The sequence below is a fragment of the Neopsephotus bourkii genome, unplaced genomic scaffold (assembly GCF_033783945.1).
Source record: "Neopsephotus bourkii isolate Nb327-2 ecotype Australia unplaced genomic scaffold, CSIRO-AGI_Nbou_v1 NB_1638, whole genome shotgun sequence".
In the NCBI taxonomy this organism is placed as follows: Eukaryota; Metazoa; Chordata; class Aves; order Psittaciformes; family Psittacidae; genus Neopsephotus; species Neopsephotus bourkii.
In genome coordinates this window covers 4464789-4605059 of record NW_026902113.1, presented here as the reverse complement: position 1 = coordinate 4605059, position 140271 = coordinate 4464789, and the positions used below count along the sequence as shown (strand labels likewise).

The 140271-nt window shown below is 39.1% G+C and overlaps 3 protein-coding genes across 11 annotated transcripts; 2 read left to right on the top strand and 1 right to left on the bottom strand.

Moving 5' to 3' along the window:
- Positions 1-71322: 71322 nt before the first annotated feature.
- AASDHPPT (aminoadipate-semialdehyde dehydrogenase-phosphopantetheinyl transferase) lies at positions 71323-99017 on the bottom strand. Of its 2 annotated transcripts, XR_009728651.1 has the most exons (7): positions 98787-99017; positions 97566-97791; positions 80814-80935; positions 80161-80322; positions 74997-75074; positions 72139-72376; positions 71326-71569 (listed from the first exon to the last, which is right to left on the bottom strand). XR_009728651.1 is itself a non-coding variant. In XM_061374607.1 (6 exons), the coding sequence occupies exons 1-6, from the start codon at positions 98928-98930 to the stop codon at positions 72206-72208; spliced, it is 903 nt and encodes a 300-aa protein (XP_061230591.1). In that variant the 5' UTR covers positions 98931-99017; the 3' UTR covers positions 71323-72205. The 2 variants fall into 2 exon arrangements, 1 of the variants encoding a protein (XP_061230591.1); XM_061374607.1 differs by having other exon boundaries at positions 71323-72376.
- A 74-nt stretch (positions 99018-99091) lies between these two features.
- KBTBD3 (kelch repeat and BTB domain containing 3) lies at positions 99092-113582 on the top strand. 6 transcript variants are annotated; one of them, XM_061374598.1, is made up of 5 exons: positions 99241-99374; positions 100204-100278; positions 106072-106199; positions 107542-107789; positions 110432-113582. In XM_061374598.1, the coding sequence occupies exons 3-5, from the start codon at positions 106194-106196 to the stop codon at positions 112050-112052; spliced, it is 1875 nt and encodes a 624-aa protein (XP_061230582.1). In that variant the 5' UTR covers positions 99241-99374; positions 100204-100278; positions 106072-106193; the 3' UTR covers positions 112053-113582. The 6 variants fall into 6 exon arrangements, with proteins under 6 accessions (XP_061230581.1, XP_061230583.1, XP_061230582.1 ...); XM_061374600.1 differs by having other exon boundaries at positions 106072-106409; XM_061374599.1 differs by lacking the exon at positions 100204-100278 and having other exon boundaries at positions 99236-99374.
- A 4954-nt stretch (positions 113583-118536) lies between these two features.
- On the top strand, positions 118537-128809 carry MSANTD4 (Myb/SANT DNA binding domain containing 4 with coiled-coils). Of its 3 annotated transcripts, none has more exons than XM_061374647.1 (3): positions 118537-118667; positions 124621-125245; positions 126873-127593. In XM_061374647.1, exons 2-3 carry the CDS (start codon positions 124784-124786, stop codon positions 127446-127448), a joined length of 1038 nt encoding a protein of 345 aa, XP_061230631.1. In that variant the 5' UTR covers positions 118537-118667; positions 124621-124783; the 3' UTR covers positions 127449-127593. The 3 variants fall into 3 exon arrangements, 2 of the variants coding, with proteins under 2 accessions (XP_061230631.1, XP_061230632.1); XM_061374648.1 differs by lacking the exon at positions 118537-118667 and adding an exon at positions 123574-123784; XR_009728655.1 differs by lacking the exon at positions 118537-118667 and adding an exon at positions 127654-128809 and having other exon boundaries at positions 124164-125245; positions 126873-127619.
- Positions 128810-140271: the final 11462 nt, after the last annotated feature.

Here is a 140271-nt window from a genome sequence, read left to right as displayed (position 1 = left end):
AGCTAGTAATGGATTTTGGTTTAGAAACTTAAAAGCTGACAAGAAGATATTAAAGGTACATGGACAAAGGCACTGGAGAGCTCTGCTGCTTGAAGGAGGAACTGGTCAGACAGAGGATCTGTGGTAGTTACAATGACAGGACTGAAAGCCAGAAATACCTGGAGAAGGGAGGGTGAGGTCCAAATGGAAACGACAAGGGTGAAACTAGATGATATGACAAAGACTGAGATATTTTGTTCTCAGGTGCTGACAGCTGCTTCATCATCTTTTGGGAAAGCTGTAGGAAAAATTCATGACTGCTGCTTCTCTACAGACTGACTTGTCCTACATCTCCCAACACCTCAGAAAACACATAAGAGAAGCAGGATGGTTCCACAGACTGACTTGTCCTACATCTCCCAACACCTCAGAAAACACATAAGAGAAGCAGGATGGTTCCTATCCCCCAGCCTTTTGGTTGAATGCATGGTTACCCAGAGAGAATCTATCTAATAATGGATTTCTACACAGGCAGCAATAGACTGTTTGACATAGTTATCCCTTCAGCCTGGGAGGGAGGGAAATTGCTGGAAAGGTGAGTTACTAATAGCTCCCTAAACAGCACAACAAAGAAGTGATGTTCAGGGTTTCTGGTGGTCTTTCCAAGCCTGCAAAGACCAAGTGCTTCCAAGAAGTTTCCAAATTATTTCACCCATGAATTGCTAAATATTTCAGGACAACAGCCAAGTTACAGAAGAGTCAGTCTGGAGGCTTGGGTATCTGTCTATTTTTCATTCTTTTGTAACGAAAGAGAAGACAATTTAACCACAGTATGCATTGTCTTTCTGTATTACTCAGGTACGTCCTTAAACTGCATCTTTCTCTCACATACATCTTTTTCCCTTCATAATGTACAAAGCATTCTTGTCTCTGAATTGTGCCCTTAGAAGACAGATTTCCTCGCCTCTAGTAAAAATGCTAAATCCACTAGAGGGGGCATCTGTCCTACCCTATTCTTGCCATACTGAAAGTCCCTCAGGTTTCCTTTGGATTTTGAGACTTCTTTCCTCCCTCACAGCTACCCTACTCCACAGCTGGGTAAGGTCCTAATGGAGCCCTTTCACTGAAATCTTACCCTAACTACATGCTTCTGTGTAAACAAGTATTTATGAAATTCAATACCTATATGCTGCTTATTATCATTGGTTTTGATCGTTGTGGGACAAGCCATTTTTCATCCAGATGAATTTTTTGTCCTTTTTCCCTTTCCCTTTAACAACTAATATGTAGAGCAATGATCTGAACTTCCCGGAAGATTCTTGTTATCACGTATTGACTCTACTGTTCTCCAATAATTTAAGTTGTAAGAAAAACGATCCCTAAATTACACACAGAAAAATTATCAGAGGGATAGAGCACCTCTCCTAAAAGGAAAGGCTGAAAGAGTTTGGCTGTTTAACCTGGAGGAGACTCCAGGGAGACATTATTGCAGCCTTTCTGTTCTAAAAAGGGAAAGATGGGGAGAGACTTTCTAGCAGGGTCTGTTGCAATAGGATGAGGGGTGATAGTTTTAAACTAAAAGAAGGGAGATTCAGGCTGGATGTGAGGAAAAAATTCTTTACAATGAGGGTAGTGAAATACTGGCACAGATTACCCAAAGAGGTGGTGGATGTGCCATGCCTGGAGACATTCAAGGTCAGGCCTGATGTGGCTTGGGCAACCTGATCTATTTGAAGATGTCCCTGCTCATTGCAGGAGGATTGGACTAGACGATCTTTGCAGGTCCCTTCCAACCCAAACTGTTCTATGATTCTATGACAATAGAGAACTGAGTTACAGAGTAGAGAAATAGATCAGCATGTACCACAGTAATAAGTGTGTCTTATGACCTGAGGAGATTCATATACAAGTGTCCCTTTAAACTTTGAGATGATGGCACCTGGACACAAAACTCACAATAGCTGTGAACTATCCTACTGTCATAGGTGGCAGCCAGCCTTTTCCTATCAATCTCCTATTGCTGTCTGGTATATTAAGGTAGAGCTTTGTATGAGGCTTCCCACATCAGTATTAGAGCCTGCTGCATCTCAGCTGGGAGGGAACTGTGATGAGTGCCTGTGTAGAGCTTGCAACATGCTTTGATTTATAAAGCACTGTGTTCATATAAAATCAAATTACTGTTTCCCTCTTCAATATAAAATGTCCACAAAATAAAAAAGCTGAAAAAAGTACCGAACCCCAAGAATATTCAGCTCTCCTCACATGCATCATGTTAATTTAGAAATTTGGGAAGGCAATAAAACAGAACAGGAAATAGACCTTACTCATAGAGCTGTAACAGCACTCATGATTTGAGGTTTACCGCATCCCCCAAGGCCAGAGAAGGATTGATATATGCAATACTGTTTTAATATTATTTGTCAAATCTGATTTCCATAATGGAGGTACCAGGACTCACATTTTCTTGGTAAAATATTCCATAGCATGATTGATCATACTTGCCAGTTGTTCAGATTCATTTTTCCTCTTCTAAGTCTGCTGCTCTGTTGTGTCTCAGGTGAGATTTCGCCATAGTTCAAGAAAATGTTTGTTCCATCTTTTCACCTGAAAATATTATGGAAATGTATCTTTAGTACAACTTTTTTCCTATAAACCCAACCTTGAAAACAAACAAAAATAACAAACATATCAGTTTCACTTTGTCTCCAAAGGCCAAAAAATTCTGGACAACAGATGCCCTAGTCAATGTGCTTCGACTAAGAACACCAGATGTCCAAAGTTTCTAGGGAAAGTACCTTAGTATACATCAGCAGGTGTTATAAGAGTAAGTAAATGAGAGGTTATACCTTTGGTGGCTTGTATCCAATTTATCTGGGACTTTCTACCACTAGAATTACTTGAATAACAGTGTGAACTGCCATACCTAGAGTGCTTCTTAAAACGTGGCTCCCATGGCAGCAAAGACTGTCCTGCTAGTGCTCTCTGAGGCAGCTGAGGCAATACTGAACGACTTTGAATGATGGCTCCCAGTATCTGAGCAATTGCATCTCTATTAGTGATTTCTGTGACAGGAAGACCAAATTGATTCAGGAATAACCAGATTCAGCTGTGGGCACCTCAACCCCAATCCTCACTACAGAAGAGACAATGGAAAGTTCAGCTCACATGCTAATGTGCCAGCAACAAACTCTGTGTTGCATCTGAAAACTCTTTTTTCTTTCCTGTGCTGCTCAGAGGTGGGAAGACACTGTTCACAATGGTGTGATCAGAAGCAAACAGGAGCAGTCACTGTTCCCTTACTACCATCCATCAGGTCTCATTACTTTCCCAGTAGCATTGTATCTTCCCAAAAAAGAAAAAAGCCAGATACACAGGCTCCTTCCCTGTTTGTTCATAAAATACACTAGGAAAATGTCTGGTGTTGGAATATGGGACCATTTATTGGCATTTTTATGTCATACTGCTTACTCACATTCAGTATGCACCTGTACTGAGACCAGGCTGAAAGTGGCACAACTGAAGGGAAGCTAAGAGCTTGGCTTTTAAAATGCATTGCATTTAAAATACATTGTGATTTATTTATTTTTTTTAATTCAAGTACTACATGGGAGACACTGTATACTATACAATGTTTCGACTGAGACATGTATAGTGTACAATGGTTTTGTACATTATATAATGTTTCAATGTTTCAAAGTTTTGAAACAAAATTATTCAAAATTAGTTTTCAAAGGGAGGCTGAACACACCCAGAATGTATTAGAATGGAGTGCAAGGTGTGATTAAAAGCAAATGGCATGTGGTAAATTAAATATACAAAGTAAAATAAGATGCCATAATAAAATGACAGCAATCTTATTATATGCAAAGAGAGCACGCCAAATTTGAGATGATAAATATTTAACTGAGTATACAGGACTGAAACACCGATATCACTCAGCAGATGACAAGAGTGGTATAAGCTAAGGAAAATGACGGAAGCAAGTCGACTCTTACATAATTATATAATACTTTATGTTGGAAGGGACCTTCAGAGGTCATGTAGTGCAAGCCCCTGCATGGACATCTTCATCTGTATCAGTTTGCCCAGAACCACATCCAGCCTGGCCTGAAATGTCTCCAGGGATGGTGCACCTACCACCTCTCTTGTGCCTTCATTGATACAAAGGCACAAGTTTAACATGAAGGCCTATCAGGCATAACGTATCTATGAAATACAAAGATACTGTAAAAAAAAAAAAAAAAAAAAGATCTGGTCTGAAAGCTGTGTATTTACCTCAGACTTCCAAGAGTTTTGCCCTTAAATGTTTTGAGAGGAAAAGTTTCAGAGAATACATGCAGATTAAGCCTGACCCTGATAAACTGGGGCTATGGAACTGATGGACAGGGATAGAGCAGTTGATGACATCTACCTGGACTTGTGCAAAGCATTCGACACTGTCGCACACGACATCGTTGTCTCTAAATTGGAGAGACATCAATTTGATAGGTGAACCACTCGGTGGATAAAGAACTGGCTGGATGGCCGCACACCAAGAGTTGTGGTCAATGGCTCAGTGTCTGGCTGGAGACCAGTAACGAGTGGTGTCCCTCAGGGATCAGTGCTGGGACCGGTCTTGTTTAGCATCTTTGTCAGGGACATGGACAGTGGGATTGAGTGTGCCCTCAGCAAGTTTGCCGATGACACCAAGCTGTGTGGTTCAGTTGATACGCTGGAGGGAAGGAATGCCATCCAGAGGGACCTTGACACGCTTGTGAGGTGGGCTGATGCCAACCTCATGAAGTTTAACCATGCCAAGTGCAAGGTCCTACACCTGGGTCAGAGCAATCCCAAGCACAGCTACAGGCTGGGCAGAGAAGAGATTCAGAGCAGCCCTGCGGAGAAGGACTTGGGGGTGCTGGTCGATGAGAAAATGAACATGAGCCGGCTTGAGTGTGCACTTGCAACCCAGAAAGCCAACCGTATCCTGGGCTGCATCAAAAGGAGTGTGACCAGCAGGTCAAAGGAGGTGATCCTGCCCCTCTACTCTGCTCTCATGAGAACTCACTTGGAGTATTGTGTGCAGTTCTGGTGTCCCCAACATAAAAAGGACATGGATCTGTTGGAACAAGTCCAGAGGAGGGCCACGAGAATGATCAGGGGACTGGAGCACCTCCCATATGAAGACAGGCTGAGAAAGTTGGGGCTGTTCAGCCTGGAGAAGAGAAGGCTGCGTGGAGACCTCATAGCAGCCTTCCAGTGTCTGAAGCTGGCCTATAAGGATGCTGGGGAGGGACTCTTCATTAGGGACTGTAGTGATAGGACAAGGGGTAATGGGTTAAAACTTAAAGAGGAGAAGTTTAGATTGGATATAAGGAAGAAGTCCTTTACTGTAAGGGTGGTGAGGCACTGGAATGGGTTGCCCAGGAGAGCTGCGAGTGCTCCATCCCTGGCAGTGTTCAAGGCTAGGTTGGAGAGTGCCTTGGGTGATATGGTTTAGTGTGAGGTGTCCCTGCCCATGGCAGGGGGTTGGAACTAGCTGATCTTAAAGTCCTTTCCAACCCTAACTGTTCTCTGATTCTATGATTCTATATCACCTTCTTCACTCAATTCTAATCAAAAGGCTTTTTGAAGGTGTTTTTCTGTTTTTTTACTAGGCATATATGAGAGTTTACCTGAGAAAAGGAAGCTCTATTTACAGCTGCAGAAAATGCAGAAAAAACAAAAGTGAAAAACTCTCGTGACTGCTTTGAGAAATTGCAGTCATGTAGCCTTGAAAACACCCTTTTTATTTCTGCAAAAATGAGATTTGCGAAAAAGTTTGACACCTACCGCTAGTATGGCAAGCAGTGCAGCCTGTTTCATATTTGCATGTATCCTTTTCAAGTTTACAAAATACATATTTTCCTGTTCAGAAAGATTTTACCAAATTTGCCCTCCTTCAAACTGCATTACATGCTGCAGTGCACAGACACATGGGTATGGTGTTTGCAAACAAACCTGCAATACTTTTCCCTGCAGCCCAAGAAGGCCAGCTCCGACTGAGCCTAAGTTGCAGGTAGGAAATCCCTGTCTCTTGTTTTGAAGATTTGCACATCATCAATGGGGAATAAAAATGATACAGCTTTGAAAAATAAAACTTGTCAAAACTGACTCTTCAGAAAACTATTTCAACTATGAAAAACATTCATTGAAAGGGGTTTTTTTAAATATGTATTTCCTTGAAACTGGTAGAGTAAGGGGTTGTGATATGACTGCAGGGCAGATTCTCCTTACAAAACGGGTTGTTTTATCACAGAGGTCACAAGTGCTGTAACAATCAGTGGAGATTCAATCCTGCTGTTTTTTTTAATTCTCAGGCCATAATATTTTGAATCCCCTGATGAGGAGGTTGTTAGGATGGTAATCTAAGACTTAATCAGCTTGAATCCTACTTTGATATCAATCTCCTCAGTGTCTCTTTCCTCTTTATAACAATTCATTCCAGCTTTTGGTAGCAACATGAGGACCCTTCCAACCTGGTATTCTATGATCCTATGACATCAAACTGCAAGAACAGGAAAAAGTTACCCACTCTGGCTGCCATCATTAGCAATGCCACAGCCACCACAGGAGGGCTGGCAGAATGAGTACATTACAACAGCAAACCAATCTCCAGAGCATGGGAGAGGAGTAATCAGTGTTACCTTCTCATTGTAATGCTTAATAAAAATGAATAATAAAGCATTTGGAGTACTGTTGAAACAAAAAGCTAGTTAAAATGAACCTGATAATAAAAGCCTCAGTGGGTTTTCTTGAATCAAATGCTAGCCTTAAGCAATCAAAAAGAATTTCCCAAGAGCTTGCTTAATGAAGGAATTAAAAGACACATTTGATTCACATGGCTCATTCTCCCAATCTTTTGTGGTTAACTGTGTTTGTGCTTGGGACCCACAATGATGCCTTCCAGCCCTTACAGAATAATGATGTCCAACATAGCCTTCCCTTTGTCAGGGCAAGCTGCTTACACACTATAGCTGCTTGGGTGGCCAGGAACATCGGTCTCTCAGATGTCCAGAAAAAGCTTAAGAAACCTTCTAGTTAAGCATGAAGAGAGACATAAAGAAAGAGCCTTGTTTTTGCAACTTCTAATTGCTAGAAATGTCACCTATGGAGGGCTGTGGACACTAATCTCAAATAAAGGTCAGTGTGCACTTAGACATATATAATGTGATTGATGCACTTTTGAAGGACATATGGTTATAATAAACCCAGGGTATAAAAAATCATGAAGAAGGCATAAGCACTATCTTTAATGAAGAAGACATAAGCACTATCTTTATTTTCCAGAGCCCTTTAGCAGCATTTCAGGAAACAAAATTTGGAGAGCTATTGCACAATGTAAAAAAGCCCTTTTTCTAGTTGACGTCTGTACTCAACCATTCTGTTTGAAATCACATCCTATCTGTGCTGCCCTTTTTCCTGTGCCACCTGACCAGGAGTGATTAGTTGGTCCTGCCTGTAAATTGGAGGTGGAGCAGACCATTCACCCAGGCCCACCAGTGAAGAACTACCTCTCAATCAAGTACTGTGCTTTGTCAGACATTGAATCCCTTCCAGCAGACACAGACATTGGCATTAATCATACTATATGTGGTAAATTTTGTTTTTCAATAAAGAGAAAGCCCTTTTAGTTAAAAAAGCTTAACTTAAAGTAGAATATGGACTGGACTTTTAATTCATCTCCTTTCGTATGTGAATTATACCTAGTTACTCTTCTCTGTACCTGGAGTACTGAAACTTATCATGAGATATTACATATCGCAAGGAAATGTGACACAATGCAAGGTGCAGCATTCAACAGCCTATCGGGTGGGAGGAGAAATCTTCTGCATGATACTTCAGAGAAACACTTGCAGATCCCTGGTACTACTACAGCCATGGTGAAATATCAGTTCGGTTTGCTCCTTCCTGACCAGCAGCCAAAGATCCAACATTTATACTCATGCAACCTCTTCCTTTTAAAAACAACCTTTTTTCCTCTTTCTTCTTATCTTCTCTGCCAGTTGTCAGTACTAAATTGATGAAATCCATCTAGGATTTCTTTGAAGATACTCAGAATATGTTTCGAAGAGATGAAGGCAGAAAGGAAGGTACATCTGTTTATACATTCCAGTCTTGTGACAAAGTAAAATATTTAGCAGTTCGCTAATGAAGGTAGAAAATGGAATATGTTCTGCAGAACAAAACAATCCTTTGAGAACCTACTTAATGAGATTAATGCTAGCTGAAATGACAGTCTCTCGTTTAAAGTCCCAAACTACCTGCATGGAGGAAAAGATAAAGGAAGTCAAACACATTTTCTCTTTTCTTCTTTAGGCTTTTTGTTTGTTTGTTTTTAAAAACTGGGGAGAGAAGTTAAGCAGAAAAATAAGATTCACACTTACGTAAAGAAAGGAGCTCTTCTCATTTAATACACTGTAGAAAAAATTGTATGCAATTTACAATGGTAAGCTTCAAATCAGTTTGCTGTAAATGTATAGTAATCTAATAAATTATATTTAATACCCTTACAGCATGAAACCATATAACCACATAATATCCACTATTATTCAGCTAGATCAAATTTAAATGGTAGGGCTGAATACAGTCAATGTTTTCTCCAATAGAATTAGCTGAATAAATGTAAGTATGACAAATATGGATACAACTCACTGTCCTAAACTGCCTCCTAGATTGGATCAACACAAACAGCTTGTGAGTATGTGCTGCTGACTTGAATACACACAGTTCAGAGCAAAGTAGTTTAGAAGCATTAAGTTTATTTAGGCTAAAAGGCTACGGAAGCCTAAGCTATAGAAGCTTCCCAAGCATGTTGTCTTTTCCTTATTTAATGATTGGATTTTGAAGCCAGGAAGCATTTGAGGTTGAAAAAGTCAGAAAATCCACTATCTCTATAAAGTTCATAAAAGACAGTCTCGCACACAGTGATTATAAACTGCACCTGTTATTTGAACAGGGCCCTTAAGGAAAAAAATTATCATCCACTGCTAGGGTTCATAGATGTTACAGACCAAGGATCTTTTCCCACAATCTCATAGTGTCTTGTTTATTGAGGTTTGCACAAAACACCGGTATTTACCTCATAATGGAGGACCATTTAATGGCCCTTGAAAGCTGTGTGAAATTATCATGGCACAATGCATGTAGAAGGTATTTTATTCTTTTAAATTCCTTCTGTCTACAGTTGTTATGAGTGGGAGCTGGCAAACAGCCAGTTCTGGACTTCCCACTCAGTTATTGTGTTACGCCCTTGGAAACTGAATGGAGACAATGATCCCCTGTGTATCTGGCATTGAACAATTCTACTACCTTTTGTAGTAAATACTTTAATCACACAAAATGAATGCCAAGTGTTGATGTTTGATACAGTTCATGATAAATTGATTACTGATTAGGTATTGCTACGTAGGACCTCAACCAGTCTGTGTTTCCCACTGTCCTCATTATCTTCATTCCATGTGTTCCTACAGTATGTAACTTATTTGTTAAGAAGGAACAGGCAAACAGGCATCTTTGCTCAATATGTTTAACATTCCCTAGCAAAGCTAACAGAACAGGAAGGCTGAGACATGGAAATATCTTCTCTGTTTTTTTCTGATTAGGATGTGTCAGAGGTAGTGGAGCAGTACATAGAGCAAGAGATTCTGTTTTAAGAAACTCCTTTTTGTTTTTTAATACATTCTAGGTTGTTCGTTTATTAGAAATAATTCCTATGAATTATCACATTCAGAGCCAGCTACTGCCACCTAACTCATGCTATCAGTGCTGAACAAAGAATAGCTTAATGGAACAGAGAGTCGTTAATACAATTTATCAGCCTGAATAGCAATCCCAGATAATTACAATCATAGACTGCCTCAGTCTGCATGCAGATGATGCTCCAAAGCCATCTATCTACAAGCAGTCCAGTCAAAAGGGTTTTATCTTGGCAAGGATGTTATTCAAAGCTGTACAGCAAAGTGACCATGCTTCCATTTCTTAAGAGCTTCTCTTCTTTTAAATGATAGTTGAGAGATCATTTTTCCTGACCATGGCATAAATGATATTCAGGAAAGTAGGCTCAGATTTTGTTGTATCATATATCAAATGAACAGAGACAAAGAAGGCAAAACCCACAAACTAATTGGTAGGGTTCAAAATTCCCATTGATTTGACACAATGAGGAGGCTAAGTTCATAATTAAAAAAAGAAAAACCAACCAAAACCCCAATAAAATTTAACACACAGAAAAAGCAGAATTAAGGTTTCCATGGTAACCTTAACATTGACTGTTTCAGTGACTTAAAAGATGGTCTTTCATTCTTCTGCTTAGGCAGTTTCTTTCTGACATTTGATTTTTTCCTCCCAATTTATTGTACAGTTACAGTCCTCTACTTGCTGTTTAGTCATTTTATTGAGTCAAATAAAGCCAGCTATTACAAAATCAGACTGAAGGTCAACGTGTTCACTTTCCATAGAGCATTATTAAAAGCAAGCTTTTAATATTGTGACTATATAATTATTAATATCTCTTAATAAATATTATTAATAATAATAATGAAGTCTAGATTGTTTCCTGTGTTCTGCAAAGAGTCTGAAATGTCAGCAATACGTGTGCAGCCCCCAACACCCTAAACCAAGACTAAGCCCACTGCTTCATCCAGCTTTGTGCAAAGCTCTTCTCAGAGCTTGTTTTGCATTAAGTTCACCGGTGATGCTACTCTTTTAAGAACAGTGATGGTCCACATCATCATATCTACTCAGCCCAGAGAACAGAGAGATATCAGTGCTGAGTTCAGAGCTTTTGTCTCTGTACCTCCTCCTGAACAAGGGCACTGCAGCCTTTTGTCTGGCTGCAAGAGACAAGCTTGGCAGGTTTGATTGCTCAGTGTAAAGGCAAAGATACGTTCTCCATGAGCCAAATCCAGTCGTGCTGCAATACAGCTGACTGCAGATAAGCTTCCTTCAGCTAAATCATACAAGACATATGGAATAAAAAAAAATAATAAAAAAGAAAGATAAATAAAATTTTGTGTCTTTTATTGCAACTTCAGGGAAAAATGCTCTGAGGTTTGTACAGATGATATAGTGCTTGTGTGACACAGGTAGTGATCTCTAGCCCTGTTCTTGACTCTGTTTTTTTAATTCTTTAATAAAGAATTAGCTCAAACGTGTATATATATTGTCATAATTTGGGGTTGCCATGGCAATGCTGAAATACCAGAAATAAACACAGCGTGAAAGTATAGTATAATTATAACCAGCACTGAGATTCAAAAGGAAATAGTTCTCAGGCAATTTTAAGTCAATACAATGCAAGTATCTTATTTGTGTGCATTTGTGGAGATGTTATTTTTATGACAGTGTTAAGCAAAAAGGGCGTTTACAGAGGGCTCACCAAAGTCAGTGGGAGTCTTGCTGTTGACTTTAGCAATTATTCTTTTGGATGCATACATTAATTTTGCTTTGTACCTATAACTGTCAAAATATACAATGCAAATTTATTCCTTCCAGCATTTGCATTTCCAACATTTTCTGAGTTTCAGGATTTGGCCGGTGGGTATCTGGGTGGATGCAGGTGAAGGGGGGCCTTTTCACGGTCAGTCTGTACATTCCCACCTTAAAAACAAGGGGTGTACCTTCACCTGTACTTCAGTGTGCCAATAATGTAAGATGTATGCTGGAGAGGAGCAGGATGAAGATTAAAAGATTTACAGGCTCCTCCACACTGCCTTTGAAAGACAATAAGTAACAGAGGCATGGGACGGATGTGGGGAAATTGTAGCAGATCATACACAGAACATCACAGGGCAGGGGAGGAGGAGGTACAGCTGATATGCATTAATGCAGCAGGTATCATGCAATAGAATTTCTTTTAAATAGTGCAGTGACTTGGCAGGTAGGGGCATAGAGGCATTGCCTCAAGATGGTGACTTCTTTGAAGCAACAGTAATAAGAGGATGACCTTTAAAATAAAAATTCAAGATAGAAAGCTGGATTATTTTTTTTTTTACATTAACTCAGTCTCTAACACTTATTTCTGCTGAGGTATCTGAGCATCAATGGTGCTTCACAAGTCTGAGCCTTAAAATCCTTCCATTCTTTCAAAAAAGTAGATTTTTCCCCCTGGAAAAAGCCTACTATTTGATACCTTTATCAAAGCTAAGGAACAACTCCTCTGACCTTGCCTGACTTTTAATTATTTTTGGGGTTTTTTTTGAAAAACTAATTGTTTCTTTTTCTGCTTCTCTCAGTAGAAGAAAATCCAAGGTGTTTGTATACCTTGGTTGCAGGTTTACTTCTGGGAATATGTGTGAATTTCACTTAAATATTACTTTAAGTCTAGATTTCCTGAATTCAGAATGAGAGTTTCTAGAATAGTTATTCAAATGGCAGGTTTCAGTCATAGTTACATAGTTACTGCTATGTCCTAAAATAAGACTCGATGCTTTTGGCCTTCATTATAACCTCTAATTTGCAGTGGGGGATCCAGAACTCACACCCTAGTTGTATGTGAGTTCTCTCCACTTCTCCTCCTCGGGAAGCTGCAGAGAGCAATGAGGTCACCCCTCATCCTCCTTTTCTCCAAATTAAGGACCAAAGTTCATAGTTGCTCCTCACAGCACTTCCACCCCTTTCACCAGCTTTGCTGCCCTCCTCTGGACACCTTCAAGGACCTTCACATCCTTAGGTTGCAGGGCCCAGAACTGCACACAGTATACCCAGGTGGGGACACACCAGCACTGAATGCAGCAGGATAATCACCACTTTTAACCTGCTGGTCATACCGTGTTTGGTGTACCCCAGGATGCAGTTTGCCCTCTTGGCTGCCAGAGCCCACTGATGAATCCTGTTGAGCCTGTTGGTGACCAGCACCTCCACATCCCTTTCCGCAGGGCTACTCTCCAGATGCTCCTCTCCCAGTCTGTACTTGTGCCTGGCATTATTCCATTCTAGGTGTAGGATTTGGCATTTTGACTTGTTAAATTGCAGTGCTAACGCAGGAGGCACTAAACACCAAGGTTTCTCCAAACATCTCCTGTCACACTGAGCACTCACAGCCCTTAAGCAGTCTCAGGAAAGTAGAGATAACCTTTGCCTCTTAAGTCAGGTCAAATTTTTATGTATATATGTGTGTGGTTATTATCAATATGTGGGTTTAATGTATATATTATATAATACATATCTTTATAATGCACCATAAATAACCCCTAAAATATCAAATATTAGCAGCAGTCTTAAAAGGCACTGATGAAGCTAAATAAGAAACCTTTGTGTTGACAGAAAGGAGAGGGGAAAATAACAGTCTGTGAGTGCATTATCATTTACAGGTGATTTTAATGCCTCAAATAGTAGAGTTAGTGTAGCAGGTTGGTGCATCCAGAACAATCACTCAATAAGAATTTTCCTGACAGTAAGAGGACTTTTTTTTATTCAGGAATTGGTTTTAATGGATATGATATGGCTAAAAGGCTGCATAGCATTCTGAAAATTGGGTGCTCATTATCAATGATGCACTTATGGAGACAGATGATTCTGCCACAATATGTCTGGTTTTAAAGGGGCAAAAGAAACTGAGGGGGGTGAAACATTAACTGGCAGAATGGACACAGAACCTATTACTGCAGTATACTTTTGAGTAAAGAGTGAAAAAGGAGGAAATTAAAAAGCTTTCAGACACCTTGCCATGGAATTTAGGGATCTGAGACATAAAATCATTTTTTCTTACATAGTACACTGCTATTTAGGGGTGACTGAGAAGCAAGAAGCACTAGGGACTTGTGTGTCTCTGAAAGTACCTGAGAGAAAAATGGAGCTGTAGAAAAGAAACTACACTTCAGCAGCACTTGGGCAAACAAAACTGACTACTAATAAGGCCCTAGAATTAGACTCTTGAAACAGGGCAACAAATCTCTTTTTTTTATAAATAGTAATTAAAATATGATTGCATTGCTTTCATAGATCAGTTCCAAACACAGAGGGCTACACAACTGAACACTTCATATAATTTATTTGAAAGTAAAACTACTAGAACCATTGCAGAATTTTTCACAGCTTACTCTTCATGCATCTCTACAGTGAGATGTAACTGAGAAAAAGAAACCAATCCAGAAAAAAAAACCAAAACCTTAAAGAATTGAGAGCATGTACCAGTAACTTCAGGTAGGACACAGGCCTCAAGAATATAGTAGCTTTCCGAAACCAATAATTTTTTAATTAAAAGATTGAACATGTTGAAGTGTATGGATTCATGACTGAAGAACTCCAGGAATTTAAGTATACCGTCTAAAGTTAGACCGAAGAAAACAAATTATAAAGAATTACAGTATCTGTCTTTAAAAAATAGTTCAGTCATATTTGGTATCACAAGCACTAAAGTCTGAAAACAGTTTTTGTTATTCAGCTACTTCAAATATCACTGAAGTCTAAATTAAAGATGAAGTAAAGAAAGCCTAACAGGTCCAAGCACTGCTTCCTTCACACTACTTCTCAGTTTTTTGTATGCTACTTCCACTACCACACATTTTTCTGTGCTCCTGCTCCCTACTTAAGAAGTTAGTTCAACTGGGTCCATTATTTTGTAAATGGAATGGAACAATTTATTTGTACTCCTCAACTCTGAGATCAGAAGCTATTGTTCTAAATACTTTGTCTGGTTTCTTTTATACGTAATCCATGCATGTATATTTTTCCTAGAAGCCAAATTAAAGAGTTGTGTGTTCTTTTCAAGATGCCTAATCCCGTTTTGAAGAATTCAGTACAATGGAAAACATATCTTTTCACTGCAAAATCTCTCCAACTGGAAATTAACTTTATTGCTAGAAAATTACGTCTGATTTCAAGTTTGAATGTGTACGACTTCAGCTTTAAGATGCTGGTTCTTGTTATTCCTTTGCACATCAGAGAGAAGAAAAAAGCTAACAACACTGTCAAATTACCTTTTCCTTCATACTGGTACTTTGATACCACAATAAAATAATTTCTTACCCTTCATGTCATTAAAAGGCATAATACATGGAAACCTTAATACTACAGCTGTATTTTTAGAATCCTTAGTGCTTGCACCCTTTGTGACCTACCCCATCCTTTTGGATAGGAGCCTCCAGAACTGAGGGCAACATTGCAGCAGTCATCTTCCCTGTGTAATGAATAGACCTGCACAGATAGCTATTAGGCAACCTAATACGGGATGGACCTGCTCCCTTTCTTGACCTGAGGGGAAAATGACTCCCTGCAGTGTAGAGCCATTTCTGCTGTTGACTTTTTGACATTGATCTGCATTACAGAGAGAACTGAATAACTTTAGTTATCAAGAGAGAAAAAGAAACAGTGACTAAACCCTATCTAAAAATACCTTAGTGGGCAAAAGGGAACAAAGGCTTGTGAGGGTTTCAGCCCGTATAACCATAATGAGATTAAACAGCTGGGTGCTGTAGCTAACGAATTGAGAGTGGAAATGGCATATACATCTTTAACAGAGAGGATTGTTACCTAGATGGTGAAAGATTCTCTAGTGGATATTAATTACTTGAAGTCATTAAAAAAAAAGGGTGACTCAGACTTTCTCATGAATTATCCACCCAAATTAACAGCTAAAATGTTTTGAGCTGCTTTATAGAAAGGCCCCAGAATCACACTACTCCTTTCTGACCTTCAAAACTGCAAATCAGGGGGAAAAGTTGACTAATAAATCCTACCCAGAAATTAGTATGCATCAATTTACTGATTAATTCACAATCAATAAGATGGACCTTATCTGCTGCTTAACTTGTGGGAAATCACAAAGTTAAAAATAAACTAACAATATACTTGCAAATATTTCACTCAAGGTATCTTAATATGCATGAAAAGCCCTGTTCATAACAGGCCAGCAGCCTAAATTCTGATTTAAAACCTTTGTGCTAGGAAGACATGGAGCTGAGAGATTTCTGCCATCATTAAGGGATGACAGATCACTGTCTAGATGCTGCCATTTATCACAAGACACCAAATGAAAACAGACTGTACAAAATAAGAGAGAGATGTCCATAGGACCAAGAAGAAATATCAAATTACTATATCTGCATAATCTGCCCTTTGTGGCTTCCCATTGACTGACAACTTCAGAAACACTCAGCTACTGAAGCATGAAGGTTTGGACAGCTTTTGGGCACAAAGAGAAGCTCTGCTGAAGCATCCTGCTTAATGGCACAAAGCACCTCCCACAAGGGCTGAAGTAGCTTCTAAAAGCCTTTTTGGGTATAACTGGTGGGTTTTAGCTCTGAATTTCACTCCTGCTTGGAGACCACAAAGCTTCGTAACATCCTGGCTGTAAACCTGGAGGAATGAATTAGCAAAATGGGGTTTATTCAGTTTCTTTTTTCTTGCTAAGTGAAGAAGTAAGCATAAACCTGCTTCCTGGAAGTTCACACTGATACTAAAAAAAAGTAGTAACATGAACACAAATAAAAGAAGGTGAGAATTTACTAAGGAGATGTAGTGCACTAGGATTTCTTGCCTTTAAAACTATCTCATGGTTTTGGTGGTTTGCTTCTTTTTCTTTCTCAGGACATAGATTTTCCACTGTTTAGGGTTGTGATTTTTACATCAAAATTGATGCAAAACACAAGTGGGTTTCATTAGCTTTCTGAAAAATCACTTGGTGCTTGATGAATCCTCTAGGCATGAAATATGGCAGCTCAGTAGGTGGCTAGAACTGATTTATTTTTCCTTTTTAAATGGCATAAGCTTGATTTCAGTAGGAATAAAGGACATCTAAAGTAGCACATTGATTTAGCAGACAAGAAGCATCTTAGTATGAGATGATTCCTATGCCACTAATAAGGGCATCTGGAAAATAAACCAGAAGTACGCTTCATACACAGTTAAGTCTAGCAAACCTACTGCAAACTTGAGGGGGTCCACACATTGTTTGAAAGCTATGTGTGGACCATGCAGGTGGCAAGTACAGCAACTCCCTGCAGAGCTTCCTCTGTGGCTGTGGGATTGAGATCCTTGAGTACCGAGGGCTAGGGAATTTCTAAATTGCCCTCCCCCAGGTCTTTCCACTTCCCCAAGTCTGAGAAGTTAATGAAGGAGGCCTGCTTGCCCATGTACTGTGTACACAGCCCACTGTCTCCAATGAGATAGTCCCACTAGTTTTTTCTTGTTAATGTTTTCTGTTACGATACAGCATGGGAGACATTACTAGCAAGAAAGAAAACAGAGTCTTGGTGGTGGGTCTCTGCAGCTTACTCTAGCTGAGGTTGCAAAGTGAGGGGGTAATCCCTGTGTAACACACAGGTGCATCCTCAGGTTTCATTGCAGAGAGCACATAAATCTCCACAAAACACTCTGGGAAAGAAAGTGTGCAAGGGCACCCTTCATAGTATCATAGAATAATTGAATGGTTTGGGTTGGAAGGGACCTTAAAGATCATTTAGTTCCAAGCCCCTGACACAGGCAGGGACACATTTCACTAGAGCAGGCTGCTCAAAACCCCACCCAACCTGGCCTTGAAAGACCCTTGCAGAAGGCCAGACAGCAATTGCTACACCATAAGTGTGCAGAAGATCAATCCTGGGTTGACCACATCACACAAGAGCATGTGCTGCAGACAATGAGATCTATGGCTGAGCAGGATTCACTCATATATTGCTTCAAGGGTGTTCAGGTTCTTGTCCTTTCTCTTGGTTCTTTGTGATTCTTTTTGATGTCAATTTCTGTCTCCAAGTTGTTACATTAGGACCTTCCTTTCTGATTATTTTATCTACTTTCCTATTTTCTTTTTACACCCCAAGCACTGTGGAGGTGCAATCTCTTAATCCAATGAAGGCTTTGCCACATCAACCCTGCTTTCTCACCATCTGTGAGATATACACTAGTGTGATATCGAAGAGAAGGGATTTAATTTACTAACATGGTAGTGATTTAATAAAAATCACACAAAAGAGGAAAGGGATTTACTTTGAGTTATTATTTTGAGTAACAGAACAATGGAAGCCTCTTCTTAAAAACTTTCTTGCCTTAATGTCAGGGACAAACCTTAAAATGGTAAAAGTGCTGCAGGAATGATTTTACTGCCACTAATATTGATTGATGTTATACGTCACTGATTCCTTGTACTCTCCAACTGACTCTTGTCTTGGATGGTAAGGTCTTGGAAAACAGAATTTTATTTTTATTCTTTGAATAGCACTCTGCATCTTCTGTTGTGCTCTATTCCTAGAATGGTCTAGGAAAAAGGGGAAGAAAATGTAAAAACATTAGGGCATTTTTATGGGGTTGAAACAAAGATCCATCTAAGCAATTCTCCTGCTCAACAATAGCTAGCAGTAGAGGAATAGAGCAGAACACAAAAGCAGATGTAGTGCTGGCATCCAGATTTGAGCAATCTGAAACCTTGGGACTTTCTAGCTAAAGGTCTTATTTTTGTTTTTATCAGCCCTGGATTACAGCATTTCCAAAATAAGATTGAGACATTCACATTATCTGGGGACTTGGGGGTGTTGGTTGATGAGAAAATGAATGTGAGCTGGCTTCAGTGTGCGCTTGCAACCCAGAAAGCCAACCGTATCCTGGGCTGCATCAAAAAGAGGTCAAAGGAGGTGATTCTGCCCCTCTACTTTGCTCTCGTGAGATCTAACCTGGAGTATTGTGTGCAGTTCTGGTGTCCTCAACATAAAAAGGACATGGATCTGTTGGAACAAGTCCAGAGGAGGGCCACGAGAATGATCAGGGGACTGGAGCACCTCCCATATGAATATAGGCTGAGAAAGTTGGGGCTGCTCAGCCTGGAGAAGAGAAGGCTGCGTGGAGACCTCATAGCAGCCTTCCAATATCTGAAGGGGGCCTATAGGGATGCTGGGGATGGACTCTTCATTAGGGACTGTAGTGATAGGATAAGGGGTAATGGGTTAAAACTTAAACAGGGGAAGTTTACATTGGATATAAGGAGGGAATTCCTGTTAGGGTTGTGAGGCCCTGGAATGGGTTGCCCAGGGAGGTTGTGAATGCTCCATCCCTGGAAGTGTTCAAGACCAGGTTGGACGAGGCCTTGGGTGATATGGTTTAGTGTGATGTGTCCCTGCCCATTGCAGGCGTGTTGGACCTAGATGATCTTAAGGTCCTTTCCAACCCTAACTATTCTATGATTCTATGATTCTGTGAAAATCAATCCCACGGCTTAATTAAGCCATCTGTAAGAAAGTACTTTTTTGTTTACCTTATGTCCTGTTCAACAATCTCATTCATGGAAAAACTGTGTGGTCACAACAAGGTCAGTGGTAATATCATTAAAGCAAGGTGTTGAGTCTGCAGTGTATGCTACTAGCCCAGACTGTTTTACTGACTGGATCCCCACTAATTCTGGTGGAGATCTATGAAAGTACCTGCCCCAATGAGGTAATCTGTAGTATGAGTTCATGTTCAAAAATGCTGAGAAAACTGTATGTTTTCTTCTACTAACATGGTGATCATTTGGGGAGGGAAAAAAAAAAATAAATAAAGGAAGATTTCAGTGTTGTGACCAAGAAAAAATAACTTAATCTTTTTACTAAGAACATAGGAGCTTTTCAGATAAGGATGAAACTACGAAATATACGAAATTAAATAGAGTTCATAGTTTACGAGTTTTGGATTTTTCTTCTTTTTTTTTTTTTTTTTTTTTTTTTGAGATACTTGAACAACCTGGAATTCACATAAGAGGAAAATGTCTCTGTGGTTTTACATCTTAAAACAAGACTGATTTTAGGACTGTGTTATGAAGGAGGTTGTGAATTCTCCATCCCTGGCAGTGTTCAAGGCCAGGTTGGACAAGGCCTTGGGTGATATGGTTTAGAGCAAGGTGTCCCTGCCCATGGCAGGGGGGTTGGAACTTGATGATCTTAAGGTCCTTTCCAGTCCTAACTATTCTATGATTGTATGATTCTATGTTGTTGCTGAACAGCAGATTTAAGTTTACACTCATCAATGGCTTTCACAAACCAATAACTTTCATCAACTATAATCATTAGCCTAAATGTCAGAGTTCCTCTCCAAGCTACCTTGTGGTGAAACTGATGAAACTTTCAGCCCAGATTACAAGATCCCAAGAGTGTCAACTCTGACTAATCACTGTTAATGGCTATTTCAGCAGTTACAGGAGTGAGACTTTTGGTATCAGAGTACCCCTGCATGCAGTTATCTAAACCCGTGAAAGATCTGTACAAGGAAAACCCTTTTTAGTGTTTCTGAAGTAATGGTCTATGAGAGAATAGCTCCACATTTCACCTTTTTAGCATGTTTCATCACTTTTTTTTCCCCATTGGGGAATGCCTCAGGAAGTGATCCTGTCTTCATTATGATACTGATAATACCTTTTCAAGGGGGAAGCTATCTTAACTCTGATGAATGACAAACCCCATTTCACTGCCTTGCATTCATATAAACCAGCCTTATGGAAAATACTTCAGGCTGTCATGGTGACCAAACTTAATTTTTCTGGTGGTGTTCTTTCCCTGGACTGGTCACATTTCTGTGTACTCACCTCACAGGAACAGAAACAGCGAATGTGAGGTGGTGTTTGAGGAGACACAACTCAGTATTTCCACTGCTGTTCAACTTGTCTCACAGTAGAGAGCATCAGCCAGTATCTCTGCCACTTGCTTCAGCCCCATCACCCTCATGCACATGTGGGCACTGGCAGCCTCTCACATGTGGGCCCATACCCAGCCTAGTATGTCTGGGAAGGCAGATAAATAAAACAAATTGGATAATGCCATTACCAGCTGAAATTTAGAGCTCTCAAAGCACTTTAATTACTCAGGGGTGTGGGGAAAAAGATCTTCAAGGGCAAGATAGACTACGTCTGGATGTGTCAGTTGTCAGTGGTGTTAAAATGCTCCATATCTGAGAGCATGTTGGAATGACTTCATTGGGGTATTGGCCAAGTGTTTTAAACATGCACCATCTGCCTGTCCATACACTTCTCTTTCTGTTGAGAGCAGGCAGTTTAACAGATACACATTATGCTCTCAAATACTGTCATTAGAAGTATCAGGGGCCTTGTGTTCCTTTCCTTGATGAGCACATTTAGAAGCATTCCTGGTGGTGAGAATACCTAAAGCTGTATTCTTCTAAAAAACCCTCCAGAACTAAAGCCAAAATCTTTGGCTTTAAGAATACTAGAACCATTTGGAGGCAGCACTGTTGTTTAAATTTTGACTAGTAGAAATGTCTAACTCTGTAGTGTGTGTTTTTATGTGACTCTCCTGCTCAGAACAGTAGATATTGCAAATGAATCAACATTATCATGAAGCAAGAGAATCAGAATAATTTGATTTGGAAGGGACATTGAAAGGTCACCTAATCCACACACACCACTGCAATGAAGGTACCCAAAACCATGGCAAAACATTCTCTATGACTGTGGCATCTATTAGGAGCTGCTCTGCCAAAAATTTTCTCATAAGAACTGAGGCTATAGTCAGCTTCTGGCTCAATTAATATTTAAGCCTTTACCCAGTATGAAACAGTTCCAGTTGAAGTGCAAGTAAAAGAGCATGGCTGGGGGGATGTTTATTTGCTCTGGGTAGACATATGTGAATTAGTTCTGACAATGCTCTGATACAGCAGATTGTGATCAAACTCTGATGCAAAAGTCTTCTGACCATCCTGCATCTCACCTCAAAACAAATAACGATATCCAAAGAGAAAGAAATGGTTAGGGGGAATTGGAAAAAATAAGATCTAAGGGTTGATAGATTGCATTGGGAAAAATAATTGCAATATACCTGTGTAAAAGAAAACATAGACTGCAGAAGAATAAGACCAATTTCCAGAAGGCTGTTGAAAATTCAAAGGCTAAATACATATACTGAAATCAAAAATTGTGGGAAACATTGTTTGATGAAGTTGCTTGAAAGAGTACATTGAAATGTCCTTAGATGCAATAGGAAGAATGAGTGGATTTTTAAAATGCAAACAAATTTTCAGGGAAACAATACTCGACTGCAGGACAGACTCAAAAAATAGCCCTGGGAGTCTTAGCTTTATATTAATGTTGAACAAATAATTGTTATAGGAATCAAAATGGAATAAGTCTAATTTCAAGTCTGTTAAAAACAACAGAAATTCTGTTTTCTCACTGAAAGTTTCCCTTTATTTTGATGAGAAGTTTACTTTTCTCCATCAATTAAGTTTAAGTGAACATCCAAATTAAACATAACTTACATAGAAAATGTCAAAGTGAAAAAATATATGAAACTATTATTATTTTTTAATTCTGGAGTGAAGACAGTGCAAAATATGTAATATTCTTTTGGTGTACACAAATGAGTTTCTGTATTTATACTTCTTATTTACCCAGTTACTGAAGACCATTTCAACCCTTAATTTCAGTCAGATTGTCTTTAGGCATCTAGGCAAAGCGTTAGAAGATGCTCTACCAGTGGCAATGATCAGAGACAGGAAAATTGACAGATGACTCTTACTGCTGTTTTTCAGCTTGCTTTGTGAGGTGAATAGTGAGAGAGAATAGTGTCCTTTATAGGCACAGTATTCCAGCACAGACCTCACCTAATCCTTACCCACTCTTGCACCCCTTCATTGCTGTCCGTAGCGTTTTGCCCCAGCCTCTGCCCAGAGGTGATGTGTGGTGATTTCTTCCCTCAGAACAGGCATGACCACTCCAGCCAGATGCTCTCATTTATTACCTCTTTCTTCTGCTTTCTTCACAGGATTTCAGGTCATGCTGACTCGGGTTGGTTCATCTGGATTGTACATCACAAAAATGAGATATATTTAAGACCATGAGAAGCATAATGGGCTAAGAAGACAGCGGATTAAAGACGTTATTCAGCTCTTGACGGTAAGAATCGGTCCTTTTAACTGGTATTCCATGGTTTTTTACAGCAGCTTCAGTTCTTTTTTTTTTTTTTTGCATTCAGACATGGATGTGATACACAATATGCTAGCTCCCTAGATGAGATTTCTCACCAATAACTGCCTAACACTGAATCTCTGTGCTCTGAAGCCCAGAGGTACTGGAATTGTAGAAGGACATGTAACATTGAAAGAATCCACTCCACCTCCTGCCAGTGAATCAGTTTGTGACCCACAATCTGTTACCTGCCTGAGCCTTCCTTAAGCCTAACCCAGAATGACTAAATTCATGAATATGAGCATGACAGTGTAGTAAAAGACCATGGAGTGCAATATGAGCACCAGTACCAATCCCTTCCTTTCTCTAAAAGCTGTCTAATGTTCACAGTCCTGTGTCTTCCCAAAGCATGAATTAGTTCAGCCATAATTACAGTTCCAGTCCTAACTTGATATGTTCAGAAATTTAGAGGATCAATCCTCATTGTTGAAGATAATAAACAAAAAAACCCCGATCTTTCTATCCACAGGGAATAATTAACATCCAGTAAGCTACTCCCTGTCAAGTCTGTTACATTCTTTAGCCCTAACCCTCATGCCAAGCAAAGCTTGCAACCAGGACAGTAAATTTCATCTGTAAATAGGAAGGGGGATTGGATTTATTTCTTTAACAGGTTTTCCAGGGCTTTTTATAGCAGGACTGCATCCTCTCTAGCAATACAGATGTCTAATGGATTATGGGGTATTTTATATCCCCCAGTAATGTTACATGGGTTTTTCTGAAAAAAAATTGTCTTTATTCCTTTTCAAGCTGTGTGCCATTTCTCAGAGACTGAGAAGGGTTAAAGCCAAAGGAATGGATAACTAACATAATTGAAAATCCTGCGGTTGTTAAGATAAGACTATTGAGGGATAAAACAGTTTATTGAAAGGGCTTTATTACTAGATTGCTTGTTTTATTCATATTCAGGAATTTTGATGACCTGATCCAAACTTGCTGTGTCAACAATATACATACTTTGTACTTTATGTCTCATAAATATGAAGGTGATTGATTAACATTTCAGGCTACAAATTTGTGCTTTGTTATTTTTGTAAATATTTTCCTTAGAATCTGTAAAATGCATTAATTTCTAAACCTGGGAAGTTGTCAAGGGTGAGGGTCATCCAGCAGTATATACATATATACTACAGGATAATCTCCTTTGTACTTGGCAACTTCTTGTTAACAAAATGAGAAAGTAATTGATTACAAAGTTCCATTTCTTTGGATTAACAGAAATATATTTATGTACATCTGTCACTGAAACTTATTAAATAGTCTATTAGAATGAACATGGTTTTGCAAACAGATGAAACACAATTAAAGGCAATTACAAAACAGCTAATCTGAACAGACAGCACATCTACACATCAAATTCAGAGTAAGTAACTTCTGTTCAGCTTGTGACTGATGTTTCCCTTTTCACTGTCAATCGAGCATGCTAAGGCAAACTTCTGAAAAGTCAGTATTAGAACAGATTGTTTGAATAGTCCAAATTTACCCTGCAAAAAAGCCAGAGTCATGTTGACAAATAAAGTGTCCCTATGGTCTAAGATGACTTCAAGGCTGCATTTACACATGGCCTCATACATCTTCTCTCTAGACCTAAGTATTCAGGGTTATCCAGGGCAGACGCCCAGGTACCAGATGTGAGTCAGCTCAGGGTAAGGTGCAGTTATTTGGTTTGCTCATGGGCAGGACCACACTAAGAGACAGCTCAAGTTTCAAAGCAACTTAACTTCAAGATTACTCTTTCCCATGTGAACTGATGATCTTGGGGATCTGTTAATTTATTGCTTTACAAACTGCACTCCATTTCACACCTGTAGGAATACCCTAGATGCAAATATGTGTAATTCCCAAGGAAACTGCCCTACTGTTTTATAACAGTCTCTGAAAGGAAAATTGCAGTGGTATGTGTCTGTTTCTAATTATAACCACAACTAACCAGTTTCAAGATGGAGCTCAATTGTTTTCTGGAAAAGATGATACAATCATGACACTGTCCAGGCAGGGGACTGGCGTTACTGATTTAGGAGCTTCTTTCCTTCCAGTTAGATGTATGCTATGGTGGTAAAATACAGGGGTCTTTAAATAACATTTAAAACTTCATTCAAAGAATCAAAATATTTTATGCAATTTATGCCATAGAATCATAAAATAGTTTGGGTTGGAAGGGATCTTCAAAGGTCATCTGGTCCAACCCCCCTGCAATAAGCAGGGACACCTTCAATCAAATAAGGTTCTTCAGAGCTACGTATCATTAACTTGTTTTTCTTGGTTTTGTAACTCTTAAATCTGTATTGGCTTCATTTTTTCCCCATAATTTTCCCCTGTGTGAGAGTGCAGTTCATCTCAGCTAATCTTCATTGTCCAAAATATATATGTTTGCTAAGGCAGTGGTCCCAACTTTTCTTATTGTGAAAAGAGACCAAAGCTTCTCCAAATTAGCCCACCGTAAAGCATTGTTCAAATAGGTGAGATGAATTAAATTTGGCTGTAACACATTTCTGTCCACTGACTACATAGGAAACCAGACAATTATCTTGAAATGAGATGCTTAAAGTTTAAATAGTTGAAGTTTTGAATGGTTTAAATGGCTGAAATTAAGCAAGATTAATTTCACCCTCAAAGCTAATTTTTCCTTTTTATATTAGCAAGTGTTTTACCAAATCAACTTCTTTTCTTTTATTTTTTTCTACTACCACAGATGTCTTTGAAGACCTTTTGCATTTGATCTCTGTCCTTCCCATTGATATATTATTGTTCTCTTTATTACTGTTATTTACCCATGCTTTAGATTGCTTTTGGTAAGAGTAACCCTAATATTAACACATTTATTAAACTATCTGTGTTCTTACTGGCTCTCCTCTTTTCTCTGCTTTGACTAACTTTCATTTTTGCTTGATAAAAAATTTTACTTAGTTTTGTGCAACTGGTTTTGAGTGATTTAGTACAGGTCCCCTGCGCTCCAGGCCTGTAGCTACAGCTCCCGCAGAATTACAAAACAGGTCAGATCAATAGGAAAGCACCGTAAGTATTCAAAAATCATGATTGGGATTTCAGGAAATCAACAGGTTTTTATTTAAAATGAAGAGATCAATAAACACATGTTGTAAGTTTTTTTTGCTTCATGGTTTTTAAGTCTTTGAGAATTGCAACTCACTGACTTGATCTACAGCCTTATGGAAAATGTGAAATAGTCATAAATGCCAAAAAGAAAGAGAAAAAGAGAGAGAGAGAGAGAGGCAATAGAGATGCTGCAGAATAGCATGACTACCAATGCTATGGCTTTAAATCTTGTTTCATGTTAAAATAGAGTGATGGCAACAGTGTTTGAGAATATTGCTACTTCTCAGTTTTTCTGTAACTCTTTCTGTGGTTTATAATGTTGCCAACTAATATTCTATGTATTTATGTGAGTTTTTAAAACCTACCCTCTTGAGGTTCAGGGCTTCATGATATTTTCATACATGCCTCCATCGGTTAGACCTTTTCTGAATGATGGAAACATGAATGTATGCAGGCTGGGTAATGAAGACAGCCTTACTAAATTCTCTAAGTGCCTGTCTTAATCTAGGTGGTTGCTAAGAAAAGAAATCCTTAAGAATAACAAAATGCTGTTTGAAAATAAAATACAATCATGGGTTACCTATGAATGCGAGAAAAAAATAACCCAACAGGTAGGCTAATAGGCACACAGGAATAGATCAGCCTGGCAGCCTCTGTAGACTTTGAAGTCTCTCATTAGAGATGTTAGTTACTTTTATCTATTCATGCTAAATAGCACCAGGAGCCTCCTGCTGAGACTTTAGCACCATTGTGGTAAACATGAGCACAGCGGAAGAGTGCTTCTGGTCTCAGCATATTTCCAGCCTCATTGGTCAGAGAGGAGCAAATGATTGCATTTATCCTCATGTGGGCAAGGAGAGGACGCATCCAAAGATGAAACAACCTGCTCTGCAATTTGGCACGTATATCTACAGTGGAGCCAAGCTTGGACTCACTGCTTAGGAGGTGCTGATCTGCCATGAGGACAGTCCCTCCTTCAAACTGTATCATGAGCCTAAATTCTAACTTCTGGAGGGGGGGGGGGTTATTCTTCAGTTTATTCAGTCTGGGACAGGGATATATGTGGCTTAGCACTTGGAGAGCTAAATCTGGGTACTGAAGGAAGGACAAATGCTGTTAGCAGAATATGATGTTTCAGGGAGGAATCACTCTAGGTCAGTTGTACAGCTTCTGATAGCCAAGACACTTGGGTATTCTTTCATAACGTTGTTGTGCTGTGCTGTAGCTGTGTTGCAGGTGCAGGTTTGGATTCTCAAAGATAAGAGAGATCATTTCTATGACTTTTCTTTAAATGCTGAGCTGAACATCTGGGTTAAGTGGTGTACGTAGCGACTGTGCTTGAAATAGCCATCTCACAGTTTCAGCTCATGGAAAAACATAATTGTCTTTCTTACTGGCATTTCACTTATATTTGTCTCTCATTTTAGCCTGTTGTTAGAGACTTTTGGAGAAAAAGAATGTTTCCCAAAGAAAGGCAAATGAGGTAAGTTACCAAATTAGTTCATTTAAGATGCTTTTGTTCAAGTGAAAATTCAAAAGGACAGCAGGCAAAATGACTCAGAAGTGTGAGAAGAATTTGACTATGATTTATTATCTTGCCACCCATTATATAATCTTTGTTTTGTGCTGTACTTCAGAAACTGCCTCATTAAATGCATTTCCAAACATTTCATTGTTGTTTCACTTAAATCTATTTTTATGCGATTTCTTACTCAACTTGTGAAGATTCATTTTTGACCAACATCTGAGGACAATTCACAGGACTTGCACTGGTGTATACACATCATCATATGCTGCATATACAGCAAAGGCACCTATTTCAGAATTGTTTTAATAGTTTTTGTGAACTTCTGGCCCCTACTTATTTTAGTTTTCAGCTCTGTTAGCAGTCTATTATGCAATGCATTTGCTAGCATCTTTGTCTTTTGATTCAGGTTACCCCAGGTCTGGTGATGGGCATAAGTTTTAGTTTTCATTTTTTCTTCCTATCAAGGTCATACTTTAGGAGCCAGGCTGGCAGAGCTGAGCAGCACCATGCTATTTCCCCAGGTCCCTGCAGGTTGCAGGGTGTGCAGGAAGAGAAAAAGAAGCATCAGAGCTGTCCATGAATGACAAGCCCAGATCTGAGGATCTTGATGACTTTTATCTGTGATGTTTCAACTGAATCAAATTGAGCATCAACTTTATCCACAATTAAACAAGAACCTGAGATTTATAAGATCATAAATGGAGACCGCAGTGATGGCCTTTTAAAGATGTAGAACACACCATTACAAATATTGACAATAGGCACAGAAATCAGAAAGTTAAATATCTTAAGGGTCTATACCTTTAACCAGATAGAAACATATATGTTTTGCATAAACATTTCCTCTTCAGTCTAATTTTTTTCACCTTTCTTAAAAAGTTCATGAAAAGTGGAGCATATACAATGATGATTGTTACGTCACCATTAATCAAGTAGGTGTGTTTATGCTTATTTTACAGAAGAATGGCTATAGTGGATCAAATTATCTGCTTTCCCGTAGTGGGAGCAGGAAAAAATTACATGGTATTTTACTGATGATTCTCCTAGCCCTTTAGTACCTGCACTGCAGCATTTCCTGAGCTGGGAGAGGTTTTTATGAAATGGTTGTGGCTGCCCCATCCCTGGCAGTGTTCAAGGTCAGGCTGGGCAGGACTTTGAGCAACCTTATTTAGTGGAAGGTGCTGCTGCCTGTGGCATGGTGTTGGAGCTAGATGAGTTTTAAGGTCCCTTCCAACTGTTCTGTGATTCAACGATTCTATGAAATAAGCAACTCCTGGCTTATTTCCCTTCTGTGAACTTTTTCAGCCTCTCCTTGAAGCCACGAAAGCTTTTACTGTCCATAACTTGCGATGAATTCTGCCTCCCAACTGCAATACCACCTGCAACAAAAGTCTCTCATTTGTTTTGAGCCCAATTTCTGGAAGCCTCATTCAATATACCTACTTCCATAATAAGGTGCCTTAGGCAGCTACAGTGGGAAAAGCTCCAGTGATACTATGCATTACTCTGTAGGAGGCTGCAAGTATTTTTCAAAGTCAGGCCCCAAGCAAGATCAAGTGAGAGCTCCATCGATAGAAATATCTGAAGAACGTGAAGTGCAACTATGCTAGTGAGGAGAAGGAGGTTTGTCTCCTGTGATCAGAACTGTTACAGTTAAATAACACCTCTTCTGCTCTTTCTGCCAGGCTCAGAATGCCTGTGGTCTCACAGTCTGGGAAACCAGATACTTGCAAGAACTGTTACATTAAATAAACATTTTAATATCTGTAATAATTCTGCAGCGATGTCATAACCAGAAAATATGAATTTTAATAATTAATAGTAAGGTTCTAAGTCTTGCTGCTGCAAGGAATATTACATATGGACTTACCTAGGAAAAAGGACAGGGATAGAGGCTGCGTACAGGGGTTCTGTAGCCATCTTACTGCTGCTCCATGCTCCACAGGTAACCCCTCCCTGTCTAAGCCCCTCTGCAGCCTCCCTCCATCAAGGAACTCAACCAACTGTATCACCAGTCTGAAGTGCCTGACCATAAGGGTTTGGGTCAGCACAAGATTGCAAAATCTGAGCACTGAGCCTGGGAGCTGCAGGGGCCAATGGTTTCCCTCCTGCCCCACCAGCAAAACCTCTGGGGTGCCTTGTGGAGTGGTTAGCGTCACCCTCCTTAAATCCCAGGTATCTTTTGTGTTTGTTAGCCAATAAATAATTGCTTCATACTCATAGATGTGCATACCCTTCTTGCAGAGTCTCCTTCTGCAGAGCTAAAGGTGTCCAATGTGACTCAGAAGGTGGGTAGTGATACCTGTTATGTGTCAGTTTCATCTCAAGCTTCTCTTATTTTATAAAAACTTGGAATTCTCATCACTTGGTAACTTGTAAATTTTAACAAAACACCACTGCAGTCTTTTTCAATAAGAAGAGTCAGAAAGTGAGATGAAAGTGTAGGTCATGCAGCCTTTCTCCTTGACCACCAAATACCTGAATATTTAGTCTACTTGCATTCTGCTTGTCCTTATCTTTCTCACAGGGTACCTTCACAGCTAAATCTGAGCTTTCTCAGAAGTAAGGGTGGATGCTGCTTCTAGATCTAAATCAGAGCAGTTTCTGCAGAGTTAAGCTTCTGCACTGACTTCCAAAATTCACAAGACAACCTCCAAGCCAGCTATTTTAGCTGCAGCTCAGAGAATCACCCCTGTACTGACAGATAATGTATGGAATTATCCTGTATTACACCTTTTGGTTTTAGTTTAATAATCTCAAACATTTTTTATAATGAATTCTTAGCCTTATATTCTTGTGTATGTACAATTAAAATTTTGAAGATATAAATTAGGGAAGCTTTGTCATACTTGTTTTTCGTTAGAGCAGTGCTTTATTATAGAACTACAGATAACTACTTCTGAAAGGGAATTTAACCCCTGGCAGGCTAGGTAGCAGAGCTCTGAGTTATATGCCATCCTCTGCACCACAGAACCACAGTGAAAGATTTAATGCTTAAACATAGCTTTGGTGGATAAAAAGAAGCATTAGGTATCAAGCTTTGACAAGATCCTTGTATCAGCAAAATGTAGCAGCAAATCTCATTTCTCCAAACACCTACTTAGAAAGAATCTGCACAACCTCTCTGGTCTCTTCTTGTTTATTAATTTTATGCAGTGTCTTCTGAAAAACTGTTTTTAGCAGTCATTTCAATACATTGCAATGCACAAGGCACTGATGAAAATTCCAGTAGTCATGCTTATTTACTGTGTCAGTAAGAAACTGTTTTCAGTAGAATGATGAACAAACAGATGTAAGGAATTCAGTTTTTAATTTACTGCATCAGAGACTGAGAGACATCCTTTGGGGATCATTGGTAGGCAAGTCGTTAGGCTAGTCCTGCAGGCTTACATGATTTGCTATACATAATTGCAGATAACTAGATTTTTCTAAAGGTTAAGAACAATACTGGTGCTTAACAACACATTGAAACAGCTCATTCCTCGTTGGCCACTGTTAAATTGCAGTGGTGTTTCACTTCCTTTATTACTGCAGTAAGTAACACATTTTCTGGAAGAGTTCTTTAAAAGTGGTGATTAAAAAGAAGGAAAGTCAAAAATTATACTTAAAGTTTCTCTAGTAACGCAGCTTTGTTACTAGATAGACAAAGTGCTTCCTAGTAGTGAACACTTACAAACTTCATGGCACTTAAAAATATATGCTGAGAAATTCAAAGGTGACTAAGGATTTTGGACAGTCAGTTTTCTGAAAATTTCCTGGGATTTATATGGAGGGAGATTAGAAAACCTCCACCACAGAGTTTATTGTCCAGGTGGCTCCTCAGACGGTTTGTGATCAAGAATGGAAGGAAATTCTAAAGAGAAGATCTGAGGAAGGCATTACTAATGATGTGGAGATGTCAGAAAACAGTAAGTTCTAGCTACTGAAAGGATGGGTCATTTAGTGTGACAGCCTGTAGAAGAGAGACCTGCTCTGAATCTGCTGCTGTGAAGCACAGCTTCCAGCATCAGTGGTGGATAGGCACCAGGAGCTTCAGGGAGCTGCCCAGCGATGCTTACCCTCCTTCTGGAAAATGGCACCTTATCTATAGTCTGAATTTACCTAATTTCACTTTCCAGTCAGCAGATCTTATGCTTTATTCATTAGATTCAAGAGCTCTTGTGAGAAGCCAAGGAAAAATGGAAACAATGACCTCCTTCTTCCAAAGCGCCAAGGAAAAATGGAAACGATGACCTCCTTCTTCCAAAGCTTTCTGACACCACTCAGCACAAGTGCTCATCCTCTGGCTCTGAAGCCTCTGGGATGGATCCTGCTGTCCTTCTCCCCATCCCAGGCATTTACAGTTCTTCCTGTCCATTGCTGTGGTCCCTGCAGTAGGTCTGGTGTAGGTCCCCTGATCTCACAGAACTAGCTAACAAGGCACCTAAAGACAGTATCCAATCTGTCCACAGAGATATATGCAGCCCCTATTTGGTCTATAAAACAGCTTATGAGTTACATTTAATAACTACCTATTTGATTGTATGGAACTGATTATTCCCTGGGTTTCTACCTGTTGTCATGCCCACTACCAAATATATTACCTACATGTCTTAGTTCCCATTCTCTTTGGGAGAGAATGGGAATAATTTCATACTATCTCTTTCATACTATCATTTGCCAAATCATTTCATACCATCTCACTGGTATGAAATGATTCAGCAAAAAGTGTAGTAGAAGAATATTTCATGCAGCTTAACAAGAGAACTACCATTGTCCCAAAAGGAAAGCATGGATGAATCAAAATTGATGGGGGGATAATTTGAAGGAAACAATAAATGGCCTGGACAGTAATGCAGACATACTGAACAGGATGCTCTAGTCAAACACCATATTCAGAAAGTGAGGTTGTACCTCTCTAGAAAAGTCCAAAAGCTTTGCCACATAAAGAGATAAAATCACACCCAGCCCTCAAAGACAATCCTGCTTTATAGCACTGGCTAGCTCTCAAGGAACATGAAGAACTTACTGATTTATCCCTGATGTCTCGGTTACCCACAAATTTAGTGCATGTGTTTGGTTAAAAGTATCCAGAACTAGGATGGAAAAATTCCCTGTACATTTTATGTGACTTCCCAGGGAGGACAAATGATTTAGACACAGTAACTTCATGGCACTGCACTGATTTCAACACAAAACACTGACGTACTACCTTCCTTTTTCATAATAACCTAATGCTTTAGTGACTTGGCCTCTTCTTCTACTGCCACAGGGTGACAGCAGAACACACGGGAGGCAAACTGACTGCACCCATAGTGACCTCACCCAGCTAAGAAGGAGCAAACCCAAAGGATTTTGTTCCCAGGACTGTGACTTTCTTTCTGCTAGCAATGCACAAACATTTCCTAGAAAATAGCATTTCAGATGATGGACCATATTTATCTTGGGTGAGTACTTTCATTTGGAGATGACATCTGCCACTGACTGCTTTGGAGGGCTTCCTTGGCTCTGTAGCAGCAGCTAAAAGCTGACTTTCCCCACACAATCAGTGAAGACAGGTAGCTGTTTAGTTAATTGGTCTAAATTACCTTCTGAAGGCTTTCAGAGATGCCTGCAGTGATTATATGTGACATTTAGCCTTTCTTCAGGCTCCCACACTTAGATATTACAATTCCTAATTTTGGGCTTCTGCCTCAGTCTGGATCTTTCTGCAACACGACTGAAAAACTTTATCAAATGCAAAAGCATTTCAGAAACTAATGGTTGAATCTCCTTGGGGGGGAAAAAAACCAAACAAAATAAAACAAACAAAAACCAAAACCACACACACACAAAACCCCAACCAAGTTGTATTTCTTTACTGATCTAAATACCATGGGTAAACTCAGCCTGATGTGTCCTGGAGACACGCTTCTTTGTGAGGTCTCACCAGTGTGATCGTGCTGCTGTCTGATAAACTCAACCTGTGTTTTCCTAGTTGTCCTGTCCTGTTCTGAAGGACTGTGTGGAGAGCCTTATAGATGACTCAGTTTCCTTTTGCAGTCAGAAGCAGAGTACAGACAAGACAATGCTTTACGAAGGTGTGATTGATATATCTTGTTCTGTTGCTGTTGGCTTTACTGGTCCAGGTGAATTCCTACATGCTGTACTCTTTGTCAAGGACAATCCTAATTCAGGACAGTGTCCAGTGATGTTTGAGGACCCTACTGAAGAAGTTTGAATGCAAAAGCATGACTAAGCTGAATCCTGTTGGGACCATTTTGTCATTATGATAAATTGCAAATCTGCACAGCGGAGCTCTAATTTTAATAAAAAATAAAAAAGTGTATTTTCCTTTTGCGCTTTTCCTCTTCAAAGTGCTTCAAAATATTAATTAGTTAATGCCACAGTGATTTTGGCATTCAAACTTTTCCTATAAAAACTTTCTGTAAATGTTAATGTGCCACTGAACTTTGCAAATGTAGTGACTGTACTGGAAAAGGGATGCATTCTGTCAAAAAAAAGCCTTTGTCTGAAGCATAAAAAGCAAAGACTGAAAAATTATGCGCAATAATATTGTTCAAAGATGCTTAAAGGTCAGACTTCTAAAACTTTTCCCTTCTGAGGAGAAAATGTTCCCCCTATGAAGCATTGCTATCTAGATGTTCTTAGAACTTCCTATGACCCTGCCTTTCCATTTTTTCTCATTGTGTTCAATATCATCCAGCTCCAAAAGTGAATGTTCATTATATTGTCCGAGTGTAAGTGAAAACCTTCTGTAGCAAGAGAAACACAAACCAATTGTAAATAACCACTTCTTCATTTTCAGATCGAGTTTAGTGTAATCAAAATGCTAATAGGCTCAGAGTGAGCTACCAGAAGTTGTCTTAATCTTTACTCTTTAAAGGAAGTACAGTCTGGAGGAGCACTGAGAGCCCAGCTGAAGCGGGTACAGGTACTCAGCAGGATGTGCTCTCATGAAACTGGTTTGTCTGACATAACAGGAGCACAGTATCAATGGTCATTTGCCAGTTGCTGGGTATTTAGGGTCGGAAAGGAATTTAGCACATCCCAGGTGGTGATAAACAGATGTCAGCAGCTTTTGTTTTCACCTGGAAGTACTGGTGCCCAGGAGAACCTCACTCCATACCACAGATGTCCTCTCAGCAAACAATGCCCAGACACGATACTGAAAAAAAATAATGATGTAACAGACTTGCAATTACCAAAGCAACCAATCAAAAATATAAACAATGTCTATGTGAAACAAGGATTCTTTCCCAAGCAATCTGAGTGCGCTGGTGAAGCAGGAGGGGGTTGAGAAGTTCATTAAGACTTTGTTTATGGAAGGTACTTGACACCCTGTATCTTGGGCCTCTGTCAGGCCCTGAAAACAAAGATTTCAGAGCATTAAATAGGATCAAAACCACCCACAATTAAAGACAGAGCATTACAGTAAGCAGTTACTGAACTTGTTTTGGCATCCTCTAGAATATACCAGGAGTAATCCCACCCACCTCCTGATTTCATACTGTAATATTCCCAGTGGCATTATGAATGGAGTGTACTATAAACTGTAAAACCACAGTGAGACCCTGAATCAAACCCTATCTCTGTACAACGGATGCCAAGTTGACGTCTTGATCCTTGAGCTCTTCTTCCTTCTCATGTAGCCAAACTGGACATAGGTAATAATCAGCCAAAAATCCTCTACCATGAACGTCTGCTGAAACAGAAGCTGAACACTGAACACTCTTAATGATCTCGCTTCTTCAAGGAAGGATCAAGAATATGAAACCTCACAGTGTGTACTTGAGTCTCCCTTCCACCTCTGCCCAGTACTTTCCCAGCAGAAATACCTGTCTGCATCTATTTTATTTGGCAGTGTTGTATATGACCTGAGGCAACAACCTTACCCCCTGACAAGGATTAATTGGGCTCTCTGCTGAATGATACTGTGAAACCAAGGGCTTGGCCCTGGTGTAAAGCAACTAGCATTGGTGAGATGCAATTTTTACTTGCCATAAATCTTTCCCTTTAAAGACAAGAAAACCTTAAAAAAAGAGGATAGCTGACATCACTGAGGTTATAGCTCTTCACAGAGTATTTTATAGTGAGGGCATTGTCCGAGGAATACTTCCCAGTTGCTGTCTTCCCTTCCTGGCAAGCATGGCCAGCTGGCTACTGAAGAGGTTGCAGCTCTCTGCAGGGCTCAGTGCTGCCTGAAAGGCATCCATTTAAATATTCACTTTTTGTTCAGCATACTTAACAACCATTCAATTATTTACAACTTACATACTAAATTTCCGATGACTTTGTGCTGCCTTGAGGTCATTAGCTTTAATGAAAGCAGGAACAGTGACAAGGCCGAGTAGTCAGTCCTCTACTGAAGCTTTTAAGTTCTGCAAACACATTTGGAGTCTGAATTGACCTTTCCCATACAATATAGGGGCATCTGTTCCAGGTTCAAGCACATTTTTGCAGTCTTCAAAGATGGCTTGCTGCTTTTGGGGCTATTCAGTGTTGAGAGGAAAAGGAGTGGGGACAGCAATTGCTGAGCATTATTCTACCCTAGTGGGCCCACGCTCCTGCAGTGGCTCAGGAGTCTGGGCACAACTGAGAGATGTTAACTCTTACAATTGACCCAAGCTGTTCCAGAGACAAAACTTCCCCCACAGTCCCAGAAACAGGAAGGAAAGACCATTTGTCCTGACTAACACTAGTCTCAGTCCCAGACAAACTGAATCATCAGCTGACAAGTTCACCCTATGGAAGGCTCTGGATGTTTTCAGTCAAGAGAAGTAAACATATAGTATGTGGTCTCTATCCCTTAAGGGTGGCTATACTACTTTCCCCAAATGAGAAACCAGGCGGACTTCAGTATTAAGGTAATTTAAGAGAAAAAATATTGCCTTCCCTAACCTAAGTTAAGAAGCATATTCAGGGTGCAACACAGGTACTATTACACGGGTAAGAAATAATATCCTTCTGCTCTTAACTTACTGAGAAAAATTTTGCAGCTGCTGAACAATGGATGGTTATTTTTTAGGGATAAAAACCTGACCTTTTCTTAATAATCTTACTGAAATTCCGCTGTGGAAAATTCCTGGAGACATGGGGACAAGGCAGAGCAGCTCCCTCTACAGGACACACCAACACACGAGTTAGATCCAAGAACAGAGCAAATGATGCAGTGCTCTCCCTCTCCGGGCTCTGTGAGTTATTGGTTGTGGTTCCTTCTGTTGAATTCAGATGTTTTTTCCTCTTTGTCAAAGGGCTCTGAGCAGATGGTGTCTCCAACATTTTTTCAGGTTTGTTTATTTCTATTTATTCCATTAATGTACTGGATTTACGGGAGCAGTGACGTACTGCTACAAGTCTGAAATATGTGCCATGTAATCAGTCATCTACATCATGTGGACTTGTTATTTTATCTGAAAAACCAGTAACTCAGACAATGAAAATTCATCTTACAGAAAAAAAACCCAAACCAAATGAACAGTAAAAAAGCCAAAAAAAACCCAAAACAAAAAAAATCCCAAACCCAAACCCACCCCAAAACACCTATTTAAAATTCTGCATTTTTAGTTTGGAGAACTGGCAGGTAATGACAGTACAAAAAAATAAGTGCAGACTAGATTTGCGTCTTAAGAAATAAAGGTCGTTCTACAGATGATGTGCTTTATAGTATTTTTTCTTGTGGGAAAGAAGCAAGACCACAACTAAGTCAGCCAAAGATGAGGAAAAGGGCTTAACTAAGTTTTAAAGGCCAGCAGAAGGGCTGCTGAGGTTCATGCAACCCTTGGACTATGACCCCCATTGCTCCTCCAAATGGGCACAAACAATACTACCAGGAAGAGCTGGAGAGTCTCTGGAGTGGCTACATGGCTCTAAGAGTGATGGTCAAGTCCATGACATCTCGGGTGATTTTTATCTTGATCCTGTCAGGAAGGGGGAAGAGCTTAGGGAAAACAGAGTAAATTTTTCAGGTCCACAGCCAGTTCCACAGCTGGAATTGTCATAAGGATTGTTTTGTTGACAGGGCTTTATAAAACATGGGATCCTCCTTGAGGATATAGGATAAGTAGGGAGAGATGGGATCCACCTGGCCTGATGGCCTTTCTTAATAAAGTAACTAGGCTTCTGGATGAAAGAAGAGCAGTGTCTCTTAATACCCTGGTACCCATGTGAGGACATTGTGGTGGTCAAGCAGGTGGGTAAAAAGCTATTTGACAAGTGAAGAGCAATGTTTAATTGGTTGTACCTGATCTAAAGGCCAAGAACAAGGGGAATAACACAGAAATCTGTCTGTTTAACATCTCTACCAATAACCTAAAGGAAGAGACAGAATGCTGCCCTCTGCAAATTGCAGGTGGTGCTAAACTTGGGGAGTATCTGGGGTCCAGTACCGTGCTACAGGAAAGTCTTTATGTACTCAGACTGTGCTGTTCCCTTGACCATTCTGCTGTGCTCTATGTTTGCATCTGTGTACTTATAGATATGGGATGTTTCTAGAAGACTTCTATTCCTTCTTTCTTTTTTTTTTTTTAATTCTCAGGAACAAAGAGACATGAAAATGATTAAAGTTTTAAAACCTTTATTTGTCTTAGCTAACTTTCCTGCTTCTCCTCTTAGCAGCTATGAGTATTCCTCATGGGGAAGATGAAAATGATAACTCTTTCCACATATGGAAACTGAAGAGACAGATGATGAACTGTCATTTCCAAAAAGCTTTTGCTTTTGTTCTTGATCCCCTGAAGGAAGAACTGTATCCTCTGGAAACCAGCAGAACTGCTTTAGCTAGAAGGTTTCCCATACAGCCTTTCAACTCCCCAGGACTCACATAGGCTTCTTTTGCCCTAAGGTCTTCTTTGTTCTTTAAGGTTTTAGGGGGAGAGTTAGTTTTGTTTTATTTTTTCCTTGATTGCTATCTCCTCTTTTTTTTTTTTTTTTTTTTGCTTTGCTTTCTTTCTTTCCTTCTGATTGTGAGTTCTGATGATTTATGCATACTGAGATGCAAGATGCTTCTGGGGGCGCCTATTGCTATTCAGATGCCTGGAAGAAAAACCTTTTGTAGGGAGTTGCTGAAGTTACTACTAAAATCTTTTTAATATTATGTTCTTCTTCTTCTCAACTTTAATCATCTCTGATCCTTGTGGAGGTGTTATCCTGATCAAGAAGGCTTGTCTACTGCTTGGGCAACATTTCAGTTGAATATATACTCTTTCTTTTTTTTTTTTTAATCTTTCTGGAAATTCAGGGACTTGAGAAGAGTGAGAAGATCAGTTGCCAGTGAGAAGATCAGTTGCCAGTGAAAATTGAGGCAAAAAATTGTTGAGGTCCTCAGCATCCTCTGTGTCAGTTCTTACCACATCCCCTGTCTGATTTATCATGAAGGGTTACAATTTCTTTTTAATTCCTTTTCTGGCTAATGTACTTTAAGAAGCCCTTATTATTCTTCACTTCCCTTGCCAAATTTAGCTCTAGTTGTGCCTTTGATTTCGTGATAATTCCTCTTTCTTTTTTTACAGCCTTTGCAAAGAAAGCCACCATGACAGCCTTTGCAAGCTTCTCAAAGCAAGGATGACTGCCTGCCTGTTTGCACAAGGAATCCAAGTAGTTCCAGAGAGGAAGCTCCTCTGTGAAATCAACTCTAAGTCAACTCTAAATCGACTGCTTCAAGAGGGAGCTTGCATGAACCACACAGCCTGTTGCACCCACTAGGGGCTCCCTTAACCATGGTCTTAGATCCTTGTGTGCCTCAAAGTCAGCAGAGCCACGCAAAAGTCTTTGGATATCTGCCACATGATGCTAATAGAAGATAAAGCACACAGCTGTCTCATTTTCTGCCACATATGTCTTAATGCAGAGAGGAATATAGTGCCACAGATGTCTTCATGCAGAGAGGAATATAGGAATGTACATATTCCTCTCTCATGCAGAGAGGAATATATAGGAATTCCAGTGGCAATACTGGAAGTATTGCCATCTTTGCTTTAGAAATTAGGATCTATAGGAAGTTATCTCAAATTTCCCTCAGTCATGGCCAAAACGCTTACAGGGTTCAATGCATAAAGGAAAGAGACATCTTTATGTTATTGCGTGGGAAGATAATCTTAAATGTCATTATACTCAGCCTCTGCAGTGTAGAATACTTTATTATTGTGTGACTTCTAGAGAGGATGCTCCTGGGAAAATGACAAACGTCGGATTAGAAGTCCAAACAGAAGCAGCTATGGACAGTATGGTCAGATCCTCCCAAGTCAGCCCTTCATAGTCTTGCAGGGATCTGCAAGCCTGTGCAACAAGGTTCTAAGCAGTACATCTGACAGCGTGCAGTAGACAGAGTGTCTTACATGGCACTGCTATTCAGTCTCAGGGGAAAAACAAGGACACTATTTAAGTAGAACAGCGTGACCCTTCCATGGCCATGTTGGTCAAGTGTATGCATTGCAGATGACTGTGGCAGGTCAGAGCAGCCTCTGAAGCTGTACCAGTGGGTTAGACCAGACATCATCCATATTTATGCCAGGACACCACATTTACAACTCAGCACTCTGTGCTGAGGTCTTTGCTAATAGGGAATCTGGCTTTGATGAATACTTGGACTTAGCTACTTGTTAAATCTGCAGTTTTAGCATTCAGACTACCAAAAGAAGTAATCTGGGGCTTTGGTTTCTTATGTTCTTCTCTATTAATCTTGCAGTGTTTGACGTTTTTAAGATTACATGGATGTGGACCATGACTATCCTCTGTACCTTTGTCTAGTTTGATTTGTAACTGTTCTTAGGTGGCTACAAGTGCCATGAATTTCCTTTGCCCTTTGATAATAAGGGCCTGTTTGTTGTACTTCAGCCTCTTACCGGAGCCGGGCAAGTCAGACGCCTTCAATCTCCTCTCTGATTGTGTCAGCTGTCCTTGTTAGGGTCACCAGAAAGGGGGGAAATATTCATTCCTATGCAATAAAAGGCAGTGCACTTGAACATGCTCAGGAGGAGGGAATCAGGCACAAATACTAATTCATTAAATTATCAAGCCAACCTTCTGAAACTACCCAGAGACTGGCTCGATAGTGTTAGACTTTCTTCCCCATCATGTGATTTCTGTGAGCATGGATATACTCAGTGGAGTCAAAAGGTAACAGTCTCAGCCATGAGATTTGACATTATGTGACATGTTGCTATTAAGCTACTGCAGGAGTGAGAAGTGATTTTTTAATATAAAGGTTTCTTCTTGGTGCTACAAGTCTTCGCAGGCTGTCCCCGAAGCCTGATTTGTAAGCAACGATCTTTTCTGTGTAAGAAAAATTCTTACAGCCTAGAGGGAGTTTTGTTCTCTGGAAGGAAATGTACTGATTCTGCCTGCAAAATTTAGTCATGGCAGTTCCAATCCTGAGTTTATTCTAAATAAGCCCATTCAAATTTAATTCTAAGAGTTGAAAATCAACAGGAGTTAAAACTGCAGCATCTATACCAAAGCAATATATGTTTTAATGATAAACAAGCTCAAATGATTGAATTAAGCAGCTGTATCTATCTAATCCTCTTTGATCTTCAAATTGGTTCTCTCGTTGCTCTTCTAGTACAGTAAACAAATACATTAGTGGACTCTAATCTGGCAGTTAAAAGCATAAAAATGTAAGATGGTTCGAAGTGGCCAACATGGCTAAAATATGTTTTTAATGGATTAAATCAGTGGCCACAGTTGAGGAGAGGAGGAGAGGAGAGGTAAGGTGAGGAGAGGAGAGAGGATTTCAGCTAGAAGGAACCCACAGTGATCATCTGGTCTAACTGCATGACCAGTTCAGGGCTGACCAAAAAGCATGTTTTTAAGGGCACTGTCCAAACACTTCAAACACCGACAAGCATGGGGCATTGACTATCTCTCTAGGAAGACTGTTTCAGTGTTTGACCACCCCCTCAGTAAAGAAATGCTTCCCAGTGTCCAGTCTGAACCTCCCCTGGTGCACCTTTGCACCATTTCCCCCATGTCCTGTCACTGGATACCAGCAAGAAATGGTCAGCAACTCCCTCTCCACTTCCTCTCCTCAGGAAGCTGTTAGGAGAGCAATGAGGTCACTCCTCAGCCTCCTCTTCTCCAAACTAGACAACACAAAGTCAGCACATAAATGTTCAGGTGTTGGAAGTTTGGAGCTTTTGTAGCTTCTGTAATGACTAGAAGTGTTTGTCAACAAGGAGTCCTTACAGGTGGACATACAGTTAAGTCCTGACCACATTAGGATCTATCCAAGGCAGAAGGCATATTAGTAGTCCATGGGTGGTGGTCACACACGTAATGGTGGATGCAGAATTGCCCACTGTTGTGGCTTCTACAGAAGTTTTGCAAGATTGAACAGTTGCAGATAAAGAATTGCAAAATTCTGTCTTCTAGGCAGACCAGCCATTCAACAAACACATTCCCCTTGTCAAATCCAGCAGCAGCTCCCTGTGTGCTTATTCATGATGAGGAACTGCCATCACTCCCAACAGTACTCTGCCTTCTGTCTTCTTTATTCACAGTTTTTTATCCATTCTGTAACACACAGTGGCCACACCAGTGAATACAGGTTGCAAGCTGACTGCAGGCTGGCCAGTTTATAACCTGTTCAGCTGGCTCTGCTGAAGAGTCTTCATTTTGGATTGTAGGACTGCTGAATCTTTTGTTCCCGATGAGGAACATATTTCTCACCAGCCTGACTCCAGGCTATCTGCTCAGACTTACACCACAGGGATTATTTCAGACTGTGAAACTACAAGCATATTGGAAACATTTGCATGCAATGGCAGATGAGCAAGAGCCTGGATCTTCCCTAATAGTTAATGAGCTGCATCCTAGTGATGAATACATATGCTTAACACCAGCAACTGTTAAGAGAAATATTTTCATGTGGTAAACCGAGTGAAATATAACCACACTCCAATCAGCTCTCTCTGACAAATGACATGAGATGAGCAGAGCTCTGCAGATGACTTGCAGATTGGGGAAGTATGTGAGCATGTGCAACCCAGGCTAAGCCAGCTAGTCAGTACAAAAGTGTATTGCAAGCTTTAATTTTGGCATGTGTGCCTAACGCACATATTTGATCTAGCTTCACACCAAAGAAGGCTGGATGCAGCTCACGCTTTGGAATGTTATTTAAATGTTTGCACTGACTGCAAGTAGGAAGTCATCTTGTTGGACTCATTAGAAGATACTATTTTATTCAGTGTTCAACCATCCTTGTCATGTCAGAATTCAAACTAGACCATGCTGGTAGACTGAGGCATCTGTTGTCTGTATTGGTGATCTTCTATGAGTAAAAAGGCAGTGGTTAATCAAAGCGTAGGAGGTTAATGTGAATGGCAGCACAGAGTGAACTAAGATACTGTTGACTTACCAGCTTTTTACAGGTATTTGTTGTGTATTGCCAAAATAGCTTGTTAGGAATAGGCAGCTCTGCAGCACTGTTTTTGTAGAGTTCCGAATACTTTAACTAAAACGCTAGCAAGACAGATCAGACCTGTGGGTGATGCAAAGTTGAGATGTATATCCTTTGCTAAATAGTGCAATTCATACATCAATAGAATCATAGAATCATAGAATAGTTAGGGTTGGAAAGGACCTTAAAATCATCAGGTTTCAACCCCCCTGCCATGGGCAGGGACACCTTGCTCTAAACCATACTACCCAAGTTATCCAATTTTTCTTCATCGCTGTCTTATCTGCTGAAGAATTACTTGCTTTTATAGAATATTCTGATATTCAAAGCCTAACAATAGAGGGGATATCAGAAAATAGTTTGACTCATTGCATATGCTTGATAGCATAGCAAACACAAACTGGGAAGAATCCTTGGAAGTTTCCAGGTCTCTGAAAGTTCTCAGTTGCCATTAATCCAGGTCTTCAACTGGGTTATCCAAAGGTGAGCAGTGTCAGGGCACTGACTGAGGCTCTGCAACTCTGCACTCTGCCTGTGTTCAAAGCTTGCCCTGATGCAACACCCAGTGTTGTACCACAATTCCCATCACAGCTTGATGACTTGACTTCCTAGTTTGTTCCTTCCTTGTCACTGCAGACTTGTCTGGCAATCACTGGGCTGTGGCTGATGCTGGTTATGAACACAGGACCCACTGTGCTCTTCTTATTTGGGTACAATGGGATACTGCCCCTTGTCAGTAAGGTGACTGCCCTGCTGCCCTGCCTGTGACCTTCAGCTCCTCATCTTTCATGCAGCAGCCCCCTTCTGCTGCTCTATGACAAGCAGATGGTCCAAACAATTTCAAAGTCTGCAGAGGACTTTTGATTTCAAGTACAAAGAGCATTCAGGAATTAGAATTTCTACTGTCCTTCCATTTTCTGTTCTAAAATTGAAAAATAAGCATTACTGAGCAGGGTGCATGTAGTATATTTGACTTTCAAAACTGTTCAGCAGTTGGATGATCATTAAATCTGTTTTTATCTGAATTTGGCTTAATAGGGAGACATACATTTTCCTCATGACTGTCTTATATACCAAAACTCCTAAAGTTTGAAGTCAATAGTGAATTATTATGCAGTATGACTGGCAGCTTGTTTCCTAGCTTTTTTTTACCTGTTGGCTGCACATGAAGTCCTTTTTAAGCTAACAACTCTTTGTGGGAATTTAGGCTTGTTATTTTGGGACCTGACAATTGAAGATATACCCAAATCATATTGTCCAAAGTTTTCTTGTCATGCAAATGACATCATGACACCCCAGGCTTCTAGTGTGTGGGTGTGTGTTCCTCAGCGGAATGGCAATTCTGAGCGGTTTTGGCAAACAGGAATGAAGCATTGAAATCCAGCTGTTGAAGAGCACAGTTCATCATCAGGAGGTCAAACTTATCTAGCATTTTCAAAACTTACTGTTTGCAATGTTAGACATTTCCAGAGTTTATTGTGGTAGAATTCTGAATTGGAGCTGGTGTAAATGTCTCCTGTTGTGGTTTAAGCCCATCTGGTAACTCAGAACCACACAGCCACTTGCTCACTCCCTGTACTCTGTGGATGATTTTAATCCATATTTGGGAAGTCTTGTATTGAGCAGGTTAATAGATTTCTTGACTTAAAAATTATAAACAAGCCCAGTCTTCTGTAATTGCAACTTTTACATACATACAATAAGAGGGTAACTCTAATGCAAACATCAGTTACGTTTTTCTTTCTTTGAATCAAAGGTAGGAAATAGCTATTTCCCAAAATGTATTATTTTTGAGTAATGTGATCTCAGAAGTACAGCTTAAATATTTAACGAATAAAAATAAATAATAAACATCTATGTCAAACAGTTTGTCTTCATGTAAAGGTCTGAGAGAAAACTGAACTGCTAGAGCAAACAGAATGTACTTTGCTTTTCCAAGACAACAGCAAAATGAAAATTGAAAGCAGAAAAAAATAAATACTATATTTGACTGACAGAATGTGATAAACAACAGGGTCACCCAAACTGCTTGCAGCATATAAGCATGCCTATTAGAGGCTCACAGGAATCACGGCAAATCCCAACACTATTGAGTGTTTTTTATCCATTATCTGAAAGTATACAGTAAATATCTACTGGAGACAATATGCAGATGACAAGTGGTAAAGCTTGATGTGGGCAATGAAATCATAGAGAATAATGAAAAGATGAGGTATGAACAACAGTGGTGATTATAAAAGCACCTGTGAAGGTGGTAGCTTTCCCGTCATTTGATATCCTTGGCTGAAGATTTTATTTATCTTCAAAGGAAGGCTTTGATGTCTTTTGGGGAAATATGCTATAGCCAAACACATCATGCTTTACTCAAATATAAGTTAGCTTGCTCAGGATGAAGGTAAATGGATAAAATTAAAGGAAGCACCCTGAGATTTATATAAATTGAATTTACTTTAACATTATTGAAAACTGCCAGAATGACTTGAAAACTCTGGATTTAATGTACTAGTGATGCTTCCTTTTTTTTTTTTTTTTTTTCCAATACAAATAGCTTAAAACATCAAACCTAGCACCTTCTGGGATTTTCAAGCAGCATTTGTCTACTTCGACTCTTCATATATTAACAGCTAAACTTAGAGAGGGGAGAAGATGGTCTGAGTTCCTGAATCTGGGTGCACACAAAGGCTCCACCATGGGGGCAACCCTGACATGTGATTCATCATCTCTTATTTTTCCTCCAAGTTCTTTTTTCCATGGAAAAGAAACCTTTGGGTGCTGAACAGTTGGAGAGGCAGCATGCAGGCAACCAGGAGATCAGAGTGCTCTCTGTACCAAATCTTCATTAACCTAAAGAGTGCCTGTGACTGACAAAGTACTTAAAATCTTCACTGTGTACATAACTGAGTCTCATACTTACCCTTTTTCTGAGTAAAAACAACAACTCTTCCACTGTTACCGTTACTTCCTCTGAGAGCTCGTCCTATCTTAATTTTATTCTATTCTATAGCATAGATCTGGAGAGCACAGTTTATCCACCTCAAGTCTGTGTTGGAAATTGCTTTGCACTTTGCCACATCAAAGGGCTTTCATCGATTAACTTTCAAGATCACAGTTTGAATTGCACAATGGATCAGTGCTGGAATGAGTGAACATTGCCTTATCTCTGCCCTGCACATATTACTTAAATGAAGAAATCATTTATCTTTTTACAAAAATATTTTTAAGATCTTTCTGCTGCTTCCCTTTCCTTTGAATTGGAAAGTGCAGGGCTGGGGTAGGAATGGAGCAATTCTCAAATACTGAAAATGTATTTTCCATATGATTTCAGGGCTGAAGATAACAGCACAGTTCTTGTGCTGAATACATGGAATATGATGAACCCTCCACATATTCTGAATTGACCAAACCATGAAGAAATTATAGTTTAAAAACTAAGAATTTGCATATGTTGATAATCAAAAGAGTTTTAGGAAGACGTGTTGTATACAATGATGCCCAGGTATTTCTGCCCAACGGTAATCACTTCTGCTCAGTAATTCTTTCACCAGTGTCTTTCCAGTTTCGGAGCACACAAGAATTTTCCTATGTTCTTGTCATGCCTTATTTCAGGTTTACATTGATACATCAGTTTTCCTGGCTGATCTCCTTCCATACTGATCCACACTGTAAAACTCACAGTCATATGCAACTACCTATTCAAAGGGTTTCCATCTGCAGCAATGCTGAACCTAATGACAGCTTCTGTGTGCCCTGGAGCAGGGCAGGGACTGGGGAACTCTAATCAGAGGAGGATTACAACTTTAAACTTATGTTTTCCCAAGATGAAAAAAATTGCTTCAGATTGCTATTATGGATAATCTTCAGTATCCACTGACTTAATTTAAATGCTCCAAACATGCTCATACTTGTCTATATGAGGAAAATAACACATTTTTGCTGGGATTTTGATAGAAACCCAAGAAAACGAGACACTCAGATCACATTTTAATCAGAAAATAGATGGTTATCTGTCAGACTCCTTTGAAAAAGCCCTTTCTAAATATGCCTACTGGTGCTGTCATATTCAATTTTTTCCTGTAAGGAAAACAGCTTGCTTGTTTCTTTATGGGAAATTACTGTACTGATGTACTCAGAGCATCACTTAATGCTGGTATAACCTAGTCAGCTGCACTGTGTTACCCACATTTCCATTTCTGCATAAATTCATTGAATGACTAGACTGCTGTAATTTAAACCACCTGCCCACCTTATATCTACTTACTGTATTAGAGAAGCTGCCCCTTTAATTTTCCTATGCATTTTTTTGGAGTTAGTAGTGTTCTGATGAATTTGCAGTTAATATTCTAATGGTGCAGTTTGTATTAGCTGAACAGAATTGCCTTGCATCATTCCCACGAGCAGCTGACCTTTTCAATGAAAAATATACTTCTGCATATCCAAGCACTGTTCTTTTTCCAGAGTACTCAGTGCTAATAGTACTGATGTGTGAAGGTGCTTTACTAAGAGGGTTCCTATTTCAAGCACTGGAGTGAAAACAGAAGTGCTGGAATTGGGCTGTAGATAATTACAGTAGTTCCTCCTTAAAATCAAGGGCAAATTTACGAAAATCCCCATTATTTTTACACGATCATTGATTATGGTTCATATCTGATTTATTTATACATACAAGTCTGAGACAACAAATTGCAAGTCAGAAAGCACTGTTAAAAACAAAAATATTTTTAAAAGTGGTAAAACAAAGCATCATTGCTTAAATATTTTATTTGCTGCTTTCAAAACAAAAAGATTTTTTTCAAAGCATAACCAAAATTCATTTCAAAGATGAATTATGTCAAAATCGAGTAAACATATCAGTTTCACTGAAGTGGCTATTTCCAACAGAGAACTGTTTAACCAGAAAACCCTTGACAGCCTCTGGCCTTGAGGCAGAGCTGGAGCAACCTGCACAGCAATGCTGCCCCTGCTTGAGCAGCACATCAGGATGCTCGTGCCTGGAGACATCAGGGAGGTAATCTACCTTCACTCCTCACTGCAGCATGCTTGCAGAGCTCTGCTGAGTTTAATATGAGCTGTGCCTTTAATGAAACACTGTCTTCCTTACTTTTGTGGTCTGCTTCTCCTAAGTTGCTGCTCCCATAGTCCCTTAACGTATAATTGTGTTCAGGGAACTGAGGCAATAAGCTCTTTCTGAGACTATTTTCCATGATAAACAAAATAACATGTAAAACTGCTAATAAATCTCACCTCTCTCAGGAGGGAAAGTATTACCTCAGTATTATCCCATTTTCTGCTTATTGAAAGGGTGAGAATCTCCAGGTCAAACAAACTGAGGCCTCCCTTGAGGCAATGCTAATGCCAGACCGGCTGTGCAAGCAGAGCTGCTGGCCCAAAGGTTATGCACTACAGGCTTTTTTCTCTTGATGTTTTTCCTTTCTATTTACAGTTCTCCTGCTCTGCATCATCTTTATATCAGGCTTACAAAAAAGTATTTTGTCCTCCTATTACCTGAAAATTCTGACAGTATCTCCTGTTTGTAGGTGAAGAAGCAGGCTATATATATTTACATACGCTATATACAAAAAATGCTGCATTAAAGGATCTTAAGAGGCTAAAGCACTTGAGTTGACTACTCAAGAATTAGGCAGAGCAGGATTATCTATGCAGTTATATGAAACTGAACTGCTGAAGTGAGTCAAGTAATTGTACCTCATGAGACTTGTAATTTATTCTCTTTTTCTCGTTTTAAACTCTGACTGACCCACATTTCTGATAACATACTGCAGACAGGTACTCCATGCTGCAGTGTTCTTTCACCAAGAAAAGGCATGATGATACACTGCTACAGAAACTGGTAAGCAAGGAAAAATACTACTAAGAAATCAAACCAGCATGGTTTTTATGAGGCCTTTTTAAAACAAAGCTTCAGCTGAAACATGGTCTTCAGAGAAATCTGTCATCCAGGTTACTATGCAATACTCTGATAAAAGCAAATACAGGTTGGCAGTTCCGTTCCAAACCTCACATTTAACTTTTAATCTATTACATTCAGTAAGACCTGTGAATGTATTTGCATTAGGAAAGGCGTATTCAGAGGTTTTAAAGCCATCTCCCTTTACAGAAAAGAGAGAATACTTAGGTCTGAGAGGACTGGGGTTTTCTTTCTCCTACATCCTCCCTTCATGTGAGAACAGCATGAGGTCACTAAGGGCAAGGGATGAAGATTTGTGGCTTCCTGCTGGTCCCTTAGAGGGAGGTAGCTGGGAGAGGGGGAGAAGTAGAAGGTGGATTCCTCCAAACACCTCAAGACTGGCACCAGGACTCTGTTACTGAAATAAGGAAGTGCAGACCTTTTGCAGAGTTGTCATAGGGCTTCCCTATGGAGCTCTGCACTGGAGATGGACCTGAGGGTGAACACTGCTTCAAGGGTAGAATGAAGACAAGAATTCAAACCAAACACATGAATTTCCCCACCCGTGCTAGATGAGGATCAGAATGGCCTCATTCCAGTTCAAAACAAAAATTCAAGTTTCGGAGAAAATGTTGGTAGGAGAGGGGACTGGATGAGCATCCTGACTTTGTGAGAGAAAATTAAAATGCTTTACATCATGACACAGACCTGAAACACCACCATTAAGCGTGTACCAGCTGTTTGAGAGGTTTTACTCCTCAGGATGATACAAACACTTTACATGCTATACTATGGAAGTGTAAATTTGAAAATCCCTCATAGGTCCAGCATCTTTGAATAAATATTCACATTTCTGCAAAGTTCAGCTCAGTTCCAATTACATTTTTTATTCTCCCTCCATTCAAATAACACATAATCTACTCACAGGATCAGATAATGTTACAAAGCATCTGTCTTGGTTTCAGCAGGGATAGAGTTAATTTTCTTCCTAGTAGCTGGTGCAGTACTGTGTTTGGCTTTAGTCTGAGAACAATGCTGGTAACACACCAGTGTTCTAGTTGTTGCCCAGCAGCATCGTGATCAAGGACTTTTCAGTCTCATGCTCTGCCAGTGAGGAGGAGCACGGGAAGCCAGGAGGCAGGAGAGACAGGACAGCTGACCCAAACTAGCCAAAGGGGTATTCCATACCACAGCACATCATGCCCAGTATAGAAACAGGGGGGTGCTACCCAGAAGGCACCAATCATTGCTTGGTGAGCAGTTGCACTGTGCATCACTTTTTTTTTTTGTTTGTTTTATTCCTATTTCCTTTTATTATTATTGTTGTTATGATTATATTATTATTTGTTTCAATTATACTGCTCTTTTCACAACTCACAGGTTTTTATCTTTTTATTCCAAACTCTCTTCCCCATCCCACCAAGAGGGTAGTAAGTGAGCAGCTGTGTGGTACTTTAGTAGTTGGCTGCGCTTAAACCATGATAGAATCATAGAATGGTTTGGGTTGGAAAGGACCTTAAGATCATCAAGTTCCAACCTCCCTGCCATGGGCAGGGACACCTCACACTAAACCGTTGCACCCAAGGCTCTGTCCAACCTGGCCTTGAGCACTGCCAGGGATAGAGCAATCACAACTTCCTTGGGCAACCCATTCCAGTGCCTCAGCACCCTCAGAGTAAAGAGCTTCTTCCTTATATCCAATCTAAACTTCCCCTGTTTCAGTCTGAACCCATCACCCCTTGTCCTATCACTGCAGTCACTGATGAAGAGTCCCTCTCCTTCATTCAGTGTCCAATTTACACAGACAATTTCAGATCTAAAGCTTGAACAGCTGATTTTGCTCTAATTCTCTGAGGAAATGTGCATACTGCACATTTGTGTCAGAGGTGTTTACAGTTCTGTACATGGAGAGAACCTTCACCAACAGGGAAGTTACAACTCCTTTCAAGGACCAGAAAGGTCTGTTCCCTGGTCATCCTGAAAATCCACAGCAAAATCTGCCCAAGTTCTTGGGGTCTGGAAACTGAAAACTAAATGTTGTGGAAGATTTAAGGAAAATGTTACAGTATATAAAGAACATTGGCAATAGTTTATTACGATTTTCTAAGCTTTGAGGTGTTTAAGTTCAATTTGATAAAGCAGATTACTTAGAAAGCAGGATTTGAACCTATTTGGTGATTTTGCCTGAAAATCAGCTGTTTCTATACTCGTATTTTGTATTGACACTTAAAGTATTGTTTAATTAATGTTCACAGCAGCCTTGACAGTAAATGTAGTATAAAATAAAACAATAGGCTAAAATAAACCAATAGATTTTTAAAACCTTCAATACATAGTGACTGTTTGTCAGATCCTAATCTTCAAAAAACAGTAATTAAAAGCAAGGTGGCGGGACAGCACGTCAGAAATTATCCAATCGAGTGAACTGAAAACCCAGTTCTTCAGATACTGATCTCCTCAGCGCTCAAGGAGACAGTTAAATACTGTCTTTCACAAAGATGGAAGGCTGTTCATTCAGCTGGGTGATTGTCACCAGTGTGACCTTAGTACAAGCTGGAGACATTCCAAAAAGGAAACACTCCATGCATGTGCATCTGCACACCTGCAACTGGTTTGAAAACTTTGGCCTGAAAGCTGTTGCTAGAAAGAATTGTGTATTTATATGGAGTTTCTGTGAGGTTTAGTTCTTACTTCAAACAAATATTAGTTGTGAGAGGAACCCATAAGGGGATTTATAAGATGCTGAACTATAGACAATTCACAAAATATACACAATAACACACACAGATTATGGTCTGTGACCTCCACATCCTCTATAGATGTTTACAATTGTTCTAAGGTATTCAATTATTTCCTCTGTGCCTTAGGAGAAAAATAAGGTTTAGATTATTTCCTAATGGCAGCAGTGCCACAAAAGGTCCTTTAGCTGAATGTCTCAGACACAGTGCATTTGATAAAGGGTCATATTTTTTCAGTATCATATGCGAAAAAAACAACAAATGCTATTCCTTTGTCTAGGCTTAAATTCTGGGGTATTTGCTGCTGATGTTACCAACTAGAAATTACATATTCTGTTGTTATAAAGGAGAATCAAAATAAAAAGAATACAAAGGTTTTAATTTCCTGGTTTTGTCACAAAACCCTCCCAGGTAAATAATAGTTTTATTCCCTAATTTTTCACCAATCATTTTTTCTCACTGCTGGATATCAAAAAGTCTATTCTGAAACGACAGTCTGGTGAAAAGAAAGTGTTGAGAAACCTCACCTCCAACAGCGATGGTGCATTAGCTCCATCCTGGTCATCATTCACTTGCAGATGATGGGAGCAATGAGTGGTCTCACTATGCTGCATATCTAGTGCTCAGAAGTCAGAAGCATGCAGCTATTACTTGCCACTTTAGTGACAGCATGTGTCAACACAAGTGTAATGGAAGAAAGCAAAGCTTGTCTGAAGTGCTGAGGTTCCTTTCATGAGTCTGCTGTGGAGCTTATCCCCAGACTGCCCAGGCTAGTGGAGACACATAGGAATGATTCTAGGATACTACTTTTAGTCAGCAATTCATCTCAGTAGTTAAACACCTTTATTAAGCTGATAAGAATCACGTCCTAGAATAGCCGATGCTCCTCCAAAGTTGGAGAAAACAGTCTGTTGCAGACATCTGTACCTGCAGATATGCATTTCCTGTCACTTGTCTCTTTACACAAGAGTGCAAATCAGTCAAAAAAGGCAAAGGATGCACCCATCTTCAAAAGAGGTCAAAAGGACAACATGGGGAACTACAGGTCATTCAGCCTCACATGAAAACATCCTCTGGGCACAGCGTAGAATGAGGCCACTTGTAGAGTGTTTCTGAGCATAAGAAGCAGCTAACTGGGAACAGCTGGCACAGATTTACTGAGGATAAACTCTGCCTGATCAGCCTGATTGCCTTCTGTAACTGACCAGATTTTTCAAGAGGAAAGCAGTACAGAGTGGTAAAATCAAGTGCCATGACTCCAGCTTTTGACACTGTCTCTCAGTATTCAGCATGTGGCTTGGCAAAAATCAGGTGGGTAAAAAGCTAGCAGGCGGGTTCCACAGGGGGCTCTGCTGGGATCCATCTGCTGAAGATCTTTACCAGAGGGTGGAGGTGGCTGTCCTTGCAGATGACGCTAAACCAAGGGGAATTTTAGTGAAAGGGCTGCCATCCAGAGTGACTGAGTCAGGATGGAGGAATAAGGCATGAGACTTGACAAGGAAAAATGCTGAATCCTGCCCTTAGGAATGAAAGACCCCTGTAAAAACCCAGCCCAGATTGACTACTGTGGCAAAGGCCCTGGAGGGTCCCATTGGGGAACAAGCAGGACATGAGCCAGCAGTGAGTCCTGGCTGCAAAGACAGCCAAGGGCAACCTGGGTTATATGAACAGGGCACAGTTGAATATGGTGAGAATGAGGGATATGAAAAGAAAAAGAAGGGTTTTTAAAGCTGCATCATCAGTAAAAGGAAGGCGAGAGGAAATGTGGGCTACTTGCTGAGAATATGGAAAACGTACTCAATGCCTTCACCTCAGTTTTCACTGGTACCATATGCCATCAGGAATCCCAGACGCATGAGAGCCATGGGGAAGTCTGGAACAAGGACAACTTACTCTCAGTAGAGAAGAATCCAGTTCAAACCATAGAATTGTTTAGGTTGGAAAAGACCCTTGAGATCATCAAGTCCAATGACTAATCCAGCACTGCCAAGTCCACCACTAAACCATGTCCCTAAACTCCACATCTACACGTCTTTTGAATACCTGTAGGGATGATGACTCAAGCACTTCCCTCGGCAGCCTGTTCTTCCTGGGAAAAAACTTTTCCTAATACCCAGTCTAAACTTCCTGATGCAACTTCAGGCTATCCAGGGGGTATTTAAACAAATTAGACATAAACAAGTTTATGGGACTTGGTGGGATGCACCCAGAAGGGTTGAGGGAGCTGGTCAGTGTCATTCAAGGCCATTCCTAATTATCTCATAGGGATTGTAGTGATCAGGAGAGGTTTCTGAAGACTGGAGGAAAGCGAATGTTACCTTCAAGAAGGGTAAGAAGGAGGACTTGGGGGTCTATAGATGGGCCAACCTCACCTTAATGTCTGGGAAGGTGATGGAGCAAATCCTCCTGAAAAGCACTTCTGGATCCATGAAAGACAAGATGGTGAAAGGGAGTAGTAAGCATGGATTTACAAAGGGGAAATCCTGCCTGACAAACCTGAGAGCCTTCTGCAATGAACATACAGGTGCCATGGATGAGGGGGCAGTGATGTTATCTCATTTTCAGCAAAGCTTTCAACACTGTCTCACATAAAGCAACAGATGGAGGTACTAGACAAATGGACTGAGGTGGGTTGTGAAAACTGGCTGACAAAATCTGTGTGTGCTTGGCCAGCAGCACAAAGTCCAGCTGGAGGCCAGTCGCCAGTGGTGTGACACAGGCGTCAATAGTGGGGCAAACACTTCTTCATTAAAGACATGTATGATGGGATGCTGTACCTATCAAGTTCACAGATGATGCAAAATCAGGAAGAGTGGCTGATACACCAGATAGGTGTGCTGCAATTCAGCAAGACCTGGGCAGGCTGGAGAAATTGGCCAACAAGGACCTCATGGAGTTCAATGAAGTGAAATGCCAAGTAGAAAACTGCATTATCTGACTTGAATTGCTTCTGGCAGGCCCACATCCACATTTGTGGAAGGCAGATGGCAGAACAGTATAGATCCAGAACTGCTTCTGCAAGTCTTCTGCATTTCACAGACATCTGATTTATACACAAAACCCCCACTTGTGTATCACATTCATTCATGATCAGACAGTAATGCCTAGGTACTGGAGTGCTCTTTCAAACTCCAACAGAAAGATTATTTAACGCTTTATCATCTTATAGGTGATTATCTGATAACAAAAAAAAATTATATGCCACTATTTTCCTCAGATAAACTGAATTTGCCTGCTTAATGCCAAATATAATCTTGTTCTGTGCCTCGTTCTATAATCTTATTCTGTTCTATACAAACATAGACCCATAGAATGGTTACAGTTGGAAAGGACATTAAGATCATTCAGTTCCAACCCCCGGCCATGGTCAGGGACACCTTCCACTAGACTAGGTTGCCCAAGGCTCTGTTTAACCTGGCCTTGAACACTGCCATGGATGGGGCAGCCACAGCTTCTCTGGGCAACCTGTGCCATTGCCTCACCATCCTCACAGTAAAGAAAAACTTATTCCTTATATCTGCTACTATTTAGCAAATGTCACTAGGAGAAGGCCCCCTCAGCAGCCAAGGGATGAGCTGCTCAATACTGCAGAACAGGAGACTGGGTGCTAGCACTGCACTGTACTTAGAGCCATCAATAGACATCTTTCCTTATATTTTCCCTTGGAAACTTCATAGTGAGCCCATGCGGAAAATAAAATATCATTTCTATCCATCTGCCCTTTATCATTTTCTGTCTTTGGCTTGATGCTTGGATTGAGTTTCTGCAAAGAGGTGATTGTTTTCTTCTATATTTGTACAGCATTTCATTACTTGACATTAAGCATAAGCAGCTTTGCATTAAAAGTTTCAAATACTCTGTAGCCTGGCTGCTGCACTTGGCTCACTTGGTCATTCTGAGGTTGTCACTGAACTCAAGCAACTGCGAGACTGCATCCTCTGTCTTGTCTTTAAGGCACCATCTCCCTGCTGACAACCACCCTTCTCCAGATGGCACAATTTGTATCCAAGTGCACGGTTTTTCTAATATTGGGGGTTTATGTTGGATATGTCATTGCTTTTCTTTTCTACATTTTTGAATTGGCACACAAAGCAAACTAGCAGCCGGCCCAAGTCCAGATCTGGCAGAAAGTGCTGCAGAATTTCCATGCTGATTCAAGACGCACAGCCATTCATTTGTTACACTGCAAGTTGGAGAAGTTATTCATAAATCAGCAAATTCAGTTGGTTTCCATCTTATTTTAATAAGATTTCACACCTGATTTTTTTTCCTTCCTTTATTATAATATTTTGTACCTTTTGAAGTGATCTTTTCTTCATTAGCAGAGGGAGAGCAGTTATTTCTGAGCAACAAGTAAATCTGGACTGTCATGATCCTTCTTTTTTGGCTTCTATTGCTGGCACTCTCAAATGTTACATAATTTTTTAGTGCTTGTTAGAAATTGTCAATAACGTTCAAGAAATGGAAAATTCAGACTGCCTACAGTAACTTTGATTTTTGATGGTGCAGTTTGTAGCTAACAGCTTCCAAATAACCATCAAGAAGCAATTTTTTCACAAGCTCTGACTTAACAGCTCCTATTAACCTTTACAATTTCATCCAAAAATGCTGAATTAGAGTGGTTTACTAAAAAATTCTTCCAGTGTTATAAGAAAGAAATAATTGCCCCTTATCTAGTTTGTACAATCATAGATGTTTTCTGTTCCAATAGGTTTAGCTCTGTAAGGATTGAACTGTGAAAAGCAATGAGCCTCTAAGCTCTCTCTGTAGCTTCGGTCTGGGAAATAGAAGCAATTACATATGATGGCTTAAAAGTGAATGGAAAGCAGATAAGTAAGATTTTCACGAAACAGTATCTCCATAGCAACACTTGGTCATTGGGTTTAATAGTGACTTGCAACATTTCTAGCTATTTAGACAAGCAGTTTTCCAAGGACTGTTAATAATTATTAGTCTTCCTATTCCCCTTCTCCTGGCAAGGGCAAAGACAAATGAAGTTACTGTTCTACTTTCCTCTCATTTTTAGACAGACTTCTGAAATACTCTTTGGTTGGAGAAACAAAGAAGGAAAATGCTACAGTTCATCTGCTTAAGATGGAAGACTCCTCAGCTGCAGACCCCTCAAAACAGCAGTGCAGAATCTATTCCTGCCTCCTGCATGGTGTTTGCACTGGGGACAGAGGGCAAAATAGCCCCATGCTCCCTCTGCCAGCACCACAGCTGGCTGTAAGCTGGCATTCTCACTGAAGTCACTGCACTCTTTCCAAAGCAATTATCAGTGACATCAATGGAATTGCATTCTTGAAGTAATTTTCTGAGCTGTCGCCAGTGCAGCATTGTGCATTGTGCAAAGCTATACATCACCTCTTAAAATCCCAATGACAATATAATAACCTGACATCCATTGCCCAAGCTGTTACTGATTTTTTTAAGAATGTATAATATGAGGTGATAGATTTTAATGTACTGAAAGCCACTTAAACCCTTCCATTTAAAATTGATTTTAAAATAACCGTTTTCCCAATTTGTTGCTGATATTAAAGCTTTCACATGTTCAAAGTGCTGTGCTAGCTCTTAATCATTAGTTGCTGAGAAAAGACACTATCCTATTTAGGTAAGTCAATACTGAATTTTTTATCTAGGAGGCTGGGTGAAGACTGCTGAAGCCAAAACCATCAACATTCACCTTTTATTCAGAATAATACCAAAACACAGCAAAGTGTCTCAAATAAGTAAGAGGAGCCTTTGCCCGTATCACACATTGCATACTAATGTGGCTAGAAACTGAGCGGCATGAAAAGGGCAGGATAACCTGGGAAGTGGTGTTGCTCTGAGGCTAATCAATAGCTGAGTGTGGGATTTTTGGGTGGGGAATGGAAAATACTCAGGAAACTCTGAGATATTTCTCAACACCTGTGGAAACAGAATGTGGCACATCTCTTGGGAAAGCTAATGGAGTTGTATGAAACAAGTCTTTGTGTATTAATTCAGCCCCAAATACTGGTAACTCAGGCCAAATAATTAACCTTCCTCACTGTATTCATGAGAAAAGCAGACAGCAAGTTCCAGCCACTGTTATCGCTCTGGATACCAAAGATTATAGCATTTAAAGCCTAGCCTAGCACATAGGGCTCCCAGTGCTGAGCACCATAGACTCCCTTTAATGATGTCCTCCCCAAGGACTTCCATGTATTCAGCACTGCTGAACAAAAGGGCACATCACTTACATTGTAAGAATGGTTAAAACCTTCCTCCTCTCTGCGGTTTGTACCCATGGCCAAGAAAAACCACTGCAGGGACGTACCTTGTAGTTTGAGTGTACAACTGACAACAGTGAAAGCATGAGTTTAATCCCTCAGCTTTAGGTGTAGCTGACCATTTCCCACAAGCCACTCTGCAACCAAAGGCACGTGTAAGAGGCAGGGATAGTTTGCCACCGTTCAGTGCTGAAATAAATTCCAGGCTTTAAAAGTAAGCCTTTTTGCCATATGGTAGCTTGCACAAGATAAATGAAGAAGCAGTGAGAGGCTGTGACTGGGACTGTTACCTAGAGAGGAATTGAAGGTTCTCAGAAGGAAGATCATCAGCTGAAGACATGAAGAGACGTGTACTCCCAGGGAGCTGGGGAAGATACTGCTGAGCTGTAGAGAAGTAGAGCTACCTGGCTTCTCTTCAGAGTGAGGTCATCTCATCCTGCCCTTACTTACATGCCCTGTCCTCTGCCACTGAACCTCCCCCTTCCTTTGCACCAGCACTGCCACTAGTCAGCCAGTTAAGGGAACTAAGCTAGATGAAAACTGAGTCCTCAGAAGTCCGCATACTTCTTCTCATTTTCTGTTTAACTGCAGCTTGTGTTGTCAAGCAACATCTGTTGGAGTAGCATCTCGTATTTCTATTCTTTTGAACTATTACAAATACAACCTTTTGATTGCTGAACTGCACTACTGAAAAGAAGGGTGTAGCATAAGTGTATGAATCATTAATATGCTGAAGGCAGACATTCTTTTATAGCAAAGAGAAGCAAAGCAGATGAATACTTATTTATTCAGCTTTATTTATTATTTCACAATATATCAAAGTACTGGCCTTCTTCTAAACATCTACTAGAGATAGCATTTACTGAAAACTTCCGCAGGATTTTTAAGCTAACATTTTTCATTAAGAAAACCCCCACCCTTATGTTTCTTGCATTGACTGAAGTTTTGTTTTAGAAATATTTAAGTATTTTATCAGAAAGTTTATAAAGGCTTTTTCCCTGACCAACTATTTGGAAAAAAAAAGAAAAGGACAAACACATATAAACAGCAATGTTCTCATTTGTATTTAGACAAACATTATAAACACAGCTTCAGTAGTAGTGGTTCTCAGAATTCCTAAATGGCTTCCAGTAGTAAAAGCAATGCTTACCTTAGCTTAACTCGTTATTTTCTAAGCATCATTAGATTTGCAATAGACATCCTGTACATCTACACCCAAATCAAGGCCAGCCTTGAAAACATCAGGCAGGATGTGGATTTTGAATGGGATCGTTATTTCAAGAATATTGGGCCAAACTATAAACTGATTTTGGTGTACAAAGTTCCATCAGTTTAGCAGAATGAAACTGATTTGGACCTGCTAAGCCTGGCCTGTAACATTTATTTATTTGGAAAAGAAAAATAAATCCAGTTCGGTTTACAAGCAGCACCCCCATCAAACCCTAAGGCACAAAGCAGAATGTCTGATTGTACCACAAAACTGTGAATACTAAATGTTACCTGATGGCAAGGAGGCAGTGAAAATATAAAGCGTTTATATTGACACTTTGACAGTTTTTTATCTGTCCTTATTTAAGTAAAAAATATATGTTTTTTAAGAAGTGAAATTAATAGCATCAGAAATCAGTCAGTTTATAGCCACAGCATGGAAATCTACAAACACCAACTCAACAGCTTAGCAAGCCCAAGGTAATGGCTCAGCTCCTGAGGTGGACTCCTCTGTGGGCTGATGGAAATAAACCAGAAGATGTACAAAATATCTGACTTGAAGGTAAATTCAAATCACAGAGTTAAATCCAGCATGCAACAGACTCGTCCTGGGTTCAGCAGTAGCAGTCAATTTTCTCCTTCTTAGTAGCTGGTGCAGTGCTGTGGTTTTGACTTTCAGCCTGGGAACAGCGCTGATAACACCGATGTTTTTAGTTGCTGCTCAGTAATGTTTAGTCTGACCAAGGACTTTGTGAGCTTCATGCTCTGCCAGGGAGGAGGGGAAGTCAGGAGGAAGCGGAAACAGGACACCTGACCCAAGCTAGCCAAAGAGGTATTCCATACCACATCACGTCATGCCTAGTATATAAACTGGGGGCAGTTACCTGGGCCAGATCACTGCTCAGGTCAGGCTGGGTGTTGGTAGGTGAGTGGTGAGTGGTTGTATTCTCTTCCCTTGTTATTTCCCTTATCATTCTTATTATTGGTGGTAGCAGTAGTGATTTGTGTTATACCTTAGTTACTGGACTGTTCTTATCTCAACCCATGGGAGTTACATTCTTTCGATTCTCCTCCCCATCCCTCCGAGAGCAGAGAGAAGAAGGCGGGGCAGTGAGCGAGGGCTGCGTGGTTCTGAGTTACCAGCTGGGCTTAAGCCATGACAGTTCCTTGTAGTGCCCAACGTGGGGCACGAAGGGTTGAGATAATGACAGATCTCATCAGAGTATATCTAATTGTATTTGTGATTAGCATTCATTGTTTCAGATTAATAGTCACCTGTCACAGTGCTGATTTATTGGCTCTCAAAGTTGTTGCTCTTGATCTCAGAGTTTCAGCATGTCGTACCTTACTTACAGCAGGTATTTGCTGGTTTAGTGTTTTTCAGCCAGGGGCCTGGGCTAAGGTTCTTGTTTCACTGTACTTTACGGTAATTACTGTTTTTTTTTTTCTTTAGAGAGGTTTTCATACAATCTATAAACCACAACACAGACCTATACAGAGCTCCCAACACAGCTCCCAACAGCTTCCTGCTCTTCCAAGGCTTAGCTCCAGATCCTCTGGAAACCAGAATGCAGGGCAGATCCCAGTACTCCCACCCGCAGCCTCTGAGCCTGATGGACCTTAGCAGCAGAGAGAGGTCTGCCCATACAGCTGTCCTTGCTGATCCAGGGTAAATCAAACCTCATTTACATCCATCAAAATTAGCAAGCTGTCTGGCAATAGCACTGCAAATGTGTTCTCCTGCAGGAATTTGAATAGTAACTACATTATAGAAACAATTTGAGGGTAAATTTATATTGCAAATAGGATTATATGAAAGGCTGTCCAGCCCAGACTGAGCTACATGAGGAATGATCCTATTCCTTTATCCTATCTTGTCGGTTGTTTACAAATTGAAGAGTAAAATAGATGACATAGAAGTTCTGAAAGTTAAAGTTAATTGGTCTGATCAAACTTACAGGACATCATTTTTTATAACAAAAAAAAGAATAAAAATAAATTGAAAACTAATCAGAAACGCAGTGTATAGAATAAAGAAAAGTAACTGGGAAACATTCTCCTCCAGCAAGTATTCTGAAATGCTATTTGAACTTCTGTAACATTTTTATGACAATATCTGACATGAGGGACAGGATAGGCCTGTGTGAGTACAAAATAAGAATTAGAGCAAAAGCCTAGGGTCAGTTTTAAAATTGTTTCTCAATTTTGCCACTGAGAAAAGTCACAAATGGGGTTAAAGAAGCTTATGTGTGAACTCTGGTTCCTGGTTCTTGCTGGAGATTTCCTGTGCCTGGAATAAAAAGTCATCTACTCCCATATAACACAGCAGCTCACACACTTGGCTCTGACTGTTTCTTGGCTCATCTGTCAATCAGATGCTGTTGTGTCAAAGACTGCAGGACACCTTTAGACACCAATTACAATGGCTCTGCTGCTTATTCCACATCCCTCTGCCCGCTCTAGCTAATTCTTTCCTGCATTCAGGTAGGAGTGAAAAACAAACCACAGGCTAACCTGATTCTTTAAATGTGGGCCAGTAAGGCATTTGCAGAAATGGTCCAGCATCAATTGCCAACACAGGCTCTTGATCCCGTGTGCATAGTGAGCTTTCCAGATGCTCCTGCCTGACTGTAGCACCGCTCTTTGATCACCCAAAGCCCAGCTGCCTTTAGGCACAGGTAGGTGAGCCAGCTGTCATTGCCAACAGACAACAAGGGCAGACACTGCTTTAGTGTGATTGTGTCTGAACAACATCCCTTGTCCCAGGGAGAGCTGGGGCCATGCTGCTGTGTATCTTGCTCAGCTCTCGTCCAGCAACTGCCCATGTCACATCCCTTAGGGAGAGGGTCTGAAGGTAGAGAAGTGTCTTTATATTAGACATACAGCAGAATAAAGGGAGAAAAGCAAACGGCAATCATATTCGCTCCATCTCACCTTCCCCGGCTGCAATGAAGTATTTTCTAGCAGAGCCAGTGCATTCCAATTATTTTGTTTTCATCCTCTTTGTGGCATAACCCCATTTTGCCTCCCTCACTGGGGAGACCTTGAAGCATTGCAAGGAGTCAGAAGTCTGCTTCTCCCAAGTTTCCACCACATAATATCTGCATAACACACTGGCCAGCTTTTACCAGAGCTCAGCAAAGGCAGAACTTATTATATCTTCCTTCCCTTATCCAATATAAAATTAAGAATTAAAAAAATGAACATAATACAAAATTACCATAATATAAAAGTTCAAAACCATTATCCTGCTAACTAAAATAGTTAAAGAGATTCACTAGGTGCCCAGCATGCCCTGGAATTGTCTTGCCTCTACTGCTCTATATGTCATATGGTTGCAGGCATAAGAGGTGTAGGGTCTCTGCCTGTTGGGCTGATGTTCCAGATGATCCATTGCCCTGTTGTCCATCCTGCTGGGATGAAAAAATACTACTTCTTCTTTCACTGCTTATGTCCTAAAATGTCTGCTATTGAGAACATTATTTAAAGTACCTAATCCTCACTGCTCAGTGTAAAGGTAATTCAGGCACCTGCATCCTGGTTGTAGATTCCCTTCACAGGTTTGTACTTCCACCTTTTGGATGTAGCAGCTCTGAGGGACATAGCTCCCGAGATCTTTTTGAAGCTGTCCCAAGATATTTAAAACCCATCAAAATGGCAAATAATGAAACAGCTCAAAGGTATCCTAGATCATTTTCTTCCAATTCCTACAGTTATAACCTTTTTCATTGCTTATGATTTCCATGCAGATCTTACATAACCACTGGAAGAGAAACAGCAAATTGGTTGTATGTCAAGAGACTGTGGCCTTTGAAGTTAAAAATAATCTCCTAAGTTTGGCTTTGATTACGCCCTTGTTTGTTGTCCAGTGAAAGTCAGTTGCCAGAAGGTCAGCATCCAGATACACAATCCTCTATCACAGATGACATAATGAGCAATTTGGACCTCATAATTCTGTTGGACAAAGATGGAAGAGAAGCAAAAGCTCAGTTTATATTTACTGAAGAGAATACTCTCATGGGGAAATAATAGAAAACTTTACAGCAGAATAGAAATCATAGGAAATTCCTTATTGCAGAAAATACAAAATCATAAGCAGTTTACTTTCTATGCATAATTAAGCTAGTCACTGTTTTTGTTCCTGTGGTGTGTATCATAAATCATTGATAAGCAATTACAATTTAAAACAATTTTTTGAAAGCATTAAGTAAACATGAAACTATTAATGTGTCACATTAAATGAACATTTATCTAAGTACTACAGCTTAGTCATGTGGCCTCTAGCTATTTAATACATTTTGATATCTCTGAGAAATGGCTCTATCCTGACAAGCTTCAAAATAGCTTAAGAATAAAAATTACACTGTATGCTCCCCTTATGCAAAATAGTAAAAGCTCCAGTTGCAACTGGACTGTTCACAGATACCTTGGGAAACAGCTCTCTTTTTTGACTGACCACAATGTTGGGTTAATTTTTATTTGCAGTCTTTTGGCTAGCATCAACCATCTCCATGAGGAGATTTAACTGTCTTGTGTGTGATTTCACCGTTTCCATAAAACTGATAATTTGAACATTTTTGTTTCCATTGATTCAGTGCAAGAATGACTTCAGTGTTATCTGGTGACAGAATTTACAGCTATAGATTTATCAAACCCAGGAACTGCCTTATTCACTCACAGCTAACTGTAAGAACTGGACATAGAGAGACCTGCCTGGTAGGTCCAAAGAGGCAGAGCCATAATGCACCACAGAGGGCTCACAGCAGCTCTGTAGTTGACTCCTTCACTCTGCTTGAGCTGCCAGAAGTAAGGAAAGCAGTAGGTTGGCATGTAAATCCATTCAGGCATAGTCTATAGATAAAAGCTATTCTGCTGGCAGTAAGTATGTGTGGATGTACTCAGGAACCTTCACAGTGGATTATGCTGATCTCTGTTTGAACATTATACTACTAAAGCCTCCAAAATCCATTGATGTCTTTCCAAAACCCATAGATCCAGTTGGAGTAGCAATTTTTTCAGTATTTTTCATCTCTGTAAAAGCTTGAATCCAGCGGCTTTCAGGCACTAAACAAGGCAAACCACTGGATAATACAAATGTATTACCCCATTTTACAAACGAGAAGGCAAACGGACTGACGACTTGCTGAAAGTCCTATGTAAAAAATGGAAAAACAATGCCAGTAAGACCCATGTGACACAAACCTGACACTTTTCTTGTCTTTTTGGGATGTTAGTTCCTGTACACAACAGTGTGAGATCTAAGGGACATGTAGCAGGAAAGAAGAGGGGGAGGGTGCAACTTGGGAAGTAAATATGGATTTATTTTATCAGGAAAAAAAAGCAGAAGGGTTGGAGAGTAGGAAAGTGTACCAGGAGAAAAAATCAACTGAGGAGAAAAGGAAATTATAAAAGTGTGTGGGGAGAAATGTGCAAAGATGCACACTGCAGGTATTCAATTACACTTGTGCAATATGGGAGTCCATTGCACTGAGTGGGTTTGCAGACAGGGGAAGGGCAATCTCCCCTACACAAGGGACTCAGACTGTTTCCCCATAGATGGTAATAAACTGGAATGGTGCAAAAGAGCAGAAACAGGAGGAGGAGAGTGCTGTGTGGAAGAGTGTGCTGTGATCATAGAGTACTTGTGAATTGGCTTGGGATGTAATCAGCATCACAAAGTAGACCTTGGCCTGCAGAAGATACAAATATTCTGGCCAAGAAGTTGTAGGTTAAGCAGGAAAGCATGGCAAGCAGAGGCCATATACCCCAACTGAATTATCTTTTAGCTCGTACATACACACACTCACATTTAATTATGATATTGTCAAGCCTTTGGCACACTGCCTCCTGTATAAACATTACTGGCATACATATGTAATTACATTACAGACTTATTAATTCAAATGGAGGAGCAGGCAGGCATGAAACCAGATAGAAATTTCAACTGAAAATCACCTATAGGCTAGACAGAGAAAAACAACATGCTAAGGTGGAAGAGTCGCACAGTGATACCTTTGCTCACAGGAGCCACCCAAGGTCTGTGTCCATCTCTTTAGTGTATTAGCAGTCAAACAGCCAAGTCTGCCTTGTACCAGCACGACTCATGATCATTCCCCATACAAGAACAGCATCATCTGAGGTAGAAGGAGCTGCTCTTGGATTATTAGGTTTGTCACTTGTGGGATTCAATTATTCCTGTATTATTTGTCTAAGACTAATGCAAAGAGACTCCAGCTAAGACCAGAACTCCACTTTATGAAGTACTAGGAGCAGTTTCTTTCTCAAAAGGGGCCTGCAATTTCAGCAGACAATATGCAGGCAGAGGGGAAACAGAGGTACCAAGGAGTGATTTTATTACAGTTGCACAGAAATACACCCAACAGGCAGAGACTAATTCTAAATGTCACTTTTATATTAAAGAGTATCCAGGATTCTGTGATTCTATATGCCTTTTATTGATTAAAATAGAAGCAAGGCCAATTTAGGCCTGTAACATAAATAAAAAGTCATACAAAATGGCAAGAAAACGTATGTTAGATATACAGAAATGTTACACTTTGGAAGCTGAGGAATGGAGAAAAATATTTTACCACCAGAACTGGCAGAGTCCTTAATTCATACCTCTCAGCTGTGCCATTGTCCTGTACCATTTCTAACTGAAAGTGCATGTTTTGATTTCCATTAAGGAAAAAAGGACTGAAATCTTATTTTAGAATCTATAAATCTACAGAATCTATTAAAAAGTTCATGAGAGTTTAGATTTTTCTTTTTTTTTTTTTGTTAAAACTCATGCTCTTGATCATTATTTTACCAATAACCTCCTTTTACTGACACCAAGAGTGAGTTTGTGTAATTCCTATTTATATTGTACTAAGTGGTGGAGAAGATGTAGGCAGCATTTCTGGTACTGTGTCTTATACTAAGACCAGGAAATCACCTCTTCAAAGAAGGATACAGTAGCTATTTGGCTATGATATGCCCATCAGATTTTCTAATTAACAGGTGTTTTTGTACCTGCCAACCCACAATGTCAAGAGTCTTTTTCAGAAGCATTCTGAAGTCCTGTTAAAAACTCAAACATTTATCAAGCATATACTGTAAAGATACTGTGGATTTTCCTGTGTCCACTGGATGTTGAACCAGAAAAGCCCTTAAGACCTATGCGATAAAGCAGAATAAATTCAATGCAGTCTTGTTTCTTGGGTTTCTGTTGTTAACTTCCCTCATACAAAGTACTAATCGTGAAGCAACTCAGAAATAAAAATGTCTTTACTACTTTCCACATTTTTAATTAATGTATTTTTAATATAAGCTTCCAACAGATTAAAAAAATTATGTCTTAATCTGTTTCTCCTTTTTGTTCAAGGCACCATTTCAAATTTCCCCCCTACCTGGCCTTAAAATTGTCTGTTCAATCAGCCAAATGCATTTGTACCATTCATATTACTCACTCTTGAAGCTCTTTTCCTACACTTCCTGGTTACTGAGTTCATAAAGATGAGTTTAGTGTCTAGTTCTTTTAAAGCTGATTATGTATATATCATATATATACATATAATGCTTATACATTTATATGTACGTGTAAATGCTACATACCTGTAGAAACTGATACATCTACCAGCAATGAACTGGCTGTATTCTAAGAAACGAGTTAAAAAACATTGTGTGGCTGAAACAGATATATTTGCATTAACACATTTAAATTTTAATGAAACTGCATTGTTATTTCCCTTTAAAAGCTTGTTTATACAAATTCAACAACCCAGCCAATGCTGCACTCAACTGCTGTCACACAACCCCCACCCCCCGAAAACCATAATCATTCTAGCAGTTTCAGAAGCCCTCAAATTGTCCTTTATAAATAAATCAGATATACTTTAAAATTCCTGGCACATACAAGGTTTATTCACTATTTCAGCAGCCCTTTACTCTGGGAAAAAATATTGCCTTCATTTGAGATTACTTTCTTCCCTTTTAAAACTGAAGACTGATCTCAGAAAGTAAACTTATTTCCTGATTACTTAAAGACATTTATGTGACTGATGTTACATAATTCTATAGCCAGGGTATCTGACTTTACCCAAGCCAACAGAAACCAATGTGCTTGCACTGCAATGAGCAGCTTGCTATTCTCTCTTTTTATTCTGAAAGGTGAGAGATAACAATGGTTTCTGCAAGCAGAAGCTGTCTGCTTGCCCCAGTTTAAATGCAAATAAAGATCCTATTGCACTTTAGGGAAAACATTCTAAATTAACAAGGCAAATCATCTGAAGATCTTAACAAGCAATTAAGCCAAAACAGTGATATCAGAACTATCAGTTCTTTACAATACACTGTTTTCAGTCACATGAGAATATTAATTATGTTATAAGAAAGTACACACTAAGTACAGCCTTTACCACACACAATTTTACTATACAAAATAATCCCATGTATTTTCCTAATGTTGTACAGGTAGCTAACCAATTGTAGATCACACAGCTGTCACAAGATTAACAAAATGCTTTTATGTAGGTAGTAAACACTGCTTGATATTACTCTATTCAGTCGACAGTGTTTGAACTTAATATATGCAGGAAAATTCCATTTCTCTTGCAAAAAGCCCAGTAACCTCACTTGAATAAGCAATTCACTGTACCTTTCACAAAAGCTCTTGATGAGCATGAGAAGCACATTGAACAATCAACTGATAACGCAGGCTGAGAATCCACTCACCTGATGGCAGCAGTGATAAATTACAGAAAGCTATGATAACGAAGCAGAGAAAAAACAAAACATTCACTTTAAAGGGAAAACATTTTCAAGACTGTATTTTCAGACTTTTGCCTGTGTGCTGTTTCAAATGCAAACTTGTATTGGGTCTGGCTGAGGTAATCTTCCCCACAGCAGCCCTCATAGCACTGTGCTTTGTACTGGTAGCTAGAAAGGTGTTGGTACTACACCAGTGCTTTGGCTACCACTGAGCAGTGCTCACACACAATCAAGGCTGTCCCTCCAACATTCCCCAACACCAGTAGGCTGGGGGTGGGTGAGATCTTGGGAGGGGATGCAGGCAGGACAGCTGACTCAAACTGATCAAAGGGATATTCCACACTGTATGACACCTGCTCAGCAATAAAAGCTAAGAGAAAGGAGGGAGGTGAGAGGGCATTCATTATTTAATTTGTCTTTTGGAGCTACCAAAAACTTCCTGGTAAGTGGCTGGACATCGCTGTCTGATGGGAAATAGAAAATGAATCTTTTGTTTTCCTTTGCTTGCACATGCCACCTTTTCCTGTGCAAAAAAAACCTCCTACAACATGAAATTTGTGTTCTACAACATAGCTCCAAAAAAATAATTGCCAGAAATTTTCTTGCATGAGTAACACTGTGCAACACTGTAACCTTGCATTTGAAGTTCTATCTTCCCGCAAGCATTAAACCCCACACTATTGCAATTTGGACCAAGTGATGAGTGACTAACACATATTATACACCAATATTATGTCATAGTTATGTCAAGAAAGTAGGCTGCACATTACTAAATTGGAATTACAGGAAGAAACAAGGGAGTGTCTTTGTCTGGAAAGAAAGACTTGAACACACCTAATCTTGTACGAATACCGGCGCGTGGACAACTGGTCCAGCCCTTTGTTTCACAAGTCATCCGAAGGATGCCAGTAAGAGTATACAGTTTTATGTTCCCATAAACTGTTTCAAAAATAACCAAAAAGTATTAGACAGGTGTTTCAGAAATCCCGCTTACATCTGGATCTAAATAACAGTGAGATTAAAAATCAGCCATAAAAGAACCACAAATAGACAATACAAAATCAGAACACAAACACAAAATAACACACTTTTTATTCCAATAAAGAAATTAAACTCAATCTTACCAGAAATAGGAGTTAGACACAGTATCTGGCTATAAAAAACGCTGTATGCACAGGACAAGAAAATACCACAGTACAAAAACTGACTTTTTGAAAAAAAGTTTTAAAATGGAGGAACATGATGTGCAAATTAGCATGTGCAGCCACTTGCAGAATTGAGCAGCAGTTAAGGAGGGAAGTCTGAATTACCTTTTTAGACTTGGTTGTATCAGTTCTGCCCACAAACCGCTTTTCGTTGTAGAATACGGCACTATGATCTTGTAAAGCTCTGACAAAGAGACAGTCTCTGCTCACTTGAATAGGTACCTATCTTTGCCTTCCTTTCCTGATCTTCTCTGCAGATCATGAATTTATTGCAATGTCTTGGGTAAAGATGATTGTTTAGAGGTAAGTTGTTGCCTGAATATTTCCAAGAACCTATAAATTACAACCTCATTTACACACTGCTTCTGCTGTTAACTCTACTATTTGTCTGAGTACGTTTGATCAACATCAGTGCACTTGATCCCGTAATATACTAACAATATACATCTTGCATATTATATAAAATATATATATTATATATACTTTGTGAAAGCCTGAGTGAATTCACACAATCCACTTCTCAAAGTTACAGATTTTCACATCAAATGGCACCAGTCTTTTGTCACAGATGCAAATTTACCTTGAACACTTATCCTCTAGGACCCAGCTTCATGCCATGGCCATGTCTAGAGCAGCATACAGAAAACGAAACAGATAAAGAAATGTAGCTCTGGAGAAGGAACCTGAAGGCCAGGGGGCTTCTAGGGATAACCGGGAAATTTCTTGCAGATAGAAGAGTGATGGGAGATGAGCCAAGGTCAGCTCATCTGCACCAGGCCAACAACTTGAATTAATGAGGGAAGCTGGAGCCCTGCTGGATCAGTATTGCTGAAAATGGCAGAGATACTCCACAGACATTAAGACTGTATTCTGAGGGAATGCAAGGAAGGCATTTTTATGACCATGTGTGGATACAGGGCTCAATTTTTTATATAAGGGAATGGGTGATGATGAAATAATAATAAAAATGTAAAACATCCTAGAATTGATTCAAATCTTCAAACTGATTTGAAAATGAAATTCTAGTAAGATCACATAAATTTATCTGTGCACGCTAGCAGCATTTATTTTAATATGTGCCTCCACACTACACAGATGCCCAGAAAAACATTCTGGTGACTTTAAGAAGGATCATTCACATTCATAAAGAGTCAGTGTCCTGCTGGCCTTTTAGAAGCATGCTTTTAGCTGATAATTCCACAACTATACAGATGCTCACTCCCATGGTGGTAAAAGCAAGTGTAAAACTTCAGTTCTTTTGCAGTGACACTGAACAACCTCACTCAAGTGGCTCTTCACCCTGTATTACCATCTCCTAGCCTTACTGCTACCTAATTAAGATTTAAAAATGCTACTTAAGAAAAAAAATCATGGTGTGAGGAACTGCAGTCTTCTAGATGATTGCCTGGGCCATTAGAAATGATAACTTTATTTCATGGAAAGGTAACCAAAACAAACCCCTTTGGTTTTGTAACCTTTCTAATTAGATATAGCCCTGAAAATTGTCATATTGCTGGCAAGCAAACCAAGTATAATTTTCTAATTTAACAAAAACGTTTTGTCCTTTACCTACATGCAAACCCAGTGTTATAATTCCATGAACATTTTTAAACTCTTTCCAGTGAGAGAAAAATTCTGTTTTGAGACACTGACACCAAGCAAAAATAATTCATCTCTAATATGAAACTAATTCCTTTATCCCCAGAAATCTAGATCTGAAAAATCTCTGTTCTTCTCACCTCGGATTTGCTGTTAATTTCATTATCCCAGCAAAAAAGTTTTAAATTTAAACTGGCTGGTACAGATGCAATTGATGGGGTCATCAATGACTGCTGAGGACTGGCATATACTTGATCAGTTAACAGCCAGCTAGCCATGGAACCCTGTACTCTCCAGACCCTCATACTGAATAGGCCTCCTTATTCTGCAGACTTCCAAAAGCTGTGGCAGAACACATCCTTCCTTTCTTTCTTTCAGCATAGGAAAGCTTCTGGTTATCTCAGCTCTTAAACACCACCATGCACTTGCCCATCTGGGATTACAGTACACTCCAAGTAGAACAGAGACACAGTCAATGACTCAGTTTAAAATATCCTACCCCAGTAAGTGACACCATTACATATCCACTGACTAGCCTTTTCTGGCCTCCAAAGTGCCATTTATTTATTGAAAATTGTATTTAATTAAAAACAAACAAACAGAAACCAAACCACAACAAAAAAAAAACAGTCTACAATATCTGACTTAAAACTTGTATTAAAATTATTCTGTATTCCTGTTCACTTCAAAATTTGACCCCTGTGGAGTCTGGAGAGATGAGTCACTGTTTCACTGATCTGTAGTTTTGGAGGAAAAAAGCCAAACATCAAAAGCTATAATTAGTATGCCAGATGAGGGTGTCATTAAAATGGAAGATGAGGTTGTCATTAAAACAGAAAAAAAGAACCGGTAAAAGTAGGAAAAATTAACAGCATATCTGAATTATCTACAGCAAAAATCCACAAGCTTGTATAATATCATAAAGCTTGTATCCTTCTCCCTTTAAATATTTTATTGCAACAAGGCATGGCTCCAATGGTTACACTACAAGTAGATTCTTATTTAGTCAGAATACAGACTGCAGCCAAGTTGCACACAAACTCAGATTCACTGAAGATCTATGCTTAACTGTATGACAGAAAAGAACTGGCTTTAGTTGTGAAAATCATTACATTCAGTATGACTCATTCTGTTCAGTACATTTCCTTACATTAAGATGGACCGTACTCTATCTATGACTTCTAGAAAGAAAACTGGGAGGTAATGGTACAAACTAGGACTTGTTTTGAAAAAGAATACAGAATATTCAGAAGATGCACTCAAGATCTACGTCTCTTCTCCAGAAATTTTAATTCACTGTAAGGCAATAAAATATTGTCTTCAAATGTGAGAAAAAGACAGTACCATAATTTAAGCTTCAGCATAAATGAAGTATAGAAACACATTTTTATATATGAAACACTTGTTGACTAACCAACAACATTATTGTAGCTCTGCTCCCTCTTCCTTGCATGGGTAACTACTGCAGTGTAAGCAGCACAAACATGGAGAAGCAGAAAAGTATGTGGCCAGCTCCAGACTATTCACCCAGAATTCCTTCAGCAAGGAAAGATGCATCTTCCTTAAGATATTGATAAAGAATATAAATTTTAAAATGGTGAAAAATCAGACTGTCAGTTTAAATCAGGAAAATTTACACATGTGCACTTATTCCCACACTGAATTATGTAGAGTAACAGCATGATAACTTTGACAATTTTCTTCTTATAAGCAGTCTTGTCTTGAAAGTGAATTCTGTTTCACTGGACTCTCCTGCTTAGAACAAAAATTATCCCAGTATCCAGAATCCTCAGGTGTGACTGGAATACCAGATGAGACTAAATCTTCAAAAGTCAGTAATGTGAACTGAGGCTGATTAGGCTCCATGGACCATACCTACAGAAAATACATATTAGTATTACATGAATCAATACATCTCAGTTTTCTTCCTGCAGTACTCCCTGTCCAGTTTAAACTATACATTGCTTACTGAAAAAAAAAAATAAAAAAAATTCAGTTGAGACCAATGTCACTGTCTCTAATTTAGGCTACACAGTAACTAATGGAAGTATGTAACAGGCCACACAGAAAAAGCAAGCTTTTCTTAGAAACTCAATTCAGAAAGCAGAAAGATGAGAGATACAGAATGCTGCAAATACCACAGAGCAAGTGGTTTAAGTTCAGAAAAAAGGAAGAAAACCATTCAACAAACTCTACTTCATTCTCCAGTAGACATGATTATTTGAGATAATAGCATGAGGGTTTATTCCACTAGAAGTGTGTCTATACATACTCTTTTAATACCAGCAATCACTGTGGTTGTGCATACATCTCTCAAACTCTTGCTATTTAAGGAAAAAAATGGTCACAGTCAACACAATTCCCTGTGTTAAACCCAGATTAAATGTAGACTGAGATATGAGAAATGAGTGTGTCACAGTCCCTGTGTTAGTGCCATCACTTCAAGAAAAATTACATTTCAAAGAAAAAAGGGTCTGTTTTTTGTGAGCACATGTTACTTTGCTGCCTGCCTGCTGTATGCTATCTGTAAGCATAATTCTTTCCAGATAGCAAAGCTCCATGAATCCAACATGCATATAGCTGATCCTTCAGTCCAGGGTTGTGACAAAAAGAACGCCTTGTAGCCTACATAGGAATTATAAAGAATTATAAACTCAGCTATCTTTCATTGAGACTTGCCTCGGGTAACTGTCTAGATCTAGGTTAAGAGTGCAGATAAATGTTCCGTCTCTTCAAGCATGTAGCAGTCAGCAGCAGACATTTTGTCAAGATTCTTGACAACTAGAGAATTTAAATTATAGTATGTTAAAGTAACAATTGGTCTTTCCTGTGACTTGTAGCCACTTGCTATCAGGTTGGGAAGAAAGCTCTGAAAGTCCATAAATAGGACATCACAAATTATTCCTTTGATGGCACAGAGGGAACAGAAACAAGTACTGACATCTTGAAATAGTTGCATGATGTCTACACACTGTTTTTTTTTTTTTTTTAACTAAGATGAAGAACACCTTTTCCTCTCGACACATCTAGTAATACAGAGAATCCTTTCTTACCATTCTGCAAAATTTAGAAAGACAGAAGGCCACTTTTAATTTCCTCCACATTCATGTCAGAGTCATGAAAAAGTATTTTATTTCCATATTGGGAATTACAGAATGCTCACTTGTCCTATTTAAAATGACCTTCTTTTCAGTGATTTGAGCTAACGAAATTTAGGCCATCACAAATTTGTCAGTGGACAAGTATGCCTTTGAGACTCTTCTTGATTCAGACTTCTCATCGTTAACTCCGGATGACTGTTCTTTCTTCGATAATTTTAAGGTGTGTAACAGTGATGGTGAAAGTCAACAAAACACCTGGACTTTTGTAGAAGACTTAGGTAATTGTCCTTAGAAAAAATGGCCACCTTCTTTTCACCTCAGACAGATATTTATCAGTATTCCTGTAGAAAGGATGATATGCAGCACCACTGGCAACTTAAATATGTCCCCTCAAACAAAATGCACATACTTTCTTAAAGAATATTTCAGCACTGATGTACTACAAGAAATCCTCAAAGGTAGTTTTTACCTGTTTTTTTCAACCTAACCAATACTTAATTAAAAGGTCTGCCTCTCTGTACTACCCATAAACACAGACTCAGACTTTATGACCACGATAGATGTGTACATGACCACTTTCTTTCTTTCATCCATGCATATACTAATTACCGTTTTCTAGCTTCTGACAGAATCTTTTTATGTAAATAACAGAAAACAATAACCCATTTTCTTGTGAGCAACTAGAACACTACAGACAAAACTGGCAGTTTGTCACACTTCGCTTTGCTGACTGGCTATTTCAGCTACAACTTGCAAGTCTGCTTCAAATTTGACTTTTATGGCTATTTTCATGATCCAGGTCTTTGTTAAATTACAAAGAAAATCCTGAAAAGCTTGTAAGTAGCTTTGTTGCTTCTCTCAGTAGACACACACATCGAATGAAGACTAGCACTGCTGTTCCTCCCATCTGTTGGTTGTTGCTTGTCTCAGGGGTTACCTTATGATAATGGTGTTTGAAAGATGGCTCTGCTCTGGGACACATGTACTGACAAGTCCCCTGTAAAATCAACTTGGTGAAGTGCTGTGACAGGTTAGCTGGTTCACTGTCTCCATTTCCCTCTGCAAAAAACATCTTTCCCACGTAAGTACTATCACGCTGTGACAAAAATCACTTGATTTACTGTTCAGTGAACATGCTGAAACACTAACATACACATTCCAGATTTGACATTATCTGTCACTGTCCTCTGAAAGCATTTCTCCTTCTCATACCTGTCCTGAAAAAAGGCACAACAGAACTAGAGGTTCTATTAACTCTGGTTAATACTATGCTTAAGATAAGCTTTCTCCTTGGCCCTACATCTGAGATAACACACTTTTAGCTACAGCATCAGACTAAGATCATGTTCAAGTGATTAGTTACCAAGAACTGAAAACATTTTGTAATTTCTTACATCAGAATGCTTCTGTACAAGTCCCTCCTGTTTCCCAAGGGCCACTGCAACGTGATGATGGTCATCTAACCGGGTTTCCTAGTAAAGATGAATAATAGCAACATAAATGTGTTTTCTTTACTCTGTTTCCAGCAAAGACTACAAATGCTTAGAGTATGGTTCAGAAAAAAAGCAGAGCATAATATAAAATACTGTAAAGTAATTGCATTCAAATAGCAATAGTCCTTTATAGCAGTGTATTTACCTTGAAATATTTTACTTGGTTTTCTATTAATTTACTAGGGTAGAAGACTGAAAATAAAGAATGCTACCTCAGGTTTGATGAAATCTAACCACTTTTACACATCATGCACATTTCTAGAACTTCCTCAAAAACAGACTATGAAAATTATATGTCTGATCAAATGCAGCTGAACAATTTACACAGTTCTAAGGTGCAGTGCTTTGTGTTCATCTAGGTGGAAAAACTGTTACATCCAGTTTTTGGTCATGTATTTCCCTCTTTCCTTTCATTTCCTGCATGTCCAAGACTGTAAAGACTGATCAGAACAGAGGATATAATACAGCATATTCAGCAGCACCCTACATTTGAAGTCAGAAGTTCCACCTCATTCACTTCAGATATCCTTTGTGATCACGAGGTTTTTTGCATCTTACAATAAAATATAACAAACTATGCTCTTCATCTTATCTTTGCTGCTTCAGAGAAATAAATGTAAAGCCCAGTCAAATACAGGAGGGAAGGAGACTTCTCCTGGTCCCCACCAGCAGCCGGCAAAAGCCTCAAGGCATGGAGTTAATGAAACATCCTGAAACCACAAAAACCAGCGAATCAGCTTGCTTACCTATTCATCTGGGGATACTGCTGTACCAATTTTACACAATAAATCCAACTTCTAAGTGGAAACAGACGATTAAACAAAAAAGAGAAAGAGGACAATCATACAGAATACCTCTGAGGTAGTTTGTTTTGTTAAGATTCATCTCTATAAACCAGCAAACATAACTGATCAAAATTCGTTTTGCTCTGCACATAACCAGAGTATTACCAGAGCTGTTCAAGCTACAGGCACAAGACATATGACCTCATTTCAAAGGCTCAGCAAAGCGATGTGTCTGGGATTCAAATCATTCTGGATTCGCTCAACAACAGAGAGCTTATGAAGAAGTTGTACCTTCCCAGCAAGCAGAACTGATTGCTGTGTGAATCCAGTTGGATTAAATGGTCTTAGAAGTAAAAGTTTTCATTCATATTTATTCCTGGCAATACAACAGAATTAACTTCTCTTACTGAGGCTGAAAGACTCTGTTATAGTTGCATACCAACAGCAATTACTAAATATGTTTCAAATCGATCCAGGTAACCTCAATCTGAAATACATATTCTGAAAGTAATGTATTTGCATATAGGCAAACAAAGCAAATATTTGTTATTACTTGTGTAGCAGCTCTGATGCCAGGTGATTCTTAAAACCAAATGAGGTTTAGGATAAATTAGGTGCTTTCTTTATAAACTGGCTATATCCAAAATTGAGGTAGGGACCCAAATAGAAGGGTCTTATGTCTCATTTAAGATTCTTCTTTAATATAGACTCCAGTAAATGTTATCCAGTCATTCTTCCTGACTAATGGCGCAAAACTGGGACCAATAAAGAAAAAATCATGAGTACTTAATATTTTGCAAATCAGTAATTAGGATTCTTTTTTTCCATATATCAGATGTGCTACAGACACCTATCTTTCACCTTTATTAAAATTAACTGGTACTTCATTCTTGTTGCAGTTTAACATAGCAAGTCACGAAACATCATAAAGCCTCCCCTCTGGCAGGGCAGTGTAAGAAGCTGGTGTCCTTGACTTGGTACAACAACTAAAATATCGGTGTGTTATCAACATTATTCTCATCCTAAATCCAAACCACGGCACTGTAGCAGCTACTGGGAAGAAAATTAAATCTATTCCAGCTGAAGCAAGGACAATTCTGTACCAGGTACTGGGAAAAAAATGAAATCTATCCCAGAAAAACTAGGGCAATTCTGTAAGTTTATTTTCTTCAAAGGAAGTAAATAGAGCATGCAGAATTACCCCAAATCTACATTATTATCATCATTGTTGCATCTTAAAATAACAATCTGACACAAATACTGTATTGCTTTTCACTGGGCTAGCAAAATTTCTGTTACTAAACAAACTCACCTTAATAAAACGAGGAAAAGTGCACACTGCCTATGTGAATAAAACATATTAAACACATCTTAAAATTAGATTTATGCTTTTAAATGAAGTTTTACTGTTTCCTTCTCCTTCCAAAAACAGTTGCAGGGACTCTGCCTAGCCATCTCTAGAGTACTACATGAAAACAGGTGCCTAAAGCTAAACTGATCCAACAAGATCAAACAGCAAGAAACTGTTTCTGAGCTACTGTTGTCTATCCAAGCTCAAAAATACGTGAGGAGCGAAGGAGGGGAAAGACACTTCGAACAAAACTAGGTAAAAAATCTCCTTGGAAAAGGGGTCACAGTCAACTACACAACAAGGCAGTTCATTTGGTGTTTACAATGAAATAGCAGAAAATTATTATTTACATGCTCACAGAAAATTCTCTCTGGTATGAACATGCTTTGCTCTTGTGAACAGTTTAGGGTGTCTGAACAGTGTCAACATTGATTTGCTTCGATTCACTAGTACTTCTCCTGACCTTTTAGTATGACAAGTATAATATGGTAGATCTTTTTCTAGTCTTAATGTTTCTAAGTTGCTTTTTCCACTTTGCATAGTACATTCTAAAGGATATTTCAGAATTTTTATGTAATTTTAATGGATAAAATCCCCTTTGCTTCCCTGTTCTGTTTTTGGTAAATTAGAGTATTTTTAAAACTCAAATAAGACAATCCAAAACCATGTGTTAATTGGCTTTTAAACAGCCTTGCTCTCTTTGATCACCTCCTATTATAAACATATAGGAAGACCTGAAAAGTGAGGTCATTATATTTTTTTATTTGGTAAAAAATGTTCCCTCAAGCAAACTGAGAACAACAGGGAACACAAGGAAAACACTATACCAGTAATATGGAATCTTACAGGTGATTCTTACAGATTTCTCTTGGTGACTCTTCAGATTTCTCAAAATCAGTAAATTATTGTTTTCAGATAAGAAGCTGTTTCAAGAGCTAATGATGAAATTAGAAAGGACCTTTGTCTTTGATGGGCACAAAACTAAAACAAACTTGGGAGAAGATCAAAAAAGGAAAGTGATGCTTAATTTTAGGTTGGGGATTGGTAACTGAAAAACTATTTTTTTTCCAATTTCAGGTTAATAATTGTTGATATTTAGATTAAATTATATTCTAATTGAGCTTGTATTAAATGAAACTTGATAATAAATCCATTCTTTGTAACACTGCAAACTGCCTTGTAATAAGGCTGCACTCTTGGGAAGCAGAAGGGCAAGCATGGAAGAGGAGACATTCCTCAGACAAAAATTAAATTAAACTTCTAGCAGTAATTACAAAGTAATAAGGAAAAATCAAATAATAATAAAGCATTTGAGTATGTAGGGAGCTATCTACATCATCATCTTCAGGCTATTTTAGTCAACCAGACACAGGCATGTCATCAAAGACCAAAATTAGGATTTCTAGAACTCAATTGATAGAAGTAGATGTTTCCTTGACAATGGCATACTGTTAGCAGCAATACAGAAAGCATTCTGATAAAATGCATGTCACAGTCTTTCCCAATTTGCCAGTCTGCAATTCCCCATTAGCAAATTTCATGACATACTCAATTCCTAGAGAGTATGACAATATTAGTGAGAGAGCTGATTTAATATGGGTAGGCTTTTAAAATAGCATAAAACCAGATGTGGCTAAGAAATACTAAAAGGAATGAACTGTGAACAGCTCAACTAATGCTGTAAGTTAAATCTTATTGGTACGTTAATTCTTTTTTACTACATGCATAGCATACACATAGTTTTGACTCCTACACAGAACAAGCATACAGCAGAAATCTGTCATTTAGACAGGCTTTACTGGAATTGTTGTCTACAAAAATGCAGATATTTTTGAAGTATAAACAGGTATTGTAAATTACTCTTTCTGGAAAATGCACTTGTCTACACACCAGCAGCACAAACTTGCAGCAGACTGGAACAAGGTGCCCTTTATGGACAATTTTAAGTGAATGTCTTTTGCATTTCAACCTTTGTTTTAAGCAGCTGATTAAAACACCTCTGGAAAGTAGAGAAATGGTATTATGATTTATTAAATTTTTTAAGCTTGGTTCCTTAGGGTAATGAAGTAATTTGAGGTCATTGTACAGAATCACAGAATCAGAAGGTTGGAAAAGAGTCTCAAGACCATCAAGTATAAACACTAACCAACACTATCAAGTCCACCACTAAAACATTGCTCCTGTTAGTTCTTTCTCTCTCTAACCTTTAAACTGAATTAGATGCTATTGATCATTTCCTACCAAATCTAACAGGATAGATGTTTAGGTGATGTCTTAATAACTTTCAAGAATAAAAAAAAAAACACCCACAAAAAATAAACCCAATGTTCTGATAGAAGGCTGAGCTCAAACCAATGTTCCAGTTAATCAAAAACAAGATTTTTGCATCTCTCCATTCCCACAGACAGCAGCTAACCAGCACACTAGAGATTCATACCCACAAAAGTACATTTCTACCAGTTTGCATGGACAAGTACCAAGAAACCCAAAGGAGCTGAAGACAGCTCCTCTACTTCAAACATTTAACATAAACACTAACTAATGGGGTTAGTTACTCACTAGTCCCATTCTAGACCAACTGTTGAAGAACTTGAAAATCTTAGACACTGTTCACAAATCAGGTCTGCATATGCTTCAGTGAATTTCCTGAACTCCCTAGGATGAATTTCGTTGAGTGCGAGAAGTATATTTGAGGAACATAAAAAATAAAGAGCCATTCCGACAAACAAACCTTGGTGGTTTTGCAATCATCAAAAATATTTTAAAATGCTGTGGATTACTATCCCAAGTTTTTATTGCTGTATGTTCAACGTGGTGATACAGAACAAAGGTGTAAAGATGCAATAAATAAAAAAAAAAGTGTGATGCAACCATATGGGTGTTGAGACTGTTTCCTATTATTGAAAAAATAAAATCGAGTATTTCTTACTTCAAATGTCCACTCTTCTTCTTCATCTCCATCCAGAAGCATTTTTGTCTCCTTATACACATTCCCTATTTCCAGTTGTAGTGGGGACACATTAAATTCAATTCTTTGTAAGTTAAAGCCAATTCCTACTCCAATAGCCTTTAAGAAGCTTTCCTTCAAGGCCTAGAACACAGAATAAATGTATTTTAGTCATACTGGCTGTTCTCAAACTGTTTTAGTTCTGAGCAGCACTAAAGACCAAATAAATTTAAGACTTATACTACTGTAAATGTGAGGGTAGAATGATGAAATTACCAAAAGAAAAAGTTACCAGTGTTATTAATACCTTGCCTAACTTTGCTGCATTATAATGAATACGCAAGCAAAATTACCAACTGTACACACAGATATGATCACTTTACCTTGCTCTGGGTATGTGTTTAAAATGATAGTCATATATCTTTCTAGAAAACTCAGCTGTACAATTGTTCTCAAAGTTATTATAACATTAAAAAAACCCACTAAAATATCAAATTAAAATAGTATCTCCAAAAGAACAAGACACTATAAAAAGTATACAATTTTACTATAATGAAAATAGTAACAAAACATATCAAAAGAAAACATGCAGATTATAGCATTACAGTCTTTAAATAGAGAAAAAGAAACACTACCCAGTGCCGATGAAACATATCCAGCTGCATCCATTCATTACTCATAGACTTGATTACACTCCACTCTGTTTCAGTAAACTGTCTCTTCATGATATGAAAGAAATTTGGAATTGAGCTACTGCCTGTAAATTTTTCAGAGATAAGTTTACAGAAATTTTATTTACAGAAATTTTAACAAGACTAATAATAAGAGTTAATAACTAAAAGCAAATTAATTACCTCATATTATTGCTCTAGAAAAAACTCAGAAGAAAAAACATTATGAATAATCTGAATTTATATAGCCTCAAAGCTGTGATCCTGATGATTGTTCAGGACATGATAAAAAAAACTCCACTCCCATAACAGAATTACTGCATTAAAGTGTGAAATGAAAGTAAAAATTATTACGTATTTTCAGCATTCGCTAAAAAACAAAGTATTTAACCAGTATTAATATATTAGAAAATTGCATTCAGCCACAAAATCAGCACATACAGTCTTTGACATCTGACAGCTTGATCTAGTGAAATTTTATAAAACAGCATGCTGTTTGTCAGAATTCATCAAGCTATTCTGTCTCCTGCCCTTGCTTGTTGAGAATATAAGAAACTTTTTAAAGCACATATAGAATACAAGATCCAACACTTATCACATGATATTAAGTCTTTTGGATTATTCTGAAAGAAAAATGGGGGTAGGGAGATGCCCATAATTACAGTGAGAAAGATACCAAGGAAAACAAAAAACACGAAACACCAAACCTACAAATCTTTGGACTAAATTTAAGACTCCTCTAAAAACAAGCCCGGCTGTGTGGCACTGCAGCAGCTCTTCAGGGGCTACACCACTAGTCTAAATTTACTTTGCAGAAGACATGACAGACTGTGTGGTTATACCGATGCATGGTATTTCTACAATATACTGGAACCTATGGACCTTGTTACATGCATGGCTAATCACCCACAGCCTATATCATTAATCAGCATACCATGCAATATGCCCAACAGGGCTTACAGCTAGCTAAACAGACAGTGGCAAAAAGCCATCTATTTTATTTAGTAGGGATAATAAAAATCTGGATAGAGACAGTTCGACATACTGAGACAAAATTTTTCATAGGTTATGCAAAGCTTTTATTAAAATGTTGGGTGTATTCAATCCAAAACATAATCTCCCCTTCCGATACCACACTACTCTTCAGAACCCACCATTAAGAGATTGCCTAACAGAGATGCAGATTTTAACCCTAGCTCCACCACTGATTCTGTGTGTGACTATGGGCAAGGAACTTTCTCTCTTCACAGCAACGTTCCCCATCTTGAGACAAGGATAAGGGTATTAACTCTTCTCTACAATGTGGTTGTCTTCTACAGATACCTAAGCACTATACAAAAAACAGGCATTTGCAACAGTAGTAACTGGTCTGATCAAACTAATGTCACACTAAAGCACACATTCAGGTTTTTCTGACAATTTCTGTATCATACTCCAAAGTGTAATCTGACATACACAGCACACATGACATGGCAGTGACATTTCAGAGATACCCTTGATTTCATCTATAGACTAAAGTGAAGAAAGCGTCTTAAGACAGGTATTTTGTTGACAGTTGCAGTAGCCAGCTAATGGAACGATCCAGAACAATCTAAGGAGAGAATTAACCTTACTCTCTGAAGAAAATGATGATGCTAAAAAAGAAAAGCAATCACAATGTCAAGCATATTTTGATCGATTACAAAGGCAAACAAAATACCCATCTGCTTACATAATCCAACTTCCCTGAAGCAATGAAAAATAACAAAAAGAAATTTTTCAACTTAGAGAAGGGTCACTGTCTTTCATCTCTGAGTTTATATGGCCAATTTTATGAAAAAGTAACTATGCCGAGACCTGCTCCAAACAACTCGCTTCCTTATTTTTCTCTTTCTCAAGTATTTAAGACAGCAGTGGTGAGCCACCAGCCTCTCCAAGGGCTTCAAACTACAGAACATTTAAGAATGTCCTAATGTACCTTTTCTCCTCCATTACTTTCAGAGTTCTCCTCTTTCAATAACCCAAAGAAGACTATCCAAACTACACGACCTTCAGCATCCAGAGGCTCTTGCATTATCAGCCCTTCTGCCATCCAAACCTTATCACACATAGTAAATACACTCAATACTGAAAACTGTTTAGTATACCAAATGTATATTCAAACCATTCTGCCTTTTCCCTCCTTATTTACCCCCTTTTTGTCCTAGGTTTCTTCAACTGTCCAGCTACTCTCCTTGATACTTATGTTCAAATTTGCACAGGAATTTCCCCCCCACTCTAGCCATCCGTTACATCCCTCCTCTGAAAAACTCCAGGAATGCCCTCCCCTCTCATTTTCTGATTAATACAGCACAATTGCTTCTCTCAGGAATGGATTAGAGTAGCCAGGACTACTACTCTCCAGACATTTCAAGCAGTACAGCAGCCTGCCTGGTCCATTTCCTCATATTTGCTTCAGTATCAAAGACAGATTCACAGAATCATGGAAAAAATTAGGTTGGAAAGGATGTCTGGAGATGACCTGGTCCAGCCTTCTGTTGAAATCAGACCCTTATGTCAGGTTACCCAGGGGGCTGTCAAGCAGAGATTTCACCCCTTCTCTGGGGAATTTACTACAGTGTTTTCTTGTTCTCACAGTGAGAAACTGTTCTAATGTGGATTATGCACGGTATACTCTACAGGTGATCATCTGAGGCACAGGGCAAGACCAGGGTCCTTCACTGGACAACTAAACTTCCTATTCTGATGATAACTTTCAAAGAACTTTTTAACAATTTTTCCTGCTGTTTATTGCCTACTCTGTAAAATTTAAGCAAAGAAAGAAAAGATATGCCTTAATATTTCAATGATTTTTGTGAAGCCACAATGTTTTCTACAAGGAGCATACAAAGATCATGTAACAGAATACAGAAGAAACTACAATGCAACTTGGAATTCTGATAGGAAATAAAAGCAAGACAAAGAAGTATTTGTAAGGGTTATCAACCAAACAAATTATTCCTAAAAAGTACTTTTAAGTTCAAAGAAAGTTCTCAAAAAAAAGGAAAAATTAAGTATGAACAGGACAAGCATGATGAAACTTATTTCAGTAAAAACATGAAAAAAAGATTCTCTGAAGGAACAAATGCTTTTACTGTGATGAACACACACAATCCAAATACTTCCAGAAATACTTTGTCTTTACATTGTCAATGATCAATGATAAAGCCAGGAACTCATTGAAACTTATGCAACTGTACTACTGCTTCTTTTTTAACTCGCAATGGTAAAGAAAAAGATTCCTTTTAGATATGCCTACGCAGGTTGTAGAAAACTGCACATCTGATCTGTCTGTGCTTCTGAACATCTACACACTAACAAGCTCCAGAGCAGATGCCACACAGCTGGGTACACACAGTACCAATCCAGCACTCCTTTCCCAGTGTTTAGGGTTATTCCAAGAAACATTTAAATCCTGAGCCAAAAAACTAGCAGGGGATACAACGATGTGGTAAAATGTAATTGAAACACTCAAAAGTGCATTTCAAGCATTCCTTCTTGTAAGCCATTTCACAGTTTCTGAAAAATCAGAATTTAGATTCTAATTCCAATAAATCCAATATACTTAATCTTGCCGATCTCAGTGGCAAAGTGAGACTCCTGTAACACAATGTGCTTACTTCAGAAAAAATATATTTATGTATGCAAATTACTCATTTAAATTGGTGAGCACCAGGAAATTGCACAATATTTATCTGACTGAGCATCTAACCAGGTGGGGGTTCATCACTGAAACAGAATAAATTAAATTTTGTGATTTTAGGAATACATAAGAGATAAGACATGCTTTCATATGAGAGTTCAAAAATAAGCAGAGTTGGTAGCACAGAAAAACAGGAAGCTTGTTCCACAAATGGCTTATGATTAATGTGAAAAGATACGTACCCCATTAACTATTAAAACTCTTTAAAATAAGTCACTTACCTTTTGCTTATTTAAGAGAATAAAAATTGTGATGGGAGTAGATGTATGAAAATAGTGGATAAATCATTTAAAAAAAAAGTGGTGTTTAATTAATGGTTTAGATTCTATAGGGAATTGAGACAGTGCATTTCAGCACACAGAAAAAACAAGCCAATGGCACAGAAGTTATTAAAGTGACAAAGGGTGGGAGGGTAGGGATGAGATTTTTGAATTAAACATGAAATCAAACTTGCCTGGGTTGCGGGGACTAAAGAAAATAAGCTCCATGGTGACTGAGAGTTTTCTTGCTTTTAAAGTTATTATATTGACTACAAAATTATTGTATTGACTACTGTAAGTATTCTGTCAAAAATCTAACAGTATCTCTTTTCGAAACTGCCCTCTATTAATACCTTAAGAATAAGATTTTTATTTAGTATAGAAGCCTAATCATAAAAGTTTTTTTAATAAAGGCTTTTTTCCTTTTCAGAAATGCATATATCTGTTCAGTCATAAACCAAATAACTTTACGATAAACCTTATGAAAATCTAAGTTAACAACTATGAATTTTTAATGTGGAAATTCCTGCCACTGTAAACTTTAAAATTACTTCCAATGCTTTGTATAGATACTTCTTACTTGCATATGCCACTTAATTTCCTAACTTACAGTTAGTATACTGCTCAAACTGTACATAGCTTCCTTTAAAGAGAAACTGGGAAACTAATTCTTTGTAATACTCATCAGAACTATACTGCCCTTTCTCTCACTGGACATTTTCATTTCTGTATGTTTTTATAGTTCACTCCTCACCTTTACACTAAACATATGCATTCTTTCTTCTTGCATTTGCTCACAATAGATAATATTCTGGAAGCATTTCTCTAGTCTACTGTAAACTCCACACTTGAAAATGTTTTGTTACAGACCATGACATCATTTAAATATTGGAAGCAGGTTTTGTTTTTACATTGGATCATCTTGCTGAAAAGCAAGACAGTCAACTAGAAAACTCTATTAAATTTGACCAAAATGTACTGCAGCTTCTTTTCATAACACCCAATCAACTGACAAGAATTTGTCCCAATATCTGACTGCCTAACAAATACAAGCCTTTATGTTCATTTGCATTAGAACAAAATTGACTGAATGGTTTAGCTGTTCAATGGCCTAACTTTAAAACTCCTTTTTCCCTAGAATATGCAGAGCTCTGCCTCCACCCCATAACATTCAGTAACTTGCTTCTTATGGAATAGCAGCCATAGAGGAAAAGCATCCAGCAAATCTCTGATCAGTTAGTGTATAAATTAGTTTGATATTCACAAGGTAGAGGTTTTGTCCGTGAGACCAGGATATATTTTCATTGATTATTCTTTAATTTACAGACACTTATGCCTCACACCCCATCACATCATTATGCAGATTTGAAGTCAGAGTAGTTCACAGGAATAAAAATATGTAAAATTAACACAGTGGTGAAGGCAATTGATTTCTTACCCATATAATGGTATTTTTCCCTGCTAATATCTTTATACTGGTGGTTTTTTTACAGTGTTACAAACATCAGGTCTAGCATAAGTCAGCTTTGGTAATACGTGTACCTAACAAAGGTAATAATTTTCCTGTTGTACCTGAAGTTACCATAACCATTATATACCTTCTCAAATATAGTGACTAGATGACTGACCTTCCTCACTTAGTTTTTGCCAGTTTTACAGTGTAAAAATTGTTTTGGTCAGCTACAAACTAACAAGTTTATATAGTGACATACATCCAAAACTATGGATATGGAAAGCTAAAAGCTACTACTGGCAGTTAATTGATCAACTAAGCCCCTGGAAAAAAAGAAACCTCAATCGCAGAATATTAACAGACTCCGACTGCTTGAACTGCATGAAAGAACCAGGTCAGTGATCAAGAACTAACACCTAATCAATATATATCAATTTACTTTCAGATGGCAAATTGGTGAAGCGACAATGTGAAATGTGCTACTGAAGCAAAATGAGCTACTGAAGTATGAACAGATCAATCTACTTAATCATGTGAAACATGGGCTAGCTATAAATCCTGCAAACTAACAAACTGCACAGGATTAATATGTTTTGAGTCCCAGACTCTTGGGCTGACAGTCCTTTTGGTGTAGGACACAAGCCATATTTTACGATATTTTACTATCTCTAGGGGAAACCAAAATAAACTAATCCAGAGAAAACATTTTTTTCTGCAACAGATGCCCAAATCCTAACTGTTTATTAATATCAATGAACCCTTGTACAGATGTTTAGAAACTGACAAGACAAATAATTAGCTAGATAAATTACTCTCTTAGGAGAAACAGACAGAATGAAGCATGTTTTTAAAATCTATTATCTCACACAGCTTGGATTTTCATTCTGGGTCCCCTCCACTTCCAGCCAGTATCCTGCAATTCTTCCAACATCCATGCTTGCCATTTAAGGACTGATGATATGTTCTATCTTGGCATACCTCAGAGAAGCGGCATTAACTTTAAAGTGTCAGAAAATGTTGAGCAATTTGTTGAATTTGTTCAGCGATTTGCTGAATTGCTCAACATTTTCCAGACTGTAAAAACTGAAAAGTCATAAACAGACTAACATAATTTGGTAATGTTTGATATTTAATCTGCAGTTAGAATTGCTAGATCTCTGCAATACTAGAGAAACTGCTAAGGTTTCAATCAAATTACTGTGATTCGGTCCAACAGCAATGATGCATAGCTACACAACCTGCCCTGACAGTCAGTGTTAAACAAAAGAAAGTAAAGAATCAGAATGGATTACACAGCTCTACCTCCAAAACTGCATTAGAGAAATTACAGTTTTGACAAAGAAAAGTCACAAGCTATTAAGTGGATACCTCACACCTGCTCTATTTACAGACAGGTAGTATATGATCTGAAATAGGTATTTGCTTTTTGTCACTGCTCTGAATCTAAAAAAAAAAAAAAAAAAAAAGGCAGATCTTCTCAAATTTTGTCCAGACTCCAGCACACTCTTACATGTTCTATCCCAAACATTTAACTGTAATACACACTTGCCATTGAAGGGCTTACTGACATCATCACACCTGCGTGCCAGGGCATGGTTTTAGCTTGCTTTAGAGGAAAAAACATATTTAAAAATAAACAGGTCTTAATCACTAAGATGATTCAGGAGCCTCGAGTCCTTTTGATGGAATGTACTTAGTAATAACTAAACAGTAATGGCAAAAAATATAATGAGCAGTAATAAAACAAGAAACCCCTTCTTAATTTGTCTACATGAACAGCTATACCTTTTACTTGCTTAAGCTCTTTCCAAGACATTGTATGACCACATCTAGCACAGCTTAAAACAGCCACAGTATTTCAGCAAAGAGGTAAATTACCCCATGGAAATGGCATTCTAATCAGTTTTTCATTACAGAATATATGAAACAGTTAAAGCAAGCCATTTTGTCAGAGCAGCAGGAACTCCAATCCCTTTCAACATTCATTGAGGTTACAATGCATCACACTAAAAATAAACACAAAACCCCAAAATCTAAATAAATATCAAAAAAGATTTTATTTTATAAAGCCATTAGGGTTGTGAGGACACAACTACAGATGTTAAAAAGAAAATGTCAAAAAAGTCAAACTTGCTCAGATCTCTTCAAAGGTAACAGCCATTTAGGAACATAACATGTTTTAATGGAGCTAAATGATCTTCTGTTGCTCTTTAAAATTACAACAAATATCTCAAGATGTTGCTAGTGCAACAGCACCTAGATATAAGGTACATGCTTGACCACCTATAGCCTTACACTACAGTAGTATTATCAAGCCAGCAGATCTCAAACATTTTATGAAATGAATTACTAGAGGACCTTTCTGCACAGAAATATTACATTGACTGACACCTCTGACAATTAATCCTTTGCTTAAAAATAAATATTTTAAAGGAAATCTACCATTTCATATCATCTACTATTCCCAGAAAAAAGACAAGCAAAACCCCATTACTATGAGGATGACCACTCAATGTCAAAACTGGATCACTTCATTAACTTTGTTCAATTAACTCTCACACGATACAACATATATGTGTGTGCATATACATGTGTATATATACACGTGATTTGCATATATATATATGCATACATATATTCAGTGTTGCTGTTAGATGCATAGTCAGAAATTCCAGCAGAAAGGAGATGATGCCCACCTTCTATCTTTGTATTGAATCAGGTACACTAAAACTAAATTATCCTCCTGGTATCACTAATGGTTGCTACTGAACAATAAAAGTATTAAGATAATAGTAGGAAAAAAGGGTAGATACTTTAGGGGAAATATGATTATATGAGAGTATTCCCATCTCTAAGAAACTAGCACCACTGCAGAACCTGGGGGTCCATGGGGATCTGCTTGGTACTTGGTATACAATGTTATATTGGACAAAAAATGAGAGGGAGGGGGAGTGGAGAAATGCCAGTGCTCAGTAACTAAGTAGTCTTTATCTTCCACATGAATTTGACTATGTGATTCCCACTTCCTAACACCTCCTTGCTTTGACTAACGCAATTTTCCCACCTTCTCTCCCCCCCCCAGGAAGCTGTGTGACCTTAGAAAACAAGCTGATTCAAGCCGAGATGGTTTCTCTGAAAGAGTCCAATGATAGATCTCTCTACTAAATTAGGTGTTTGGTGTGGAACTGGTCCTCAGTATTGAGACACACACACTCTGGCACTATGTTCTTCCACATCATGATATCCTGCTGCAGTAATGAAGCCACTGAACAACTGAGCTACTCGTGATGGCCAAACTCAGGACACTGTGCAGAAGTATGTCCCAGAACATGAATCTCACAGCCAGATGCTGTAAAAATGTCCCTTATTTTCACACTTAAAACATCCCCACTTCTGTGTATAGACTGCCCCCCCTTTCAGCTTCAAAATGAAGTAAAAAAACCTCTGCAAGTTGACATAAGTATCAGTGTCCTATCTAATGACAGCAACCATGTAAGAACATACTTTATAAAAACCCTTGTAAAGCCATTTGTTTGGCTTGTCAGCAGCTGAAAGACCCACAGAGAAGAGAGAGCAGTCAGCTAGTCATTCATCATGTCCTCACACATCCTTCTCCCCATCAACACACAATTAAATTGTTGCATAGCTCCAGATCAGCCACTGCAAGAGCTTTTACCCAGCTAACAGGGTATATAAGAAGAAATGCCAGAGGAAGATTAATATATTGTAACTGACAAAAGCAAAGCATTGTCCATAACTGAAAAAGTGATGAACTTCAATTGTCCACTGACCTGTATCAGTTATATCTACTTTTGTCGACACCATCTCCAAGTGTTTATCGTTTTTACTATGTTCTATTAAATAGGGCTTTGCTAGGAAGAAGATCTATGTATTCAATAGAAATCCCAAAATTTTAAGGGACAGGAAAACTATACAGGGCATGGAACAATATTTTAATACAGTAGAAGATGGGATTTTTCATCAAAATGCAACACAGCACGTAACTCCTAAAAATTACAGCACCAACCAGATAGAAGGCAAAATCCCAGCTACTGACAGAAGTAGCAAAAGTCTCCTGGTACTAAAATTTCCTGAAAACCTGACATGACAACCTCACCTTATGTGAGGAAAATACAAAAATACCTTCTTAAAAATCAGAATTTTTCTTTGAAAAGAAATACATCAGGGAAACCCAGTTGAGGGGTGGGGTTTTTTCGTTTGCTTGGTTTGGTTTTTTACAGGCATTTTTTCCTTTTTTGGTGTTTCGAAGGGAAGATGTTAAATATTTAATGCATATTTCTATCACTTCAAAAGGCAGACTAAAAATCTGCAGGTCTCTAAAACATTGCCTTCTAACCTAAAAACTAACAAGAGCTCCAAACTGTAATTCTTGCACAGACAACATCCAAACAAGCTTTTGACAACACAGAGTAAAGATAGCTTCTATTTTCCAGCTTTTGCAACAACTCTGTCTGTAGAGCTGAAGCTATTGCAAATGGGCAGTGTTAGAAAAAAACTCCTCAAAAAGCAAATTCCTAATATGTACAGAAAAATAACTTCAGGCCTCCTGACACATCTTTCTCCTAGACTTCCTTAATTTGAAAGCCAAAGCTGACTGTAATTAGTGTGGGCTGAGAAGTGCTCTTAGTTCTGTTAAAAAAACGCCCAACAAACAAAAAACCAAGCAAACAAAAAAAACCAACCCACCCCCAAACCAAAATAAACCCCAAAGCCCCAAACAAACAAAAAAAAAAAAAACCAACCAACCAGAAACTTAATTCTATTTTGCCTCTCATTCTGAACGTATAGCTTCATTTCCCAAACACCAATTAAGGAATAAATTGTGGTTATTGTAAATTCAGTGTGAAGGATATTTCAGGAAAACAGAAACAACAACAAAACCACTCCCAACCAACCAAAAGAAATCCCAAACCCAGAGAAGCATTCTTATAGTTTCCTTTTGTTCTACCTCTTATTTTTACTAAAAGCTCCTACTTTGTCAGTTTTTATTGTTAATTTATCCCTCATTTTAAACATATTTATTCACCAGAAGTTCTTGTTCACTGTTCTACATTTTGCTATCAGTTTCTATGTTAATCCCAATGAGTTTATGTTTTCCTATTAAAAAACAGTCATCAAGTTTTTTCTTTCTAAAAAGACCATTTCATCTCAAAAAAAACACAGTATCAAATTTTCCTTTCACAGTTTATCAAGCATTGATATTTAATCAATTACCAGAATGTGCCAGTGTTTTTATAAATATGGCACAATTCCAGCTTAACACAGTGTTGTAATTGTGACTAAATAAAGCACAATAAAGAAACTCCTATATAATATGTATTCTTTAAGAGCATGTTTAAGATGGCTGTTTCTCCCCATTTTCGAGTAGAACAAGAACAAAGAAATTCCTCCCTGTTAGCTCAGTATAAGGGCATATAATCACTGTGATCTGTTAGTTCAACAAGGAAATTAGATGTTCTAACACTACGTAACGTCTAAAAATGATGGTTTTGTCTTTATAAATTAGTCTTTATAAATTCTGACTTCCATAATTAATTAAAAGTAACATTTAACCTAAATCCTTTGTTTCTTCATCCCAAACACTGCATCTACATAGCTAAAGCTGTACAATAGCTAATAATTTGGCAATTATCTCTTGCAGCAGAAGATTAGATGCTGATTGCTGCCAAGAGATCCACTGAAATACACCAGTAAAACCAAAGCCAATTAAAACTTTGTGTAAGGTGAAGTTAAGGCAATATAAGGACAAAAGCACCACAAAGAATAATCTCTTTCAGCATTTCTTTCTAGCTCAAGAAATTCTTATTGCAAAAAAACAAAAAGCATCAATTAAGAAAAGTTCAAAAATACTTAAACGTGGCTGCTGGATAAAAGACATGCCAAATATCTTGACTATGATGTAGGTGTGCCTATCTCTCAAATACAGTTTATGATTACCAAAAAGAAACACACAAAGTTTAGGGAGAGAGAGCTATCCTCCAGTAGCTAGACTGAAACATGGTATTTAGCTTATACTCGTGGGACTTGCATACTCTGATTCATGTGTGACATCTCTCTGAAGATCTCTTATCTTTTATTATCTCACCTCAATGATGAAATAATAATAATAAAAAGAAAAAAGTGAATCAAGTTCTGTTTATATTTCCTTGCCTCAGGAAAAAAAACCCCAAAACATTAAACAAGCAAAACAAAAAAAAAACTAAACAAAACCCAAACCCGAAACAAGTATTTTTCAGACAAACCAGTGTTTGTACATGATAACCTACTTTCTTAAAAAAGCATCCTGGGAACTATTTTTAGATTGAATTAATTTTCTGCACAATTCACATGCAGAAAGTTTATCCTTTTGTGTCTTTTAATAAGCAAACCTAGCATACACCCAAAAGATTAATGAGAAAAGCTAATTTTATTGCATGTCAACTATTTAATTCTGGAATGACATTGAGATTGGAGATGACTGGATCAAAGCAACTGTAATGCAATAGGTAAGAAAGATTGCAGGCTGATCATGAAAGATCAGGAATGAACTGTTGATTTACTTGCTTTTCTAATTCCATCCAAGTTAAAAAATGCATTACTGTAAAGAAATTCACTCTTGAACTTAAGACCTAAATTTTTGGGTTTTTTTTTTTAATTCTCACAGCAATCTTTATTAAGCTATGATTATATCCTAAGTCTCTGAAAATGTCCTCCTTTACAGAGTTTAAGTGACTGGCAAATCAGCATCCCACACACCATTCAAATCAAGTTGATAGGTTGCAAAACTGCTTGTCCATAAATTACAGGTCAAATACATTAGCACAAGCTGAGTTTTCCCCACCGGAGTTAATAGTACTATGAGAATCCTTCTCATCTCCTTCCTGAATGGGTTAAAATAATTTCATATGCATTATATCTCCTGCTAAATTATGTCCACAATAACTTCATTGACAAATTTACAATACAGTGTGCATTTTCCCAAGTGACTCAAGAGTTCATCTTAAACTGATCTAAAGAGAAAAAAAAGCCAAACAGAAAAACCTCAAACAAAAACCCAAAACCATTGATCTCAGTAATTCTTCAAAACCAAGTAAGTTGAAAGCCAGATTTAAATCTACAAAACTAACCTGCCAGATGACCAAAAGGCAACAACACACAATACCTAAAGAGGACATCTTCCTTTTCTATCATCACTACATTATATAGTTTAATATCTGAATAGAGAGAAAAAAGGTGACAAACTGTTACATACCTGTGGAACTTTTGTAGAACTGTCTCTATCTGCACTGCTAAGAATAGCTTCTTGTGTGGTCTGCCTTCACCTATGAGGAAGGCTATGTCTTATAGTAATTTCATTTTTCAGATTTTAATAATGCAGCAAAAGTTATATAGAAAGAGATGGCTTCTTACTGTTCCTAAGTACAACAAAAATTGGCAGCACAGATTAAGAAGTGGTGTAAATTGCTTATGTGCAGGTCTTCTTGTTACTTGCTATTACACAATTTAATAACCTATTTCTCAAAACTTCCAGCTGCATGATACTGTCTTGTATATTCGCACTGCGTATTTTGTTCACTGGATGAATGATAAAGGAGTGTAAGAACTAGAATATTAGAAACCTCAATCAAGATTCTGTTGGGTAACATCAGAAGATGAAGTGTATTTAAACAATCATCTGAAAACAAAACAAAACAGATCTACTGTAATGTACTCTGTGCAAAGGGAACTCTTTGTCCAGAGAAAGATTTATAGTGGACTCACTCTCAAAAATATAATATACTTAGAAACTACAGAGCAAGAGCACCACTCAGTGGAACTATCAGATAAAACAATATTGTCAGCCTCATATTCATAGCACAGCAGTAAAAAGAGGTCCAGGTAATTTTGCTAAGACAAAAATATTTCTCAAAAAAAAAAAAAAAAAAAAAAAAGGTGAAAATACTGCTAGCTTTAGTTCATATTACAAAGACTATAAACATTTAAAATTCTATCCCTAATATTGTTAATTTGCTGGCTCACTTTCACACATAAAATTACTAATTTTTATTACTATTCTACTTCTTTTCCAAAAATACAAATTATAATTCCAAAAAGGAATACGTATAGACATAAACAAACCCTCTTTAAAAATTGGAACCAGGAATTGTTTAATCTGTAAATATTTCTTTAAAATACATAATATGGAAAAGAACGGCATGACCAGATGCTGACACACTTATGACAGTTATTTGTCCAGATCCATGTTGTTATTTGGAAATCCTAGGACAGGCAACTAAAAAGCCACATGACAGAAGCAAAAATAGCAACCAAAACTTGGTAGGATGAACTCAAGAGCATTTTCCTAAACTTAGCCTGCTAAAGTTGACGTATATACCTACAGCCTTTGATTCTACACCTTCTACAACAGCAGTGACTACGGACACTGAACAAAGAGTACACACAGACACAAGGTGGAAAAACCTTGATCTGTTCTGATGCTGCCAGTAGATTAAGCAGTAGATCAATGAATATTTGAGTTATTCACTATTTAATTTCACATGAGAGAAATGAGAAAGGAATAATGAATAAATAACTAAAAAATACTAAAAAAAAAGAAAAAGGAAGACGTAGACATTATATTTTTAAAATAAAGCCAGCTAATATTGAAGTTAAAAGATTTTTTTTTCTATTAATTGGCAAAGAACTAAGAATATGTCCCCTTACAAAGTTGAATGCATTATGGAATGGAGAAGAACAAAAGAGGGGAGAGAATGGAGAAGCAATAAAAAAAAAAAACAGGACTCTAAAACTAAACATAAAATTAAACCTCTACTCTTCACAATTGTTTCCTACTTTGAGAAGTAGAGTGTAACACATTTCGTAAGACTTGTCAGCTGGATATTGGCAATGTGTCTAAACTGCCAGCTACGCTTCCAGGTGCATAAAATGAAAGCAGAGGATGAGCTATCCCTACCTCATATATAAGTGACTTTATTTTTTCATTTCCCAAATTTTTCATTTCCCAAGAAAAACTTAAAATAGGAACATTTAAAGGTTTTGATTTTCACTATTCACCTACTGAAACTGGAAAGCTTTTTAAATTGAGTAATTGAGTCCTGCTATGCAGGGAGAAGGACCTGGGGGTGTTGGTCAATGAGAAAATGAACATGAGCCAGCAGTGTGTGCTCACAGCCCAGGAAGCCAACTGTATCCTGGGCTGCATCAAAAGAAGCGTGACCAGGAGGTCGAAGGAGGTGATCCTGCCCCTTTACTCTGCTCTCGTGAGACCTCACCTGGAGTATGATGTGCAGTTCTGGTGTCCTCAGCATAAAAAGGACATGGAACTGTTGGAACAAGCCCAGAGGAGGGCCACGAGGATGATCAGGGGACTGGAGCACCTCCGGTAGGAAGACAGGCTGAGAAATTGGGGCCGTTCAGCCTGGAGAAGGCTGAATGGAGACCTCATAGCAGCCTTCCAGTATCTGAAGGGGATCTGTAAGGATGCTGGGGAGGGACTCTTCATTAGGAACTGTAGTGATAGGACAAGGGGTAACGGGTTAAAATTTAAACAGGGGAAGTTAAGATTGGATATAAGGAAATTCTTTCCTGTTAGGGCGGTGAGGTACTGGAATGGTTTGCCCAGGGAGGCTGTGAATGCTCCATCCCTGGCAGTGTTCAAGGCCAGGCTGGACAGAGCCCTGGGTGACATGGTTTAGTGTGAGGTGTCCCTGCCCATGGCAGGAGATTGGAACTAGATGATCTTAGGGTCCTTTCCAACCCTAACTAATCTATGATTCTATGATTACGAAATCTTGGGGTAAGGCCTTAAGGCAAGCCTAAAGTGTTTCCAGAGTACTGGGCCTGGGTGTTAATTTTTAACAGTAGGCTGCATGGCACTGGGTTTTAAATCTTTGCCTAGAACAGCACTGAGGCCACACAAGTATCAGCAATGTTTGCATGGCGTCAAGGCCTTCTCCATCAGCAAATAGGCTGAGGGTGTGTAAGACAACAGGAGAAGAAACAGCTGGGACATCACTATGTTTTGTTTTGCCTGGGAGAGGTATGATAAACACCAGCCTTGAGCTTAATCTGATATTGGGGCTCTGCATTACTGCAGTCCCTTCGGGAGTGTACCTGTTCCAGCATAGCCTTACCCACAGGCTGTTACAGTTCCTGCCATGAAATATACAATTGCTCTGATGTGGAGTCCTCCACTGGCTACAGTGTGGCCTCACATGCTCACCACCTTTAGACTGGGGGTCTGTAGTAGACATAACAGATGATTAGACCAGTAATTTCTGTGCATTTTAGCTAAACATGCCAATCCAAAAATGTACACTTGTAATAATCATTAAAACAGTGTAAAGCAACCAAAAAGGAAGTTATCCTGTCAAGGTTTATTTGAATCTTCACCCTAATATACAAATTATTTCACAGCATAAAATGCTGGGAAATTTAGTATTATGAAGAGAGATTTTGTAAGAATACAGCTCTCATGGTCATATGTGGTTAAACATTTGTGGAAGTCTCAAAAACTAAAATTACAGTAAATTGTAAATCCCAGTATGTTTGTTGTTTAAACCAGCCATACACTGATGAATATTTGTGAACTAAATGATCTTCATAACACTGTACTTAAAAATACATTTTGCTACAATTCTGATTTATAATTTGGGTCCCGAAGTTCACTAATAAAGTTACGTTAGTGAAACATTTCATACAAGTAAATAGGCCAACAGCTAGTTAGTGGAGTTTAGTCTTTCACCAGGGGCACCTCAGATGTTTCCTCCTCATGATCTCCTCTCACTGGGAATTACTAGTACACAGTCACAACAAAACTCCGATGCCAGTCTGCTTACAGTACTGGGCCTTGTGCTGACACATGCAATGTCCACACTTATGGGACAAAGGAGTAACACTCAGAGATTATAAATTTTCACAGAGATTGGTCCCACTGTCCCTAGTTGGAAAGCTGTCCCTGCTTCTACCCAACAGACACCAAACCTGTAATTAAAATAGCTGCAGATGCCAATCCTGCCAATATCATAGCAGGATACATGACCTTATTTTTCCAGAGTTCTGCTTTCCTAAACTGGAAATATATTCATATCTGGTGTAACAGAAAACCCAAAATAATCTATGAGGAGTGCATTTAATAATTAAAATAGCAAATATACAATATGTTCATACTCTCTCTTCTAATTACACTATATTCCTAGGACACAGGTTGGTTCTTTGGAAAACGCTAAAGTATTCAGCACTTAAGCACTAGAGAATCCACTTTGGTCACCATAATGCATTACCTGGCAAATTAGTCTTCATAATATCAATGCCAACTTGAAGCTCAGGCTCAGCTGCAAGAACTGCATAATCTCCTTGATGAGAGACATTGAAGTTGTAATTCGAATAGATACTGAGTACGTTATTTGCCAGGAAAGGTTTTCCTTTCGATGTCCTTTGCAAGCATATTTCATTCCAAGGTATGCACAACTTCTCTGCAATTAATTTCCGCATCAGCAGGCGACCAGCCTATGAAATAAAGGGAAGCAATTCATATGGAACTATTATGCTACCTGCAAAATATCTGTGGTTGCTACAAAAAACACTTTATTTTATAAGTAGTTTTATTATTGCTAACATAAATTAAGAGTATATTTTAGCCCAATCATTTAGATTTCTTTAATAAAAGCCTGCGCCAAGTAAATTTAACGAAAAGAGTTCACTAGACTAAGTACAGAATACATTTGTTATCACTATTAGGACAGAGACAACCCAATAAAAAAAGTTATCCCAGCCTAGAAGAATCACATAAAATAGTTCCTTCTCAACCTTATTTAGGATACTTTATTGCACAGATGAATACTTTTTATACCACACTGAACAGTAAAACTGTCTCAACAGCTTTCAGTACATTCATTAAGTCACTTTGGCACTAAATGAAATGCTCAACATCTTAAAGTGACAAGGAATTTCTCACAGATAAGTAGCATTAGTCTGTATTATGCCACGCTGTTATGCGAGGCTTAAAACCTGAATTACGTAAAACAGCTTTACTTTCTTACACATTGCACTACTGTCTTCGTGTATGTCTCCTACTACACCGGTTTCGTCTCCTAACTTGGTATCATGACATAAACCTTGTCAAGTCTTTCACAGTAGCTAGCAGACTGCAAACGTCCTCTCTTCCTCCTAAGTGAAGGTGTAAGTAGAACATTCTCTGTAAAGCAGTTACTGCTCTGAAATGCCCTTGCAGGGTGTATTTTCCTATGAGAAGTACTGAATTCACTGAGACAACCGCGTTCCCAGGGAGAAGGGCAGGTCCCGGGGCCATGAGCGGCGCCAGAGACGGCTCCCAGTGGAGTGGTCCCGGGCAGCCTCCGCCACATCCCCGCGAGCAGCGCCCACAGCAGCGGGACAGAACAAAGCGGAGAGCCCCGGACGCTTTGCATCCCGCCCATGGACGAGCTCCGCCAGCCCTGAGGAGGAGAACCCGCCCCGCGCCATGTCCCCCCGCCCGCATGTACCAAGGCGGCTTTGGCATCGCGGGCAAAGACAAACTGGCCGATGCGGTCCTTCTCCTCGGGCTGCACCAACCGCGCGGCCAGCAGCCACTCCTGGCGGCAGGGACGCCAGGCGGCACAGGGAAAGGCCCAACGCACGCTGCCCATGAACACCGCAAAGCGACAGAGCCGGGCGGGCCACGCTCCCCAACGCCGTCAGACAGCAGCGCTGCCCTCCCGCTTCCCTTCACCGCTTTAGGGCCGCCGTGTCCACCCAGCCCAAACCGCGCGCGCGCGAATCGGCGGGGGGCGGGACCCGCTGCCGGGGGACGGCTGCCAATGCGGTACCAACGTGCGCCGTTAGCGACAGGGGAATGCGCCAGGTACCGGCGTATCAGGGGAAAGGCGGAGCCTGCGGCTGAGCTGCACCCGCGCTGTCGCCAGAGAGGAACCGCTCTGGAGGATGGGCGGGCTTTCACTCGGATTGACGGCAGGGGGAACCATTCCGAGCTGAAGAAGCGGGAAAATGACACCGGAAGGAGCCAATCTGCTGGCGCTGCTGCTGCGGAGGGTGGGCCAGAGCGGTCGGTGAGCTGCTGGTGTTGGCTGCAGGTGGGTGCGCGCTGCTCGGAGGGAGCGCTAAGGGGGGCCTAGCTCGGCTGCGGACAGGCGGCAGCGCCGGGCACCGCCACGTCCCGTGCCCGGGCCCTGCGGGAGGAGGGCAGGCCGTTCCCTCGTCCTACTCTGCCCCCCAGGATTAGTCCGTCCTTAGAATAAACGGAGCCGCCGCAGGGCGCAAGCGCGGGCTGTCTGGGCGTGCGCAGTAGCGGCGCTGAGGTCCCGGCCTCCCTCTGGGGGGCGGGGCGAGGGGTGGAGTTAATGGTGGCAGTGGCTGTGCATAAGGCTGCAACTGCCGGCTGGGGCCTCATTGCGAAATGTGATTTCCCCGTCCTTTCTGGCTGCCCCTGGCTTGGTGCGAGTCAGGGCCGTGTTTATGCCTTCGGTGATAGCGTCCGTCGGGGTTTCTTCATAGCACTGTTATTGGTTAACGATTGACGATGCCTCCCTCCCTGGTGCCTCTGGCCTCATCTTTGCCAGCAGAACATCCATGCTCCTGCATAACCGGTCCGGAGCGGCCTGTGCCTTCCTGCGCTTATGCTGGGTGTTGGCTAAAGGAGCCGGTTGTTCACACAGCAGATACGCTGCATCTCCCCAGCGTGGTTCTGGCTTCTAATGTGTGTGTCCAAGCAAAAGCCTTCTATATCCTGTGCTTTTGGTTTTGCTGAGGGCTGTAGTAGTTGTCAGAAGTGGAATTATGCCGTGCTCTTGCAGGCCATCTGTAAGTGATCGAAAGATGGTGATTTTGTTTACCCTTCGGTTTTGAAGCTAAAAATATAGGGCCTGTTTTAAAATTTATGACCTTTTTGTTGTTTGCGTTTAGAAATACTTAATGTTTTAAATATTCTACATTGACTGCATATGGATAACTGAGAAATACCAGAAATTACATTTTCAGGTATTTCTTAGAATATTTTGTTGTTGTTGTTGTTTGGGGGGGTTTGGGGTTGTTTTTTTGGGTGCTGTTTTTTTGTTCTTGTTTTTGGTTTTTTTTAGCATTCCCAGCTCCTAAATGTGAAAAAGCACTTATTTCCACATAAGCCAGAACTGCTGTCTTTGAATCTAAAATAAGTCTTAGTTATCACTGAGCATAGGTTGGTGTTTGCAAAGTATTTTAAACACGAAAGTAACATGGGGGGGGAACAAATGTTGCAGCAAGGAATCAGAAGTTAATTCACTTATTTTTAAGTATGGCTCCCATTTTGTTTTGTGACTTGGTCAAGCAAGGGATGTGTACATACTCTCTTATGCATAAACCAAAGACAGAGACTAAGTAGACTGGCAGCAGGAGAATTTTTGCACAGTCAACACAAAATCTCCAAAAAACCCAACCAGCGAACCCCCAGGAAAATTATTTACCACTATCAAACTGTAGCTGAGGCTTAAGTTTCACGCATTGTATCCTGAACACTTCGAAGAGGAAACTGTGGCCATGTATTTAGTTACTGATATGTGATAACACTAATGCAATGTGGATCTTGCCTAGTTCTAGAAAAACTCTCACGTTTTATTAATAGATTTGATTTGTCCATTCTTTCTACTTAGATTATAAGCATGTAGCAGTTTTTTCACTAGCAGTTTTTTTAATGTACATCATGTATGAGTGCAAGCAGATTCAAGATGCACTGTGCAATATGTAATTATGAATAATTCAAGATAAAATCATTTTTATTACAAGAAAAACATGCTATGATAATAACCTATGCTAAATTATAAGTATGCTCAATATTGTGTGTGTGCTTTGAAAAAGACACGTTAATCACATACAGAAATGACGGACTACAGAACTCAGTAAAAGCAGTCTTTTACTCTTCCCAAATGTGCAATTATTATTTTTGTCAGAATTAGAAGTACAGCATGGCGGTTTAATTCTTTTTCCCCTGAAAATTAAAATTACAGTTATTGAACTTTTTTGACTAAGAAAATAATTTCCAAAGGAACTTGATGAGTTCAAGAAATGCAGCTTTAGGATAAATTCCACTCAGCTTGAGTTCTCCTAAATGATTATTTTCTTTATCTTAATGGATTCATGTGTTTGTGAGAAGATACACAGTTAAAGATCACTGCTTCCAAAGAGGAAATCTTTCACTTTTGGGATGCCTCCAGGCAGTTTCACTGCTTCCTACTGGTACCATGCTGTTTGGTCGGTTTTGGTTGGTTTTTTTTTCAGTTACTTCTAAAGAACCCAAAGCTTTAAAGTCTCTGTGTCACCTTTCCTTCTTAGAATACTGTCTCACATGTATTATTGATAAATGCCACTTTTGTGGATTAAATGTCTCAAAATGTCAATTGCATCTTTTCTGGTTGTCTAAAAATGATTGACTGGATATTCATTTTCTTTGAAGTTCAGTTATTTATGAAAAAGCTGTGGGATTCAGTTGCATTGAAATTCACAGACAGGAACCTGGAATTCTGTTGCTATCTGCTTTCAATCTTAAGACAGTATTTATATTTTAATTATATTTCAATCTACTCGTGTCTTTTTAGTCGGCAATTTAAAGTGTCACCAAATTAAAGCTGTCACCAAACCCTTTATATATCTGTTCCACTCATATTCATATTGCTGAGTATTAAATTAGGTGCTTTTAAATTAGATATGTAATGGAAAGTGATGTCTTTAAAATTATTAATAAATTACTAATTTCTCCTCTGTTTGAATAGGTAGAGTGGAAATAGCAAATCATCTTGATGGCTATATAGTAGACTTTAACTCTATAATAATTGGTTTTAATATTAGACTTTTTAAATGCTGATCTTGGCCTTTTCAAAACTTGCATTAGCTACAGTTACATTTTGTTTGGGGAAAAAAAAAGTTAAAAACTTCTCTAAAGAAATGTATTTGATTTCTGTATCTTCATTGGGCTTTCTTCCTTTCTCCTTAATTCTTTCTTCCTAGGTACATAAAGTATGCTGTAAAATACCAGCATTTAAGTTTTTTTTTTTTTTTTTTAAATACTGCTGCTTAGTAATTTACACTATTCAAGCTGGGAGAAGGTTGAGTTACAAAGGTAATTGCCTTACAGTTGTAAAGTACCAAATAGGTTGAGTTTAGACTGGTTTTGCCAGCTGTGTTGGTAGAGGAGAGAACATTTACACACAGAATGTTATTTGTGCTGTTTGAATACATACATGCCTCATGTGAGATTGGTTTCTGTTGTGCTGGGAACGCTCCCAGACTTAAAGGGGTTCGGTCATGTTTATTAGCAGGCAGGCTTGGCCCTAACATGCTTTTGCTGACAAAATCCTAACTTCCCTACACACGATACTAAGGCATGCTCAGTACTTTCACAAGACAACATCCCTATGGCTATTACAAAGTCACACGTTTGTATATACATTTTTATTGCTATTACAAAATGATCAAAACAGTTTGGTGTAAGTCTTCTCCAGTGTCATTCTGTACCCTGTGTCCTCATCTGGACGTTCATGCTCCATCATTACACAGGCTTATCCTCCCTTGTTGAGTAATTTTGATCTGTTATTCACTTAGAATTAATTGCACGTCTAATACCATTTTCAACTTCATTAGCGTATTTAAACTTCCGTAACCATTTTATCTGTCAGTTGCAGCAGTAGGGCTGTTTTGACTGTTGGTTTAGCAAAATCTTTTCAGCAAAAGTGTTCAGGAATATGTGTACCTTACACGAGTATGTTTTGATTGATGCTCTGGTGAGAATTGCCATCGACCCTGCACAAACAGAAATTTGTGCTCAAAGTTCCCTCCACATTTCTGTTTGCTTTGTTATCTCAAATCTGGTAGAATGGATGTGAACGCCATTTCTAGGAATCACATTGCAGTGGCTATGATTTTTGTGTGTGCCTGTTGAGATATTCTGAAAATGGATGTCCTGGATGGTTTTGGATTCCTGTATGTTTAACAGTATGCTGTGTTTACAGTCTTTTAGTGTTGTATCTAAGATTCAGCAAATATGAGTTTGATACTCAAAAGGGTTGCTGGACTTTCTGAAGGATAAGCATAACTATAACCAAATAAAGTACACATTTCAAATTCATCCACACACAGAACTGTAAGTACATCTAAGAAGGATTGTTTATAGTGCCAACTGTTGATGGTGCCAAAAGAAAATCTTTATAAATACATTATGTCTTGTAACTGTCTTTGGAAATGGAGTATTAGTATTGGTGAAGTAAAATTCCTCTAGAAATACAGTGAATGGTTTTGGCAGCTGTTTCTTTGATATCTAAGTATTAAGGTCAGTTAAACATTTTCTTGGAGCTTTTTAATAATAGCTTAGTTACTACTAAAAGGAATGTGTGTCTGTCTCATTTTTCAACTATGTGCTTATCAGACTTTTCAATGTGGTTACCTGGCATCTAGGTCAATGAGCTCATTATGTTCTAGGCTGCTCTATCCCTTATCACCTAGGGAAAAGGACAGTGTTAAAACAGAGGAGTCTTGTGAACAGCAGAACTAATGAGGTCTGGGTCCTTATTAATGAACTTTGTGATAGACCAGAAGAATGTTCTTGTTCTCCGAGCTCCCAGGTGGTCCCTTGTTCATCCCCTGTAATGACCAAAATTAGTTTACCATCCCCAAGCTCCTTCTCTTCAAGGGCTAGCTGCTTTATTGCTCTACGTAGGCTGGCCATTTCTTGCTACTTAACTGTCAAGTGTGCAAAATGCCTTGTCCCTCAAATGGACATCTGCACGGATAGGTATGAGAGGTATACATATGTCCCCAAGCATGTATTATGTGGGGTGTACCTTGTAACTATAATGGCCAACAGGCCACTTGTTTGATATGACTTTCAAGCAGAAAAATAGGGGAAATGCATTAACTTTAAGGGGGTGGGAAGGGGGAGGGTTTAGAGATTTGTGTTGATGTGGGTTTTTTTTTAAACCAGTCTAATAGTTAACCGGACATTTAGCAGTATAAGATGTATAAAGGTTCAGTATCTGAGCAGAGTTCTGTCAAGTGATAGGGTTGCTTGAATTTGGTCATATCAGAGAACACATCTCACACAGGAAATACCCAGTCACATACATTAGTACACAGGGTCTGATGCATCATGTTTCAGATGCTTGAAGGCTGGTTGTGTGACAGGCACCAAGTGGGTCAGATGATGGACAAGGGCTTAGGAATACAGCCTTTGCCTGACATGATGAGAAGCTGTATGGCACACAGACATATGTTATGAAACAAAAGTAGGAAATCCTAGTTCCAGTGAGCTATCCTCTGGAGTTTGGTTCTTGGTAATCCACATAAGAGACAGACTGTAAGTGGAATTGTATGGGAGTAAGTGAAGCAAATACAAAGACGGTCATTCCCCAGCCTTCCTGAACTCCAGACCTACTCAGCATACATCTGCACCCATTGTGTTTTCTACTTTTTTGTCAGCAACTTGATCAAATACTTATAAATATAGCTATTGATTAATTCATATGGCTTTATAGAATAAAAAAAACCAAACAATTAGCATGAAATAATTATAAATGATTGTTGGCCTTGTTTAGCACACCAAGTTTTCACTGAATTGTTAAGATGTTTTGGCAGGCTTCAAAATCATCAACAGATCCAGTAAAGTGGTAACTTAGTACCAAAAATAAATAAAACAGGGGTTGGCTAGAAGGGAGATGAGAACTGAATTTTTTTAGATTTATTTTTTTAATGGAGTGGAGGATAAATAAGGCTAAGCCATAGCACAGTATTCATTAGTATCTTCCTTAATGACGGACAAAAAGAGGTACACTGTTGAAATTTGCTTTTAATAAAAATAAGAAGACACTGCTATTACAGATGAGGACTAAATGCAGTGGATGACCTGCAGACTGGAGTAGTGAGACAGTCACAAGATCTTAACTGTAATGCTGTACAACAAATTTGATGTCTGTGAAAGAAAAATGAAATCATATGAGTGGAAGAAGAGAAAACTGCAAGAAGTAATAAGGAAAACAAAAAGTCAGTCTTATAAATGGATCCTAGAAAGTTTCACAGTTCATTTTAATAAAAGTTGAGGATATCAACACTCTTGATAGTTAGAAAAGTGACAAAACATACAGACGAAATATACAAAGGAAAATTAAGTCAAATGCAGTTTTGACAGAAGAACAGATCTATGTAAGCATTAATAAATTGATTGTGTAATTAAAAGGTTTGCAGTCTTGGCACCAGTGTACTGGGATAGTCTTTCTGTGTAAATAGTGGCAATACAGGAAAACTCACTGAAACATAGCTTGCTTTTATAAAAGTGTCTGACTAAACTAGCAGAGATGGACTTGATGACATTTTTCTGTGTTTATTGTTCAAAGGAGAATATTAGTGAAATTGGTAATTTTACTAATAAAAAGCAAGCTGTAGCTTGGAGCTTGCTAAAGAAATTTCATTTAAAAGGAGAAAAACACCTACTATCTATTATCAATAGCAGAATTTTGTGAAAAGATTTAAATTTCCTTTAGAAGTGTTACTTTACATGATGGCAAATAAATTTTGAAATTCAATCACTTTTTTTTTAAAGTTCATTCAAATACAGGAAACTTACTGTACTGAAACAACTCTGCTTTTGAAGATTCATCCGTTTGAGGAACAGGCTTTTAAGTTCATAAGAAAAGGGTATTGTATAGAATTCTGACATACTTTATGATTTATGGATATTTATGATTTATGGAGTTGGGTTTATGAGGCCATACATTATCAGAATAAATGGTGGTCTTGTTCTTCTGTATCTCCTAGTTCCTCAGGCTTAGAATGGAAAGAGTCAATACGTGAGATTGTCGGGCCATGGGAGAAGATGTGTGCTCCAAGGGTGCCAGTGCTGGCAGCATGATCAATGGATCTCTTCTATTCCAGGAGACATGGAGGTCTATTTGTGGTTGGAGTAACCTGACTAGATAAAGTATAGATCAGTCTGCTTATGAAAGTACCTCCCATGAAGAAGACTGCCTGATGGCTTAGTTTCCTCTGAATCATGTTAACAGATAAACCTTTCTGTGAAATTAAAAACCAAACCCAGTATTTTTCTGATTTCTGGGTTTCCTTGGAAATTTTTATCCCCTTCTTTGTCAATTCAGGTGGGCCATTACCTGTTGTTAATTTTAAGTGGAATTGTGAAAGCAAAATCCTGCAATAGAAAAAACTTTTGAGTGTTTCCTTAAGCTTTAAAATAGGCAAGCTTGAAATTTGCAGTAAGGGCAGTTAATGCATCTGTAGGAGTATAAAAACTTCTTTAAATAGGTGTAAAATAATATGCTGACATTTGAAGTTCAGGGATTTTTTTTATGTTGGCAGAGTGGAGTAAAATATTTTTATTGTAAAAAGAGAAGGCCAACTTACCATACAAACAATGCACTTCAGGATGGGGATTTTCACCAGAAAAACTTGTCTGCTGAAAGGGATATTGCAATGTCTTAAACGGTTCTGAAGCCAGTTAGTTTAGGCCACTGTAAATTAAGTTCACCGTGTGCAGCATAAGCTATAGGCAAACATACAGCTTCCTAGCAGGACTAGAGGTAAAAGATAAAATCAGTACCAATTAACTGAACACTCAAAGTTCCTCTGTCACCAAAGCATCTATAAGTGAGCCTGTTTTGTCAGCCCCAGCAACGATTAGGCCAGGCTGTCAGTGTTTGTATTCTGTTCCTTTGGTCTGGAGTACCTAATGGGAATTTACTTAGAATACCTGTTATCTCCTTTCACTGTAAGCTGTAGAAAGACCATTGGTCTGCTTTGAGCATGGGGGTTTGTAGTATACAGATGAACCTTCTGGAATCTAAAAATATGTAACAAATATTTCATTTCCATCTTCATTTTACATGAAACTGTAAGAGTTTGGGGTTTTTTGAGAGTAAGCCTAGGACTAGTCTTTCTCTTCAATAACTGTTAAAAACTTTAACACATTCCTGGGTGTGCTTCCTGTGGATTTTATTAAAAAATTCCTACAGGTGGGTACTATTTGTAGAGTTGTTCTTTGATGTATGTCAACTATTTTACTTTTCAAAGTATGCTACGTGTATATATTTTGCAAAGTAGAAGTAGTATTATCAAATCTAATTAAATTAAAAGTAACTTATAACCCAAATTTATAACTCTGCATAGGACTTACAAGCCAAATTCAATGCTGGGAATTTGGTTTATGGTATATTGATTTTTAATTTTTATTTTTTAAATAGACTGTAGAATCAACTACTTACCTTTCCATTTCAGTTTCAGGAACAGATTGAAGAAACCATGGCCAACCAACGGGATTACATTAGCAGACCTATATGCAATGGAATTTCTGTTCCTGAAAATAAAATCAATTCCTTAGTGGCTGAAGGTCATGGACAACAAATTCTGAAAGTACTACAAAAGTTCAGAGAACAAAATATATTTTTTGACTTTAAAATTCTTGTGAAAGATGAAATAATTCCTTGTCATCGTTGTGTACTGGCAGCGTGCAGTGATTTTTTCAGGTAAACCTAATTTTGGCATGAGTTTTCAGGAAATGGATTGTAAATTCTCTGGGAGGGAAGGAAAGAATATAATTACAAAAATTAGAAAAGAAATCATCAGCTGAATATATGCCTGCAGAGTTTTGAGGAAAGCATTCAAACATTTTAAGGATAGGAAAAAAACAACACAAAAGTGTTAGATGCCTAACCATACTCCAAATATGTCTGGTTTTATTTCCAAAGTGACATAAGGACTCTATGAATCTGAGATTCATACGTACTTCAGACTCTGAAATACAAATGTCAAACCGTGAGTTCATGGTTTTGCTGTTAGGTAGAATTGACACAAGTTGTGTACCTTTAAGACGTACCTGTTGCCTGTATCTGTACTTAAAGGTCTTCAAGGGTATTGCTTGACTTTGTATGTGACAGTCTACGTACTTTGACACATTTGTATTGTGAAACATGACAGATTAATTATATCTTGCATTGAGCAATTTTGGATAAATGGTACGCGGTTTGGAAAGGTGCTAGATTTTGTTTGCCTAAGATGAGTAGTCAGCACAGTATTTTGTTCATATTTTGTCTTCAGAGGTATTTAAACATATTTTTTCTAAACTATAGATATCAGCCTTTCAGCATGAAATGGATCTGTGATCTTCCTTCTGGTGCTTAAAGCTATGCATTTTTAAGGGGCAGACAGACCATTCACATATATACCGATTTATGAAGAGCCTTAGTAAGACTCAAACTTGTGATTTCACCCTGAAAGTTTGTTTCTAAATACACTGTTTACTAAAACACAAAGCTAAGATGCTGTAACAATAAAAAAATGGGCTCCTAGAAATAAGTTAATGACCTTGATTCAAGTTGCCTATACACAGGTGACAAATGCTATTTTCAAATGTCCTGGAGCATCCCACAGCCTGTGGGAGTCTCACATATGGCAGAGTATACAGGCTAGACGTGTTCTTAGGACTCCAGAAAAAAGAAGAAATGCCAATGAAATAAGCTATTTCTCCACTGTATCAGCAGTTTTGTTTTTTCTCTGACACACAACTTCTAGCATTTCAAGTGTTTACAGCTTGACAGCACAGAGATGCTCTGGTATAAAGTAAGAAATTTCCCAGCAGAAAGGTAGAAACTCATGAATTCTCCTAGAATACAAGGCCCCTCTATTACCTTCAGGGAATAAAAAGTACCTAAGTCCACTAGATAAATTTTTAAATGAAATGCCTTTGTTTTCCTTGATCTTTGAACTTCTCCTAGTTTTGCTTTCATTGTGTAAACCCAAGATTCAGCAACATTTTGCTCCCTCCTTGTTAGCTTTTGGAATCAAAGCCTCTGCCCACATTGCTCTCCTTCTACTAGAATTGTTCAGTTGCTACTTTATACTGTAATTACAGATGTGTATCACAGCTCTTGGGTTAATAAGGAAAATATACTAATGATTGTCATTTAGTACACACAAAGATCTTTGGGACAAAAGTATCTTACTGCAATTCTGTGTTCTTGTTCAGGAGGTCAGGCAAGTTCATGCTTTACCTAATGTTCATTTCCCAGAAAGTATGCTATACAAAGTGATTCTTTTTAGCTTGATAAAAGTGTGAGATTTTAAAAATCACATACTATGCAAATACTAATTGTATACCTGAACTATGATATACTTTTTTTAATAGGAACTATATATATTAATAATCCAGATTATACACTTATTATTTGTTGATTTATCTAAATCTTTCTCCACTATCATTCTTTGTCAAACTCAGAAGCTGTCGCTATCCCAGCGTGATGCTTAGATTCTGAGAGGGTAGGGCAAGTGATGTTGCAACACAATTCTGTTGCCAGCACCTCCTGGCTTGAAAAACTATCTTGGCATGTTAGCTTGTGTGAAATAAATATTATTAGTATTTATTATTATTATATTTTGTAATAATCAAAGTTGTAATAAAATTTGCACAAATCTACTGATCAGTAGCTTGTTCCACTGTTTCAACCATCGGCCTTGTATTCAGTCATAATCTACTTTCTGCACAAGCTTCACTGTGTCACGAAATTTTATGTCAAAACTGCATTTTTTTCCTGACATCTCCCTTTATCCATACATCTATCTGTCAACTATAAAGCAAGAATTAAGTTTCCTTACATTTTTTTCTCCTCTTTCACCCTCACCTACTTTCATTACTTAGGAATGCACCCATCATCTATCCAACCATTTGCTCAGCCTGCAATCTGGAAAGCCTTTTTTCGCTTAATTTCCTGTATTAATCTACAGTGCATGACCTAAATCATGGGGCTTTTCTACTATGTATTTTTTAAATCAGCCTTTCTTTCTTAAGCTGTTGAAACTGATGCTGCCCAAACAATTTCACGTTTTCTCTCATAGAGTGCTGCAGACTTCACTACACTGTGAAAACCTATACAAACCACAGGTGCTGCTATCATTTTCTGAGCAATCACTTTGAATATGTTCTTATCACCACTCCTTTTTTCTTCAACCATATCAAGCAAATCATTCATTACTCTCACTTAGAACTGTCACATTTTAGACCTATACAGCCTGCCTTATACACCCCTGATTGTCTCCTTCCTCTCACACCAATGTTCTCTGCTGTTTGCTCGATCTTTAATGTGTATGTATATCTTCTTTATTTTATCCACAGAGCCATGTTTGAAGTTAATATGAAAGAACGAGATGATGGCAATGTTACTATTAGTAATCTATCACCCAAGGCAGTGAAAGCCTTTCTTGATTATGCTTACACAGGAAAAACAGAGATAACAAATGATAATGTGGAAATGCTCTTCCAACTATCATCATTTCTTCAGGTTTCACTCCTTTCCAAAGCTTGCAGTGACTTTCTAATAAAAAGTATTGATCTTGTGAATTGCTTACAGTTGCTTTCTCTATCAGAAAGTTATGGTTCCGTCCGCTTATTTGATCATGCACTAGATTTTGTACAGCACCACTTTTCCTTGCTGCTCAGATCAAGTGATTTTTTGGAGATGAATTTTGAGATACTACAAAAATGTCTCGAGGCTGATGAACTAAATGTCCCAGAGGAAGAATCAGTGTTGAAAGCTGTCCTTCAGTGGACCAAACACAACATCGAAACACGACAGAAATATCTGCCTAATCTGATTAAAAAAGTGAGACTGCACCAGTTACCTGAAAAGACTTTGCAGGACTTTCTACATTCTGAAGAACACTTACTTAAGAGTGCTAATTGCTCAGTAATAATCAATGATGCAGTTAAAAGTGTGCAAAACTTCAGCGGACTGTTTCCAGATGCACGTCCTTCAACAACAGAAAAATACATATTTGTTCATAAAACTGATGAAGATGGAGAAAACAGACATACATTCTGCTACAACATCAAAACAGATAAATGGAAAGAACTACCACATACTCACATGATTGATCTTCCAGGGTCAAGCTTATCTAGTTATGGAGAAAAAATATTTATAACTGGAGGATGCAAAGGGAATTGTTATAGGACTGTCAGGCTTCATATTGCTGAACCATTTCATGATGCCACTGACCAAACCTGGTGCTACTGCCCAGTCAGTAATGAGTTCTCCATCGTGTCAGCTATGAAAAAACCAAGGACAATGCACACATCTGTTGTAACCTTAAATCAGCTGTTTGTAATAGGTGGAAAGACCAGGGGAGCTCAAGAAACCCGAAGCCTTTTGGATGTAGAATCATATAACCCTCTTTCCAAAGACTGGAAATCTGTAAGTCAATTACCAAGAGGTATATACTATCCAGAAGCAAGCGCATGTCAGAATATAATTTACGTCCTTGGCTCAGAAGTAGAGATTACTGATGCCTTCAATCCATCTCTTGACTGTTTCTTTAAGTATAATGCTATGACTGATCAATGGTCTGAGCTTGTAGCAGAATTTGGGCAGTTTTTCCATGCAACTCTAATCAAAGCCGTTCCAGTAAACTGTACATTATACATATGTGATCTCTCCACCTACAAGGTCTACAGCTTTTGCCCAGAAACCTGTGTTTGGAAAGGGGAAGGATCTTTTGAGTGTGCTGGCTTTAATGCAGGAGCAGTTGGGACAGAAGACAAAATTTACATATTAGGTGGTGATTATGCTCCAGAAGAAATCACAGATGAAGTTCAAGTCTACCATAGTAATAGGTCTGAGTGGGAAGAAGTTTCACCAATGCCACGAGCCTTAACTGAGTTTTACTGTCAGGTCATTCAGTTTAATAAATACAGGGACCCCTGGTCATCAGTATTAACAATTTGCTCTGGAGAATTCTGAAACTCTTTAGTCAAAAGAATCTATTTAAATGCACAAGTTTTAAAACAGATATTTAGGTATTAACTTACAGATGGAAAAATATGCACTATTTTATTTAAATCTTCAGTTTAAACTGTATGCTATAGAATTGCTTTTGGAAGAGTCCATTGTCATTCATGCTAGTCAATATATAGAAAGAATTTTATATGCAAGTCTTCTGTGTAATTATCTGAATAATTTGCAAAATTATATTACTTTTAAAGAAGCATAGTCATGAGGAATTCATTGTGTAATATGTGCCACTATTTCTGTAATATTCACAGTTTTCCAAGTAGACAAATTACTGAGTGAGAAAACTGACTGTGATACTGTTTTCCCTATGTAACTGAAGTTTAAAAGAAATTTATGTTAGTGGTGTTTTAGTTAGGGGTTTTATATTCATGAATATATTCATATTCAGGAAGTTATCGTCAGCTTTATCTTATTAGAATGGCCTTAGCAAGGTCAAGAGCCAAAGTGACCTTCAGAACATTAAACCCAGGTATCTAACTTGAAGAGACTGATAATTCCTGTCATCTTACTTCAGCTCTTCGGTTTTACCACTTTTTCTCCATCCTTGTGCCTTAGTAGTAGCTGTAGTTTCTGTTTTCATCTCATCAAGTGTGGCAAGATAAACTTTGATAACATACTGCACAGTAAGCAAGATTTCTACAGGATGGATGATTCATGTGGTTTTGCTTCAGTCATGCTGTTAAGTAAAGAAAAAATACTTCAGGATATTTTCTAACAGCAGTCTTCCATCTCTGAAGTCTCCAGTTAGCCACTATGCTGCTTACAGCAGCAAGCTGTATATAAACTTCAGTTGGTTGCTTTGGTTACCTATGGGAAAAATTTGTATCTTGTGATACATCAAGTACAAAGTTACCAAAGAAAAATCCCCATATTTAAAGACAAAGTAAATAGTATTTCTGAGTTGAAATAGTTCCTTTTAATTTTTTATTTTTAACTTCTATAGTGGTTTAAATGAATCAAAATATTTTATCTTGTACTCCATGGTAAATTTAAGAGTTAAAATAATATTGGCAAACACTACACAATATATTGCTTGATAAATCTTCAGTACTCATCTATTATACTGTTAAAATTGTAATGGACTTTTAGGATTAATATTAGTGTAGGCATACAGTGTGAAGTAAATTTGCATTGAGTGGGACCTATGTCTGACAGGAGGACACTGAAATTAGCTAGGTTTCTTCAATTCATCTGTAATCTCCACAGCCTGAAAATTTTCTTTCTTACCAGCTATTTGAATAAGATATTGGGAGCCCTTATATTTCATATAAGTACTGTTTAAGCAGTAAGGTAATCTTATTCCAACATAGTAGTTCTAAACATCTAAGCATATTTTTTCCAAGGAGTTTAAAAATTAACAAAATCTAGTGAGGCATCTAAAACATCTTTTGTATGGTTTGAGATGACCATGGTAAGTTCATCATCACTTCACTGCTTCATGTACTTTTTGCAAAACTCAAGCTCAATATTAATGCTTAAAGCTTTTTTAAACAGTAAACAATGGAAGGTTCCAAATGTGTGATAAACTATAATTTGTTATCAGATACCTTTATAAATTTAGGAAACTTTCACCGTAAATATTTTCATATGGATGAAAATGAAAAGGATGCACGTTTGGAGAACATATTAATAGAGTCCTCCCACTCAATAATTTATTTGTATTAAGATATGTGTCAGTTCTATAGAAGTAAATAGCTTATTGTTACAGTATTTCAGGTAACTTCCACATTATTTTGCTCTTTTCACAGTGAGTTTCCAAATCATAACTACAGTTAGCTAAGTAACCTTTACAATCACCATACTGAAATGCAATTTTTTTTCTTATATTGGAACACAACTACTTTTTGTTACTGCAAAGAAAATGTATTGAATAATATAGGAGAGATGGAGAATACTATTCCTGCTTGCAGAAACAGTAGGAGAAAAACAGACCTACAGGAAAATAGTTTCAGCGTTAATAAATCTACTGAAAGCAGCAGAAACTTCATTAACCATTAATTACTGCAACGTGTCATTTCATTGCAGTACAAGGCCCAATTCTTTGTTTGTGTTTTTGTGTTATTTTTAGACCTTCGTAGTAGTATACAATTTATGCAATAGTAACAAGTTATACCCATAGCACAGGGGTATAAATAGCTATGCAAATTGGAAGAGGCAAGAGAATTAAGGTTTTTTTAATTGCCATTATCATGACCAAATTGCTGAGCCACATAAACAACAAATCAGTAATAAATGTAGGCGATGTTCTTTCCAGTTTTTCCTTAGAGCAATTCTTTTTTTTTTTCTGGCAGTCTTCCAGCTACAGTTGCTATGTGTAGAAGCCTCTGGCACATGACATCAGACAGATTTATGACGTATGTGGTAAATTACTCATTATTAGTATATATAGTGAAAAATAAATGATGCTTACTTTGGAAAACAGGCATGCTTCTTTAATATCCTATGCTATATTTGCAGAGGAACTAATGTCAGTTCCCAGTTTGACAAATCGTTCATGGATTTCAAATGGAGTTGACCTCTCTTACTCGGTAATCAGGAAATAATGCTATAGTGTCAGTCACTTTATACAGTTGCTTACAGAAAAGTTACTGTGAAATAGTACTAATTTTCTTCAGTTACGTAGGTAAGCCTGTATTACAGCTCTCATAGAGGAAAAAATGTCATTTTGCCAGAATTCCACATACAGAGAGTTAAATCTCATAGCAGTACAGAATGCAGAATTTGTGTTAGAAAGTCATGGTTAAAAACAAGGCTTTATGATAGAATTAAGGGCCTCTGTTCCAAATTCTGTGATTAATTGCTAATGATGTGAGAAATCTCAGCAAAGTCAACTACACTACTAGGAAGAATACGGTTTACTTGCAATAACTGCTGTAAGTCTGGATCAGATAGATTTTTCAGTCTACACAGGTGTTACGCAGTTTCAAAAATGTCACAAAATTAGTGCAAAGCAAGTTCTTCTACATATTTTTTGACTTTTCAAAGCTCACATTATTATTTTATGAAAAGGTATCTTCCTCTAAAAATAGTCCAGGACTAGGTTAATGATTACCTATGTTCTCACTGAAATATAGTTAGATGTTTAAAACATACAAATTGCATGCAAAGTTATAATCCACTATTTGCACTTAAACGATGTAACCAAAACATTCCTAATAATATTCTATGTCATGGGACACATTATAAGCATGACCAGTATAATATACATGAAGATAATATATATTGTATGTGGTATTTTAATATCCAGTAATGATTATATTGGATAATCTTAATTTTTAAAGAATGCTATGAAAATATTATGGCACTTTGGTAATGTTATCACACTGGTTTAGTTGTTACAATAAATATCAATTTTTCAGGTGTTTATACTGATTATGTTTGCACAGACCTGATACTCTATTATTTATGTATTAATGTATTTATTTTCTATATTCTAAATACATCTGTAGTAGTATATCAGTTTACTGCAGTTAAAAATTCATTATATTAACAAAATGGAGTAGATTTACTGGGTCAGGTTTATTTCTGGTATTACTCCGTGAAGAAAGCTGTATATCTCCTCTGATTAGCAGTAGATAGTAGGTAAGATAGAGGCTATAGAATGTGCTGTCTGCAAGCTCATAATGTGGAGTCTTTAGATGTTTCTGTCCGTAGGTGACCAACAGGAGGCAGCATAAGATCTATTTTAACTAAAACAGGCTGAAACCGGGGATGTTATTTCACTATAGCCGAACATTATGCTCAATTTACATTTTTTCCCTTTTAACATCCAGTAAAGCGTAGAGACCAGTAACATGCTGCTGCTGCCCGGGCGCTGCTGCTATGTGGAAAGTACAGTGCTACATGTTTGCCGAGATGTTCATTCTTTTGTGAAATAAAAGCACTGAAGCAACCGATTCCTTCTCAGGTTTGATTTTTTTTTTTTTTTTTTTTGTCAGTTTCAAAATATAGTGAACCTACTATGCTTCCAGTGGGGTTAACTACTTGGTTTTTCTTTCTTTTCACAAGTGGAGAACATTTTGAATGATAGGTTATAACCAAGAATGCAGTTAGCATGCGTGAACATTGCAGAGGGAGGTTTTTTTCTGTTATCCTTGGACCCTGTATTTGTATATCCTTTGTATATCAATTTGTTACCCCATATTAAATTTTATTTAGTCTGCTGAAAAGCTGTAAGTTTACTGTTATAAAGTACTCATTTAATTTTTAATTGAATCCTCTAGTTCAGATTGATATACAAAGGGTTTTAGTAACAGTTTAAGGCTTGCAAATGATTACATATTTATTTATGACTGAACTACTACCTAGAAGTGGCTTTAAATAAAAGGAGATATAAGTTACTTAGTCTAAAAGTAAAGGGTGCAGAAATGGCATTAATACAAACTAACGGAGGTCTGTGTTGTCTTGTGTTCTTCCAGAATTCAAAATTCTGTGACCTTTAGTCCTCTGTATAGATACAACAGAGTTATAGCAATAAAAATTAACCTTCCAACACTCCAAGGCTGAACCCAGAACAGTCTCACAGCTAGCAAAAGCCATTTGGAGACATGTACAAAGCGTTCCAACAATGTTCACAATGTTAAAATCTGATACTGACCAATGAAGGGATTCATGGACCAAATTTTAGAGCTGTGCCTATGTAACCCTGTGCACAATCAGAAGAAAATTGCACATGTATGTTATACAGATCCAGGTAATTCACCACAGACTTGCAGATTTTGTACCTGAAGCACACCATATGGTGGGGCTTTTTTGTCATCAAAAGCAAGGAAGGAGAGCCTCGATTTTCTGAATAAAATACACATTGATTACACATAAATTCAAGACACTTCACATAAACAAAGGAGTTCCAAGGACTTTTGTTGGAGGAAGCTGGTATATACCAAGATGCTTCACATCATATGCTTCCTAGTTCAAATTATCCTAATAAACACCAATCATATTGTGTGGTTTTGTACTTCACAATAAAGATATTCAATGTGGTATAATTAGCACTAGTTAATTTTGCAGACTGGAAGAGGTTCAGAGTGTTGATGACTTTCACTCTCCATCATTTTTCTACCTACTTGCACCTGAACGTAGTTTGAACTATCCTGCAAGACCTTTGTGGCACACTTGCATCTTATTTCTGAGCACTGTCACAATACTGGTAGTAAGGTAAATTAAGCCTTGTTCATACATGCAACTTAGTAAGGAATATGCCTGTATAATATATTGCCAGCAATGCGGCACAGTCTTGCTACTCCTTACGTTTTTCCTTTTGAAATTTTTATGATATTCAGTGCAGAATAGGCAAGAGTGGTAACAAAACAAACACTCCCTGTAAGTAATAAATTCATAGCCTTTCCACATTTAGCAGCTATAAATGTTTTCAGGAAGTTCACTACAAGGATTGTTGGCTCAAACTGGAAAATACCGTTTTAAAGCAGATTTGTGGTTTCATCATCACAATTGTGGTCACCAGAAGCTATATTAATCAACCTATCTGTCCAGTGAAAATGCTTCAGTCTAAATAGTGATTTAAAAGGACTGAGGAAATATTTAATAAATACGCAAAATAATACATACATGTATGAGGTTAGACACAATAGAGGTAGCAAACTTCAGGGGGGGGGAAAGTATTTGAATTTGAATTATCTACCTGCAAGCACTGCCTTAAGCCTGCACAAAGGTTACGTCACCAAAGCAACGGGATGCAATACAAAGAGTATGTGCCAGGCACTTCCCGTATGTCTGAAACAAAAAGACCAAGAACGGAAGGCTCCACAAAACTGCTTGGCACGTGTATTAATTACATTAATGACACGGTGGCTTACACAGGCAGCACTTTCACGAATGATTTTATCACCACATCGTTATTTCACACTTTTTTTCACAACGTTATTTCACACTTTTAATCACAAGCCCCATCGTACACTTAAAACCACGCAGTTTGGGAAGCAAAATGCATACTGCTATGCGTTAGCTCAGCCACCATAGGCCGCACCGGCTCCGGGGTTCTGTTCGCTCCTGAGCGGCTGTGGAAGGGCCCACTGGCCAAACCCGGGCCTTTGGGCACATCAGAAGACGAGCACCACGACGCGAAGCTCCCCACTCCCTTACAGCCCTCCACAGACAGGGCTAACCCTGCCCACCGCCACCAGGCACCTCGCCGTCAGACACGGCAGGCGTGGCGGCGCCACCAGAACCACCGCATCTCGCTCCACCGTAACCCGGCGACGTCCCCGCCGCCGGAAGCTAATTGAGTGGAGAGGTGGCCCCTGATAGCCGCTAGCCAATCACCTGCAGGCGTCAGGAGGACAAGCAGCCACTGTAGCCAATGCTGGCTAGGGGTTACGCGCGGCGCCGGCCCCGCTGGGAGAGGAGTTGCTGCGCCCCGAATCTCTAAGGGGGGGATTCCGGCCCGCCTGGCGCGGCGGGGAGACGGGGGGCGGGGCGACGGAGAAGGGGCGGTGGCGGGCCGCCAATAGGCGTGGGGAAAGGGGTGACAGGCACCTTGCTCCCCCAATGGGAGGGCGGTGGCTTTTAAAGGCTCGGCGACCCGCAGGGGCGAGTTGGGTGCAGGTGAGTAGTTCGTGCCTCTCCCCGGGGACCTGAATGGAGTCTGGACTGTGGTGGGGTCTGAAGCGCTGGTTTCTTCCATGAAGCCGCTGCCTGCGGTTCAGGCAGTCCCCAGCCTCTTTGTAGGGAGAACGGTGGTGTCCGCTACCCTCGGCCCAGGGGGCGGTGAGGCGGTTGCCCACTGTTTTCTGCAGCCCCGCGGGGAGGTCTTCCTCCTCGTTCCGAGAGAGGCGGAGGCCGCCCGCGAGTCACTTGACGGGGGGCACCTGGTCTGCAGGCCGGGAGTGGGGAGCGGTCCACCCGGCTCTCCGGGGCGGGCCAGGGTCGGGAGTGTGCGGGGGGACCTCCCGCCGAGCCGTCGCCGTTTTGTTGTATTCGCTGCTCCGCAGCGGGGCTTCGTGCGCCTCCTGGCGGGACCCGCCTGGCTGGGCCGCCAGGGGCTGTACCCGCATTCATCTCTCCTCACTTTAGACTGATGAATCTGTGGATTGACCAACCTGACTCCGGAGCGGCTTTCCGGCCTCGGTACCTTCTCTTTGTTTCGTTAAATTACCCTTTAGGTGTTGTTTGTTCCGTTTAGCGCTTGGCTTTTTATGTTCTCAAAACGCAAGATTTTTGCAGAAAGGACTGTCCAAGGAGTGGCGTGCTTGGCAGCACCCAGATCCTCCTGTACTAAAGCCTGTCTTAGTACAAAAGCAGAAGTTTTGCCAAGCCAAGTAGTCATCCATCATGAATCAAAGTTTTCCAGAAAGCCCTAAGCTTTAGCATCATGCAGAGATCATCCGAATCTGTTATCATTTAAGGGAAATAGAGGTAACAGGTCCTCCTGGTTTGAAGTTTTTTTCTCATCAACATAAGCTTCAAAAGGTTTGGTAGGCTTTTTTGAGGAGGTTTTGGGGCCTTCTAAAGAAAAAGGCAAACCATCAATACATACTTCTGAAAAACAAAAGTCATGATTTTTCTAGAGAATAATTCCAGTTTAATGCTAGCAACATTTAGTCTTGGTGACTGCATGGATTTGTTTACTTGCTTGTTTTCTGTTGGTTTGGTTAGTTTGTTGATGTTTTGTTGGTCCAGCTTGTGGTTGTACAAAAAGACACAGAGGCAGAATGTGGATGCCTGTGTCATTAAGTACATCAAAGCTGTTCAGTGTATATATGTGTTCTTTGTGTTTATGGAGTGTTCTGTTCAGTTCTGCAACACTTGTTTTGTTTCAGTGCTGACAAATGCTTTGTGTTTCTTCAGTGGTGAGGACCTTCTTGGCCACAGATTGCTTCTGGCCTGGCAGATAAGCTCATAGCTGCATGTTGCTCTCTCCTGGAAGACCCTTGAAATCTTTGTTATCACATGATCAAAATTGTTTCTGTTTTCCTTGCCAGCGCTTTGTGTCTCATGTAATGGGCTGTTTGCATCCTGCTATTTCCCATGGATTTCTTTCTCACTTGACCAGACTGTAACTTTTCCTTGTCGGCTGATTGATACCTTTGGTTGTGTACCAGAAGTAATTTTGGTTGTATAGTTGAGAAGGATTTTTTTTCTTGCAGATGTGTTCTCTTGCTTTCATAGTGAAGGTTTTTTGTTTGTTTGTTTTTGTTTGTTTGTTTGTTGTTGCTATTTTGTTTTGTTTTGTTGCATCTCTGCTCTGATCTTCACATACTTTTTCTGAGTGAACTGCCCATCTTGCCAGTTGGTGTTCTCAGCAGATACATACTGTGGAATCTTCAGCTAAAGACACTTAATTGTACAGCAGTTATGGTTCTGATTTCAGAAAACCTGTAATGTCTGTCTGCTGTGTTGTTGTTTTGTTTTGTTTTTCCCAGCTGTATGCATTTCATGTTTTAGACTTCATATCAAAGCAAGACTTGAATATGCTGTCATGGTTTAACCTGCAGCTGAGTACCATTCAGCTGCTTGCTTACTCCCCCTGGTGGGTTGGGGAGGCGAATCAGAAGAAAGGTAAAATCTATGGTTGAGATCAGAACTGTAATAATTGAAAGGGGGGGGGGGGGGGGATAATGGAAAGGGCAATAACAAAAAGAGGGAGATGAATAAAACAAATGATGCACAATACAGTTGCTCACCAACCACTGCCTGATACCCAGATGGACCTGACCAGCTATCTGCCCTTCCGGGTGACTCCCCTCAGTTTATATACTGGGCATGAAGTGCTGTGGTATGGAATACTTCTTTGGCCAGTTTGGGTCAGGTGTCCTGTCTCTGCTTCCTCCTGGCTTCATGTTCCCCTCCTCACTGGCAGAGCATGAGAGACTGAAAAGTCCTTGACTTAGGGTAAAAGCATCAGTGTGTTATCGGCATTATTCTCAAACTCAGTCCAAAACACAGCATTGTACCATCTACTAGGAAGAAAATTAACTCTGTCCCAGCCAAGTTCAGAACACTGCTCTATGTCATGTTTTTTTAAATCACATCTTTAGACATGGTAATAGTTTTTGTTGCTTTGGGGTTTAGGTTGGGGTTTTTTTCTGTAACTTAGCTAGAATGTATACAAATTCTCGCTTATTACTATTTCTGTCCACTTATATACTTTGCACATGTTAGGAGTAATATCCTGGTTACATCTAGCAATGTCAGAAAACAGGATACCGCAAACCTCAGCCTTAGTTACGTAATAATGCTTTTCAGCTAATATGTTAGAAAGGCAAACAGGCCCATAGTGGAGTTTATCTAACAGAGTCAATATACTGTTAAGACAGTTCATTACCACCTGCTTGTGTTAATAAGAAAGGAATTGTCTTTAATGAAGCAGTATGCTTTCAAAAAAGAAAGAATTAGAAAAGGTGAGATGTCCTTACCAATTAGAAGTTAGTCGTAAATTTTAAAATAGGAAGATTTTGCTGCCCTTTTACTGGGAGTTCTAGGGGAAACATGTTCGGGGGGGGGGTAAAAAAGTCAAAACTTCACATAACAAAGGAATTGGACTCCAGTAGTTTCCACGTTAGCATTATAATTCTTTAAAGGTTATGTGCTTGGCTTATGGCATAAAATCCAAACCCACAATTAGGCACCTCACAAAGAGCGCCTGGGTAAATCAGACAGGTGATGCACAACACCTGCACAAGGAGCAGTGAGGCTGACCCGCAGGGTGACCTGACATTTATGTGGTTTAAGTCTGAACCATCTTTGGAGCCAAGGTGAAAGCTTGGCTGGCTGAGTCTCCTGCATTTGTGCAGAATTGTATTTAGAAAATAGTGCTCTTTAAAGTTTTATTTGAAAACACTTTGCTCTGTGTTTGTGCCCACTTTATCCTGCTGTGTTAGCACTGTGAAATTCAGGGTGGGCCAGGCCAAATAGAGATACCATATGAGTCTCTAAAATGCTGTAGTTCCCTGTTACTTGGAGAATGACCAGAGCCTTGTTCATCCCAGCAGGGGCTAGGTAAAGGACTTAGCCAGTGTATATCTTGAGCTGAAAATGGCTGTGATTCAGCAAAAGTCTGACATTTAGGTACCTTAAGAGACAAGTATCTACTAGTACTTCCTAGAGTTTGATATATCCAACCGGCAACTACTTTGGCAAGTCTTATTCGTTTTTCAGTATTAGCAAAATACTTGAATATTCATTTAAGTATGTACTTATGGCTTGAAATCAAATATGAAATGCTACTGATTTCAGTAAAAATGTGACCTTATAAACAGAAGTTCAGTGTCTTGGTAGTGAGAAGTCAAAAATACTGTAATTTTTCTGAAACTTATGTGCAAGAACTCTATGTAATTCTTTTGCCTGGAAGACAAATTGAATACCTCTATTTCACACACACTCCCCACCCTGAAAACAAGTGGGTGCAAATACGTGTGTTTCTAAAGTCACAGTGAAGATCAGAGTCATTGACCTGGTTAATACTTGTCATTCCTCAGTAACCAGGAATCGCGGCTTAAACCTATGCATTTGTCAGTCCAGAATAATTGTCTTATTAACAGTGAAGCTTCTAAAAGGGCTCTTAATTCGTTCTGTGTGCAGGTAACTTCTCCAAAGAATTTACCTGCTTTTAAAAAAAAAAAACGTAATTGATACACAGATCAAGAAATTCAGTTGCTGCAATAGTAGAGAAGTATTAATGCTGTATTTGCATTTGAAAAGAACAGCAAGTACCAAATAAGTTGATTTACTGCCAGGTGAGTAAATATGATGCTGCTTCCTTGAAAGACCAGGTATCTTTTTTTGTGGTAAACTTATCATAATGGACATTAAGGGAGACACATAAAGATTAGACTAAAGATCTCAAAAAAATTTGGTGTTAATTCCAGCAATTACAGTGCTCTGTTCTGGCATAAATCTGACTTATTAAACAGCAGCTGTTTTTCTCAGTTCTGGTCATGCCAAGGGTCTACATTACAACAGTAGGTTATATATATATTTTTTTTTTTAATACTTCCTTTTTCTCAAGACTAATTAGTATTTTATTTTCAGAGGGGCAGGAAGTTTCATCTGTCTTAAACAGCAACATCCAGCTTCCAACTTGTATTGAGGAGTCAAAAGTGCATATGAGCATGTAGAGCGGTCCATGCTGTTACAAGCTCATGCAACGCTTCATGCAGTTGAAATCTAGGGACTAGGTTTTGCAAATTTGCAAGCTGGTACCATCAGAAGTAAATGGATTCACAGTGAGGGCAGTATTTTAACAAGGAAAAGTAGTGAAACCATTTCCTGACTACAACTTTTAAAACTTAATGCCAATATGCATATGTGTTACGTGTGAAAGAATGTTGCATGATACGCGAAACTTTGCAAGCGAGACGCTTATTTACAGTCAATAGCACATAGGAGGCCAAGAACTATGTCTAAACTATTATGTGCATTATCCTCAAAATGAAGAGGTTTTATGTAATTTGCTGATGTGTGTGTTTTAACCAAGTTTAGGAGAATATCAGGAGAAAAAAAAATAGTAATTTAAGAATCCTGTATAGCTGGGGAGGAGTTAAGGATTAAGTCCAATTAGTAGCTATTAAGTATGTAATATTCGAGCAATTTGCTTCAGGTGGACAAGAAGTCTATACTAGATTAATAGCGAACGAATATAACAGCTTGAAACTTTTAAGTACTGTATAGTGAATGGTTGGCCTACTTTGTTTAAAGCCTTTTAAACCTACCTAAAGTGGCAGGTAATGTGGTACAAAAGAAAGTGCAAAATAAACGCTAAGTTGGATCATTATGGGGTTTAGCTTTCTCTTCAGCATCAGGCATAGTGCCAGCTATTGCTGGGGGTAGAGGCCTGGAAGAACTTGCAACTTGCCATCACATCTGACATGAGGTGTTTCGCAGTGTGAGAAGGGTAGAGGAGGGCTTTACCATGAACGTCAAGTAACTTATTCCTAAATCTGTTTCTCTAATGGATGACGTGTTTGAACTAGTAGTTATTTTCTGACACTTCGCAGAATTGCTCCAGGTTTGGTTTTGGTTTTTTTTTGTGATTAAGAAGAGTTAGAAGAGTCTTCAGAACAACTCTTCATTAATCTACTTTTTTTTTTCCTTTTTTTTTTTCCATGGATATGGTGTCTTATTTAAAATGTATCTCAGAAATTTCAGTCCTCATAACATTTCATGTTTCTGAAATACTAATACAACAGTTTCAGCTTATTTTGGAAATCATTTAGCATTCAAACTGAAATGTGTGTGTCAAATTTGAGCATTAAGCTAATCCTGACTGGCAAAACTGTAAGAGTTGAAGGAATAGCTGTACTTTTGTAATGGAAATACCAGCTCACCCTTAAGGGTTTGGTACATGGATATATTAATGGATTTATAATTCATCAGAGGTTACAGAAGGTATCTGTAGCTACTTTATATCCACAATTTAACAAAATGGTTTGCTTCTGTTGAATGAATGATCTGTTTGAAATAAGCATGTTTTAAATGGGGACTTAGGGGTCAAGTTCATTAAATGAAGATATACAGTGTACACTTTGCAGATTTATATTGTTTGCTCTTTTTCTCTTAGGAAGCCTGACAAATAGGAAAATACTACAAAGTGAAGAGAAAATTCACGAGAACTGAGCTCTGCTTTCAGTGGCTTTTAAATTTTATTTATATTAATAACTGATTAGTGTCAGATCATCTCTGTAGTCTACTGTGGTGAAATTATTAGGTTAAAGCTGGAAAAAATGAAACAATTAAAAAGAAAAAGGAAAAGCAATTTTAGCGTTCAGGAAACTCAAACACTCCTTAAGGAAATCAGGAAAAGGAGAGAAGTACTCTTTTCAAAGCAACTTAATACAACAATTAATGAGTTGAAACGAAAAGCTTGGGAGGATATAGCAGAGTGTGTAAATGCTGTAGGTGAAGGAGAACAAAGAACAGGGACAGAAGTGAAAAGGAGATACCTTGACTGGAGAGCACTTATGAAGAGAAAACGTCTGAATGCAAACATCAAAGTAGTAGGTGCTGGGTTTCACCTTCCTTCATCCAATTTAGATGACTCTCTCAATGAAGACATGGATGAGAAAATGGGATTTGCAATTGAATCTAGTTTTGAATGGCAAAATATCACTGACTTCAGAGAAGCCGGTGGATCTTTAACAGAAATCAAAGTAGAAGAGGAAGAGGAGGATCCACAGAATTTTGAAGTGAGTGACTGACATACATTAGCTGTATGCAATATGGCCTTCATTTCATTTCAGCAGAAGGCTTTTTGCTGTGTTTCTTCATAGCATCTGTTCCTGTTTTTTTCTGAATGTGTGAATTAAAGAAACTGTAGAAACAAATATGTTTCAGAGAGATGGTATTCAAATCTAGCAACTTGCAATTGTGTGTAAGCTCTTAGATGTTGATTATTAAATTGATATACTTCAACTCTGAATATGTTTTTGCACATACATTTTCCATTTGTATGTGCCATAGATAGAATTAGTTAAGTCAATAGAATGAAAATACGTTGTTGAAGGAAACTGGTTAATACTTAGGCTGTCTGGGTGGGTGAATATCCAGAGAAATGCACCTCTTTAACAAATGAAAGTATATGATATCTGCAGGTACAGAAAGAAATAGCATACAGAGAGAAATAGGATACTGTTTGCATTTTTAAAAGTGAACCCACAGGAGATTAAAACATTACTTGAATATGTCAGTCATCCATTCCTCCCTGACAGATTTTAGTATGAACTTGACAGCCAGCTGTGGATCATGTAGACAAGTTGTTACTTCTAGCAGTATCATGATCCTGAGATAGGCAACCAGCTAGAGTGAAGTCAAATGTCTGGGTAGTTTTGTTGTACCTGTACAAATATACGGGTCTCACTTGGAAAAGTAGTGCTCAAAGAGTTTGGGTTTTGTTTTGGGAAAATTGGGGTTGGGGGTGGCAGGGACATGACACGGACATTACAGGAGGTGGGAAATAGCAACTACTGTCAGCTCAGTTGAGATGTGTGCTGGGAAGAAACCAGCGTAAGCTGTTTAATGGTAGTGAGACTACTGACTAACAACTGCTGAAAAACAATGTCTGCTGTAATGCTAGAGGACTGGCTGCACCTCTCATTATCTTAAGATTTTTCTGAACTGTCTTCATCAGTTTACCTTTTTCTTTGCAACATGTTTCGTGGGAGATCATAATTCCTTGTGTGCTATGAATTTGTAGTACATAAGGGTTGTAATTCTGCACAAGTTGTTACACTCTGCCAAGAGCAATGGTCCTTACCACGTAGTCACCTGTGTCATAAATAGCTTTACAGTAAATGTGATAATACAAAATTGGTTAAACATGTTCTGTTTATTGACCCACATAATACAGTTGGGAGGGTTAGGAGCCTGTAAAAAATGTCCGTGTTAAATGTTTTTTAGAAATGGAATCCTCAAATTAATGAAGGCTGGTTTAGCTTACATTGCGCATAGCTTATGGATCCAGCTGCTCTTATAAATAATTAGTCAGAACAAATTCCTAGTGGCTTACATAAATGCCATTCAGCTATATGAAAAGCAAGAACAACATACACATTTTTAGATCCATTTTTTTATCTAATAAACTGATATACTGGTTTTCATTACCAGATACTAACTTGTAGTGTGTTTCTCTACATGTATAATGGTAGGAAACCCTTATTTTATCTAACATGGTTATTTCTCAGCATGTGAGTTAAACAGTTCTGAGTAGCTTTTAAGATGGGAAAAAACAGTATGTTCTTTTTGGTTGTTTGTAAAAAATTTATTCTGGCACGAAGACTGTAATATAATTCTTCTCCATTGCATTCCTCTCTGCAGTTTCCTATTGAGGAAGAAGAAGAAATTTTGTCATCAGTTTTGCCAGATTCAAAAAAGGAAAATGACCTACCAGAATTCCCCCAGATTGAAGAGTTTGGAAGTATAAACTCTGTTCAAGCTAGGCTAGCCTATGAAGATTCTCACTTGCTTATAAATCTGGAGAAGCAGAAGGTGGAGCTGGAGAAGCAGCGACTAGATATTGAAGCGGAAAGGTTGCAAGTGGAGAAGGAGCGCCTGCAAATAGAAAAAGAGCGGTTGCGGCATGTTGATGTGGAGCGTGAGAGACTTCAGATTGAGAAGGAGCGGCTTCAGATCGAATGGGAGAAGCTGAGGCTAGAGAGACTGAATGCTGAAAAACCTGCCCTGGAAAATGACCTCACCCAAACTGAAAAACCCATCATGCAGCCACTGGATCTAGAAACTGAGAAGTTAAAACTTGAAAAAGAACGTTTGCAGTTAGAGAAAGAGAGGCTGCAGTTCCTAAAGTTTGAGTCAGAGAAGCTGCAGATCGAGAAGGAACGCTTGCAAGTGGAGAAGGAGCGCCTTCGAATTCAGAGAGAGGGTCACTTGCAGTGAACTTCTCAATGGAAGTGTCAACGTTAGCGTTTTGATGTTTGTAAAATAGAGGTAGTTTTTTTCTTAATACTGAGATTGTCCTAGAGGCGAAACATTCTTTTGTTCAGAGTTGAATGTTAATGTTAAAATGAAAAAGAAAGGAAAAGGAGAAAAAAAAGGCAAGGAAAAAGAGTGGTGCTCAGTATGTCTGTGTGCCTAAAAAGAGTGGTGCTCAGTATGTCTGTGTGCCTACATAAATGAGCTTATGTGTGAAGTTGCTTTTCAGTGTATCAGAATAAGTGTTATATTCTCTTGTCTTCAGTATTGTATTGTATTAGTTTGGTGTCCTCCATCCTCCTCTCATAGGTGTATTGAGAAGAAGCAAGGCTGAACACTGTACTTTTTTCACTGTGCTAACAGTAAGAAAGGATAAGAACAAATCAACATATGTTGTGAGGACACGGTGCTGATGATACACCACACAGTAAGTGCAAGTTAGACACAACAACAGAGTTGTGATGAGATTGATTCATTAAACTTAATTTCTCCATTTTGTTTTTTTTCCACCCTCGCAATTGGAAAAAGAGTTCAAGAATTATGAGCAAGTTAAAGTACAAGATAAATTCACTGTTTACTGTTGTTCCATGGCCTGAACGGGAGTGCAGAAAACAGTGTTCTTCCTTTTGCATGAAGTACTCATACTAGATAAAGTTACATATCAACCATACCTACTGCAAGCTGGACTGTTGGTTGTACCAGGCTGGAACACGGCACCTGGGTTTGCATAGCATAGGGACTTACTGACTGATGAGGCATGGTGTCTGACGTCTGTGATGGCCCCCTGGAGTAAATTGCTAAATCTGCTTTGTTCTTTGAAAGACAGTACCCAGTGATGGGAGTCTTGGGAGTGAAGAGACAGAACACTCTTGTTAGTTCTGCCTGGCCAGAACTGAGATCATGTCTATGAGGCAGCCAGAAGAAGCTTCTGTGGCTGACACCATATAGTATGCTTTAATTAGACAGATGGTCAGTGCTGAAGGCTGTCAGTATTTTTTTGTTTTTCATAAGCAGTGTAGTCATTGAATAATTAAAAAAATGAAGCTTTCTATTATTTCATACGTGTTTAAATCCCAGCTGAGCCAGACTTCACATTTCTTACCTTTCTGTGAGGTGCTATGTTTTGTTGACTCCATTTGAAACTTAGGAATATGAGAATACTAAATCTGAATATATGTTGAGTGACTTACGTGGATTCTTGTGCAAGTAAATATATTTATACCACTACAGGATTACTTTTATTCTGCAAAGAAAATGTTATTTTTTTATTCCTGAAACAAGTGTGCTTCTACAGTGCAAATAAATTTGACTGCTACAATCCAAAATTGATCTTGATGTTGTTTGTTTAAAGAGAAACTGGGCTGCATATGAAGACAAACCCGGATACTCTATGCTGCAGCACCCTAAACTTGCTGATGCCTGTGTTCTCAGTGGTAAATGGAGAGATGAAGCACTTCAGAGTAGGGCTGAAACAAACCAGTACTTCTCTGAGAAAGGTAACAGGAAGGAGACACAAACCAGCTGGACACAAGTAGCCCAAGGGAAAGGATATCAGAGATTTTGGAATGTGGGTGGGTTGACCTTGGCTTAGACACCAGGTGGCTGCCAGAGCCACTCTGCCACTGCCCTCCTCAGTTGAACACAGGAGAGAAAATACAACCAAAGGCTCATGGGTCAAGGTAATGACAGGGAAGATCGCTCAGCAGTTACCATCACTGGACAAACAGACTCAACTTGGGGAAATACTAATTTATTGCCAATCAAAATTGCAGTAGGATAATAAGAAATAAAACCATATCTTAAACGACCTTCCCTTCACCCCTCCCATCTTCCTGGGCTCAGCTTCACTCACATTTTCTCTACCCCTCCACTGAGTGCAATGGGAGTTGTGGTCAGTTCACACCTTGTCTCTGTGCCCTCCTCAGGGAAGGACTACTCCCACTCTTCCCCTTCTCCAGTGTGGGGTCCCTCCCATTGGAGACAGTTCTCCATGAACTCCAGCATGAGTCTTTCCCACAGGCTGCAGTTCTTCATGAACTGCTCCAGCTTGGGTCCCTTCCACGGGGTGCAGCCCTTCAGGAACAGGCCGCTCCCATGTGGGTCTCCTGTGGGGTCCCAAGTGCTGCAGCAAATCTGGTCCATGTGGGCTCCTCTTTTCATGGACCACAGCTTCTGCCAGGAGCCTGCTCCAGCGCAAACTTTCCACAGGGTCACAGCCTCCTTTGGGCTTCCCCCTGTTCCAGTTTGGGGTGCTTCATTGGCTGCAGGTGTAATCTGCTCCACGGTGGACCTCCCATGTGCTTCAGGGTCACAGCCTGCCTCACCATGGGCTGCAGGGGAATCTCTTCTCTGGTGCCTGGAGGGCCTCCTGCCTCCTGCACTGACATGGGTGTCTGCAGCTGTTGCTTTCACGTACTCTGTCCTCTCTGGCTGCAGTTGCTGTTGCACAGCTTTCCCCACCACCCTGCCTCCCTCCCTGCTTCTTACTTAAGTTATCCCAGAGGCACTACCACTATCACCAATGGGCTCAGCCTTGGTCAGTGATGGGTCTGTCTTGGAACTGGCTGGCATTGGCTGTATTGGACATGGGGGAAGCTTCTAGCAGCTTCTCACAGAAGCCAACCCTGTAGCCCCCCGCTACCAAAACCCAATAGACAATGACAAATTTTTAGCTCCCCGATACATACCAGAAATAATTAAAAATAGCCTTCTGTGATTTAGAGAAATTATCTTTCCCTTTTAAAACATGAAAGAGGCAAAATTCAGGCAGTCTATCAAGGTTTCCTGGTGTATACAGCCATCTTAAGGCATATCAAGGATAAGAGGGTTATGAGGGGCAGTCAACATGGCTTCACCAAGGGGAAGTCGTGCTTGACCAATCTCGTAGCCTTTTATGAGGAAATAACACGGTGGATGGATGATGGCAGAGCGGTGGATGTGGTCTACCTTGACTTCAGCAAAGCGTTTGACACGGTCTCCCACAGCATCCTTGCGGCTAAATTGAGGAAGTGTGGTCTGGATGATCGGGTAGTGAGGTGGACTGTGAACTGGCTGAAGGAGAGAAGCCAGAGAGTTGTAGTCTATGGGGCGGAGTCTAGTTGGAGGCCTGTAACTAGTGGAGTGCCTCAAGGGTCGGTACTGGGACCAGTATTATTTAATATATTCATCAACGATTTAGATGAGGGAATTGAGTGTACTATCAGCAAGTTTGCTGATGACACTAAGCTGGGAGGGGTGGCCGACACGCCAGAAGGCTGTGCTGCCATCCAGAGAGACCTGGACAGGCTGGAGAGTTGGGCGGGGAATAACTTGATGAAATATAACAAGGGAAAGTGTAGAGTCCTGCATCTGGGCAGGAACAACCCCAGGTTCCAGTATAGGTTGGGGAACGACCTGTTAGAGAGCAGTGTAGGGGAGAGGGACCTGGGGGTCCTGGTGGACGACAGGGTGACCATGAGCCGACACTGTGCCCTTGTGGCCAAGAAGGCCAATGGCATCCTGGGTTGTATTAGAAGGGGGGTGGTTAGTAGGTCGAGAGAGGTCCTCCTTCCCCTCTACTCTGCCCTGGTGAGACCTCATCTGGAATATTGTGTCCAGTTCTGGGCCCCTCAGTTTAAAAAGGACAGGGACCTGCTGGAGAGAGTCCAGCGCAGGGCAACTAAGATGATTAAGGGAGTGGAGCATCTCCCTTATGAGGAAAGACTGAGGGAGCTGGGTCTCTATAGTTTGGAGAAGAGGAGATTAAGGGGTGACCTTATTAGTGTATATAAATATATAAAGGGGGAGTGTCACGAGGATGGAGCCAGGCTCTTCTCAGTGGCAAACAATGAAAGGACAAGGGGTAATGGGTACAAATTGGAGCACAAGAGGTTCCACTTAAACCTGAGAAGAAACTTCTTCTCAGTGAGGGTGACGGAACACTGGAACAGGCTGCCCAGGGAGGTTGTGGAATCTCCTTCTTTGGAGACATTCAAAGCCCGCCTGGACACGTTCCTGTGTAACCTTATCTAGGTGTTCCTGCTCCGGCAGGGGGATTGGACTAGATGATCTTTTGAGGTCCCTTCCAATCTCTAACATACTGTGATACTGTGATACAGCATTTGCCCATTGAGGGGTAACTTGGATTTCATAATCACTGTATCCTGAGGTGACCAACTTTATAGATAGCTGTTCTGACTGCCAAATAGGGTAAATAGCAACAAGGGGCAACATAGCCAGCTTTGCAAGAGGTAGTGACCAGAAGGACCAAGCCAGGGCAAAGAACTTTCCTATGGTCTTGTCTGTAAGAAGTGCTTGGCCAGGAAGGAGCCAGTATGGAGTCTGGCTCCCATTTTGAACAGGTAGTTACACTGCTACTTGATACCAGCTTCTCTATTTTCTTATTTTACTCCAGTTAAATGACTTAACCATTAGGATAATGGTTTGTATTTTTACATTGTATATATTGGGAATTATGCCCCAAGTGCATAAATGTTTTGGGGAAAATAAATAGATAAATCTGAACCATTTCTGAATTCTGATTTGTTTCAGAAATTTGAACACTTCTCTAAATGTGAATAGAGCAGTATGTAAGCAATTATTTCTTCTAACAGCTATTCAGCCTCCTGGGGAAATGATGCATCCTTTGCTTATACAAAACCTTTTGGAAAATGCTGAATGATTAAATTAAGTATCGTCATAAATCATTGAAAATACAGTTTCAACATAAAATTTAGAGAAAATTACAGAGTTTAATACATCAATTTTATAGCTTGGTTTTTTCATACCAAAATTGCAGTCATTTTGTGGTAATTTGAATTTAAATGTCATATCTTTAAATACTAATCTGCAATCTCTTCAATGTTAATTGCTTGATTTACCAACCTGGGATCAGGACAGCAAAGCTTAAGGGCAAGATTTCAACCACGTAAATGTCATGAAGTCATGACATAAGCATGAACTCAGTCCTTCTGTAAGAGAGGGTGAGATTTTGGGCTCCTGCTGAAAACAACAGCTGGTGATTATAAGTAATGAGTGGCATTTACAGACTTGGAAGAGTATTAAGACAAGAGCAAAACACACACGTGGAGAAAGAGTCAAGTATTTGGAGGAAAGAAAAGGAGATGGGTGAAGAGCAAACATTTATACAGGTGTTTTCACAATGTGGCTTGGAGACAGACGGCTAATGCTTAACAATTTCCTAACAGTCACCCAGAGAAGGCCATAGAGTAAGGTTGCCAATGTGGTCCCCAAGAACAGCCCAGACTAACAGCAGCCTTACTCCCAACAGGACACATCTGAGAAAGCACAGCAGGATTTAAAGGCAACTTCATTTCCTTGCACAGGGGTTCCTTGGTATTTCTGGCCATTTTGAGCAACTGTCACTGTGCATAAAGAGGTGCTGCAAACAATGTGTACAGAATGTATAAAATTTATTGATGAACAAGGGATGGTTAGGATTTAATAAGCTCTCATGCTAAGCATTAGTATTGTGATGGAATCATAGAATGGTTTTGGGTTGAAAGGGACCTTAAAGGTCATCTGGTTCCAACCCCCTGCCATGGGCAGGCACACCTTCCATTCGACCAGGGTGCGGAAAGGCCCATCCAGCCTGTCCTTAAAACAGTTCCAGGGATGAGGCAGCCACAGATTCTCTGGGCACCCTGTGCCAGGGCCTCACCACCCTCACAGGGAAGAACTTCTTCCCAATATCTAATTGAAATGTGCCGTTTCTGTCAGTACTGTCATCACCTCAAAGTGTCTTTACTAGCCAGGCAGGCATCAGCCAGCAGAGGAAGGGTGGTGGCCAGCATGGCCATCTGGCTCAGGGCTGAGGCATTTTGCCCCAGGAGGCCTGGTCCTCCTCAGCATCATGTGTCTGACACAGGATGGCAGTTTAGCTGAGTCCCAGGCATCTTCTCACTTCTGAAAACATCCATTAGCTCTTTCACAGCTGAGAGCTTCTCTGACAGATTTGTACCATCTCCTGTGTTTTGTGCACACCATGAGCTTCCAGACTGGAAAACCTGCATTCCGAGGCCATGGGCAGTCACACACCCCACAAGAGGCAAGAAAATGATCAGTCCTGGGCTCAGTTCTCAATTAACAGACAGTGCTGTAGATCTTTCAAGTAGCACCTCATGCTACAAGCTGTGGCCTGGCACTCTTCACCCATCTTTTCCATCACGTGGGTTGTACACATGACTGTACACAGTCTAAATGTTGGGCTCTTTCTGGCAACATTCTTTCCCAGACGCTAAGAATGATGGATGAGCAGACCCTCCACTGGCACAGCTATACCAAGGGATGTTTTCCTGCATGTGCTACCACCATGGCTACCATGTCTGTCGAAGGGGCAGCTGTGCCAGCTGCTGCCCCAGCTGTGACTGATCACCCGCAGATGGCAGAAGGGGCTTGGTGGGCCAGTGCTTTGACACAGGAAAGGCTGGAGCTGCTTGCTTTAGATGTGTATTTGTCTTCATGGATCTCTTATTCAGCATTAGGCTTTTGGTCTGTGAAGAGCTACATTATCCAGTAACCACATTATCCAGAAATAAGAGGGAGAACCAGTAGCCTTTGAGTAGTCCAAAGTGCAAAAAGGAGGCAAATAGCTATGTGTGTGGCAGATAAACCTGATTAAAAAAGCTAGCAGCAAGAAGCAGCAGGTATGGCTTCCAGCAAACCTGGGTTTCACTGGGAGTTTAAATCCCTAAATCACTCAAGCACTGTTAAGTTTGCAGTTAACATAAAGATGAAATGTAAGTGGGCCAGATTCTACCATATGTTAGAGGGTTTGTTTTGCATCAGTGACTCAGAATGTTTGTAGCTGGTTTTTAGCCCAGACCAAAAAAAAAAAAAAAAAGTAAAGAAAAAATATTGCATTTTAGATAAATGCCCAACATTTTTGGTTTCTAGATAATCAACTTTGAAGAACCATGCTCCAGGCATATAAGAGGAGGAGGGCAGGGAAACATGCCCTCAGTACTGTCTTGGGGCAATTTACAGTACTTCATCATTTCCTCTCATTCTCTTTTAGGCTAATTTATACCAAAAAATGTTTTGTTGGTTTTTTTTCCAAACCACTGGTTATGCCAGCAGTGCTTTTGGCTCTCGTGTCACCAGGTGAGCTTGCAGCAATGCTGTGATCTAGCCATTTGTGAACTTGAAGCTCACAGGGTGGTGTGACTGAAGCAGCTGTCATCCCCAACTCATGTCTTTTCCTTTATGGTCTCTTAGAGCAAAATCTCCTGATGCCAGGTCACAGTTACTATGCCAATGAATGCAAGTTTTCAGCCATTAGAAAACGTATTAGAAAAACAATAGGTCCACTGACAGAAGACTAGAAGCAGCTGTTTTCATGCATTGCACGTAATCCTTTTAAACTTGATCTGCTTTAGAGGACCCTTACGTCCTTTCCTTTTAGAGTTTATTAAGAATACCATTGTTATTTTCTGTTACAGTTTTACTGTTTTTAATTTCCCGGCTTCACACTATCAGTAGTTTTATTCTGTACATTAGCAGACCATGGAATATCTTGCCTTGTTGCTTCCATATTTTCTAATTGCAACACTCCATCATTAGTCAACTGGTTCATAATGTGGAAGGCAAAGTTGCTGTTTCATTTCATGCTATATAATACAATGCTTCTGGTTCAGTAATTACGTTGTGCCAGACTTGTGATCAATCCTGAGATAGCTCACTCTTGATGGATAGCCCCATCACAGAGTGTATAAGAGTTAAAGGAAGACGCAAATTTTTAATTTTGCTCCTCTGTCAGTTCAGCTGCCTGAACACTCCTTTTCAGACCCATATTTATCTCACTGAGATAGGAAGAGATTACAGAAATGAGAAGTTAAAAGAGAAAACTGAAATCTGAAAAGCATTTTCTAAAGTTTTGGTTTGCAAAACAGCAAGGATATAAATTAGACACTCTTCCATGGAAAGCTATTGTATATTACTCTGTTAATGAAGTGCAAATCTTTTACTCACCTGTTTAATGTACTGGAGAAAACCATTACCTGCTTCTCACAACTATTCCAAAGATTATGTGAAATGAGCTGATGGTCTTACTGCTACTGCTCAGTACTAGGCCTGTGAAAAAAAATACTCCCAAAGGTTTTCTGCTCAGTCGCAGGAGTGTTTGTGAGTCAAACAGCTTCCTGAATTGGCAGCCAACTTTCAAACAGCTGTAGGATATAAGAATTACCTTTTCCTAATGGGAAGAATTGCAATTATGGAGTCCAAGAGTGCAACAAACACAACCACCCCAATTTAGTGGAGCGGAGGAAGATATAGCCTTCATGGACAAGTGACATCCTCGTGCCCTGAGGTTACAGCAGAAGAAAGTTTTATCCTTGTGGGACATGTTTATGCTTTTCTAAGAAGCACCTGCTGGGCGCCAATTTCAGGGAAGTAATTTCTGGCCAGATGGACTATTGCTGTAGTTCAGTAAAGCAATGCTTATCTTCTTGCATATCTTTATAGAATTGCATGATGAGAGAGCAAAATCTGTAAATGAAATTATTTCTATTTCTGTAACAAAATTCTCTTGTTTTCACTGCTCTTTGACTTTTGTTCAAGGCTATACCTCAGACTTGTCTGTCTTCCTATCTGCCATCCTTTTAGTATATCATTCTTCCTCAAAGGAGAAAGTGGAAAAATGGAATGCACAAAGATGAATTGGTAATCTTCTGGGCAGGATTCAGATATGTTCACCAAAAAGAATGTTTTAGCCCACTGGCACCTTGAGTACTTGCAGAGCAAAGGGTCACTTGGTGATCTCTCCCTAGGGAATATGCCATGGGATTTCTGGAGAGAACTTGAGATTCCAGGATATGAAGGCAGAACGGTTGCTGGCAGCAGCACAGAGACCTGAGGAAGATGAGGTCCTTAAACCTGGGGTCACAGGGGCCAGTCTGTGTTTGAGCAGTTGGAAAGGATGTGAGGGAGATCAGCCTCCCCCTGAGCTGTGACTGTTCACTTCCAAATGCCCAAATCTTTAAAGAACTGCACAAAAGGAAGAAGGGGACAAAAACCCCCAAACAAACAAACGAACAAAAAACTCAAACCAAACCAAACAAAAAACCATCAAAACATAAATACAAGACAATATTCTTTCATATTGGTTTTAGCTGAGAAAAAAATACCTGAGCTAAGGGCAGGGGAAAAAAAAAAAATCTAATAAGAGCATCAGAAAAAATCTGGTTTTGTTTGATTTTGTGGGTATTTTGCTGCTTTTCAACAGTTGCTTTTAGACATGTGAAGATCTCCCTGTAGGTATCTCCGAGTGCACTGGCACATAGTCCGCTTTAAGGCTGGTGGCTGGTGCACTAATGGCTTTCAAAATCATTCAGAGCACACTATAGCTGAAAGAACTAACGCTGTTTATTTTACAAGGTGGGGTTGGAGAGATCTTTTAGCTCAGAAATATAGAGGAAAAACTGTGTGCTAATCCAGTACCGAGGAAAGCTCTTACTTTTAATGGACAAGCTTAGGGTTATGAACAACCTCTGGGTTGTCTCAGGCTGAAAAATCAGCCTGAGTCAAATATGCGTTGTCACATACTTTTCTTAGAACTGATCTGCATTTGACCTTATATATAAGCTCAAGATGATCTAATTTTTTAGCCACAGATCATGATAACAAAATTCTTTTTCTGGATGCAATTCTTTCAGAGGGAGAAGTGAACACATATACTTGCTCTACTTTATTTCTATCACAAAAGGACCCTTCCTGTGAATCAAAGTGCACATGCCAGCTCCTCCTCTTTCCTGATGCCTGCCAGCTTCCCTGCCATCAGATTGTTTCTCCATCTGCAGTATTTATACTAATTGCAATGTTTCTGCAAGAAGGAGACAAGGCTGTTTATTTAGGAGGCTGTACTCAGAAGCTTGTCAGTTTTGCTAGAAAAGAAAATTCAGCCTATTAGAAAGTGCCAGCTTTTATTCAGGATGAGCAAACCCATTCAGAAAATAAGTCCTTGTGCCCTCTTCACACTGTCCCTTTTGGTATATGAACATTGTTAAGTATGAGTAGTTTATGTTTATTCAATTTTGTAGAGTTATTTCCTGTAGAACAAAAGTGTTTGTGGGACAGAAATCAAGCTCTGTGAGCTTCAAGTTCACAGCTTTTCATCCAAGAGTTCAGAAAGAGGTTAGGGAAAACATAAAAACAGTGCAAGTGGAGCAGACTTTGAAAAACATACTCCCAAGCACCTGCCACTACCAAAGGGAAAGGAGCAACCTCCAGAGAGAGATGATCTGCTACAGCCCCTTGGGGTCATCAGGACCCTCTACATGCACACATGGTGGAAGGGGCACTGGCCCTTCTCCTGACCAGCACTTGTTGTCCAAGTCTGAGACTAGGACTAGGTCCAAGCACACCTAGGCTCTGCCAGGAGTTTAGAAATCAAGGGCGTGTAGTAGTGAACCTCATGACTCAATAGGAAGGTCTCTCTTATGCCTTTGTACCTCTGTTGTCTGTACATATCATTTCAATTCTATTCTGTATAAACCACTTTAATCCAATCCTGTCTAAAATTATTGTCTCTTTTAGTATGTAACAGAGTGAACCTTGCCATCAAATTCTGTTGAATCACACATTTATAAATTTTCATTAAAATTACTTTTACTAGTATCTTTGATACTATCTACTAGTATCTTTTACTGATCCTAAACACTTAGTTGTGTGACAGTTGTATGCTCGTTTCTGTGCCGGAATACGTGTTGTCAAAGGCCTGGGACATTTGACTGTACTGGGATGAGTATCTGAGATATGTGAGCAGGTCCAGAACTGTAGAAGGTACAGTTTATGTGGCTTCAGAAAGAGAAAAGACAGAAGTTAGGAGAAAAGGTTGAAATGATGCTTATGCAGCTCCCAACCCTTAAATATTGTACAGATTTGAAAGTTAATTGTATCACCTGAGGACTGGGACAGAAACATCTGGGGTGACTACAATGGTAACAACCAGAGAGTAAAAGATTCCTCATCCCTTTTAAATTAAAATTCCCCTCTATATATCAGGCCAGTCCTATAATAAAAACAGAAGGAACTAGTGGGCCCTGGGGTGGGGCAGAATTCAATAGATATTTTGGAAAGAGGAGAACCTCTGTTAATACCTATTAGATCACTAAATGAGATCTCCATAGCTGTTACAACAGCTGCCTGTATCCAGGCCATTCATGAGCTTGAACCCACTGATGTTCCCATATTGGCCACTGTAGATTATGACATATTAAAGCTGTTAATTAAGGGAGCTCCTGCTGCTCTCAAACCTTATCTTATTTTAAGATGAGATGAAATTAAGAGAGATTCAGACTTTGATGCCTTATGGCTATGAGAAATATTGCTGACTATGGTCAAGAAGCCCTAATGCGCAGAGATCTCCTTACCTGGGCATGACATTATGAATCATGGGTGAGAAATGGGATGGGATGATTTACCTAATGAAACACTCAGATCTAACATCCCACAAGTCAGTCATAACAAAATAGTTCCCAGGGATTGGAACCTGCTAATCATCAGAGGTGGAGAGAACTATATAACCAAGCACTGGCATTAGGTATTCCAAGAGCAGCAATTCAAAGGCAATCTATCAGCATTCTACAGGGCCTAATTGACCTGTATCATGGGAATGCTGAGATAGATAACACTTAAAATGCTCAAACACTCTCACTAGTCCTGAAAGGGAATGTTAACCCTTTCCCTTCCCAAAATGCAAGATCAAAAAACTAATAGTGCCCGGATGGAAACTGGGTCCATCCATCCTGGAAGGAGAAACTTATCAGTGGATGAGGGGAAATGTGCCATATATTTTGATCCCAGTCGGTCCTCGACAACAATTAATAGAATTTCTGATAGATACGGGAGCACAAATCTCAATATTAACAACAGGATGCTGAGAAACTGGGTATACCACCAGGACAGCAAAGAGTTAAAATTACCGGGAGTAAACAGAGTGAGCACTATATGTCAAACTGCAAAGGTTAATTTATGGCTCCTGGGTGAAAAACGTATGTTATCTACTCAATTCACAGTAAAAAAAGAAATCATAATGAAAGTATTTTGAGTGTCGGTGTTTTGAGCGGATGAACCTGGAGCCTGCTGAATGGCAGCACCTTTCAGTTCTAAAGCTGCCGACGCTAACCCTAACAGATGCTGCAGGCTGCAGTCTGTGCGCTCTGTGCTGCACCTTCGCTCCCTACTTCAAATGTCACTAATGCACCACATTACCCAATTTCTGTGGCACGCGAAAGACAATCTCTGAAGTCACAACCGCTTCTGAAAAGTGAAAATCCATCTCCAGAACTCACTCGCCATGTATTCACTAGTTTGGCCAGCCAGGAGAACCAGGTGGAAGGTGGTGATTAACAACTGATTAACAGCATTTAAATGCTAATACAGCTTCCCTAACAGCTGCGGTACCAAACGTTGCAAACTTAGCTCCTTTGCAAGCAGCTGCATACCAGTGGATGGCCGCATTAGATGTAAAGGATATGTTCTTTATGGTTCCTTTTCAAGAAGAGGATGAAGAAAAATTTGCTTATACTTGGGAAGGTATACAATATACATTTAACAGGCTTCCACAGGAGTATAAACGTTCACCCACAGTAGCTCATGCTGCACTTGCTGAACTCCTGCAGTCTCACATCCTTGGAATGTGCAAATGTACCAATACATAGATAATGTCTTAATCAGAGGAGATTCCCTGGTGGGGTAGGAAAAGCAGCAACAGCAGTGTGGCAAGCCCTACATGATGCAGAAGTTGAAGTTCCACCTGAGAAATGTCAGAAACCAAGTAGAGAGGTAG

What these genes read in the sequence shown, in the direction of transcription:
- KBTBD3 (XM_061374597.1), top strand. Translation starts at nt 99,102, where the DNA reads ATGCGGTACCAACGTGCGCCGTTAGCGACAGGGGAATGCGCCAGGTAC. An exon ending in GCTGCTGGTGTTGGCTGCAG is followed by an intron (nt 99,375 to 107,541) that starts GTGGGTGCGCGC and finishes TTTCCATTTCAG; the next exon opens with TTTCAGGAACAGATTGAAGA. An exon ending in GCGTGCAGTGATTTTTTCAG is followed by an intron (nt 107,790 to 110,431) that starts GTAAACCTAATT and finishes TTTTATCCACAG; the next exon opens with AGCCATGTTTGAAGTTAATA.
- AASDHPPT (XM_061374607.1), bottom strand. Translation starts at nt 98,930, where the DNA reads ATGGGCAGCGTGCGTTGGGCCTTTCCCTGTGCCGCCTGGCGTCCCTGC. An exon ending in TATGAAGACTAATTTGCCAG is followed by an intron (nt 80,936 to 97,565) that starts GTAATGCATTAT and finishes AAAAATTTACAG; the next exon opens with GCAGTAGCTCAATTCCAAAT. An exon ending in TTGTACAGAAGCATTCTGAT is followed by an intron (nt 72,377 to 74,996) that starts GTAAGAAATTAC and finishes TATTTTCTGTAG; the next exon opens with GTATGGTCCATGGAGCCTAA.
- MSANTD4 (XM_061374647.1), top strand. Translation starts at nt 124,784, where the DNA reads ATGAAACAATTAAAAAGAAAAAGGAAAAGCAATTTTAGCGTTCAGGAA. An exon ending in AGGATCCACAGAATTTTGAA is followed by an intron (nt 125,246 to 126,872) that starts GTGAGTGACTGA and finishes TCCTCTCTGCAG; the next exon opens with TTTCCTATTGAGGAAGAAGA.